General features: G+C 43.1%; 3 protein-coding genes across 6 annotated transcripts; all 3 read left to right on the top strand.

Annotated features, from left to right (window-relative positions):
• Positions 1-21,366: 21,366 nt before the first annotated feature.
• On the top strand, positions 21,367-63,012 carry ARMC3 (armadillo repeat containing 3). Of its 3 annotated transcripts, none has more exons than XM_040975657.1 (18): positions 21,367-21,414; positions 26,391-26,508; positions 27,890-28,015; positions 33,516-33,584; positions 33,835-34,010; positions 37,366-37,560; positions 40,543-40,726; positions 46,278-46,430; positions 46,526-46,631; positions 48,913-49,162; positions 50,917-51,053; positions 51,789-51,957; positions 54,404-54,504; positions 55,877-55,969; positions 56,278-56,400; positions 58,352-58,552; positions 61,090-61,252; positions 62,623-63,012. In XM_040975657.1, exons 1-18 carry the CDS (start codon positions 21,367-21,369, stop codon positions 62,830-62,832), a joined length of 2,622 nt encoding a protein of 873 aa, XP_040831591.1. In that variant the 3' UTR covers positions 62,833-63,012. The 3 variants fall into 3 exon arrangements, with proteins under 3 accessions (XP_040831591.1, XP_040831594.1, XP_040831593.1); XM_040975660.1 differs by having other exon boundaries at positions 55,877-55,975; positions 56,305-56,400; XM_040975659.1 differs by having other exon boundaries at positions 55,877-55,975; positions 56,293-56,400.
• On the top strand, positions 62,954-66,990 carry LOC121153172 (thioredoxin-dependent peroxide reductase, mitochondrial-like). Of its 2 annotated transcripts, XM_040975662.1 has the most exons (3): positions 62,954-62,972; positions 65,848-66,384; positions 66,555-66,990. In XM_040975662.1, the coding sequence occupies exons 1-3, from the start codon at positions 62,954-62,956 to the stop codon at positions 66,707-66,709; spliced, it is 711 nt and encodes a 236-aa protein (XP_040831596.1). In that variant the 3' UTR covers positions 66,710-66,990. The 2 variants fall into 2 exon arrangements, with proteins under 2 accessions (XP_040831596.1, XP_040831595.1); XM_040975661.1 differs by having other exon boundaries at positions 65,848-66,672.
• A 6,975-nt stretch (positions 66,991-73,965) lies between these two features.
• Positions 73,966-123,280, top strand: LOC121153250 (outer dynein arm-docking complex subunit 2-like). Its single transcript, XM_040975723.1, has 18 exons — positions 73,966-74,309; positions 75,294-75,481; positions 78,271-78,384; positions 78,828-78,946; positions 80,155-80,271; positions 87,453-87,658; positions 89,156-89,254; positions 93,672-93,819; positions 97,546-97,692; positions 97,998-98,207; positions 101,050-101,292; positions 101,615-101,725; positions 106,850-107,004; positions 108,832-109,074; positions 110,850-110,964; positions 118,021-118,209; positions 119,727-119,948; positions 123,167-123,280. Exons 1-18 carry the CDS (start codon positions 73,966-73,968, stop codon positions 123,278-123,280), a joined length of 3,084 nt encoding a protein of 1,027 aa, XP_040831657.1.
• The last annotated feature ends 1,294 nt before the right edge of the window (positions 123,281-124,574 follow it).

Genomic DNA, 124,574 nt, shown 5'->3' with positions numbered 1-124,574 from the left:
ACACGATGGGAAAGGCATCTGGCTGTACCGGAATGGCAAGACAGCCCCACTTAGCAGGGAACCAGCTCTCTGGTTCAGTGGTGCCTAAGTGTTCATGCAGCACCTGTGGCTCTGAGCTGAGACCTCGTTCTACCTTCTGTGTGGCTGTGTCCAGCTCAGGACTTCCAACTGTGTGTGGGCTGATGACTCTGACAGCTATGTTGTTTCCCGGAGTTCCAGATTCACATTTCATCTGGGGGAAGTTTACATCCCTGAAGATAAAGACATATCTAAAAGACATCCGGAGCTCAACACAGCCTCAGATCCCCTAATACACCCAGGAGCTCAGGCCCAATTCTCTCTGTTGTTCTAGGCTCATGTTTTCTCTCTTCCTTCCTTCCTTTCTTTCTTCCTTTCTTTCTTTCTTTCTTCCTTCCTTCCTTTCTTTCTTTCTTTCTTTCTTTCTTTCTTTCTTTCTTTCTTTCTTTCTTTCTTTCTTTCTTTCTTTCTTTCTTCCTTTCTTCCTTTCTTTCTTTCTTTCTTCCTTCCTTCCTTCCTTCCTTCCTTCCTTCCTTCCTTCCTTCCTTTCTTTCTTCCTTCCTTCCTTCCTTTCTTTCTTTCTTTTTCTCTCTCTCTTTCTTTCTCTTTCTTTCTTTCTTTCTTTCTTTCTTTCTTTCTTTCTTTCTTTCTTTCTTTCTTTCTTTCTTTCTTTCTTTCTTTCTTTCTTTCTTTCTTTCCCTCTCTCTCTCTCTTTCCCTCCCTCCCTCCCTCCCTCCCTCCTTTCCTTCCTTCCTGGCCAACATTGTCATCATTGCCTCTAAACTCAAGCCTGTCACCAGGGTTATGATCCAGGGAAAGTCACTACCATCTCCTGACCTCCCTGCTGTATCCTGGATCCTGCGGCAGCTTCGTTAACAAATCTCCCGGTTCTACCCTAGTCTCCTGCAATGTGTGTCTGCCTAGCAGCCCACGGAGAATTCTGTAACATCAAACTCAGCCACTCTTGCTGGACAGGTCTCCACTGGTTTTCACACTGAATGCAAACTCCAAGACCATGCCTTTTTGGTTCTGAGGTCCCCCTGCCAGGTCCAGGCTCACTGCTCTCTCAACAGTCTCCCAGGAGCCAAAGGAATCCATGTTGGCTGTTCCTGCCCTCCAGCACATGGCAAGCCTACCCAGCCTCTACACCTGACTGGAAGACTCTCCTTAGTTCTCATGGGCTCCTTCTTGTCGTCAGGTTTCTGCTCAAATCACAGCACTGTGGGATGGGAGGCCTTCCCTGATTCAGGGTAAAGTACTCTTTCATCTTCCTTCCTCGTGGCCCTTGGTGACTGACAATATGCTCTTCTGTGTCTGCTGTCTGTCAAACACGCTCCAATGTGAGGTGTGTAAGAGCTGCCTGCAGTCTCCATCGCATCTCTGTCTTTTTTCTCTTTCATTCCTGGGACAGACTTTTCCCTTTCTCGGGGTCAGCAGGTGCACCATACATTCGCACCTGAGCCCGTGAGGGCTCCCTGCTTCACTCACTCTCCGAGTCAGGTGGCTCTTGCCACCGATTGCTTCAGTGCTGATGGAGAGGACAAAATGCTGCAAGCTGCACTCTACCTTGCGTTTCAACAGTCAGCTACCAATTGCTGGATCTTCCTTTGTTCTTGAAGTGCAAGATTCAAAACTCGTTAAAGCTGGTTAAAGTAGCTTTCCTAGGGGCCAGATTTGATCTAGTGATTAGGAAACTGGTTGAGACATTCATGTCCTAGATTAGGGTCCTGGGGTTGGAATCCTGGCTTTGCTTTTGACTCAGATACATGGAATGTGCATTCTGAGAGAGAGTAAGTGATAGCTCAAGGCAGGGTGGCCAGGGCCCATTGGTCAGCCACAGGCATGTAGCTAGATGGGTCAGGTTGCCCCAGGGATGGGGCTTGGGTCAAAAAAACGACAATAAATAAATAAATAAATAAATAAATAAATAAATAAATAGTAAAAAAAAAAATCTGTGTTTCAAAGGGCACCACCAGAAAAGTGAAAAGATAACCCTACAGAATGGGAGAAAAAATATGCAAAACACATACCTAAAACGTATGTAGGTGCAGGGAATGGTAGAAAATCTAGATTCAAATTGTCAAGGTTATTTAATAGTTTCTTTGGCAGTCTTCTTTTTCTGAGTACAGAGGCATGCGCTATCATATAACCTAGCTATACCACTCCTGGGAATATATCCAGATGAAGTGAAGTCTGTACAAGAGAAAGTACCCTGCAATCTGTATTTATGGTAGCACAACCCACAACAACAAAGACATGGAAACAGCCCAGATGCCTGTCAAAAGATGGATAAAAAAACTGAGAGACATCTACTCCGTGGAATACTACACAGCCTTTAAAAGAAATGAAACTCTACCATTTTCAACAACGTGCTCCCAACTGGAGACCATTATGCTCAGTGAAATAAGCCAATCCCCAAAGAAAAATATCATATGTTCTCTCGGATATAAGGCAGCCTCCATGAAAAAATACAAAGTAAAATAGATACATAGGGAAGCAAGTATATACTTGTATTCTTGTACATGAACTGTATAATGGTGACTAGCATCCCGGGAAGTGAGAGTATGTTGTATATTCATCTCTGCTGCTGAATAAGTAGCTGCTAAATATATCTTAACAATATGATGCTAGATGTCCTGTCTTTGGATATACCTACTCTTCCTTTAAGCATGTTAAACCTCTAACTGTTTCTAAAGGATTATGCTACTGCAATAATATGTGGAAAATGGCCAGGGAAAAAAATGGGGCGAGTGAAAGCAAAAGCGGAAATTCTTATACTTACAAAACTGTATTATGGAAAATAATAGAAATTTTAGAAGGAATTCACTCACAAATCCCACACATTTCTATTCATGTGCTTTCTTTTTAGATCATGTGTCTTGTCTTCCTCAACTTTTTCTGACAACACAGAATTCCTTCTGAGTCACTGGTACACCGGACCATCAGAATAGCTCTTAGTAAATCTGTATTTAAAAAGTCTCCTGGTGTTTTTATCTACTAGTTGTTAAAGCTAGGATCTTTGTGTATTTTAGAGTTCTTAAATATTTGTAAATCTTACATTTGGAACCTATAGGAAATATGTAGTAAATATTTAAATATGTAGTCAAAATATATTCTTATTTCTTGTGCAGATGGAACAAAGTCAATTTATTATTTATCAGTTATGTATTGTTATCATAAGTCATCAGAGTGATGCATTTCAAAATCATTTTGAGATACTGCTTGATGCTTTCTGAGTAGTCCTAACTTTAGAAAGCGGGATATGATGCACCTTACAGGTTATAGAGAAATTGGAACGCCACACAATATAAAGGAGGATGTAAAATGGTGCAATTACGACATCCTCGCAGTCTTTCTTGGTAACATAGAGAATCATCCTCTGACCTGGGGATTCTCTTCTTAAGTATGTACCCAAGTGAACTGCAAACAATGTCCACACCCACCCTTGGACACAAGTGTTATTGGCAATGTTTTCTACAATAGGCAATATACAGCGCAAATGTCCATCAATTGATGAGGGAGTAACAAATTGTTGTACAGCCATATAATGGAATGTTATTCAGTCATAAAAGGAATAAAATAGCGACACAACTGGATGACTCTTAAAATACACTAAGTGAAAGCAGTCAGCCACGAAACAGCATATACTATATGACTGCGTTTATCTGAAAGTCCAGAATAGAGGACTAGTGGTGCTTAGGGCTAAAGATGGTGTGAGTGGATGGATTGGAATCAAGGCACAGAGGGTAATGGCTGAAGAGCGAGGAGCTCTTTTTAAGGTGATGGAATTGTTCTAATGTTGACCATGGTGAAGGATGTTCATTCCTGTGAACTAAGAAACAGCGAATTACAAACTTGAAGAGGTGAGTTACACGATTCATGGATTGTACTTCAATACCCTGCCTCAGTTGGAAGAGAGGGGGAGAATCCATGCCTATGTCTGATTCCTCAAGGCGTGTGATAAGCTACTCAACAAAGACCGGATGCACAGCATGAAGCTCAAGACCTAGTCACAGGGATAATTATTCTTTTAGCGAAATTTTTTTAATTTGTTTTCATCACTTGATAAACATGCACATAGGCCAAGATTTTTGACGTTAAGGCTCAAGCTGGGAGCAGCAGGGGACAATCAGCTGTTAGGAACTGTGGTCCAGTTGGCAATGAGTGACGCATTGTGCCTGCACAGCCTCTCTCTGCATCACCCACTCAGCCATCCTGCTAAAGTCAGCAGCCTTTCTGGCTGACATCAATTTGTTTGACATTTCTACTGACTTCGGAATGTTTTGTCAACAGAATAAGTCACAAAATATACAAAATACCAAACCTCCTATCCACCTTCTTCCAAATCTGGGTTTGATGTGATACCTAGTGAGATCTAGTTATAAAGCAAACCAACCAACCAGGAACCAAAACAAAACTCAAAAAATCCGATGCATCATTACTATGACCTTCACTGTAACAGGGTTGGGGACCTACCGATGTTCTTGGATCCTGCCACATCTTAGAATTGCCTTAAGAGCTTCCAAAGATAGCAATGTGGGCCATCACCACCTGCTTCTCGGAGTGCATGGCTAGCTAGGACTGAGTTATGAGGCTGAGAATCCACCCTGAGTAGGCCATGAGATAAGGCAGTTCACCTGCTACCTGGAAGTTCCACAAGGATTCGACATCTTAAGTACCACCTTCTCACGGCAGGGATCCAGGCTCTAAATAATGCCAGTACTGTTTCCAGATCAGATGGGGACACAACCCACCATCTAATCCACCCTCTTCAGTTCCCAAATTACAAATAACCCCAAAGATATGGAGATCTTGCTAAGGTTGCCTGATTTCACCCTTATCCTCAGAAGGTTCAGAAGTGTCCCCAGGCTGGGATCCTGAACCATGGACCTGTGGCCTGGCAGAAGGCGTCTCCTCCCTTAACTTTCCCCGACCCAGCCTCCATGAGGAAGGTGCTGTCCATTCCAGAACAGTGCTGGCTGTGCAACCCGAGGAGTGTTTATCAAGTACACAGACCTTGGTGTGTGAGGACTAGCATCTAGGTCCTGACATTGTGTTGTCACAAAGTGTCAGCAGCTTTGGAACAAAAGGGGCCATCAGAAGGATGCAATAGAGGCCGAAAATACTTCTTCGTGACCACGATGGCATTTTATATTTCTACGGACTTTCACGTGAACATGGCCGTATTTTAAATGGACATAAAGTGCTGCAGAAAACTGAACCTCCCTCTTTATCCCAGATTCATTTTCTCCCTCTATTCCCCCTCCCAAAGGGGCAAAGCAGAACATGTTTGTTCAGCAGCTAAATGGTGTCATACCAGAAATTCCACACCGGTGGGGATTATGGAACATGAAACGTGTGATTTGTTTCCAAAGCAGCAGACCCATCAAAGCAAGAGACTGTGCAGAAACCCACTGAGTGTTTGTGATAAATAATGAGGGTCAAGCTACCTCAGCAGGCAGGTATTAGAACAAAAATAGGATCATAGAAGAAAGTGCTGGAATGTGCTCAGAGGGCACCCTTTTCTAGATTGTTTTAAGGCCCAGGGCTGAACTAAAGGACTGATGGCCAGCACCTCGCAGGTAGGGGCAAACCCGGGATTAAAACCTGAAGAGGCGAGGGTGATGGTTTTTAATTCCATGTCTAGTGTTTCTTCATGACCACAAATCCATTCCACTTTGATAAAAATATTTATGTATGTATTTCTTTGAAAGATTGGGGATGGGCCTCTGGTAAGGGGAGAGAGAGAGAGAGAGAGAGAGAGAGAGAGAGAGAGAGAGAACAGAGTGGTCTAATTCAGGTCTATTCCCCAGATGTCTGTGGGGTCAGGCTGAATCCAGGAGCCACATAATCAGTAACTTTCCCATTCACTCATATAAAACTACTTATGTATTGGAGAGGCAGAGCAACAGACACAGAAACAGAGAGGATGTTCAGCCTCTGGTTCACGCTCTCGACGCTGGCAGTGACCCCTAGCTGGGAGTCAAGAGCCAGGAACTCAATCCAATTTTCAAAACTCCAGCTTCCTGAGCCACCACTGCCGCATGCTCCCTCCTCATCCTCACGGGATATGCAAGAAGCATGATTCCAGATCAAGGACACAGCAGGGTCTTAAGCTCCGGCACTCCATGGTGTGAGGCGCAGTTAAGCTATCTTAACTGTTAGACCAGTGTCCGCTCTTGCTTCTCTGAATCCTCAGTTCCCAATAATATTGACTTCTCCCACGGAACCCCAGCATGTTAGCATGCGATCAGCCCAATGTGACCCTAGAAAGTTGTCCTATAAGGTGCGGTGACTACAAAGTGAGCAGATGTAGGTCATCAGAGGCAGGGTAGAGAAGACAGACCCCGATCCAGGGAAGGAGAGGACATAATTGTTCAGGGCAAGTATGTAGCCAGTGAGTCCTTCTGAGAATCTTCCTGCTTCCTGTACTCTCTGTTGCAGGTGAAGACAGAACCCTGTCTACTGTTTACGGTTGACTATTGTTCTCAAGGAAAGCTGTCAGGCTTGTGCCTGAGCCAAGCTGTAGCTGGCTCCTTGGTAGAAAGAATGCTCGCATTTTTTCGGACCAGAGACTGTACTAATTTTTCCATAGAGTCATTTTATTTGATGGCTCCAACAACTGAAGCTCCACTTTGTTGAATCTCATATTTTGACAGTGGGAGACGGCCTAATGGTTTTCTTTCTCTTGCTTTTCTACATCAGTCGATCTTGAAGAAGAGAGAGTAAGAGGGAGAAAAGAATGAGAGAACCCGCATTCATATAATTTACTCCAAGCCATTGTTTTGTGATGGGGATAGCTTTCAAGCCATCAACTAAACACCAAACAACTAAATGAAGCCTTGGTCGACCACAATACAGGCTGAATCATCTTCCCGTTCTCCTTAGGGGATAGCACATCACAAAACCCTTGCTTTACGAAGAACTTGGTCTAGACTATGTGTCAAGTGTAATATTACACATAAGGGAGGAAAAAGAGGTGCCTTGGGTAGTTAACGGATAAGTTATATCATGTTGCATTTCCGTTGTTGGTGATATTTTCAACCTTTTAAAATTTGAAAATATGATTTTTAATCCTATCTCCTTTGGTTTATTTGGTATCAGTAATTATTTCCTTAGATAGCAAAATTGTATAAGGTTCATTCATAGCTTGTGAAACGTGCTGCCTCCCAGAGGGAATGCTCTTTGTATTTCACAGATCAGAAAATGGAAGAAGCTTGCACGTGATCACACAGCTGGTAAATAGAAGAGTTGACATAACATGAAGTGGAAATTACCTGTCCTTTTGAAACCTTGTGCAAACTAAAGATTCATAAGCACAAAGAGATGATTGTTCCTCTAAAGTATTAAAGATTATTGGATAAACTTTATCAGCAGCATGTGTGCGTGCATGCGTGTGTGTGTGTGTGTGTGTGTGTCACTCAGGCAATGAGGGAAAAAAGACACAGCCGAACATGATACACTGTTTAGGAAGATGTGTTCAGTGGTGTGCTGGGAAATGCCTGGCTCTAGTTTGGGAAAAAGTCATGATTATTTTCTGATTCTTACGGTGCCAGTGCTCTCACAGCGACTCCTTCGTGTTACTGTTTTAACTGCTGCTCGGAGAATGCCACATATGTTTAGCAGAAGGTTCGAAAAGTGTAGGGCAGACGATGAATCTCAACTGGCTGGTATTATTCCACTGTCGCCTCTTCTGGGTACAGCACAGTTCTTTAAAAACATTTGATCCTGGGCAGATTTTAAATGTACGAGACATCAATTGTAAGGTGGTATTACAAAGAGTTCCTGTGCACCCCTTTGTCCCTTTCCCAGTATTACCTCACAGCAGTATCTTTGTCCCAATTAATGGATCACAGCTTTCCGTGATTTCTAAGTCCCAAACCATTTTATCTCCCCGTTCTTACAGCATCTAATAATCAGCATTGTGTTCAAATTAAGTTTTAAAATCTGTTTTAATTTCCACAGATAATGGAGACACTGGTATTTGACTCTGTATCTGACTTCTTTCATTCAATATGATGTCTTCTGATTTTAATTTTGTTGTAAATGATGAGATTTAATTCTTTTGAATGGGTGAATAATATTACATAGTGTGTAAATATCACATATTCTTTGTCCACTCATCTGATAATGGACAATTGCTTGATTCCATAATTTGTCTATTGCGAATTGTGCTAACGTAAACGTGGTTGAATAGGTAACTTTTTGTTATAATGGATTCATGCCTTTGATAAATATGAAGATTGGCAGATAATGTGGAAGGTCCATTTCTAGTTTTTTAAAAAAGGATTGGGCCCTGGGACGTGGCCTAGCGGCTAAAATCCTCACCTTGAACGCACCCGGGATCCCATATGGGCGCCAGTTCTAATCCCGGCAGCTCCACTTCCCATCCAGCTCCCTGCTTGTGGCCTGGGAAAGCAGTCGAGGACGGCCCAAAGCTTTGGGACCCTGCACCCGCGTGGGAGACCCGGAAGAGGCTCCTGGCTTCGGATCGGCATAGCATCGGCCGGTTGCGCTCACTTGGGGAGTGAATCATCGGATGGAAGATCTTCCTCTCTGTCTCTCCTCTCTGTATATCTGACTTTCTAATAAATAAATCTTTAAAAAAAATAAAAAAAAAAACGATTTATTTGAAAGTCAGTATTACAGTGGGAGAGAGATAGACACACACATAAACACACAATGAGAGAGAGAGAAAGAAAGAGAGAGAGAGAGAGAGAGAGAGAGAGAGAGAGAGAGAGAGAGAGAAAGAATAGCTTCCATCCACTGGCTCACTTCCCAAGTGGCTGCACTGGCCAGGGCAGATCCAGGTCAAAACATCACGAGTACCCAAGAATCATCACCATCCCCCACCCCCATTTCTTTTTAATGTTTGAAGTAAGATCATATTGTCTAGGTGTGGTAAAATCGCAATATATTTAACTGTATATTAAGTGACATATCCTCACAGTTTTCATACTCTCTCTGTGTATTAATTACCATAAATGGGATAAAATGTGATCTTTGTCTTTTGGGGTCTGGTTTATTTCACTTGGAAGATTGTCTTAGTGCAAGCATTTTGCTGCAAATGCCAGTGTTCCATTCTATTTAATGGCTATGTAATATTTGTGTGTGTGTGTGTGTGTGTGTGTGTGTGTGAACCTTCCCAGGGTGGTGGCTCTGATCAATAAAGACCTCTAGTTGTCCATCGGCTTCAGTTAAATCAGCATCTTTTGACAGGTCCCAGATCAACGCAATGAATAGTCACTCTCTAGGGAACTAAATGATTTTTCTGACTCTCATGGTTTGACCTCAAAAACTTGGCTGCAGGTCACACCAGGACGAAGCTTTAGAGCGTGGGTAGGCAGTGCGAGGCAGGGCAATGCTCTCGAACATGATGGAGTACCTGCTCTTTGTTCATTTCTGAACTGGATTGCTTGTTTTGTTGCTGAGTTCCTTGAGCTCCTTACATATTCTGGCTAGTAATCCTTTATCAGACACATACTTTGCTAATATTTTCTCCCATTCTGTCATTGCCTCATCATTTTATATTCCTTTGGTGTGCAGGAGCCTCGTGGCTTGATGAAAGCCCATGTTTGGTTTTCCTTTTATTGGCTGTGCTTCCTTGGGTCTTATCCAAGAAGACTTTGTCTAGGATAATTTCTTGCAGTGTTTTCCACATATTTTTCTCTAGTAATCCTAACTTTAGTTCTATGATCTGTTGCTTTTAGTATAGGGTATAAAATGGGGATTTTGTTTCAAACTTCTGCGTGTGGAAATCCAAATTTCCCCAAATATATTTTTTTTATAGAGACTGTCCTTTTTTTCTGGGAACGATTTTAGTTCATTTGTTGAAGATTGATTGATTGCATACGCATGCATTCATTTCTGGGGTTTCTGTTCCACCGGTTTCGTGTCTGTTTTCATGTCACCATGGGATGTTTTGGTTACAACAGTTCTGTAGTGTGTATTGGAACCTCCAGCTTTGTTTTCACTCATACATTACTTTGACTACTAAGGGTCTTTTGTGTTTTGATATGAATTTTAGGATCGACTGATCCAGATCTACGAATCACATCTTTGGTATTTTGATTGGGATCACACTGAATCTGTGAGTTACTTTGGGTTGTATGGATATTCTGATGTTAATTCTCCAAGCTGCGAACATGGAAAAGATTTTCCCCTTCTATTTCTTTCATTGATGTTTTGTGATTTTCATTGTAGATAGCTTTCACATCCTTGGTTAAATTCATCCCCAGGCAGTTAAATAGTGTTAGCTAATGTGTGTGGGACTGATCTTGCAAGATGTTTCCCAGTCAGAGTGCTATTGATGTGTGTGTGTGTGTGTGTGTGTGTGTGTGTATTAATCTTATATGTTGCAACTTCGGTGAATTCTCTTATGATTTCTAACAGTCTCCTAGTGCAGTGATTTGGTTCTCCTACATAAAGGATCGTGTCATCTGAAACCAGTGATAATTTGTCTTTTTAATTTCCAATTGAGATTCCTTTGGCTTCTTTTTCTTGCCTCATGTCCCTGGCTGAAGTTTCCAGAACTGTTTTGAATCACAGTGGTGAGAAGTGACATCTTGTCTAGTTCTGGATCCTAGTAAAAATCTTTCCAGCCTTCATCCTTCCATCAGTATGCTGGTTGTGTCATTTATCACTTCAACTGTACCAAATTTTAAAGGTTTTGGGACATCAAAAGATGTTGTTTTATCAAATGTTTCTTTGCATCTATTGCAATAATCATAGTTTTATCCCTACTTTTTTGGATGTGATATGTCACAATAGTTTTGTGTGTGCTGGACCATTTTTGTAACTCTGGAATAAATTCTATACTTGGTCAGAATGGATGATTTTTTTCATGTGTTGCTGGATTCTATTTCCTAGTGTTTTGTTGAGGATTTTTGCACTTGCGTGCATCAGGGATATTTGCCTGGAATTCTCTTTTTGTTGTTGTTGTATCATTTTCTAGTTTTGGAATTAATAGAATGAGCTTTGGGAAGGCATCATGGTATGTAAGTTAAGCCTCTATGGTAGTGCTGATATCACATTTGGGTGCCAGTGCGTGTGCCTGCAGCTCTGCTTCCAGTCCGGCTCCCTGCCTGTGGCCTGGGAAAGCAGCAGAGGATAATGCAAGAACTTGTGCCCTCGTACCCACTGCTGGCTCCTACCTTCAGATGAGCTTGACTCTGGCCATTGCGGCTGTTTAAGAAGTGGGCCAACTGATGGAAGATCTCTCTGTCTCTCCTTCTCTCTGTAAATCTGCCTTTCCAATAGAATTAAAAACCATAAAAATTTTAAAAATTAGTTTTTACAGACTCCATTTCAATTGTCTTAATGATTTGCGAAGAATTGGGAGACTTGGACCCAGCACAGTTGCCTAGTGGCTAAAGTCCTAGCCTTGAATGCACCGTGATCCCATATGGGCACCAGTTCTAATCCCGGTAGCCTTGCTTCCCATCCAGCTCCCTGCTTGTGGCCTGCGAAAGCAGTCGAGTACGGCCCAAAACCTTGGGACCCTGCACCTTTGTGGTCCAGGCCCCAAGCAGGGAGCTGTGTGGGAAGTGGAGCAAGTGGGACACAAACTAGCACCCATATGGGATCCTGAGCTTGAGGGGTTAGGATTCGCTACTGAGCCATTGTCCTGAGCTGTCGATGTATTCTCTAAAACAGAGGTGTTCAGAAAATTATTTAGGCTTATAATTTCCTAGATTAACCCAAGGAAAAAGAAGTGATAGGTCTTTAGCTGTTGCTACATTCTGTGTTAAAACAAGAATTTACCTCCCAAAAGTATTATTACTGAAAGTCCAGGCACAAGAATGTTTATATTTACCTCAATTTATAATTACATGATGTCAATATGTCTAGTCATGGAACCAGTGACACAAGGTATCTGTGTCTTATTTGTATTAAAAAAAACCAATACTTTTATCATGTATTTTAGAGATTATGTTTGTGTTGATTTGTTTGAAAGGCTGCGAGACGTGGAAAGGTGGAGACAGAGACCTCCCTCCCATGCCCCAATGCCTGCGGCAGCTGGAGTTGGACCAGACGATACCAGGAAGTCATAAGTCAGTTTCCCATATGGCAGTCAGGAACACAAACAGTGCTGGGGCCATTTACTGCTGCTTGCCAGGGAGCACAGTGCCTGGAGCAGGAACAAAGTGGGACTCAACCCTGGGCATGGCAACCCAAGCACTGTCTTCATTGCTGCATTAAATACCTTCCCTTCAACTGTGAGCTTCTTAGCAAATCAAATAGAACTATTGGTAGTATGTTTACTCCTCTTCAAGCCACGAAAGTAACATTTTATTATGTTCTGGTTTTGGATTAAATAACATGTAAACCTAAGACGATTCTGCAGAATTTAATGCAGTTATTTCTACACTTGTGCTAACATTAGCACTGTAGATAAACTGATGCATAAAACCCCAAACTGAGTCAGAGAATGGTGGCATGGAGCTGGTCTCCCTAACTCTGCCTACAAGGCTCACTCTGCTGTCTGTCTCCCACCCATATTGAGACTCTCCCCCGCACCACCCCCCCAAGACCTGAATCTGTAAAAATACTATGGAAGGCTATGAGCAGTAAAAGTCTCACTGGAGAGATACTTCTAAAAAAAATAAGTGTTCTTAAAATGCTTGCTGAAAAATTAAATATAAGATATGAACAAAGTCCAGGAAATGAGGGCTTCTCTGAGTTGCAGCAGCACATTGTCTAGCCATCCAAAAGGACCAAGGAAGGTTTTCCCTTTGTGTGATATAACACCGACCTCTGCACAGAACAGTGGAAGAGGAAATCTCTGTCTCCACGCTGAATGAGCAAGCCAGAAAAGCTAGGTTCTGGTGATGTTCAGCTGCTTGCTCCCAGGATACAGTGCGGGATACCCTGGATCATTTAGGAGCAGGTGGCCACCCAACAAATTATACACAGTCATTCTAGAAAACATTTAAGCCCACGTCCTTGGGCCCCTGCCACTGTGTGAGAGTAAGATCCAGCTCCTGGCTCCTGGCTCCTGCTGGCACCTGGCTCTTGGCACCTGGCTCCTGGCTCCTGGCTCCTGGTTCCTGGCTCCTGGTTCCTGGCACCTGGCTCCTGCTGGCACCTGGCTCTTGGCACCTGGCTCCTGGCTCCTGGCTCCTGGTTCCTGGCTCCTGGCACCTGGCTCCTGGCTCCTGGCTCCTGGCACCTGGCTTCTGGCTCCTGGTTCCTGGCACCTGGCTCCTGGCTCCTGGCTCCTGGCACCTGGCTCCTGGTTCCTGGCTCTGGATCCTGGTACCTGGCTCCGGCTCCTGGCTCCTGGCTCTGGCTCTTGGTTCCTGGCTCCTGGCTCTGACCTGCCCAGCACTGCCTGGCATTGAGACTATTTTGGGAGTGATCCAGCAGATGGAAGATCTATCTTTTCATCTCTCTCTTACTCTGCATTTTAAATAAATGATTCTTTTAATAAGAGATGGATGATGAATTAAAAAATGGAACGTCACACGAAGAAATGTAGTTTGTTGATATAAATGAATGTTCTATACAGTACTAAAAGACGTTGGATCACTTGAAATGCATATTGCTAAGTCAAAAAAAAAGAGAGAGACTGAAGGGGCTCAATGCTGTTTGATTCCATTTTTATGCCATTCTGGAGAAGATAAAATCACAGAGATTGCTAGTGGTTTATGAGGCTGAGTGATGATGAGGGGATGGGGGAACAGGGTGACGGGCAGAAATCTGGGACCACCCCCTTTGCTTGATGAGGCTACACTAAGAAGCGTTTTGTGGAAAAGCTTAGACTCGTCATACTCGGGTGATCAAGAAGGTTCTCTCCGGAAAGGTCTTGCTCCATCACGAGTGGAGTTCTGTCGGTTCTGAGGAGAGCATCTTTCCGACACTTTTGTTCAGTGTGATTCCTTTGTAACGAGACGAGTCCTACCATCAGGACCAGGGCCAGTTGTTCCAGACGGAAGTGAACCAGTTCAGTCTCTCGTGGTGTTTTCCCCAGCCAACTACATCAAACCGCTGAACTTCCTCCTTTGCTTCCCTATTTGTCTTTGTATCCTGCTCTTTAGTGGGTCTCGCGAGTGGCCAAAGAACACTTCCTCTGTGGGAAGATCTTGATTCATATCACTTTGCGCAGATAGATTGCCCAGCTGCGTCCGTGATCACCGAGCTTTAGCTCTTCAACGCTGCCATCCTGCTCAGCCTGCAGAGGGGCTGCAGGTGCAGCGGCTGCAGAGTGTGGATTTAGCAGGGAGCAGACAGTCCAACAGCAGGAGCCGAGCGCCCTCTCTTGGCGAGGCTCTATCCATAGCAACCGTGCCTTTGTGATGTGGGTAGGTCATAACCACGCCTCTGGAGCCTGGCTTCTTCGGCCTCCATGCGGCTCAATTACCCTGCCTTGGCCGCAGGGAGAGCCATTTGTTCAGTGTCACATTGGCGACTGGAAGCGAGGCACCTGTTCTGTGTTTCCTACCTTTGGGACTCTGGTGGTCACCCGGGCCCCAACCACCTGTCGTCTTCTGCCTTGGGTTTCCGTGGTAAACAAGCCAGTTTCTTATTTCTTCATGAACCCTTTATTTTCGTAAGTGTGGCAATTATTTCTTGGAACCATCCTTTGTCAGCTTCAGTTATAGCAGGCTTTCCTGTTTCTACTTAAATTTTTTTTTTTTTTAATTTTAGTAGTAAGTAGTCAAATTTGTTGTGATGTTTATTACTGGCAAAATAGAAAATGATTACGTCTCAAAGAATCCTTGTGTTTTTCAGAGATATTTAAGCACAGCTTGTGTTCAATAATTAAAGAGCAGTGGAGCACACTTCCTCGTGTAGTTCGTTTGTGAACCTATTGATCTGCACTTCAAAAACGAACTTAGACAAAAAGCTGAGCAAGCAAGCTAAGGTTTTCAGAAGTGTACTGTTACTTGGGCTTTATTTCTGAAAGTATAGGACCTGCTCCAACCAGAAGTGGGAGAAAGGTGGTACAGACAACAGCGCAGCCTCAGCAAGGTGTCGCAGGAGGTGGAGCCTGGTGAGCCAGGAGCTGGGGCTACAGAGACCATGGTGGAAATCTAACATAAGAACCCAGACCTGGAACTCGCTGGAGGGAGTGGCACAAGTGAGTGCAAACAAAGCCGTGTGCCAACTGCAATGAGTAAAATCAAACTGTACATCTGTGGGTAGCACTTAGAAACCTGCCCCAAGGAGAAAAATCTGATAACCAGAAGTACAAGGACCAAGAGCAAAAGAAGAGACAAAGGCACAATGAATATTACTGAAGGCTCCCCTGCAAAGGAGCAAAACCCTTTGCCAACTTCAGAGTTCACTAAGAAAGACATCGAGAAAATGAGGGGCACAGAATTCAAAACACTTGTTATAAAACTTCTTATCAACAATGAGAAGCATATAAAGCAGGCATTCAAGGAATACAAGGAATATGTCACACTGGCAATGAATCAAATGAAAGCTGATGTATCAGAAGTGAATACAGTAGGGAGCGGGAGCAAATTAAAAGTATAGTGGGGAGTCGCCAAAATAAAATGGAGGAGGCAGAAGAAAGAATCTCAGAATTAGAAGATATTTCCTGTCACCAGGGGAAAACAAATAAAAATCTAGAAGCAGAGCTGGTTCAGGCCAAAAAAAGTATTCAAGACTTGAGACACTATTAAGAGGCCAAATTTAAGAGTTATGGGAGTCATAGAAGGTACAGAAAGAGAAACTGTGTTTAAAATGTATTTAATGAAATAGTAAGGGAAATTTTCCCTAATCAAGAGAAAGAATTGGGAAACAAGATCCAGGAGGGACACAGAACTCCCAACAGGCTTGATCAAAAACGATCTTCACCAAGACACATGGTCATCAAGTTCTCTTCAATTTAACATCAGGAAAAGATCCTTAAATGTGCACGTGGAAAAAAATTAATTGACATATAAAGAAATGCCAATTAAACTCACAGGAAACCCTACAAGCAAGAAGAGAATGGAGCGATATATTCCAAATTCTAAAAGCAAAAAAATTGACGGCCCAGGATAACACACCCAGCAAAGCTTTCTTTTGTCTTTGAAAATGAATTCTTCCACAGTCAAGAAAAGTTAAAAAAAAAATTGCCTCTTTCAAACCTGCCCTACCAATGATACTTAAAAATGTTCTCTTGACAGAGAAAATGCATAGTGCCCACGAAAACCAAAGGCAAATGCGAATAACATCCCAGTAAAATGACAACAGAAAACTAAATCAATGAAAACCCCATTGCAACAATGACAGGACCAAATTACCACCCATTCATATTAACCCTGAATGTAAATTTCTTAAACTCATTAATCAAACGTCATAGATTAGAAGACTGAATTAAAAACAAAACCCATCTATTTGTTGCCTGTGGGTGACACATTTTGCCAACAAAGATCAGTGGAAAGCGTATCTGATAGATTAGATTTTTTGTTAGTTTCATCTCTTCAAAACATTTTCTTCTGATTAAATTCTTCAGTGACTCATAGATCATAGAGTAGCATCATTTTCTTCAAGAAGGTTCTTGATTTTCTTTTTCATTTCTTCAGTGACACATTAGTCATTCCATAGTATGTTATTTTACTTCATGGTGTTGTTAATTTCTTTTTTCCTTCCTGCTGTTTATTTTGTTTTGTGGCTTTTCATTAAGGGGATGTATAGTAACTGTAAAATGAAGACTGCCATATCCTGTGGCATGTTATTTAACTTCATGGCATTGTAAATTTCTCTTTTTCTTCCTGTAGTTGATTTTGTATTGTGGCTTTTCATTTAAGGGGATCTATAGTAACTGTAATGGAGACTATCATATCCAGATGTGAGGATACAATGCAGTATGCATCTCTACTTCCAGACAAAGATGTACCTCCAATGAAACCGTTCACTATATCTTGACAATAGGATGCTGGACTCTCTGCCATTGTCTATACCCGCAATGATGGACAAATGACTGTGTATGAAGAACTACACAATAGCAATAATATAGCGGGACTCAGGGAGGAAGGAGGAATTGAGGAGGGGAAAAGGGAAATCCCAGGACCTATGGAACTATATCATAAAATAGCAATAATAAAGAAGAAGCAAAATTTTAAAAATTAGAAAAGAAAAAGAAAAAGAAAGAATAAAATTCTACCATTTATGCCAGAACAGATGCAATTGTAGTTCATAAGTTTGAGCCAAATTAGTCAGACGCAGAAAGACAAATAACATATATTCTCCTTTTTATGTGGCAGCTGAAATTAAAACTTACAAAGTCAAAAATCAGCAACAGGAAATACCTGTGTGTATCAGTGTTGCTGCAATTATTTGTCAAATTTTGATATATTTATTTGTCAAGCCAATGTTTAAGAATGTTAAATGACTGTGTTAGCCTAGGTTTTTAAAAAAGCAAAAGAATGCTATAGTTCATTATAATGATCTATGATTATTTAAAGTTTTATTGCATATGAATGAAGTGGTCATCCTTCCACTTGAGTATTTTTATAGGCCTTGCCTATATCACCACTAAACTTCTTATTTCCCTTTTTAAGGAATCAATAAGCCCTTGGTTGTAATATTAGTTAGAGACACATAACCTCAAAAACTAAAACAGAGAGGAGAAGGAAGGAAGGATGGAAGGAAAGAAGGAAGGGATGAAGGAGGCAGGGAGAGAGGAAGGAAGGAAAGAAGGAAAAAGAAGAAATATTGCATTCTTAGAATTTGATGAAGAACTGCGTTGAGTCTATTGTCTTTGTATTAACATAGCATTAACATAGAATTAAGTATTAAAAAATGGAGAATGAAGGAGGGAAGATTGAACAGAAAGAATATAGATGGGGCAAACAGCCTTGAACGCCAAACGTGTTTAAATGTCATCGTAAGAGGCCGCTGCGAGGCATTTGACCAGAAAGAAGCGATGTTTTTTAAAGGTTCAACTGTCTGCAATAGGCAGGAAGAACTGCAAGGGTAAGGGTACTGAATTCATCAGCTAAAGGACCAAAAATGCTGACCTGGGCTGGACGACAGGACCTGAGAGAGGAGATAACAGGATATGCCAGCCAAGTGATTTATCCGGCCACATTTGGCATCCTCGCAGAAAGAAGGAGGGGACTCCAGCAGGTTGCTCAAGAGTCAGCACTACATTTGTGACGATTGAACAGCCTGGTGTGTGGGGACTGAGCAGAGTCTGAGCAGGAATTGCACAGGAGACCACAGCCCACACTTCTGTCGGGAAAGCGCCGTGAGTCCCCGGTGTTTGAACCCACAGCCAGAGAAAAGCTCATGTACAGTTCTCGCCAGGCTGGCCCTGCACAACCAGCAAGTGCTCCGAACGTCCCCTCGGCCCCAGAGCATGGCCTCGGCGATCTGAGGACGCACTGCACTCTTTCGGTACTGATCGATAATTCCAGCGATCAGTCCGCAAAGCGAGCTGCTTGCTGAAGCGAGCGGTCACCTAGCAACCCTGGACAGCGGCAGTTAAGAGGTGGGTCAGGGCGTCTCCTAGCAACGGAGAACAACACTGGGTTGGGATGCGCAGGCGGTTAGCTGCCAGCGTTGCACTGGGTCTGCAGAGCCGGTTCCGTGGCACCTCTTGGCAGGTAAAGGCAGGTCCCGCCGATTGGAACAACCCAGGCAAAGGCTCCGACAAAAATTACCCAAAGGAGAAGGGTCATCTGGGGGCGCCTGCTGGGGGAACTGAGCGGACAGTTCGGGGCTGATCCTGTCTGAGCCCCGCCTTGTCAAGCAAGAGTCCAGTGGGTTTCCTGGGCCTTCTGTAGTTTCCCATTTGGGATGGCCGAAGTGAGACCCCAAGAGAGGATCTAGGGTCTGAGATTACATTTCTTGATAGCAACTTGGCAAGTGGGTCCCGACTTGCCCGAGTCTTCTTTCTCCCCTTTGAGCCATTTTGAGACACATCTCTGCTAGAAAATACTGAAGTTGTAGTCGAAATACAGGAAGGAGAACTAAAAACGGGGGTGGGGCGGGGTGGACTGTGACTCTAGTAGTCCGGAGGATGCCCATTTAAAGCGTATTCTGTCTTCCAATGGCCTGAATCTTTTCACTATTTTTATATTCGAAATACGTCCTACAGAAACAGTCACCTTTGAGAGTGAACTTGTGTCCGTGGATGTCGGACATGGCAACTTTAATCATCCCAGAAAATCGGAGTATAATGGACTTGAAGCTATTATTCAAATGGCGTAATATGCTACTCCATTGGAGATGATTAAGGCAGGAAATGGACCCTTAGGATTCAATAGTTTGTCGCATCGTTTCAGGATTTGTTAGGGAAATGATTCCAAAGCAAGAAGGTGAGAATAAGGGATAGAAAAGAGGACCGATGGCACAGTGACTCCGAACGCACACACACACACAGAACCGCATAAAAATGGCACTTTCCTAAGCTTACCCAGGAAGGACTTTTATGGCTTGTACTTTTTGGTCTCCAAATCCTTTACAATGCAATGCACTGCTCTTGTAAGAAACACAGCTTCATCTCAAGAGCTCCTTGCATCTGTCTTGTATCAGCGAGTTCCTGTCTCCATCTTGCCTGTTAGACCCAACACAGCGATAAAACACACAGCGCTTCTGGTGTCGCAGGATTCCCTGGCACCAACTCCGCTATTGCAAGTTCTGTTCGCTAAGCAGCTCCAGCCTCTGCACTCCCGATCATGCAGCCACTCGAAGGCACTATTCTGGAATAGGAAGAAATCGTTGGTAAATGACAATTAGATGCAAGTGTAACTGAACTACTTTCTCAAATATTATAGAATTATTTTTTAAGTAAAAGTTGTTAAATCTTGGGATTAGTTATAAAATCTATGATCTTATTTATTCCTGAAGAATCATTATGTGATAGAATCTCATTTGCCCAAAATAGTTTCTATGCGTCTGTCTAAAATATTTTAGGCGTGATGCTTAGGACCTGTGCATTTTTCATTTGCTTGTTGTGAAAGATGGTTGAGCTGTGGGAAGGATGGAAAAGCCGATGTTAAATAAACACTGTGCTGCTATTCAATGGTTGCGTCATGGGTAAAGCCCGTGGCTCCTTCCTTCTGCTTGGCCTAACCCTGGCTATTGCGGCCACTGGGAAGTAAGGCAGCAGGGAGAAGATCTCTCTTTTTTCTCCTCCGTCCTTCTCCCTCTCTTTCTGTAACTAACTTTCAAATAAATCCATCGTATAAATATATCAAATTTACCATTACATTTGAAAACAATTTTCTCAGCTTGCATTGCAAGAATTCCCAAATGTACACACCGATTGTTGGCATTTTAAAATACAAATTTCAATCCTTTTATGATGAAAGTGATATTTAATAGGGAACTTTCATACATCTTAGCATGTTGCGTCTATTGCAAGGTAGTATACCACTGAAGAAGCTTTCCCCGACTCTCAGAGCTCTTCAAATGCGTGTGGTCTGGAGTCACCTGAAGACAAAAAGGTCCTTCAGATTTCCCCACCAGAGTCTGTGAATCTGCAGATCTCTAAGTGTTAAATTCTTTCCTGTTTTATTTATTTTTATTATTTTTAAAGTTATTTTTATGATGCAGTTTTGAAGGCATAAGGGTTCCCCTCTCTCTTTTCATCCTTCCCCATTTTCGACTCCGACAAATATTCCTCGTAAATTCTGATTAGCATATCCAATGATAGCAGTTGCTTTTGACTCTTTCAAAGCATTTTGAGTTAACCTTGACATTGTATTCTCTGTAAAGATTGTCTACTCAGGTTTTGTGAAAAACGTATTTATGTGAAGCAAAAAGTATCCTGAGATTGCACCAGTGCCAAACATAATTCCAGAAACTGTGATCAGACCATGTCTAGCCCAGTCATTAATTTCTAGTTAAGATGTCACATGCCACTTTGGAAGGCTTCAGGCTCTAGATCCCAGCTTCTTGCTGAGACAGACCCCAGAAAGGAACGGTGATAGCTCAAGCAATTGGTTCCTGCCATTCACCTGGAAGACACGGAATTCCTGGATCCCAGATTTAGCCCACTGACCATTGCACGCATTTGGGAAGAGAGTGAATCACTGTCCCTGCCTTCTATAGGGTATTCTTGCAGATCTCAGAATTATTCTATATCTCATCCCAATCCCAACATAAGTAGAATAAAAGTATGATAGCAAATTTCTGTCATGTGAGTAAAATTTGGTAATCAAGATTGGAGACCAAGGTGAATGCTGAAAATCAGATCACCAGGTTTTTAAAACTATAGATCTGAACGTAGGGATGTAGGTACCATATCCTTACATGGGTAAAAATTTCTGCAGTTGCTGCATTGTCTTCTATCATGTATAAATGAAAATCAGGAAATACACTTCCTCCAAAGAATGATAGTGTCTGGGAGATTTGTACACATATTGCCCAAATCATCCTTTGTGTCTTTATCTTTTTTCCAGGATGGGTAAAAAAATTAAAAAGGAAGTAGAGCCTTCTCCGAAGGATGTGGTAAGTTGATGATTGTAATGCTAGCACTTTAATATTGGTTTTTAAAATAAATTGCTCAAATGGTATAGCAGGATGTATAGAAATCCACATGGTGCCCTAAGTCCATAGACTGATTACGGGTAAGTCACGGAAATCTGGCATTACGTAAACCAAACATTTACCAGGTTGTCATTTCTAATTATCAGAACCGGAGAGCAATTCTTAAGTGTTTCCATTTAATGCTACATTCATGCCCAAGTTAGTAAATAGTTGTTTTGGGGGTAGACATCTGGCTTAGTGATTAAGACACCAGTTGGGACGCCTGCATGCCATGTGAGTGTGCCAGGGTTAGAGTCCAGTCTCAGCTCCTCCTCCAAGCCTCCTGCTAATTCATACGCCGAGAAACAGCAGTGATTATGTAAGTAATCAGGTCCCTGCCATTCTTGTGTGCCTGGATTGCCTTATGGTCTCCTGGCTTCAGCCTGTGCGTCTAGTGTCTTATTCAAGAAGCGTATGCTTAGGCCAAAATCTTTCAGCACTTCCAAGATGCTTTCCTCAAGTAAACATTGCAGCATCCTAACGCTTTCCATTATTGAATTGAAGTTGAAGTTATTTGGTGCTTGGTATATGATGGATCGGAGCTACTTAGAATCACTCCAATTCCTGCATCTCAGACCCCAGAAGTCATCGTAGTCACAAATAGTGACTGAGAGTGACCTGGTTTTGCCAGTCTGGCTACTTTTCTTCAGATGTACCACTAAAATGCTGCAGAATCCCACTTAATTTTTCAGTACATTGTAGGTTTGCATTACTGCACATTTTGCTGCCAAATTTCATTGCTGTTAATATGAACACAAAGTAATTATTTTTCTTTTTTGCTTGTTAGTCTGGCTAACAGTTTGTTTTGTTGCCGCCTTCTTCTTGGAATAGGTTTATTGTCAGAGTTCATGATTTTGATGGAATGAAGGGTGTCAGTTGACGTGTTGCTTTGGTTTTCTGTAGATGAAACCAAAGTGATCTGAGTGATTTCTTTACGCTTTAATCATTGTTGGCTGTATTTATAAGTGACAGTGGTCTAGCGGTTTGTGTCTTGGAGGTGACTGCGGGCTTCATAATGTGTGTATTGTGAGACCCTAAGAAGTCGGTGTTAGTCACACTTAGTGTGTGGTAGTCAGGTGTGTGTGTGGTGCAGTTTGCCTAGTTCACTGCAAGCATGATTCACCTGGGACTTAGGGTAGTAACGACAGGTCTAGGTGTATGTCATGTGCTTGGGCAGTTCTCAGGTCCTGATGATAGAGGGTAATTGTGCTGGGGCATATGACATGAACAGCACTAATCCTGGAACTAGGGGATATAAATAAAATCCTGTTCCAATCCCGCAAGATGATGACAAGGCATGTAAGAGATTTCTCACTGGCAGGTATGTGTCTGGGAAGGTAGAGGGTAGGCGGCCTCATCCCTAGGTCCCATCAGATAGATTCCAGGAGCTTTGAGGAACCTAGCAGTGATCGCTGTATTTCTAAATGTACAGTGAGATCATCACCCATATTGCCCAGAGCGGAAGCCAGGTCTGGGAGAAGCAGAGTGATGCAAATGGGTGGAGTGGAGGATCAGCAAGAGTCTTGGTATCGTAAAACACAGAAAAAGCTAATGTCAGTTGTCTAATAATGCACAAAGATTTTGCTAGAATGTGTGACTGGGGCTGTTGGCACCCTAAGCTGGGAAGTACTGAAGCAACTCCCTTACTTTGGGTCCATGTTTTATGGGCTTCTGCTAGTACTGCCTGGAAGAAGCTGAGGGGAGTCCGCTCAAGATCCTGTAGGGAGTGAACGCAGCTCCACTGTGAGTGTCCAGAACTCTCAGAGCTGCACCGTGAATGGGGCATGCTCTCCATTCTGTAAGTGGCTCCGATTCTGGTTCCGGTCACTTCTGCTATCACTGGATCAGACGGCAGTTGTGTGTCTACAGAGCCAATTGGATCTGATGCTTTGCAGAAATAAAGGCAATGTGTCTTTCCTTTTTGGAGCCATGTAAATGCACTCAGACTCCAGTCAAAACTCCAAGTGAGAGTAAAATCAGTGAGGGGCCGAGGAGTTCTCCCTCAGTTAAAGGTGCCAGAAGTGGGTGATGCAGTGCATCACTCTCATGTGGACTTGGGGAGATGGTACTTTTCAACCGTGCAGCTGGCCACACAGTGTGTCTGTCCCAGAGTGTCTGTTCTGTTCTCTAGTCTCTCTCTGTCTCCCTCTCTCCCCCTGCCTCATCTGACTAAGATCAATGCATTTCCTCACCATTCAACCATCTTGCATTGTTTTTAATTTTGCAAAACTTGTATCTGAGTATTTCATTGATTTTTTAATGTCATTGTATAGTACCATTTTTCTTCATTTATTTCATAAGTTATGTAATTTGCTAACTAATTTAGAAACATGTTCTTCCTAAAATGAACCTTTTTTTATTATTACGTTTGAATTTTTTGCTTATTAATGTTTAGTCCAATTAGTGCAGTGTGTTTTATCTGACAAAGGGACTGCAAGTTTGTTATGATTAATGTTTGCATGATTTCCACCTTTTCTGTTTTATGTGGGTATTTCTATTAAGTGAGTTTTTTCAAGGATAATTTATATGTGAGCTTTTTATTCAGTCTGGTAATATCTATTCAGGAATGTTAGATCATTTGCACCCAATTTGGTTGTTTTCATGATTGGCTTTTAACTCAACTTTCACAGCATTTTAAAAAAAGTTAAAGAGATTTTAAGTAACTTATAGTAATTGTGTGTGTATATGGGTTACAATGTGTATTTAAATATGTGTCTAGAGTGTGTGATAATGCAGAGTTACTTTATTCATGTACAAACATTACTTCATACATGTACTTTCTCTGTATTGGAGCTTTAAGATCCTAGCACCTATTTCGAAATATTCGGTCACTGTTGACAAACCACAGTATCCTACTGCGCTCCCCAACTTTATGCCTGCACTCATTAGCCACCATCTTTCCAACTCCCCTCTCCCACAGCAAGGTGGCTGGTCTAAGGCCGTGGCAACAGGCTCAGCCTACAGGCTCTCACAGGCTCTGCTCCGTAAGTCGTTGGTATCAGGTTCATCTCTTCACGTAAGAGAGATCAGACTTTGTGCGCATGATTTATTTCATGTGACAAAGTGTCATCCAGTTCCACGACAGAAATTCTTTCTGTGGCTCTTTCGTTGTGGATATATATCATATTGATTTGCCGATTCATCTGCAGCTGTGGATCTTGCTGCCACAACATTTTAGCGCAGGTGTCTCTTCAACATACTTGTTTTGTCTCACTTGTATTCGTACTCAGTACTGGGATTGACGAATCATATGCTAATCATCAAAAACCATACCCTGTACCATGGCTGTGCTCATGCGCATTCTCACCAATAGTGTGACAATTGCGCCGTCTCTGTATCCTTACCAGCCTGCTTCAAGTTCTGTGTTTTTTTCTAGTAACCATTTTAGCAATTTCATTGTGGTTTTGTTAGTATCTTCCTGATTGTTAATGATTTTGAGCATTTTTTTCCTGCTCCTTTGGCCATTTGAATGGCCTCTTTTTTGAGAAATATCTATTAAGGTCATTTGACATTGGTTGATGTGTCTGTTTGCTGTTGAGTTTTTTATATATTTTGAAAGTTGATCACTTTGCTAGTATTGTCTGGCATTGTGTAGGGTGTCTGTTTTGTTATGTTTATTATTTCCTTTTCTGCTCAGAAGCTTTTCAGTTTGATGTAGTCAAGCTGGGGCTGTTTTTCTGCCAGTGCTGTGCTGTTTTGCTTACTATAGGTTTGTAGTACTTTTTGAAGTCTAGCATGATTCTGCTCAGGATAGCATGGCTGTTTAAAGTATTTTGTGGTTGCATACAAACTTTGACATTGCTTTCTGTAGTTCATTAAAAATCTCATTGCTATTTTGATATAAGTCACAATGAACACGTAGACAGACAGCTTTGGATATTATCAATGGTTTAACAATATTCTCACACTCCACAAATATGAACTGTCTTCCTATTTTGTATCTTCTTGAACTTCTTTGATCAAAGTTTTGTAATTTTTCATATTACAGATCTTCACTTCCTTGGTTAAATTTATTCCTAGATATTTTAAATATCCAGGAATAAAAAAACCTCCTATAAATGAAGATTTCTTTCTTCATTTATTTCCCAGAAATCTCATTTTTGGGTGTATTTGAAACCTTTATTTAATCTCATCTAATTCTCAAAGCAGGGAACATATGGTATTTTTAAGTAGCAATTTATATGTAATTTATATAATTACATATTAATTGCATGGAAATTTAATTTTTCACTTTAACTACACATCAATTCTCCAGCTTTAATTGCAAGATGCTGAATTTCTTAGATTTCTATGCTTTTTGTTACATTGTAATTCATTTTCCCATGTTGCAAGTTTCATATTATTTTGCATGCTTTTTCTATTGCATTTTTTTTTTACCACAACATACAATTCCTACAGTCTAGAAAGTCTACTGTTGATTATTTGGATTGTCAGAGCACCAATATATATGCATACTGGTATACATCCAGGAATCAGGGTTCTTGTCAGCTAAGATTTTCAGAAGCATATATCATTAATAAGCAGCTACTCTACATCTGCTCTGTGCTGAGTGCTTTAAAGGCATGATCTGTGTAGTATTGTTCCCACCACACAGTAAAGGAAACTGACATTCGAGGCACTTTGGGATATGCTATTTGATTCCACCTGGTTAACTTGAAAAACTAGGTATTTTTGCATTCCAAAACATTTTGCTCTTCCGATTATACCACAGAAACCATGGAACTGTCAATTGTTTTTCTTACCAGATATTGTTATGATAAGACATAACAGTACAAGTATGGCATAGGCATATGAGATTTTTCAATATTGCATTCTGTTTAAGCTTTAAGACAGCATGGTTCTCATCTAAACTTTAAAGCTGCCTTGCACACCTGCTGAGTTTTCTTTCTGCATTGCAGTTTGATCCATTGATGATTGAGAGCAAAAATGCAGCAACTGTGGTGCTGATGCTCAATTCTCCCGAAGAGGAAATTTTGGCAAAAGCATGTGAAGCTATTTACAAATTTGCTTTAAAAGGTATGGATTTTTTTTCAGCTTATCTTTCTTTTTCATTAATTTTTTTTTGTCAGAATCGTCATATATAATGGATTGTTTCCTCTCAGATTTAGTATTTCATACAATCAGATTATTCAATGCAATCCTGAAAGTAATATATCCCCCTAAGTGCCTAACTTAACCTTAAGGAATGCCTTAGTAAGCAATTCCAATAGCCAAGGTGAAGATTGTATTTCAGTTTTACCGTTGTGGTAACTATAAGAACTTCCAGGATCAAAGCTGGAACAACTTCAGCAAGCAAATAAATGATGTTGGATCATAGCCCGAAGAAATGGACTTCCATGAGTCTACACTGATGTGGATGCACTCAAGACAGAGAAAAATCATAGCACCTACCAGTTCCAAGGACAAACATGGACAACGTCCCAATAAACAAAAGCGGTAAAAAAAAAAAAAACCTAACAAGTGAACTCATAAAGCAGATATTAAACATAAATATCACCAAAGATTTAGATATGTTGAATAAGCATGTGGAAACGTACCCCACATCACATGCTATTAAGGAAACAAAAATTACAACAAGAAGGAAGTGATGCTACGTTTTCCATTAGAATGGCTAAAGTTTGAAGCACTGGCATCATCAGATTCTGACAAGCATGGGGCCCAACAGGAATGTGCATCAATTGTTGATGACAATAGAAACAAAATGATAGCTATGTGGAAAAACATACACACAAACAGTTATGCATTTTAAGTAACAGCCTTAATAAATCTTAATACGATTTCCTTTAGAAGCTGAATGTATAAACTATTAAAATCCATTACAATGGATTAATTATCATCAATATGAATATACTCTATGGGTCCAGTGAGATGGCTCAATGGCTAAATCCTCGCCTTGCAAGCACCAGGATCCCATGTTGGCACCAGTTTGTGTCTGGGATGCTCCACCTCCCTTTCAGCTCCCTGCCTGTGGCCTGGGAAAGCAGTCTAGGATGGCCCAAAGCCTTGGGACCCTGCACCTGCGAGGGAGACCCGGAAGAAGCTCCTGGCTCCTGGCTCCTGGCTTCAGATTGGCTCAGCTCTGGCCATTGGGGTCACTGGGGAGTGAACCAGCAGATGGAAGATCTTTCTCTTTGTATCTCCTTTTATTTGTGTATCTGCCTTTCCAATTAAAAAATAAAGTAAAATGAATGTTAAAAAAAAAAAACCACCAGAAACAAAAGTGATGGGGCAGAGAAAGCCCATGTCAGGAAGAGAGGAAGCCAGCTTGTTAGAGAATCAGAGGGGGCACAAAGAAGACCACGAAAGGAACATGGCAGGTAAGAAATTAGAATGACACAAAGAGTGCTGATGAAGTTGGGTGGTATCCATGTATGATTTAATTTTACTGTGATGTCAGGTGAAGAAAATAAAGCAACTCTCCTTGAACTTGGAGCTGTGGAGCCTTTAACTAAACTGCTGATCCACGAGGACAAAATCGTAAAACGGAATGCTACTATGATATTTGGCATCTTGACTTCTAACAGTAAGTACCGATCTTGTGGAATAACTGTCCATTTAAACTTAAAAGATGCGTTTCTGCATTGTCTAGACTAACCTCAATATGACAAAAATATGAAATCAGTCAAATACAAAATCATGCACTTTCATATTTTACAGGATATTTTAACTTAAAAATTATATGAAAGTTTTAGAGGAGGTTTTGCACCAACCTTACCAATTGGGAGAACCACTGTTTTAAAAAATAATTTTTTTACCTAAACTTGAGTTTCCCTTCATATATATTTCATAGTGAAACTGTGTTTTTTCCAAAAATAAATTTAAATGTGCATTTATTCCTTAAATCAGAGCTATTAGTTACTTGGAATATTTTAATCTGATATGTAATGATATTAATTAAAGCATACTCATATCTGTTGAGGTATCAGTTTTTCCAAAATCGTACCATTATAGTCTTTAACTTAACAGGATATACTTTCTGCACGTAGTTCATATTCCCTACATCATTAGGACAGTTTAGGAGTCACCCAAAAAAAGATCTTGAACTTATAATAAATCTTAAATGATACTGAATTCTATGAAACTCAGATTTCCAGCCATACATATGTGTCTCTATTACCAACCATGGCTAAAAATCATACTTTCCCCCTTTATCATAGTCTAGTAGAAAAAAAGTATTTTGCTTCCCCTTCTTTGTGCTATCCCCAACCCTACCACTACAAAAGCTCTGGTCTCTGTATGACGAGAGACATTCTTTCTTATTCTGTGGTGTTCAGAAGGAGACACCAGAGGATGGAAAGAAGAAAAAAAAGGGAATTTGGTGTCACATCTGTGCAATATATTCTCCGATACAGACTCCTGCAGTGTCCGATACAGACTTGCAGTGTCCGATGCAGACTCTTGCAGTGTCCGATGCAGACTCTTGCAGTGTCCGATGCAGACTCTTGCAGTGTCCGATACAGACTCCTGCAGTGTCCGATACAGACTCTTGCAGTGTCCGATGCAGACTCTTGCAGTGTCTGGCGTAGCTAGAGTTCTTTGAGATGCTTAGGAGACAGCAGCGATTTTCAGGAGTGTTCGTGGTGGCTTTGCTGTAGTACAAGGGCTCGTGGAACATTCTGGCAGCAGGATAATGCAGACATGTCCTACCAGCTAGATTGTGTTAATGATACTCGTTCATAGCACTTACAGTATGCCAGACGTTATTCTAAATAGGTACCAAATAATGTAAGCCTTATGAGTTAAGTGCTAGTCTGTATACATGTGAGACAACAGAGACAGAATAAATAAATAAATAAATAAGGCAGTAGACATTTGTATTATGAATCACTTGTAAGTTCATCTCAGGAATCACCTATGTAATAACTGCAGTACTATCATACTGACTTTACAATCAAAAACAAAAACATGCTAACGTGCTACGTTGGCTGTCATTGTGTACTGTGGCAAAGCCTGCAATGAGCTCACACGCATTAAGTCGGGGCAATCAGGGACCATTTTATGCATTGTGACAGAGGCTGAGGGGACCAAAGGGACAGCAATGAGCTGCACATGTGCTGAACCAGGAGTGAAATCACATCTGGCTCAGGGCATTGCATTGGTCTTACAGGGAAATCAGTACCAATTTGGTATCCTACGGGTTCCAAGCAAAATAGTTCTGGGTGACTCCCAGACCTAGAAGCCAGCAGACTCAAAACCCCACCAGTGCCATGTCAGACACCAGCTTATGCACTGTGACAAAGGTTACAGGACCAGAGGGGCATGCAACTAAGCCAGAAGACTTCAGGCACTATTTTGCACACTGCAGCAAAGGCTGAGGGACCAGAGTGAAAACAGCTGTGCAAGTACTAAGCCAGAAGCACAATCAGTTCCAGCTGAGCACACTACACTGATCTCACATGGAAATCTGTACCAACTTGGCATCCTACGGTTTCTAAGAAAAAGTAGGTACTGGTGACCTTCAGCAGGTTCCATCAAGACCAGCATCCAGTGATTTAGGGCAGCTGGTGTATCCTTAATCTTGGACATTGCTGGAGCCGGGAGTTGGGTTTAGCCTGTGTTACCAGGATGTAGCCACAGTGCAGAGTGACAAGGGCTGGAGAGTGATGAGCCAGGAGCTGGGCTACGGAGACCATGGTGGAAGCTTAACACAGGGAGAGGCACAAGTGATTGCAAGTGAAGAACTGGGTACCAAACGCAATCAGTAAAATTGACCTGCAGACCAGTGAGCAGCACAGCTTAGAAACCAGCCCTAAGGAGAAGAATCTGCTAACCAAAATAGCAATGACCCAGAGAAAAAGAATAGACAGATATACAAGCAGTATTACTGAAGACTCACCTCAGAGGAGCAGAAGCTTTTGTCAGCCTCAGAGGTAACTGAGGAAGACATCAAGAAAATGCGTAATAAAGAATTGTATAGGCTTGGTCCCATATGGATGCCACTTTGTGTCCTGGCTGCGCCACTTGCCATCCTGATCTCTGCTGGAGGCCTGGGAAAGCAGTAAAGCATGGCGCAAAGCATTGGGACCCTGCACCCGTGTAGGAGATGGGAAGAAGCCCCTGGCTCCTGGCTCCTGCCTGCTGGTTTCAAATTAGCTCAGCTGTGGCTGTTGAGGCCACTTGAGGAGTGAACCAATGGTTGGAAGATCTTTGTCTCTCCTCTCTGTATATCTGTCTGTCCAATAAAAATAAATAAATCTTTAAAAAAAGACTCAAATCAGCAATCATATGGGATACCAACCTGTAGGCTATGGCTTAATCTACACGCCAAAACTCCAGCCTATCAAATAATAGCTAGAAGTTTATTTTGATTCAGAAATTCGATAAAAGTAAAAAACCATTGTTGGAAATATCTGGTTTGCTTTGTATTTGAAGTATCTGATGATATTGATAAAGCAAAAATAAATCCCCAATTGCTTTAGAAATGCTTATAGAACCATGTTATTCGCTGTTTATTCTTCATGCAAGAAAACATTGAACAAAAAAAATGAGTAACTAATTATTATTGGATCTCTACGTGAAGGTCACATTTTCAGCCTAATATGCAATGAATGATCATAACAGATACACAGTTAAACTATAATCATTGGACAATCTTAAGATATCTGATGGGTTTTTAGAAACCTTTATCTTGGGTTTTTCATGTACTCATTGATGTCAGTGTTCATGGTGGATGAATCTGATGTTGCAACAGAGTGGCAGGCACAAAGGATTCCTATGGGAACACTAGTTCCCTTTTGCAATTGCAAAAAGACACTCTTCTGTGGTTGTTTTGCTAGACTTAACTGAGCTGTGTCTGTGCGGGTCTTTCAAGATAGACATCTAAATTACTCATCAGGTTTTTTTTCACAAAGCAAGTCTGTGCATTACTCATTAGAGATCAAGGAAAACATATGCTATTTATCTTTGGGGGACTCTGTCATTTCACTAAGTGAGATGGTTTGTAGTTGACTCCATTGTGTTACAAAAGACAGGATTTCATTTTTCTGAATCCATGGTGATTCCGCACCATACCTGCTCCATCCAATCATCCGCTGGTAGACACTGGGTTGATTTCTGTCTTAGTTGTTGTGGGTTAAACTACCGTAAATAGGAGAAGTTATTTTAAAAATCAAATTATTATGAAGAAACTCTAGGAAGTGAAGATTTTAACAGTTCTGAAACCACTTAAAATTTTGGATGTCACCCCAGCGGCATTGCACCTAGGCAGGGTGTAACACTGTTGAGAGAAAAGCAGCTGACAGCCGGTGGGCATTCTGGACCTGATTAATGCCAAATTTGTGTTAACTACCAGTGCACCAGCATAGTAGCCTATTTTTAAGATATATGAGGGACAAATGCCGGGCTGGCAATAGACAGTGGACCCCCACATGAGTGGGGGCTGGATAGGCAGACAGGGTCCCAGATGGCACTGCACACCACCAGAGGATCTGGCAGAGGATTATGGGTTGTTCAGAGAAGTAGGTCTGGAGATGTGTGGGAGAAGGGACAGCTGAGGGAGAACATGACAGGTGAGGAGTGACTTTGGGGGACTTCCACCAACCTGGCTATTACACTTGCCAGATAAATGGGGGGGGGGGTGTGAGACTGAGTGGTACCTGAGTGGGACCAAACCAATACACCCACCCATGTGGGAGACCTAAGCTGGACTCATTGGTATCAGCTGTTGCTTACCAGTGCACACAAAAGCCATAGCTGGGAGACTGCCTGGCAGGGCTCTACTCACCAGTGAGTGTCGGGGCAGGCAGTGGACTGTGTTGGACTGGGTCATGACACTTTCCAGTTCACGAAAGCAGCAGGTCTGGGAGGAGCAGATTCTGTAGGCGATCATGGTCCCACTCCTGTAGGACTGCCATACCAGCTGTTTTGTTCAAGGGTTGGGTGGTGACAGGCTAAACTAAGTATGACTATGGAACTCACCAACACTTGTAGGAACTGGGGTTGGGAACAGGCCAGTCTGGTCTAGACTTCAGCATCTGCCTGCACACCCAAGAATTGCATGTGAGGCAGGCCAGGTCACAACATCCACCAGCACATATAAAGGCTGACACTAGGGAACAGGCTGCCAGGTAAGGGCTTAGCACTCATTGTCACATGTGAGATCTGGTCTGGGAGTGGGCCTGATTGGGGAACTTCCTGGTGGGCTGCTGGTGAGCACTTATGTCAGGGTTGGATGTTGATCAGACAGGGCAGGGCTGCTTCACTTGTCGGCAGGTATGTGGGTTGGCTCTGTAGGGGCTGATCAGGCAGGACCAGGCCAAACCATAGCACACTGGCATGTATGATAGCCAGGATGGGGTGTGGCCATGCTGAGGCAGGCAAGGCTGTCATTCCAACTGGTTTGCATGAAAGGCAGGGATGGGGCAGCCTGGGCAGGGCTAGGTTGCAGCATTGACCAGTGAAAGTTTGGTCTGGGTGTTGGCCATGCTATGCCAGGCAGGGCTATAGCATCTGATAGCAAAGGTCAAGCTGGCTGATGGGTTATGCCAGGCTGGGTTGAAGCAAACACTGCAAGGCACGAGATCTATGGCCGAGAACAAATCTGGCAGAATAATAAATTGGCCAGTTTTGTCACCAATTGTGTCCCAGTGAACTGGAATCATCATTGAGCTATTAAACAAAGTGATCAATCAATATGTATTCATTGAAATATGCGGAGATAATTTTATTTGCGTTGTGTAAGTTCTATTAAAATCAAAATTTAAAAATACCCTCCAAAAAAGCAGAAAATGAATTATTATAAAATAAACAACTGTTAGGACACAGTAGCTTGACTTGAATTTGATCTAGGCACAACTTATTCTTTCATGTCTATACCTTTTAGTATTTTGAAAGGTGTTATAGTCTAATTGTCAAGGAACTACCTGGGCGTGGAGCCTGGGCCATCACTTCACACGCTTGGAGCCTCAGTTTCCCTAACTGCCAAAGTAGATCACGGTATTACCTATCCCAGTAGTGCTGTCTAATGCATGTTGCATTTATTCATAACAATAATAAACATGAATGTTCTGTTTTTCCCTGTGTAGATGATGTTAAGAAATTGTTAAGGGAGTTAGATGTCATGGATTCTGTTATTTCCCAGCTCGCTCCAGAAGGTAATTTCATATCCTTTATGTGTTTTTAAAGTAGAGCTTGTTTATTTTTTTTTTTTACATTTGATAGCTTATTGAAAAGAGTTCATGAAATGATCATTGCAGAGTCTGTCAATTTTGAACTTATTTCTGCTTTGAACTTAGAAACCTGCAGGTGAAATTTGCAGTGCTTTAGTTTTCAAAGCGTATTTCAACAGCAGTGGTTGAGTAAGTGTTTCACGTGCTTGTCTTTCTCGTTTGTGTGTGTGTACAGAAGACGTGGTTAACCATGAATTTGCCAGTCTTTGTCTGGCAAACATGTCAGTGGAGTACACAGGGAAAGTGCAAATTTGTGAGCATGGTGGGTTAGAGCCGCTCATCAGACTGCTGAACAGCCCGGACCCCGACGTTCAGAAGAACTCCATCGAGAGCCTTTACAACTTGGTGCAGGTAAGAAGCATTCGTGCAAAGTGTTTGGACAAAAGATGACATCAGACGTTTCTCCCAATTCTAAGAAGAAAACACTTAAAAACCTGTCCGTCTTACAAAACCCCTTTTTTGTTGCTCTCTCTTTTTTCTAAAATGTTGTTCACTTAAGCTTTCAAGTATAAACTGAGTTTTTTTGCAACATAAGTACGAACCTAAAATAAACATTTCATAATCCGATTCAGTATATATTAACACAGTAATTTTCTTTCACCTATATATCTAGCTTCGTCAATTATTATAAAACAATTTATGTCATTTCATATCATAGAGATATTTCAGCATACATCGCTAAAAATGAGATTTTTTTAAATGTGTAAGACATAATCATATCTAACAACTTAACAATACCTTAATGGAAGCAGTTATCCACAGACTTTGTAAATATTCTTTATTATCTTATCATTTTACTTACGTTAATTGATGTATTACAGAAGGTATACCCCGGAATTAGCAAGCAGGATAAACTTCTAAGACAAGTCAGGAGACATGACAGAGGGCACGGAGCTCTCACGTCACTGCAGGTGGTCACCTTTCATCATATCAGTGCACACACCGTAGCCCACTTTTCTTCCTATAATAAATCCAACTCATCCTTCCTATAATGAAGGGAAACATTTACTAATGTGGAACCATTTAAAGATTTATTTTTATTATTATTTTTTTAATTGGAAAGGCGGATATACAGAGAGGAGAGACAGAGAGGAAGATCTTCCGTCCCATGATTCACTCCCCAAGTGAGCGCAACGGCCGATGCTATGCCGATCCGAAGCCAGGAGCCTCTTCCAGGTCTCCCACATGGGTGCAGGGTCCCAAGGCTTTGGGCCGTCCTCTGCTGCTTTCCCGGGCCACAGGCAGGGAGCTGAATGGGAAGTGGGGCTGCCGGGATAGAACTGGCGCCCGTATGGGATCCCGGGCGTGCAAGGCGAGGACCTTAACCACTGCGCCACCGCGCCGGGCCCGGTTAAACCATTTAGATCAGGTTCCATACACTGCAGCTCATTGGACGTGCCTGTTTAATTTTTTATCAAGCCTCGTTGTTCAGTGTAGAGTCATACCAACAGGATCACCAGGTCCGCAGTTTCTTGCTTCTGTTTGTGCAGCTAATTTGTACGAGGCTACTGGGAGCCATTGTCTCTTCACTTTGCTGTGTGACACCGGGAATTCATTTCTCTGAGCTTAGTGTTTAATTTCTATTTAATACTTTTAAACCATGCAAGTTTAGTGTAAATATGTTCCAAACATCACATTTCCAAAGCGATTGTCTCCCATGAAAAAGATCTGAGAAATGTATTTCTATTTTAAAAGGATAAAATAGCATGCAAATTAAGGTGGAGTCGGACTGGATGAAATGTGTTTTTTTTCTGAAAGGGAAGGCTAGCATTCATGCCGAAGCTGAGAAGCCTATAGTTCTGTTATTGTGGCAACCTCAGCACATTGGTCATGATAACACAGACCCAATTCAACATGCCGTACCCTCACCCTACCACCCAACAGCCTCGTGACATTTTGAAACACTGCTCTGCTTCTCCCTGCTCCTCTTCCCTAACCATTACTATGCACATTCGATAAGCATTGTATCAGCTGAAAATATAAGAAAATGTATTTATTTATTGAAGGGTTGATTGTCAGAGAAAGAAGGAAAAATAGAGGGAAGGAGATCTTGTCTCTGATGGTTCACTCACCGCAGGGCCACAATAGCCAGGGCTGGTTGAAACCTGAGCTTTCAAATGGGATGCCGGCATTGCAAGCAGTGGCTCAGCTCACTGTGCCACAATATCCCAGTGCTGATCCCACAAAAACACCATTTGAAAAGACTCTTGATAGCATCAAAAATACATTTTTACCATGCAGAAACGAAAAGCATCACTTCCACAGCTCTTAGTAACAGAAGCACTAGCTAATAACAATTACCTTTGACAACAAAAGTAACACAAACTGGATGGCTTCAAACCGCAGTCACAGTTCTGGAAGTTCAAGGTTGTAAACAATGGTGTGGACAGGAATGTGGTCCCTCTGACACGGAGTGGAATCCTTCCTACCTCTTGATGGTTTCTGGTGGTTGTCACCACATCGTCAGGAGTGCTGTGTATGCCAGCACTGTGCCCGCCCCCTCCGGGCCTCTCTCTGGAAGCCCAAGCCCATCCAGGATGTCCTCATCCTGACTTGATTGTGTCTTTAGTGGAACTGAGGTCAGAGCCTCCATGCATGTTACGAGGGGACCCAGTTCAACCTGTTACTAGCTAACTAATGTTTTTGTTCATTTAAAGGAAACTTAAGATCACATGTGAGCTGAAGGATGGCTAGAAGAAAGCTAAATCATAAACAATCTTTTCCACCTTTTGTTTTGAATTTACTAGATTACTATTTAAAATGTCATGATTTAGTAATCAAAAGTTTTTGGACTTCATGGCTTTTTCCATTGCTCTCTCTCTACAATCGACCCCTACACTCCAAATAGTAACACAGAATTATTAACACATAGAACAAGTTTTCTAGATTATAATGATCCTTTGATATTGTAAAAGTCTTGATAATCACACATCTAGGGGCTGGGACAGTGGGGTAGCAAACCGATCCTTCCCCAGCGGTGCTAGTATCCTATAGGGAAAACTGGTTCTTTTTGCACTAACCTAATTGTGAACAAAAAAAAGTCCTCTTTGTGAAGCAGAAAGAAACATAGATGCTTACTATAAATAATGACCTGCGAGTTAATTTACTTTATTATGGAAGACTGAGGGTGGTGTACGGATTCTGACATCTACATAATGAAAGAGGAAATGGCATGGAGTCGCTGCCTGTTGTGCCGTGAAGGAAAACAACAAAGTAAAACAAAGTTATTCATATTAAGATACATCACGTTATCCTATTTATCTTCCAGATATTTTTATATCATCTAATAAAATAATATTTTTAAATAAAATAACCATGTAGCTGAACTAAACTGCCTATCAATTCGCATGCATATGACCTGTTAGCCACGTGGCATGCACACAGGTACCTCACAAACAATCCTTTTGAATGAAGATAATTAAGAATTGAGACCCTCATTTCACGCTACGAAGACAGACACCACAAAAGTCACAGATCATGTGTGTTTCCTGTTGTTGACAGGGTCTGCATGGTTAAAATATAAATATTGGTTTTGTCAGTTGAGGATTTCCTCCTTTTTGTTTTCAATATTTTGGAAGTAGCTTGAAACAGAAGTTGAGAAAATTAAAACTACTCATATGCTTTGCTGGAGAACAGTATTTCTTCATTCTTCAGAAAGTCTTTTATCTTGGAGCGTTGCTGATTGGTCCTTTGTATCTCGTGGCAGGATTTTCAATGTCGGATTACACTTCAAGACCTGAATGCCATCCCTCCAATGTTAGCTCTCTTGAAGTCCGACTACCCGGTGATTCAGCTGTTGGCTCTGAAGACCTTGGGTGTCATCACAAATGACAAAGAGTCCCGAGTAATGCTGAGAGACAATCAAGGACTGGAGCAACTGATTAAGATCCTAGAAAGTAAGGTATTCACATCGTCCATTCAGTTCTCTTTGAGCAAATACATCTTTCCTGAATATTGTTATAAGAATTGTAAATTTTCAAGGAACTGTTACTATGTTTTAGCATAAGACCAACTACATTAGCATCGAACATAAGACTAAGCAATTTATATTAAGTTAGCCTGACTGAGTCAGAGCTATACCCGAGGCTGTTAAAAAATATCCTGACTTAAAACATTTACGATACTTTGATTCTTGTGTAGATCTTCCTCCAAGTATCCTGAAACGCTGGAATTTAATCTTCTAAGTTTTGTTATTCCAACTAGGGAATAAAGTTTAATTCACATTCTAAGCACATTTTGAGCAATATTGGATCTGAATTTCCATAGTTGTTTCCAAGCCTTTTAGGTATGAATGACACTCCTTTAGAATTTGCAATGTCTCTTCTTAGTTCTCTTACAGAAACAGTCATGCTGTTTAATGGATGCCATTTAGTCGACTTGAAGTGTTTTGGTTAGGATCCTGGATTCTGTCATTGTGGAAATCTACAGTGTGAGGGCACACTGAAACAGCAGAATGATGGACTTAGACGGTCCAGAACTCGACTAGTGCAATACTACAGAGGAGATCGGTAGGCAGAGGGATACTAGAGCAGGGGAAAATCCCAGAGGCTTTACAACTGTATCAGAAAACAGAAAGAAAGAATGGAAGAAAGAAAGAAAGAAAGAAAGAAAGGAAGGAGGAGAGAAGAAGAAGGAAGGAAAGGAAGGAAAGGAAGGAAGGAAGAAAGAAAGGAAGGAAAGAAAGGAAGGAAGGAAGGAAGGAAGGAAGGAAGAAAGAAAGAAAGAAAGAGAGGAAGGAAGGAAGGAAGGAAGAAAGGAAGAAAGAAAGAAAGAAAGGAAGGAGAAAGAAAGGAAGGAAGGAAGGAAGGAAGAAAGGAAGAAAGAAAGAAAGAGAGAAAGAAAGAAAGAAGAGAGAGGAAGAAGGAAGAGGAAGAAGAAAGAAAGAAAGAAAGAAGAAGAAGAAGAGAAAGAAAGAAGAAGAAAGAAAGAAAGAGAAAGAAAGAAAGAAAAGAAAGGAAAGAAGAAGAAAGGAAGAAAGAAGAAAGGAAGAAAGAGAAGGAAAGAAGGAAGAAGAAGAGAAGAAGAAGAAGAAGAAGAAAGAAAGAGAAAGAAAAAAGTGTCCAATTTCTTAATTCTATAGTGAAATGGTAGCACATGGATTTCAAATTCTTTGCCCCTATTATGATAAGTTAAATTAGTTAAGTTGATAAGTTAAATTAGATATTAGTAAAATATATATGAAAGAGTATATTATTTTAAAGAATTGGCTTGCACAATTATAATGGTTTGGCAGGTGCAGAATCTTCAGAGTAGATTGGGGGCCAAAAAAGCAGCCAACTGCAGAATCAGGGAAATGCCAAGGCGAAGGATCGGGAGAATTGTCTCTATTTATATGGAATTCAGTGTGTTTCTATGAAATCTTTCGGTCTAGTAAAACGGAATGTGTCCAAGTTATGGGCAGTAATCTGATTTATCCAGTCTGCAAATCTAAATATTAATCTCACTGGAAGTCTGTCTTCATGGAAACATCTGGAATAATGCTTGGTCAGATAGCAGAGATACTGCGACCTAGCTAAGTTGTCACGGCATTTATCACAAGCCTACCCCTTAAATCATTCTTAATATTCAGGCAAAACTTCTGCTCTACCATTATATAACATCTCTGTGCAATGAAAAATCCATCGGTTTCACAAAAAGCAATGTGAAGTCCTTGGATGATGTTTATTCTCCTTGATGTTCAGGAAATAAAAATCATCAACATAAAATTAATACATCTCGTATTACATGAGTTATCATTCATATCATGGGAAAAGCATAGGAAAACGTACGCAAACATGTGTACAGACAAACAAATTCATTGCAAAATAAAGAAGCGTCGGTGAGAGGTAGACCTCAGCTCTGTCAATAATCCATGGTCGTGGTTGGCGATCACCGTTACCTTCTTCCACTCCTTGTGCCCTCAGGAAGCACCACCATCACTTATGGCTGCCGTGTGAGCATAACTTTGTTTCTTGACGATCCGGGCCACTTGTGGTCTTGGATCGAGAGTCAGGCCGGTCTCCACCAACTTTGGTCATAGGGTACGGTCGCTTTAGGAGGTTCCCTATGGGAACTCTTGTTTTACACACAGTCTTCCTTCAATTGTGATGAAGCAATTCAACACCTCTTTGCGCAATATCCCTTACTTACTGGTTAAGAGACACGAGAAGAACAAAGCACTCAGGCAGCAGTTTGAAGTTCAAGGGACTCACTGTAGCTATTGCTGGTGTGGAAGTGTCCCTCCCCTGGGAGGTAAGATCCTCTGGACCAGCCGAGCATAGAAAGCAAACATTTTGCTAGTAAGTCAGTAGGATTAATGAAACGCCTTGGGGAAATGCAAGGGGAAATGCTGAGACCCGGGAGTGGCATGAACTTGGGCCCACTGCTATAGTTTGGGGCTGTGAAGTGAGTCCCTCATCAGAAGCAGCTCTTTGTGGACTGCTGTGACTAAGGGCCATCCATTCTCTTTCCCTCACACTGAGTATCCCTCCTTTGAATTTCTAGCGGTTGTAGGCAAACCTGATGTTTTTCATTCTTTTGGGGGGTTTGAGAAATACATTAGGTACCCAATACTTCACAATACTTGCCCTTTTGCACGGCTTAAAAAGAACCTCCAGGTTCTGTCTGCTTTAAGAAAAAAAATTTTTTTTTTCTTTTCCTCTAGATGTGAGAATTGTTTTATGTGAAAGGCTGTTTGGGCAGTTTCATTTAACAACCATTATCGGAAGCTTCCTCAACGGCATTTAACTTTGATCTATCACGAATTTGAGAGTGAGGAGAACGAGAAAAGAGGAGAGGTGATGAACGGAGCTTCTGCCTCTTCAGGCCTCTGTCTGAACAAAGTCCGGGGCTGTCAGTTCCCTTCCATCCATCCCTCTGAAGTCTTGCTTGCCTTCCCTGTTAGGACTTGAACGACCTTCACACAGAAGCACTCTCGGTGATGGCCAACTGCCTGGAAGACGTGGACACCAGGGTGCTGATTCAGCAGACGGGCGGTCTGCAAAAGTTCCTCTCGTTTGCAGAAAGTTCGACGGTTCCTGATATTCAGAAGAACGCAGCAAAAGCCATCGCTAAAGCCGCTTACGACTGTAGGTCTTTTACCCAAATTAAGTACGCTTGATGCTGTCTCACGCTAGGGTGTTTTTGTCTGCATTTGACTAGCCATCTGAACATAGTGGGATACTCAATACTTACGGCCAAACCTACCTCGCTGCCCTAAGTTAAAATAGTGATTACCGTGTCAGGGTTTTCATAGTCTCAATGTAAAAATAAATACCATTTTCATGACACTTAACCCATGCATTTATAGTTACACAGCACATTTATACTTACATAAACGAAATACTCTCTTGGAAAGACTGTTTAAAGAAACCCTTCTTCAAAATGATATTTGAAAAAGCAGTTTTCAAGTTCCAGTGGGAGGCGAGCGTGCCTTCTTACGTAGATGTGGAAAGATATCCATACAGCACAGCTTGCATGTCTGTGACACGCTATGTTGGTAGAGAGCTTGAATATGGGAGAAATTAATTGCAAGCTCTGGGGATGAGGAATCATTTTTACTTTAAGCCCCTGTGCAATCTTTTATTTAGCAACGAGTGTGATTGTATTTTCCTCTTTCTGCATCACGACTCTTTCCATTTTGACAACATTTTAAGTGATTTATTGTTACAGCTGCATCTATCACTGTAGATTATGGAGTTTCCTTTCATAAGCACAGAATGTATTGAAGGCAAAGCTTTCTTGCAGTAAACAGAATTTCACTTGTCGATAAAAATACCAGTTGTTTTCTGTTTGATCTCTATCGGCCAGATCCAGTCAGCTAAATTAGACATGCTCTAGTTTATATACTATAAACACAAGCTTTAAAAATTGAAAAAGCGTTCACAAAACTAAATTCTAACATTTCTATATGAAATCTAATTAAACAATAAGACAACTCCATGCACGTGTAGCTTTTGAAACAAACACACTCCTAAACCTGTTATCAGAAATGCTATGGTTGTTGGACATTGTGCTGCAACTGGTTAAGCCACTGCTTGGGATGCTTAGCACCTGACCTGGCAGGACCTGGGAGGGAATCCCAGCTCAACCAGGCAGAAACTATTGGCTCAAACAAACAAACAAACAGTTCTTCGCACCCACAGTGGAGACGGGTGGAGTTCCTGGTCCCTGGCCTCAGCCTGGCCCAGCCCTGGCTATTACAGGTATTTTAAGAGATACAGAGTATACAAAAACAGTCTCTCTCTCTCTCTCCCCCTCTCTCTCCCTCTCCTATTCTAAAAGATTTATGTTTTATTTGAAAGACAAAGAGATCTCTCTTCTGATTCATTGCTCAAGTGGCTGCAACAGCCAGAACTGGTTTGGTCTGAAGCTGGGAACTAGGAGCTTCTTCCAGGTCTCCCACATGGGTGCAGGAGCCCAAGGCTTAGGGCCGTCCTCCACTGATTTCTCAGACCATTAGCAGGGAGCTGGATTGGAACCCATCTGGGTTGCTGGCTCCACATACAGAGGATTAGCACACAACTCCATAGCGTCAGAATCTTGATTTCCCCCTCCCCCATATCCTGCAGTATAATGAATAAATTATAAATGACTGAATTATAAATGACTAAATAATATTTGTTCATGAAAATGAATCATGTAGGGCCCCACAATAGCCTCGTAGCTAAAGTCCTCACCTTGCATGTGCTGATATGGGTGCCGGTTCTAATTCCACCAGCCCCACTTCCCATCCAGCTCCCTGCTTGTGGCCTGGGAAAGCAGTAGAGGACGGCCCAAAGTTTGGGACCCTGCACCCATTTGAGAGACCCTGAACCATCTCCTGGCTTCAAATAGGCTCAACTCTGGCCATTGTGGCCACTTAGGGAGTGAACCAGTCAATGGAAGATGTTTCTCTCTGTCTCTCCTTTTCTCTGTATATCTGACTTTCCAACAAATTGTTTTTTAAAAAATTAACAGCTACATATACTAATGTATATGTATACATTAGTATACATATACTATTTTTATATTACATCATATATATTTTTAAAAATAAGATCACTATATCATAGATTACTATGTGTCAAAACATACTTGGAACACAGAGCCTGCATTCTTTAAATTGTGTCAAGTCCGAGATGGCTTTCTCATTATCAGGGTTCACTTGACTTGGTCCCGGCGGGAGGAGGCTGTTAATGACCGTGTTCACGTGAGGTTTCTGAACTGGCATTGTCATCCCAGCAGGAGTGAACATGGCACAATGCCACCTCCTGAAAAGGAGCTCACACCGCTTTCAGGAACCAAACCTGCGCTTCCCATCTCAGTGATACCTAACCTGGTATTTCTGAGGGTTTATAAAATTACACTTAGATAATTATATAATTACAGCAACCCCACAAATGCTGCTTTTAGAAAAGGTTACTCTATGAAGAGTATAGCCACGTTTCCAGCTTTACTATCAGCACAATGAAAATCTAAATACTTCAAAACTGAGTGTTAAGTACTTAGTTAATAGGTTAATCCACCTTTTAAACCTGTTAAAGCCACGCTGTGGTCAACCTTTCTGAGATTGAAGGAACACAGTTGGATTTAGCATTCTCAGCAAGGTAAAAAAATCAATTATTCATCATATTTATTTAAATTATTAAAATATGTTCAATAGCTAGATATAACTTTTTGAGTGCAAAATTATATAATACAAAGTGATTAAATTTACATTAATTATTTTGGCTGATTTTCCTGATAGAATCCTTGCTCACGAAATCTGATTTGGCTAAATCTAAACATTTACATAAATCTAAACATTTTCGACCGAAGGCTCTGGAAAATTGTCAGGTATTATTCAGTGGAAATTAGTAAGGATTAAATATATTTTACAACATTTTAGGAACCACATACTTGAGACTGAGGTATTGGTTGCAGTTTTTTGTTTTAGGAACACAGTTAATGAGTGCCTAGGTTCTAATGTTAAGTAAAAAGCAAAAGGGATTAAAATCATAGAATTACAGGACATGCTCCACAGGTTGGTTTAAGACAAATGCACAGGGTGTTGGCAACTTTGCCCTGTGCCAGGTAGTTCATGATCTAAAAATATGAACATACGATGCCATTAGAATGTATCTAAACAATATTCTGTGAAACATCACTTAAAATATGTAGAACTAACAGATTAGCCCCACTTACAAATATTGCAGTCTAAATTCTGATCAACAGTTTTGGCAAGGATTTTTATTTTTTTAATATAATGTTCTTTTGTATAATATCTTTAGAACATACATCACATGTTCTTTGACTTTAATCATGAAATTGACCTTTATCATTGTCAATCTTAGAAGCATTCTCAAGGCTAATAAAAAATATCAAATCCATGAAAAGAATTTTGAAAGAATGGTAAGCAATTTAGCATAGACTTATTGTAAACTGTTACCACACTAGGCTCAGTGTGGTACTAAAACTGAGTTTCATTTAACGTATGTTTTGCAGTATACACTTAAATAGATAATAACTTCTTTAACTGTAACAAAAGAAAAACTATTTAAAATTGAAAAAACAATTAAAATTGGATTTCACTGCTCTGGTTTAGTTGAAGGCGATATTTACTATAGTGTCTAGTAAAGAATTTAAGCTAAAGCAAGAGAAATAATGTTAGGAAACAAAACATTAAAAAAAAATTGGGGGGGGGGGCCCAGCGCAGTAGCGTATTGGTTAAAGTCCTCGCCTTGAACCTGCCAGGATCCCATATGAGCAGCAGTTCTAATCCTGGCGGCTCCTCTTCTCATCTAGCTTTCTGCCTGTGGCCTGGGAGAGCGGTAGAGGACGGCCCAAAGCCTTGGGACCCTGCACCCATGTGGGAGATCCGAAGAAGCTCCTGGCTCCTGGCTTCAGGTTCACTCAGCTCTGGCCGTTGTGGCTGCTTGAGGAGTGAATCAACAGAAGATCTTCCTCTCTGTCTCTCCTCCTCTCTGTCTATCTCACTTTGTCATAAAAATAAATAAATCTTTAAAAAAATATATATTATTTTATAATTGGATGAAAATCACTATACAGGGACATACTCAAAGTCATAACTGCTTTTTTTTTTTTAAAGATTTATTTGATTTTTATTGGAAAGGCGGATATACAGAGAGGAGAGACAGAGAGGAAGATCTTCCGTCCGATGATTCACTCCCCAAGTGAGCGCAATGGTCGATGCTATGCCGATCCGAAGCCAGGAACCTCTTCTCCCGCGCGGGTGCAGGGTCCCAAAGCTTTGGGCCGTCCTCCACTGCTTTCCCGGGCCACAGGCAGGGGGCTGGATGGGAAGCGGGGCTGCCAGGATTAGAACCGGCGCCCATATGGGATCCCGGGCGTGCAAGGCGAGGACCTTAACCACTGCGCCTCCGCGCCGGGCCCCATAACTGCTTTTTAAAAAAGAAAACTATTCTAATATATCTTGTATTTTCTTTTCGAAGGAAATTATGACTCAAATTTTTGCTGCATTAGTATGTATTGAACTTTGATATAATTGTGATTCTTATGTATTAAAGATATTATGATACTTGAGCACAAGTGTCTGAGATGTGGGATCATACTATAGTATCTGCTTTTACTTTTTTTTCTGCTCTTCCACCGGAATAATTTTATTTTTATTTTTAAGATCATTTGAAGGTTATTTATTTGAAAGGCAGAGTGAGAGAAAGCAAGGGAGATGTAGAGAACCTGAGATCTAGGGCCCGGCGGCATAGCCTAGTGGCTAAAGTCCTCACCTTGCACGCGCCGGGATCCCATATGGGCACCGGTTCTAATCCCGGCAGCTCCACTTCCCATCCAGCTCCCTGCTTGTGGCCTGGGAAAGCAGTCGAGGACAGCCCAAAGCTTTGGGACCCTGCACCCACGTGGGAGACCTGGAAGAAGTTCCTGGATCCTGGCTTTGGCTCGGCATAGCATTGGCCGTTGCGCTCGCTTGGGGAGTGAATCATGGGACGGAAGATCTTCCTCTCTGTCTCTCCTGCTCTCTGTGTATCTGACTTTCCAATAAATAAATAAATCTTTAAAAAAAAGAAGAAGAAGAAGAAGAAGAAACTGAGAATTGCCCTCTGCTGATTCACTGGTATGGCCAGGTCGCAGCCAGGTCGCAGCCAGGCTGCAGCCAGGCTGCAGGTGGGAACCAGAAAGCCATCCTAGGCTCCAGCACACTGCTGCCCGAAGCAGCATTTAACCCACTGCACCACAATGCCAGTCCCTTCTGAGGTCTTAAGCATCTATCTCACCAAGTGATGTATTTTTCAATCTTAGGTTTTGTGCTTAAAGCAACCATCAAATAAAGAGTCTTGCCCGTAGTCGGACAACAGCCCGCGCGGATGCTGAGAAGGGCATGCCAGCACGTGACCGATGTTAAATGAGTGTCTGATAAAGCTGAGAAGTTGCCAAACTTATTTTAGGATTTTCTTTGCAACAGTACTAAGACCATATAAAAGAACGGGGAGAAATACAGCAACCATGGTTCATGGCGTGTAACTGATGTGTTCTGAAAGTTTTAATAGGTATAGGATTTGTTTAACGTGGACCCTGACACTAAAGAAACAGTTAGTTTGAAATCCTATCATACTTTGGTAGGTCAGCAGTATTCTTGCAGTTCCGCATCAAAATCCTAAATGTTCTCCCTTTGTTTCGTGAAAGCTGAAAATAGGAAATTTTTCCAAGAGCAAGAGGTTGAGAAGTGTCTTGTAACCCTTTTGAGTTCTGAAAGTGATGGAACTAAAATCGCTGCTTCCCAAGCGATTTCGGCGATGTGTGAGAGTGCGGGCAGCAAGCGTCTTTTCAATAATCAGGGTGAGCACATTGGGAACAAAGGCTTCAGGTGCCCGTGCTGTGGTGCAGGCGGACGTACGCGTTTGAAGTCACGTCTCCACCCTTGTTCCCTGCAGGGATTCCCCAGCTGCTGCAGCTGCTCAAGAGTGACAACGAAGAGGTGCGGGAAGCTGCGGCTCTCGCCCTGGCGAACCTGACCACTGGCAACCCCGCCAGTGCCAGGTAGGCACAGGGGCACTCGGCACCACTCATCGTGCAACCCAGAGAAATTCAGACCACGCCCGGGGAAACCACTGTCCGAAAAACTGTCGAGATTTGCAAACTTTTTGCACAAAGATAAGCATCTTCCATTCCATTATCCATAAAATATTTGAGATGCCCTTCTGTTTCAGCACGTCGAAATATTCTTAACTTCATGTTTTATATTGTCAGGATCATTTGCATATTATTTCTTTTTAATTTTTTTTTTTTTCTGATTCTCCACGCTACACTTCTGGAGACTGGAGGATTCCCCCCTTACAGCCCCTTTAACCTTGGCCATCTTCCGCTGCCATCACTTGCCCCACCATTCTGACAGTGGTATAGTCATGTAGTAACAGTTACAAGTTTCACACTCTACCATTTGAGCGTATGATGCCGTCAGGTATAGCAACAGACAGAACACCTAGCTCGTATGGTCAAGGTATATGACAGTGTTATCCGGGAGCATCGATGCCTACCGCAGTGTAATTTCACTTCTTGGTGTGTGAGTCTGCTACACAGTCCATTTATGAGAAGGTATGTACATAACGCACACCCATGTGTGTAAATGTTTTGTATTCTGCTTTAATAGTGCCTTGGACTAGGGAGAACATGCAATCTATTTTTTATCCTTTTAGGATTGGCTTATTTCACTGACCATAAGTGTTTCTAGTTGAGACAATTGTACAACAGATGTAGAATTTCATTCTTTTTCGTGGGTGTGTAATATTCCACCGTGTCGATGTAGCATGGCTTCCTTACGCAACTGGATCGTTCCCGTGTTTTTACTGTCGTTGCTCTGTTATATGTAAATGTGTGTGTATGTATATGTGCTTTGTAAAGAGAGCTGATATACACCTATACAGCTGATACATATCTACATACACAAATATACATGCTATATATGGGCTAGGGATCACAGTCTAATTCTCATTGCATTATCTCGTGAGCTTTTAAAATAATTAAATAGCAAGAACTAGAGACGTATCCTATTCTTAAAATTTATTCTTTATACTCACGAAGAATATCCATATACTGACGAATAACTATAGTATTTTTATACTGTAAATAGGAAATTTAAAAATTGAATATATTTGTAGTACCCATCTGTGTGTATTTGGGGGGGTGAATATCATGACTTTAATCTTTGATGTTTAATATTTAAAAGCAACAATCAAACGCAGGATAATTTGCTGGTTCCCAGCCTATGACCACCATTAACAATCTGACTTTTAAGAAAGGGAAGATGGGGGCTGCCTCTGTCGCATAACAGGTTAATCTTCAGTCTGCGGTGTTGGCAATCCGTACGGGTACTGGGTCATGTGCCACTGCTCCGCTTCCAGCCCAGCTCCCTGCTGACTACACGAGATGGCTCATCCTTAGACCCCTGTACCCACATCAGAGACCCAGACGAAACTTGCGGCTCCTGGTTTCAGACGGCCGCAGCTGCAGCCCTTCTGGCCATTTGGGGAGTGAGCCGGCAGATGGAAGATCTCCGTGTCTCCCTTCCTCTCTTTCAATCTGCCTTTCCAATAAGATAAATAAATCTTAAAAAATTGTAGCTCAAATCCTGAATTCCCACAGATGCTCATTGCTCCTGTTTACGTTTTTGTGTTCCTAACGATCAGGAACATATGAACAGTTCTTGGAGTAAAATGTTACGGTCTTATTCCTGAGTAAAAATTGACAACGTAGTAGGGTTTCTGATAGTCTGTGGTGGGTGAGTTTCTAGTTTGAAAAGTTGTGGAAGCCCGTCTTCAGTTACCCCAGACTTGATCTGAGTTCATTACCCTCAATTCCAGGTTCATCCCAAGGGAAATTATTTCTAAATTTGCATTTGGAATGCATTTCTTTATTTATTAAAGATTTATTTTTATTGGAAAGGTGGATATACAGAGAGGAGGAGAGACAGAGAGGAAGATCTTCCTTCCGATGGTTCATTGCCTAAGCGGCTGCAATGGCTGTAGCTGAGCCGATCTGAAGCCAGGAGCCAGGAGCTCTTTCAGGTCTCCCACATGGGTGCAGGTTTCCAAAGCTTTGGGCCGTCCTCGACCACCTTCCCAGGCCACAGGCAGGGAGCTGGATGGGAAGTGGGGCCACTGGGAATAGAACTGTCACCCATATGGGATCCCTGCACGTTCAAGGCGAGGACTTAAACCAATACGCTGTTGCACCGGGCGGTCCTCGTTTATTTTTAAAAGACTGGTTGAATGCTCCAAAGACTGCCTCCTGAATCTCTTTGGATTTTCTTCAATGCACCCAGCGCTGCTGCTGAAGCTGACGGCATTGATTCGCTAATAAACATCTTGTCCAGTAAACGAGACGGAGCCATCGCCAACGCCGCCACAGTGTTAACCAACATGGCTATGCAGGAGCCCCTGCGTGGGACGGTTCAGAGCCACGGCCTCATGCAGGCCATCATCAGCCCGCTGCGCTCCAGCAACACGGTGGTGCAGAGCAGAGCTGCTCTCGCTGTAGCTGCCACGGCCTGCGATGTGGAGGCCCGCGCAGAGGTAAGTCACGCTTGCTCCTCGTTTTCCTGGTCAGTGCATACCAATGGATTCACTTGTCAAGTATTTGAACTCACCCCTCATTGGAACCCTGCGAAAAGACTATTAGGGAAACGCATCAGCAATTTTCTAGCAAAGATGCTAAGATACCTTATCATCCGGGAATTCTGCTTCTGAATCTACCTGAAAGAGACTCTTGCCTCTCAATACGAGAAGGTGTTGTTTATAACCTCAGCAACTGTAGACACATCAGTTGTCCAACTGTTAGGTGGTCGGCTAAATGATTTGCCATATAGGAGTATTCATAAAGCGCAATCTCCAATCAGCAAAATGAATGAGCCGCAGCCATAGAAGATTCGCACATCACACTGAAAGTTATACAAAACTAGAGGCCAGATGTTTGGGTTGAGTGGGAACCCCAGGTGCCCCCCGCCCCAAGATCCCGTGATTCCTGCTAGACTCATGCCCTGGGAGGCAGCTAGCGACAGCTCCAGGACTTGGGTCCCCACCACCTCCCTAGGAGTTCTGGTTCTCAGGCATTTGGGAAGAGAATTAACATACGGCAGGTATCTGCTCCTCTCTCTCTCAAAAAATAAAAAATCCATCTGAGGTGTACATGTTAAAAACTACGGAAGCTAATTGTTTTGTTTATATTGCTTATGAAAACTACTAAGAAAATCAAAAGGGGGGGGGCTGTGGTTGACGGAGCACACCAAGTTCAAAGTCAGTGAAATGTGCATTTACGCCAGCACAGTCTACATTCATGCATGAAGTGGGCCGGGAAAAAGACAGGCTTCCTACTTCCTAACATCAAGATGTGTTTCTTCTATTGCAGTACCTCTCACTCATTTTCCCGTTCTCTTTCTCCTTTTGCCTTTTAATTACTGTTCCAATGAGCCAAAGGAAAGCTCTGCAGAGATCCAGGGGCCATGGGACTGGGTCAGGAGGCCACCCGGGGCTGAGGATGGGGCAGGGGGGTCCTTGTTGGACCTTCTTTGGGATAATTTGTTTGCTGTGACTGCCCTGTTCTTTGCCTTTGATGGCCCAGGGATGCAGTGAGCAGAACATCTCAACATCTCAGCAGGTGACCTCATCAGGTTCTTTGCAGGGAACTGGGGTGGTTGGGGGGGGGAGAGGAAGGGGGGAGCGCTAAGCCACGGAGTTGTAATTAGCTTTTAAAAGTATTATTTACTTATATATTTGAAAATCGGATTTGATAGTGAAGGACTGGGGCAAGAGAGAGAGAGAAAGAAAGCATCTTTTCTTTATCGCTTCAGTTCATAAATGACACCAACAGCTGGGCCTGGACCAAGCCCAAGCGAGTGTGGGCCACCCTCTGCTGCTTTCCGACACGTTCAGTCGGAAGTGGTGCAGCCAGGACTGGGTCCAGCACACACGTGGAAGGCCATTGCAACTTAAACTGCTGAGCCACAGCGCTGAGTCCTGCGTTTTGGCTTTTAACATCTGTATTGTCTTTGGGTTCACCTGGAGGGTTACAGCTTTGCAGGTTAAGCTCTTCCAGCCGATTCACCATTTATAGCTGGTCCACCTGTTCAAGACAAAGTGAGTGTCTTCTGTGGATGGATGTTGTTGGCTAGAGTTTGGGGGTGGGGGGAGTCTATTATCGCTGCCGAATTGAATGAATATCACTATGGACAGATTCTGAAACAATCTTACACAGCTTAAAACTTTTCAACAACGGGCTGCTTAAAAGCTGAGATGTTTCATTCATCAAATTTTGGTTTTCTGTATTATAGTTAAGAAATGCTGGTGGTTTGGAACCCCTGGTGGAGCTCTTGCGTTCGGACAACGTGGAAGTCAGAAGGCATGCCAGCTGGGCTGTGGCGGCCTGTGCCAACGATGAACTGACAGCTACGGAGTTATGCAGGCTTGGGTGAGTGGAAGTGCATGGGAGTGCCCAGCCCTGCCCATCTCCGGCGCCTGGGCAGCTCTGAGCAACCACCTGCAGGTGAAAGACAGTCCTTCCGTCCTGACCTGAACTCTCACTCAGCGCCCTTACCACTCACAGCCTTTTCTCATCACCTTGATAAACACTTCTCTTAGACTGCTTTCTGCTACTGATGAAAACAACCCTCTCTGTCTCTGAAATTTAAGGTTAAAATCATGTTGGTGAAAGCCAGGACTTTCCTAATTATCACTCCCATCCACTTCGGTCTTGTCACCGGAAGTACCTGTTTGCCCGCCCTCCCACAACCCATGCTACTTAAGATCAGCAAGTGACCTCCGACACATCAGTAAATGGGGTTTTAAACTTCCACATGAAGGTTTACTGTACAGATTTTAAATTATTGTTTGTGTATTTTGCCGGGTTTGATTAAAAAAAAAAAAGGCTGGGGTCCAATATTAATTTTGCTTGAAATTAAGAAATGGATGTTTTTCTGAAAGCATTTGTTTGGACTCTCCAATGAAAGTCCCGTCACAGTGCATATTTTGTGAAAAAGAGCTGCTTTGCTTCTTAATTCTGTCAGTGCTACTCTAGCTAGAAGGATGGAGGAACTATGAAGGTCTCCATCAATTCCTCATGCAGGATCTTAAGTAAATATTTATATTAACTCGGCGTTGGATTGCTTGCAGAAATTCAGTACTATTCTTTTGCTTTGGTTGACAGAGCTTTGGAGATTCTTGAAGAAATTAATCTATCAATAAGTCGAAAAAATAAATTCAGTGAGGTAGCTTATAACAAGCTGCTCAGCAATAACCTGTCCCTGAAATACAGCCAGACCGGCTATTTGTCATCAAGTGACATAATTTGTGATGGATTCTACGACTACGGCAGGGTAAGTGACACCACTCATATTATTTGTGACAATAATAGTTTTTTAAATCATGGTGCCATTGTGTTACTATTATAACCGCTTAATTTATTGACACGGAAGTTTAGCTTCTGTTTAATCGTAAAATTTTGCATTTTTGTGCTCCTTTAACTACAATCTGACTACTTGTATTTATGTCAGCTTACTAATATCAGTCTCAATGTTCATCAATCTCCAAGTAATGTTTTTCATTGGGGGATTCTATTCTTTTTTTAAAGATTTATTTGATCTTTATCAGAAAGTTAAATATACAGAGAGGGGAGACAAAAAGGAAGATCTTCTGTGTCCATTGATTCACTCTCCAAGCGGCCGCAATGGCTGGAGCTGTGCCAATCTGAAGCCAGGAGCCTCTTTTGGGTCTTCCACATGGGTGTAGGGTCCCAAGGCTTTGGGCTGTCCTCGACTGCTGTCCCAGGCCACAAGCAGGGAGCTGGATGAGAAGCATTTTATCAATCTCCCTTTCTTTACAATCTGTATTAGTTTACTAACATATCTATATTAGTGTTCCTTTTGGGGAGTCACGATGCCTCCCGTGTCCATGTTTGTTCGTATTTCTATGTTGATTTTTGTGTATCACAGGGGCCGTCTCTAGCTTCTGTCACTGGTGGAGGATTTTGTTTGTTTGTTTGTTTGTTCTACTGAAGGCTTTATTCCTGGAGATGTGCCTTTTGGGGCTAGGTGGAGCACCTAAGGCTTACCCTTGAGCTCCAGGGCTATGTGCTGGGTGGGACAAGGGAACATCAGCCACCATTGGTGAGTGGGTAAGAGTCCAGAGTGAAATCCCAGATGGCTGCATTGGATATCCTTTAGCTGCCGTCGGTGCTGGGGAGGCTTTGTTAGAGACACCTGTCTGTTCAAGGTTCCAACTTTTCTCCGAGCCAATGCCCTAGCTTAACTCACAGTGCCAGCACACATCACTCAGGCTGGCACGTGCACTGTCTGGAACACTGCCTCCTTCCGTAGTGTGGTCCTCATTGTGCAGGAGCTATGAATCTTCACAGTCAGACCGTGTGAGCTCATGGGAATCACATCACAACTTGTGATTTTTAATTTATTCGTGGATTAGAGGCAATGGAAGAGGAAATGGTTCCCTGTGCTATTGGGGTGTTCCTGCCCACTTGCCCTGGCCCACTTTCTACCACAGCGTTGTTGACCACTGTGTGGACCTGGGCTGCAAAGTTCTAACTTCCCCTGCTGTGTCCAGTTGGACTGACAGGATTCAGTCTGCTAAGCTAGGATGAGGAATGCATCTGGGACCCCTGGCAAGAACTCACTGGAAGCAATTTCCCTGTAAAGGTGATATCTAATGCCTACAATCCTTGCTCTGAGACTTAGGGAAGGGAGCCACGTGATGCCAAATGCAAAGTCCAGGAGCCCCAGATTTTTGAGCAAGCACTCTTCACTGAGCTGCTGGTCTGTTACAACAAGATTCTTCTCCAAGGAGGATCACGTGGATGCGGATTCTGTTCAGATGGACTCTGCCTGCGTTCTGTTCACTCTCTCCCCAGCAGCAGCAGCAAATGCCCTGATCTGGCCCCTGGTCTTTCTCCTCCCTCTGATCGGCTATGCCTGCTGTAGCTATCACACCGTATCTCTCCTTCTCTCCTTCTGCTGGTCTGCTGCAGGCCTTTAGACCTACAGAGCTAGCAGCTTTGCAGTAGCTTGGTGGAAGAGAAGGCACACTGTATGGTCATCTTGGATCTTCTCTTTGAGAGAGGTAAAAAGCCAAGAATTAAAATATTGAGGACTTTTTGTAATGGCTGGCTGATAAGTCAGCATTTTCTGCTTCATCTGAACGGAAAGATTAAAATCAACGGGGAAGAAAGTTTCTGAATCCCATAAATTTGGCATCAGACAAAACAGGTGTTACCTTCAGACTTCGCCTCCATCCCTATGCGAGGATATGCTTAAATAGCACAAGTTTGGACTTAGGAGTGTTTTTCAAGGACTGTACTATGTGATGTGAATTAACTTGATCAAGAAGAGCTCTCGGAAGGTAATCTATTATAATAACCCTCTGCCATTTAGTAACATTCCCAGTATAAAGTTTTGCCCAGACTGGTTTTGGATTTCCTAAGGACACTCTTAGTAATCTGTTGAAGTATTGCAATACTTTGATAGACAGTGAACTCTCCCTTAAATATGGATGCATTCAGGATCGAAGATGTAACATAGAATGACACAGCTGTGTGTAAAGCAACAAGGAGCATGGGGAACCGAAATCTGCATCTTAGCCAAAGGCAAGAACATGCACAAGATTTCAATTTCTGTTTCTCATTTTGGAGGTTTTTATCATATGCGCGCATATGTGAAAGCAGACAGCTCAAAGAGTTGAGATTATATTCTATAATTACTCCCTTTTAAATAACCCACGCAAATTTTACTTTTTTGGTCCTAAAATTTCTTGTAGATCAATTCTGGCACAAGACTTTCACCTCTGAAGGAGCTCTGCCTGCAAGAACTAAACCATCGACGTGCTGTTCTCTTAATTAACAGTAAATCTTCCGACGTGTGAGTTTCGGAGGGGGAGGGAAGTATGATTTGAAAGACAACGCTTTTGTTTTAGCCATCAGCATATATACGTATGTAAATATTCCCAATGTGTTAGCTTCCATCTCTGCTCTAAGAGCACCAAAAATAAACATTGCTCCATCAACTAAGAGCCCGATATGAGAAGTCACAATTCCACATTACTAGGAAATTTCCAACAGATTTCTGAGGTCGGAGCCTCTTCTTTGGAGCAAGAACAGGCAAACGAAAACCTAACCGAATTGCCTCCAAGTCCCCAGAAGCATGACAACCATCCAGTATTTTTCTTTGTTATAGGAATTAAATAATAGAGCTAAAAATTAAAGCGCCTGCATTTCTCTTAAAGCTGATCGTGTATATTATTAGTTTGTGAGCGGGCTTCAAAAGCTCATGGAAAATGGGCATTGTGGTTTTTTGAAGACTGATTCTTTTGTTTGAAAGGAAGGATAACACAGAGAAAGAATCTTCTATCTGTGCCCGGCGCCGTGGCTTAGTGGCTAAAGTCCTCGTTTTGAACGCACCCCAGGATCCCAAATGGACGCCGGTTCTAATCCAGGCAGCTCCACTTCCCATCCAGCTCCCTGCTTGTGGCCTGGGAAAGCAGTCGAGGACGGCCCAGAGCCTTGGGACCCTGCACCCATGTGGGAGACCTGGAAGAAGCTCCTGGCTCCTGGCCTCAGATTGGCGCGGCACTAGCCCTTGTGGTCACTTGGGGAGTAAATCATCAGACATAAGATCTTCCTCTCTGACTTTTGCAATAAAAATAAATCTTAAAGAAAAAAAAACAAAAAGAATCTTCCATCTGCTGATTTACTCTCCGAATGCCTGCAGTAGTTGAGTCTTCACCAAGTCAAAGCCAGGAGTCAGGAACTACGTTGAGTCTCCTATATGGGGGTGGGGTGGGGGTACAGAATCCTTTTTGCTAGCCTCTGCTGCCTCCCAGGAATACTGGCAGGAAGCTGGGTGAGAGGTCGAGGTGGGACTGGATCAGGCACCCCAATGTGGGATTCAGGTGTCTGTGTGACAACTTGGGCTGTGCATCGCTATGCCAACATCACACACTGACACACTTGTAATTGTAATTTTTTTATAAAACCTTTTCAAGCGCCCTCAGAAGTCTATATGGTATTTACAGCCCATGTTTAAAAAGTACTTCCTGTTCGGGTTTATGAAAAGGATTATGGATTTTTTTGTCTTATCTCAACCTTTGAGTTTATAAAACAGTGTGTCACTGTTTAGTGTCAGCTGCAAGTTTGGTTTTCAGAAAAATCTTTTTTTTGTGTGTGGGATAAAGTGAATCCTGACAATTATGTTCTTTTCACATATACATAATCTCAAATGTGGACAATTACAGTTCTCCACCTCCATCTATGGAAGATAAATCAGACATCGCATATGGCCGGAGTATTTCTTCTTCGTCTTCCTTAAGAAGGGCAAGCAGAGAAAAAACCAAGTAAGGAACAGATGTTTTATCTATCCTCAAGTAACTCAGAGGGAACCGGGCAGTCTGGTTCCACATTCCGTCCGCTGTGTGCCTAAAACGATCTTGAATGTCTCAGCTCCTGTGTGCAGGCTTAGTTGCCTTAACTGTAAGATGGAATAGAGCTAGGGCCCTTGTGTCATAATGGTGAAAAAACAAACAAACAAACAAACAAAAACCCACGAGGCAAATGGAAGAGCTTAGTGAAATGTCTTGCAAAATTAATGTTTCATTATTATCCACATGATTAAAATTGCTTGCATTGTTTTTCAAATGACAAAAAAAATCAGTTCTCGTTTTAGTACTGGATTTGGATCTCCCGTGGAAGAAAAATCAGAGCCTACTTCCGGACGCAATACTGTTCTTAGCAAAAGCGCCACGAAAGAAAAAGGAACACGGTAGGGAAAGGAGCCTCCTTCTCCCAATTAGAAGCGCATCCCTTTTCATTGCTCCGCACGTTTGCTGAAGTGGGACTTTCTTTATAAAACAGAGCTAAAGATGGCTTCAGGGTTGCCTCTTATAAGCACTTTGATCACTCGCAGGAACTGTGCGATCTTACTGCCATGTTCATTCACAAAGCAGCAGAAGTCGCAAGCTCCGGTCAGTCCTTTGAATACCCAGCCCTGGATTTTTAGCAGCTTGAAAGCATTTCCCGCCCCCTGGAGATCCTTCGGCGGGATATTAAACTCTCCAAACTTTGTGTCTTCTCTCTTCCTGTATTTTGCTCTCACGCCGCCTCCTCTTACTTAATGAGCCTCCAATGGAGGAGCAACAGAACTAGGACAGAGATCTGAGTTGATTGGAACAATCATTGTAGATTCAGGTGCTTTTGATTCAATATATTTTAAAACGTCTTGTTGCTGCTGTTAGTATTTTCCATGATTCCGTTTTGTAGGTGTAGGTATGTCACCCTTGCCCTGTACTTTGATTCATTGGTGTAATGTTTTATTCTTTCGTCTCTGTTTGGTCAATCTCCTCCCCTGCTTTGATTGTAATCCTGGCATTGTGCTGTTGTTTTTCTAGCTCCTCCAGACGGACACTTAGCTTGATTACCTGGTGCCTTTCCAGTTTCTTGACATAGGCACTGATTGCAGGGACCTCTCCCAGGACTGACTTTCGGGTCTGTGTTTACACCGTGTGCTTCGCCCCCTCTCCTCACTTCCTTCCCCGCCTTGCGTTCTGTTTCCCTAGATCCCTGTTGATGTTTGCCACTTCTGTCTTTGTGCTTGCTCTCCCGTTGTTTTCTGTTGTCTTCTCTTCCCGTCCCTTTGCTTCCTGATTCTTCCGTGCCTTCCTTTCCCTCACTTTTCCCTCTTCGCTGCTGCGCTGTCCTTCTCTGTCCTTCCTTCCCTGTCTGCTGCGCCATGCCTTGTTCTTCTCTTTCTCTGCTTTTCTCTTCCCATTCCATTCCCTGCCCAACCTGCCCTGTTCTTTGAGCCCTCTCAGCTTCTTTTCGCAGAAGTGAAAGTCTTTTAAAATAAGAACATGTTTTACTGGAATAACCTGTTTCCATTCTCAGTGGTGATGTAGTACTTGATCGGGATATACAGGCGTTTCTATCAGAGAGGATAAAGGTTCAGACCTTTATCCTCTTAGGCAAAGAGCATCTGCAACAGGATCCCCATTTGAAAACTGCGTAGTGAGCATCTTATGCACCTGTTTCCTCACTGAGGAGAGGAAAATAAGAATAGCAGGCACCTCCCGGCATTGTTGTAGAATTAAATACAACTTGAAAAAATGCTTAAAGCAACAAATGGTACCTATGATTGTTAGTATTATTGTACGAAACGATTTCATGAACGCCAGATCCTCGCCAGCCACCCCATGGTCTATGGAATCTCGCGGGAGCTGGTGTGCTGTGCAGCCCCGTCCTCCAAGGCACGGGGCCTGAGATGAAGATAAAATCTCTAGGTTTTGTCTCTTGTCTTTTCTCTTATTTCCTTTAGTATCTTATTTGCATATGCTCTTACCATCCTTGCTTTGTATTACTGTCTCATCTATTATGATAGCTTTTCTGTTGCTTTGATTTGGCTAAATGCATCCCGAATTTCAAACCAATATTTCAAAAATATGAGTTACATACCTACTGAGTCCCAGATACCTTGCTGGAGCAATCATATGAAAGCCCAATGCATGATTTAATAATACTTATTAACTACATAAAATTCTTCTAAAAACTCAGTTTCTTCTGCATAATATAGCTTCTATAAATGAAGATTTGAAACCACATGTGACATGGATGCTTTATTTCTGTTGATGTTTTTCAGATTAAGTCAAAGCCCCGAGTTTGCCCGCTTCCTTAGCAGAAGCTGTGACGTGGGTTGCTCTTCCTGTTGTTTGCTCTTGTAGGAAAGGCAGAGGAAGGAAGGAAGAGGAAAAAGCCAAGGAAGAAGAGGAGGTTCTTGCAGCCCCGAAACTGACCGGGGAAGGAAACCTCGATAAGGAATGGTGCCCTCCCTCGGACCCCGACTTCTGTGTCTACGTCTATGAGGTTACCAAGTCAATACTGCCCATCACCAGTATCAAGGAGCAGATTGAGAGTCTTGCCAAGTAAGTTCTTTTTCTGTATATAAACATAATTATAGGACATGTATAATTATGTATAACATGTATAATTACACATATACATATGTATCATTTTAATTTTAATGCACATATACATTGTAATTATATACACACAATTATGTGTGTATGTATAATCATAATTATATGATGATTGTCTTTTTTAGCCAATCTTCAAATAAACTGCAATGAAAGTGAAATGTACAGTCCTTTCACTTTGACAGCGACAACGAATTATAACACAGTGAATTGGAAAGTTTCCTAATTTCTATTCGTGGTCACATTTCCCGAAAGAATCAGAGCTAAGAGTTAGAAACTGCTTAAAGAAAATTCTTATTCTTTTTTTCCCAGCTGAACCATTAGCAGCAGCTTTCCATGTGATTTTGGATGAACTATACATGAATCAAAAAATTTAAAATTAAATCATTTTTGAAGTATGGAGGGCTCAGGACTTAAACTTATTTTGAATATTTTGTGAACTCAGAAAAACATTTTCGATATATCTAATTGTCTTCTTTCTTTGTTGTGCTTATGTTGTTCCAACATAAGATCTGGAAATCCTAAGAGGTGATTGCCTGGGCAGGCTCAGGATCCTACATAAACCCATGAGGTTGCACCCTTCAAAAAGTCTGTTTTTGCTTATTTATTTTTGTCTTTGGGAGGAAGAAAGAGAAAGAGAATGCTTTCTTCCACAAATCCGTTCCCTACATACGTACAGTAGCTAGGCTTGACTCAGACAGAAAGCAGGAACTAGGCATCTGTTTCAGGTTTTCCGTGCGGGTACCAGAAAGCCAACATCTACTGCCTCCCAGCGGGCATATTAATAGGAATCTGACTTCAGATGTTGAAGCTGATTTGATTTGAGGTACACTCTCAGGGGATACATGCACTCCATATGCCTCCCACTGCGCCAAATGCCTACCATTACTGTCCAATCTGGGCCCAGCACAGTAGCCTCATGGCTACAGTCCTCTCCTTATTTGTGCTTGGATCCCATTTGGGCACCGGTTCAAATCCCGGATGCTCCACTTCCCATAAAGCTCCCTGATGTGGCCTAGGAAAGCATTAGAGCACGACCCAAAATCTTGGGACCTTGTATTCAACATGGGAGACCCAGAAGAGGCTTCGGGTTCCTGGCTTTGGATCAGGGTTAGGGTTGGTCGTTGTGGCCACTTGGGAAATGAACCCCAGTAGATGATGAGCTTTCTGTCTGTCTCTGTAAATCTGCCTTTCCAATAAAAATAAATAAATCTTTTTTTTTTAAGAATGTTTAATCTGGTTGCACCAAGGGAAGGTTAAGAAATTGCCAAGGTATCTACAAGAAAAAGGCAATTACTGGTTGTGAAGGTCAAGGCTCTGAGACCCATAGCATTCAACAAGAGTTGCTGACTTTTCAGACAGTTGCCGTGTGAGTGCCGACATGTGTCTACTTGAAAGACATGGCTTCACCTACGAGGAAGTTATCTCTTTAAGAGTTGAGATTCTTCCTTTACTGCAAGAGTGTAGCGAGGGTGGCTTAGTTGACAGAATTTTGCAGGTATATTTCCTGACTTCTTCGTTTAGAGCGTGACGTCCTGCCTCGCCCACCAGTCTGTCCCGTCACCACTTCCCTGCATCCCCTCCCTTTTTGTTTGTTTCTCCTCCCATTCTGTCTCTTCTATTTTCAGTGCTATGTGATGTCAAATGTCTTTCTAAATTATATTTTAAAATACATTAGAAGGAAAATAAGATTATATAAAAAAATTGAACTTGTATTAAATCGGATAGCTTTCTGTGTTTGTCTTAACTCTGAGCTTACATTCTTTGTAGGAGGGACCATGTTCAGTGCAAAGCCTCAGAGTTCAGATTCAAATATTTTAAAGATAATTTTCAAAGTAGCATGGGGCAGGGGTTGTAGCTTAACAGGTTAAGCCACCACTTTGTGTGTATGCCCGCATTCCATGTGGAACTTCAAGTCCTGGCTACTCCACTTCTGGGTCAGCACCAGGGAGGCATCTGTTAGCTCAGGTACTTGGGCCTCTGCAACTCCTGTGGGAGATCCACATGGAACTACTGACTCCTGGCTTCGGTCTGACGCAGCCTCAAACTGTTAGCCTCTTGGGGAGTGAAATAGCAGTTAACAGATGATTCTCTTTTTCTCTTCCTCTCGTTCACTCTTTCTGTCACTCTGCCTTTCAAGTAAATAAATAATCATTTTCAAAAAGAGCAAAAGTAAGATATGGTCTTTCAACTGCATTGATACTTAGTGTTATGCTGACTTGTGTCCTGTTAGAGATGTTGAGAAAATTAGCACTCATTTTTTTTCTGCATTTCCAACAAAGTTACTAGAATTTTGATTTATGTTTACATACAATCAACTTATTAACTTCCTTATTGTAGGTATATGTTTTAATTAAAACAAGCGATAAAAATCAGAATGAATATATCTTTTACCCCTTCTATTAGATATATGTGTGTAATACACTAAATTAATGTAAAATGCAATATTAAATGTGATTGATTTGATCTCATTGTAATTGACACAGGTATGTAGCAGAAAAAATGGGTGGTAAGATTGCAAAAGAGAAAATAATTTCTTTTGGCTGGGAACTCCACATCAGTGAGCTAAAATTCCAACTTAAATCCAATGTTGTTCCAATTGGACTGATCAAAAAAGGAATCTTCTACCACCGGGCTTTGCTTTTCAAGGTACTTAAGACATTTTGCCACATTTGCCATTAGGTAAAAATGTTTGCTTGAATCATATTGAATTGAGCTAGTTGCTAACATTTAGCTGGATAGTATTAGTCTTATCATTCAAATTTACTTATATTTGATTTACAAGGATATTTCAAAAAGTTTACGGGAAGTGAAATGAAAAGATCAATGTAGGATCGGAGGTTTGACCTAGCAGTTGGAATGCCGGGTCTGAGTTGGATGCCCACCTCCGGCTTGTGACGCCAGCCTCCTGCCAGTGCAGAGCGGGGGAGGTGTGGTGACAGCCATCTTGCAGGCACGAGAGGGAATGGGCATAAACAGATACAGGAATTCCAAATGAGAAGGCCACTAAAGCAAGAAGAATGGTTGGCTCTCTTAAGGCTATGTTGTGAAGATATGAAGAAGATTCTTATGGAGAGGAAAATGCTATCTATATTATAACGCAAAGTGCCTAAGGCCGGATGGAAGGTCAAGTAGGTATTATTGTTATCTCATAGATGAAACAGCCCCCAAGGATTGGTGTGGGAGAGGCGGGCTCCAAATTCCTCTTCCAGGTTCTTGTCTCAGAAAGCAATCTAAGTATAGACACAGGTAGAGTGTACAAAGTCATAACATTTGTTTAAAGCACACACACACGCACACACGGGCATTGCTGTAGAATGGAGCGGCCAAGAAGAGGAAGGATGGGTGTGGGACGTGTAGACAGTGCCTTGGCACCTGGCCTGGCCTGGTCTGCAGGGAGAGACCAAACCCCTCACGGTTGCTGGCCACTTAGGAGGCTGGAAGGGACCAGCCGACGCCTCCTTCGGGTCCCAGGCCAAGAGAGATCACATACTGGGAAAGGGATTGATTCATACATCGGTAGACAGAGAAGACAAGTATGGCCTCCAGTTCCTGGCCTTCTCCCATGTCGGGACTGTCCAATCACACATCGGCTTTTCCTGCTCTGGAGCACGAATCCACCGCACACGGAGTAACTTGGCTGGAGATAGGTTCCCGCTGGTTTACGGCCTCCATTCAGTCCCCCACTGCCTCATGACAGCGCAGCATACAGACGTGGGCTGGTAGAGTGCCCAGCTGTTGTTCACTCCCCTGGTCAGTCTCGCGCTGATGCAATACAGTGTAAATACATGAAATACAGTGTAAATATATGGGAAAAAAAAAATAAAGCTGACTTCCCACCCCTTCCCCGGCCCCCAAGATCTGCACGGGGGCTTTGGAGTCCTACAGAATCTTGAAGAACAAACTACGCATTTCTTCACAAGACTTCGATGCTTCCCCTTCAGCCCAGGGGATTTAGATGTGAGAATTCTCTCTCCCGCTGCCATGTCACTCTGGATCGTGTTTTCGTCTTCCCACAGGCTCTCGCGGACCGAATCGGCGTTGGCTGTACTCTGGTCCGAGGAGATTACGGCCGGGCTTGGAATGAGGTGAAGCTCCTGACTGCGTCTCCTAAAGCAGCCATTGGGGGCTTCTCTCCGCCGGAAGTGTACATCGTCGACCTCATGTTCCATCCGGGCGGACTGATGAAGCTGGGAACCAAAGAGGCCGACCTCTACAGGTTTCTTTGAAGTATTAATGGGACACGAGAAAGGCTGAAACAGGAAACGGACGACTTCCTGAGAAGCCCACCAACTGGCTTAACTTGCTGCAGAGCTGTGCCGTGCTTCTGAGTTCTGGCTTCTCAGCAAGATGTCGGCCATATTGGGTCGTCTGACTCGCATGGTTGTTCACATAAAACTTATTGTCAAAATTCACCGCGTCCGTGCTTGCTTCACCAGCGTCTCTGCCAGAATGGTCAATGAGTGTTCCTGGACAACACGTGTTACGGTCGCTCACATGACCGTAATGGAAATATCATGCCAGGAGCTCTCAGTTAAGAGAGACAGAGAGAGACAGAAAGAGAGAGAGAGGGAGAGAATCCTCATGCATTTTTAATCAGAAAAGTCACCTGCCTCATTTTCGTTCAAATGTTGGTAGTTTCAGTACTTTAAATCTATTCATATTTTTTAAATATACCCCGAGAAAGTGGTGTATGTTTAGCTGAAAGTAAAAATCCCTAAACGATATTTCCACAAAGTGGCTTGGACTTGCCCGTGCTTCGAAAAATAAACATTTGAATGTTGAAGCCACAAAATAGTAATCTAATTTATATAACCAAAAATGACATTTTAAAAAACTGTGGAGTAGAAAAATAGAGAAAAGGCCCCTGGGAATTGTAATTGCAGTTCTGAGCACAAAGGAGAGAGTGGAGCACATTTCAAACGAGAAGGCAGGTACAAGGAACGTGATGAACTCCATGAAGTGTGCGTTTCCTGGTCTGAAGTTTACCTGCACGATTCGTTGCCTAGAAAGTGTTTTTAAAAGTTTTAAATTTAGTAATCAAAGTGAAAGTTCCTTTGTATGAACCTGTTTTAAACAGCATTATTTTTACTGGAAAGGTCAATTTACAGAGAGAAGGAGAGACAGGGAGAAAGATCTTCCATCTGCTGGTTCACTCTGCAAGTGACCATGATGGCTGAGCCAATCTGAAGCCAGGAGCCAGGAGCTTCTTCCGGATCTCCCATGAGGGTGCAGACTCCCAATGCTTTATGCCATTCTCTACTGTTTTCCCAGGTCACAAGCAGGGGAACTGGATGGGAATTGGAGCAGCCAGGATACAAAGCGCATGCGTATGGGATCCCTGTGCATGCAAGGCAAAAATTTGGCCACTAGGTTATCACGCCGGGCCCCAATCCATAATATTTTTAAGATTATAGTTTTTTCTGTCTGAATTAAGTTCTTTATTTCAAATAGTGTGATAATTATATTTACGATGCAAAATCATTAGAGTACAGATTATAGGATACAAGCTTGTCTCAGCATTTTCCAATCTGTTTTAATACAGAGAGTATTTAAAACTATGTAAGCTGTAACAAGATAAAAAGTAAAAATCAGGCATAAGTGTAAGAACAACAAATCAGTAAGACCAAGTATAGGCTTAAGAGTCAAAAGTACATCCTTGGAAATATCACGGCATTCATTAGAAATCAATGCAGACGTGTGTATAAACTGCAGTATCCATTGCAGAGGAACTTGATTAAAGCACAGAGCAACAGAGAACATTTTGCTTTGGGGAAACTGCAGAGCAGGTCGTAGTACTAACAGAATCCATCAAACCGTGGAAGTTCCAAGAAGAGTCTCCCTAAGGAAAGCAGCGTCAGGTAGACGCTTTTGTCTGCAGAGCTCAGACAAAGGATCTGGCAGACACAGCAGGAGAAAGTACTAGGGCTCCTCTTCAGAGAATACATGCCCTGACAACTGTTGTGGCAAGGAGGTTTCAAAACAATACATATAGTATAATTTGTACTTGTTTTATCAGAATTAAACTTCAGATTTCACTTATGGGGCCCGGTACAATAGCTCAATGACTAAATCCTCACCTTGCAAGTATCAGGATCCCACACAGGCACGGGTTTGTGTCCCAATTTCTCCGCTTTCCATCCAGCTCCCTGCCTGTGGCCTGCCAAAGCAGTCAAGGACGGCCCAAAGCCTTGGAACCCAGCACCCGCATGGGAGACCTGGAAGAAGCTCTTGGCTCCTGGCTTCAGATTGGCTCAGCTTGGGTCACTACAACCACATGGGGAGCTGATGGAGGATCTTTTTGTCTCTCCTTTCTCTCTGTGGATCTGCCTTTCCAATAAAAATGAATACAAATCTAAAAATAATTCACTTATAGAGATAAAAAATATTTCATTAAAATTGATATATTAATAATAACTTTAAATAGCTGTTAACAAAATGGAGAAATGGATAGTTGAGTCAAATCCTTTTCACAAATGTTCAGTCTGTTTGTAGCACCATAAGTGATTTAATTTTACTTGCACTCAGCATACACAGATTTCAAAGCTGTCATTTCTTTGCCAAAGTAACAGCACTTCCATTTTTCTAAGGGTTCAGGTTAAGGAAACCAGCAAAATACAGAGCTTTTATTTACATTGATTTAGACTTTCTATAAATCGTAACTTCTGTGCAAAATATCGCCATCCCATTTCTCTGGCAAGGACAGGAAATGGGATGTGAGAGCTAGAAGGCCGCAGGAGATGACGCATTTTCTTTGAGAATCACCCGTGGAAAGGCTGCAATGCAAGCACTGCTTTAACTGAATACCAGGAGCAGGATGAGCTGACCAAAGACTACATGGAATATGTCATTTTCGTTACATAATCTTAGACAAAACAATAGTGTATTCAGAAATATTATTTTTTTATTTAAAAATAATTGGGGGACAGGTGTTTGGCATAAGAGTTCAGGTGGCAGGTGGGGTGCCTGCATTGAGTATCAGAGTTTTCCATTTCAGGCCCTGGCTGTGCTCAGTATTCTGAATTCTTGCTCCTGGGCATCTTGAAATGTTGGCTCAAGAGGCTCAGTTCCTGCCTCCGGTATAGGAAGCCTAGACTGAAAATAAAATACTGGCTACTACAATTAGTCAAAGCTTTTGTTCAGCTTGTAATTTGTAAATCAAAAATACTATTCCCCGAGGTTGCCCGCGTGCACTGAAGATGGCGGCTGCTGCAGGAAGGTTGCTTCTAAGGGTTGCTTCTAAGGGTTGCTTCAGGCCTCGCTCGCCCCGCAGGTTGGTGCCCTTGCTCGGGGCCTTTCTGCCTTCTCAGCCCCCAGACCTGTTACATCTGCAAGATCCTGTTGGGCCAGCCTCTCCTGGTGTGGCTCCGCTCAGGCAAAACTCGCCTTCAGCACCAGCTCCTCGTGCCATGTTCCTGCAGTCACCCAGCACGCGCCCTATTTCAAGGGTACGGCCGTTGTCGATGGCGAGTTCAAAGACCTAAGCCTCGATGACTTCAAGGGGAAATACTTGGTGCTTTTCTTCTACGTGCTGGATTTCACCTTTGTGTGTCCTACAGAAATCGTGGCTTTTAGTGACAAAGCCAAGGAGTGTCACAATGTGAACTGTGAAGTTGTCGCTGTCTCCGTGGATTCCCACTTCAGCCATCTTGCCTGGATCAACACGCCACGCAAGAATGGTGGTTTGGGCCACATGAACATCGCACTCCTGTCAGACTTAACCAAACAGATCTCCCGAGACTACGGTGTGCTGTTGGAGGGCTCCGGGGTGGCACTGAGAGGCCTCTTCATTATTGACCCCAATGGGGTCATCAAGCACCTGAGCATCAATGACCTGCTAGTGGGCCACAGCGTAGAAGAGACCCTTCGCCTAGTGAAGGCGTTCCAGGATGTAGAGACCCACGGCGAGGTGTGCCCGGCCAACTGGACACCAAATTCTCCCACAATCAAGCCAAAATCCAACTGCTTCCAAGGAGTGCTTTGAGAAAGTCCATCAGTAGCTCATCCCATGTGTACCTGCACCTTGTCACACCGGAAGATAACACAACCCACCCACGCCTGGTACCCACTTTTATCACTGTGAAGGTGGGGGGCTGTAGAAGGTGAGAAGGCAGCTCTGCTTAGCTTGATAAACAGTCCATCTAAACGTTCTGCTTCTGTAACACTGGCTCAGTAGTTAGTGCTTAGCTGCACACGCAGGAGCCTGTACTGGAACACTGGGAGGGCTGGTCTGTTCGTACAGAAGCCCTCATTCGTCCACCCACTCCTTAGCTCACAGCTCCCGCGGGGGCAGATGCTCTGTGCTAGCCTAACCCAGCGCCTCGTCCACACCAGATGACAAACTTCTGATCAAGGGTCCTGGCAGTTTTTCCCTGAATTTCTTTGTAGTAAGCTGATTGTGGTTTTTTTTTTTTTTTTGAAGATCTCAAAGATTCTAGTTTTAACTTGTTTGAATCAGCAGTCATGTTTAACTCCTGCAATGATGTAGAAATGAAAAGAAAAATTTAGAATGGAGAAATTTAACTTGCTTCTTTGCCTTCTGTACTTTACTTGTCTTACTTGCTGAGAATAGCTGAATAGGATGTCTTTGGTAAATGATTAGGTTCAACTGGGATTCAGGATACACAATTCAACAGTGGCCCTGAGATAAGTATCTCAGCAGGAATCAAGGTAAAATAGTGAGGAGCCGAAAAGTGCCTGACTTCTTGGAGGAGGCTCCAAAGGTCTGAGAAAAGTAAACTTGGTCTGAGAAAAGCAAACTCAAGGAAAATTGTGACAAGAAGCTGAAAGAAACAGCAGTCTTATGATGGGATGGTTAGAAAAAAACAGCCCCTAACTTTATTGTTTTATGATTCTATTTGTATCCATTAGTAAGCTATTTTTCAAAATGCTGTATCTGTGATTTTGACCTACAAAAGCCATATGATGTAGCGACTTAGTATGGATGTGCCACCCTCCTGCATGAGGAAATGCCCTCTGTCCCAGTGCACTGGCATCTGAATAAATCCTCCTGCTTTTGCATCAAGCCTCGTCTTTGTTGATCATTGGGGAGACTTGCCATTCTGAGGGTAAGGCTGTTCTCATTCTACCTAGCCTTACATTTTGGTGTGTTGGCCGGAAAACGTGGTCACCCCCCCGATCTTTGAACACAGGTTTGGAGATAAGTAGGCGCCTTGTTTCCCTGTTTTGAGTGTCTTGTCTTTTGTGTCCCAGCTGGGGTGGGTTTGCTCAGGAGGTTCGAGCCCCACTCGCTGCAGCTCCCTTTCTGGGGTGAGGTTGCTCGTGCAACTTGGGCTCTCACCCGGGGCAGGTTTGCTCATGAGGTTCGAGCCCTGCCTGGAGCTACGGCATTTCACGACTGTCCTCTGATTCGTGAGAATCGTGGGCAGTGGTTGGCAGAGGTGCCCGGAAGACCACAGGTCGTGGCCCTGGAGGACGCTCCAGGGAGGAGGGAGAGCCGAGGACGCTCGGCAGGCTCCCGCTGCTGCGGGAGTTCCCCACCTGTTTTTGAAAGTGACCAGGCAGGCTTGATTAGCACTGATCATGCTCCAGGGGAATTGAGACCATCTGATAATTTTCTTTTGCTGTGGAAGAAACGTGAGGGACGTGTTTGTTTGTGTGTTTTCTTATTCGTTTTTCTGTGTGCTATTGTGACGATTACAGTGGGACAGACTGTGACGATGCCCCTTAGTTTGACTCTTGACCATTGGACTGAAGTGAAGGAAAGGGCTCACAATCTTTCCTTACAGGTTAAGTGAGGAGCTTGGCAAACTTTCAAAGTGGCAAACTTTCAAAGAATGGCCCACTTTCAAAGTGGGTTGGCCACGAGAAGGATCCTGTGATCTTGGTCTTATTAAAGCAGTAAAAAGAGTTGTTTTTCAGGCGGCCCCAAGAGGACATCCAGATCAGCAACCTTACATCTTAGTCTGGGAGGATCTCTCTCAAAATCCCCCTCCCTGGGTCCGCCCCTGGATTCCCCCCAATCCAGAACGAGTGCTAACTACACAAACTTCAGCAGAAAGACCCAAGAAGATTTACCCGGACCTTCGGACGGATTTTCTCCTTTCTGATCCTCCCCCAGCATACCCTCTCCCCTCATTCTCTACCCAAATGCCCTCTACAGCTCCAGGCCCCTCCGCGCCTCTGCTGGAGGCTTCCTCACTTCCTGCGGCCTTACAGAAACAAATATCGATTGTGTCATTCAAAGCCGTGGCAGCAGAGTGCGGTGACTGACCCTGCACGGCCCCAGCCCTGAGCCTGCAGCTTGCCCCGAGCATCCCCTAGCCGTGACTGACCCTGCACGGCCCCAGCCCTGAGCCTGCAGCTTGCCCTGAGCATGCCCTAGCCGTGACTGACCCTGCACGGCCCCAGCCCCGAGCCTGCAGCTCGCTCCGGAGCATGCCCTAGCCGTGACTGACCCTGCACGGCCCCCAGCCCTGAGCCTGCAGCTCGCTCCGGAGCACCCTCTAGCTCTCTGGTGTTTTCTGTGCTTCTCCAGACTCTGATGAAGTGTAATTACAATGGATATTTATTGAATCCAGGGATGCCATTCTGAAATCATGGTAATCTTTCTTGAAGTATTGAATATAAGATATAGAATAAACATATTTTCAAAAATACTATTATTGTGATGATAGAAGCAGGCTTCATTTTAAAGGATAAAACTGTCAGGGGCAAATATATTAATATAGTGAATTCTACCAAAACTCCTATGGAGCTTCTCACAGGACAAGAGACTCGGATTCTACCAGCGAAACACACGCGTGCACACACACACACACACACACACACACACACACACACACACACACACCTTACAGAAATAAGCGTTTCTGGAAAACAAAACGAAGTTCCATTGTTGTGACTTTACGTGTAAATTCAACAAGCCTAATGTTATGGGAGGCCTGGCTTCCATGCTCCTACCTCCAGCTTCTTGTCACTGCACCCTCTGTGCGACAGCAGTAGTGGCTCTGATCATTGGGCTTCTGACACTCGTATGTGAGACCCACAGCAGCTCCCGGCTGCTGTCTTTAACTTTGGTTCACCCTCAGCTCTTGTAGGCACTTAGGAAGTGAACCAGAAGATGTCCTTGAAATCATAGATAGTCTGGAATACAGAGAAGTTGAGGCCACATTCAAAGATGCGTTGAGATGTGTTTCCCAACAGTGTCACCAATTCCCGTAGTGTACATTTTCAAGAATCTATCTTCAAATAGAAGTGACTGACGTATACACAGAAACTCTTTCATATATGTCTACATATAAATGTATATATGCTTACGGCATATTTGTAATCATATAAGAAAAATAGCAATGAATGAACTCATTGGTTCATGAGGCCAATTCTTTTTCTGGTAGGACCAGACGCATATTCAAGAAAAAGAGATAGCTTCAGTAACATCCCTGTTAGCAAACTGTCATCCAAAACTTGAAGTTGAACTCTACATCAAGCCTTACCTTCCTCCCTACGCTCCTCCAGATAGCTTTGACTGATCAATTTCACTAGCAGTGTCTTTGACATTCATTCTGATATCTCTTTTTTCATTTTTATAGGCCTCAGTCACTATTTTTCACTTTTGAAAAATCCGGAAGAATGCACTCATACCTGTATTATCAAGTCTTTTATCAGCAGTCTAACTAATCGATAGCTTTAACCTACATAAATAGTCTTGCAGATACATGATTTCAAGTTGCAAAACCAAGTTTCCCACTGTCTTCAAGGAACTGAAAGCTGAGGCTAGGTTAGGACAGCAAAGTGGCCTCCTGATAGGAGATGGCAGAGCAGATGCTTAAACACAGTCTCTCCAGGAAAGTAGCTAAATACATCCCTCAGCCTGTCACTGGCTGAAGTCCTGAGCCCCGAGTCGGAGATGGGGTGGGGGAGGTCACCCAGAGATCCTCACTGGCTGAAGTCCTGAGCCCCGAGTCGGAGATCTGGAATAGGTCACCCGGAGACCCCTCAAGGACATGTTTTATCATTTTCATGTACATTTGGAGGGATACAAGATTCCACAAGCAGGGCTTAGAATGAACTCCTCTGTAGAGTAGCTTAAAACACATATTGGACAAGAAATTTCTACTTCTGTCATGGTTAGCGCTAGGAGCCTGCAAATTAAATCAACGAAAGACAGGTTAGCAAGAGAAGAGTTTCACATGTCAGAGAGTTCACGGAACAAGGTAATGCCAAGAGGTGCTTAAGGCATGTAGGGAAAGCAGTGACTTCTTAGAGAGACATACTGGCCTTTAAGAGAGAACCAAATGGGGACTGTGGAAGCTTTATGACAGTGTCTGACATGTTGGGCTGGTGTCTCTGGCGATGTGGTAGTCATCCCTGCTTGCTCAGGAAGAGGAACTTAGGACCAACAGGTGCACTCGTGTTTCCTTGGGAGGCTCTGCATTTAGGCAGGTAAGAAATGACAGGAATTTAAATATCTTCTCAAAATAACTCCCATCTCACACATGGAATATTCTGGATGCCTCAGCTCCCAACTGTTCCTTTAAATCAGAACTAGTCTTAAATCTCTGATTGGGTTAATAATAGTTTACTAATCTGCCTTAACTTTGAATATGGGGTTACTCTTTATCATTTTTTTTAAGAAATTTTTTTTTTTGGATTTATCTATCTGAAAGGTGGAGTGACTGAGGGAGATAGGAAGAGAGAAAGGCAATAAACTTCCATTGTCTGGTTCACTTCCCAAATGGTAAAAGCTGCTGAATCTGTTCCAGGTGCAAGCCACAAGCCTGGAACTCCATCTGGGTCTCCCAAACGGGTAGCTAAGGTCTCAACACTCGAGCCATATCTACTGCTCTTCTAGGCTCACTAACAGGCAACTGGATGGAAAGTGGAGCAGCTGGGATATGAACCAGGATGGCTACATGGGGAGCTAGCATTGTAAGCAACAGTTTAACTCATGACTCCAAACCACCAGCCCCAGTTTTGTTTTTTTTTTTTTTAAATAAGAACCAAACTTTTTTTTTGAGTGACATATTTCTATAAAAAGAAACAACACAGTTTTAAATACATAAAAATCGTCTAGAAAATTTGAGAGCCTTGCACTGAACAACTTGGCTGCACAAGGTGCCATCTGCTTTGCAGTTTAGTTACTGCTATTTCATTATTTGCTGAAGGAGGATCTATAGCTGCATCAGATACCCAGTCTCATTGCCTTGATCTGCTCATTCCATTCTATGGAATCACGACAACCCAATGGCTTCAGACACTCTGGAATGTTCTGGTGTTAGGTTCCCTTTGGACCATAACACATTGGTATGCTGCTTTTAGTTTTGGAACTTGGTTCTGTGGTTTTCACAGAGGACAGGGCCTCTATCCTCCCCGTTTAAGCTAAGGAATCAGTCAGTGTCAGAACGAGTGATGTCTATTGTTAGTACACATAAACTGGCAATAACTACTGGAAAGGTATTACATTATAGCTACTTTAGAAAACTTCTTTTTCTTAAAAATCTGCTTACTTTAAAGATTTATTTGAAGTTTAGAGTTAGGAAGAGGAAGAGACAAAAAGAAAGAGTGAGAGAAGAGAGATCTCCGTTTAGCTGGTTCACTCCCCAAGTAGCTGCAATAGCCAGATCTGGGCTGGTCCAAACGTTGGAGCCAGAAACTTTTTCCAGGTATCCCAGGTGGTTGTAAGGGTCCAAGGCCTTGAGCCATCCTCGGCTATTCTCCCAGGTCATGAGAGTGGTGAATCTCAATGAAGTAGCTGGGACTCCCACATGGGAGGCCACTGCCACAGGCAGAGGGTTAGCGCGCAATACTAAGCCTCTGACTATTGGGAAAGAGTCATAGAACAAAGAACAGATGGGACATAGACTAAAGCCAAATTGGATTTAACATACAAAGAAGTAAGTCCGAAGAGGCGACCAGGCACCAGTGTGCAGACAGAAAAAACATGTGGCAGAGGTTCAGTTCTCAACAGGCTGAGCTTTTTTTTTTTTTTTTTAAATAAGCTGGGGGCCCTGGAATGTTCTGAGAGGTGGGGATGTCGGGACAGGCTATACCAACTGTTGGTGGGCACTTTCAAACTTGATAGGCTTGACGCCCTGCGAAGCTAGAAGGAAACCCAAGGTTAGATGGGATCTAATCAAATGGCTGTCAGATGCGAAAGCTCTATTGAAATGTGTTGCATAGGTCATGGGGGACACACCTTTGGGGACTCTAATGGGGAAACCAAATTTGTATCCTTGCCCCATCTCTGACCCGTTAAAAACCTTTACACACAGGTTGGAAGCGTTCTCTGCAGGTGTCAGGGTAGGAGACAAGACACACAGGGTCTTGAGAGAACTTACCAGCTACCCCCAAACAGGAATGCGTTGACACCTTAACTATATTCAGGGGAACCAATGTGAGCATATAGCAGCAGTAAGAGCTGCTTTGCATTCCCCTACGGCACATCACAAGACTCCCCATAGCCGAGCTGTTAACAGACCCGGTGTGAGAAGTGACTCCAACAGCAGCCTGAAGATTGGTAAGACCAGCGCCCTTTTGGACTCAGCGCCATTTTCCTCTCAACCGTGCTCTCCACCAATCTTCTGTAACCTCATGGCACCGTATTTGACGGCCCCCTCCACCAATCCGCTGTGGCCCCTCCGCCCTAGTGCCCGCCTACCGCTGCATCTACCAATCTCCCATGACCCACCCATGTCCCTTTCCACCAATCGCCTGTGGCCCCTCCACCCTAGTGCCCGCCTACCGCTGCATCTACCAATGTCCCATGACCCACCCATGTCCCTATCCACCAATCCGCTGTGGCTCCATGTTACCCGCCCCCTTCCTCCTGTGTGCACACTCTCTTCAGAATGGCAAGAGACCTCTCTCCCTCGCTCTGCCTTCTGTGCCTTGCTGTGACCTGCTTTCCCATTCCCCAAGGCCGCCTCTCCCGCGGGAATAAAGTCCTTTCTGTGTGACCAGCGGTGTCTGGCATCTTGATTAATGGCGAAAAGTCCTAACACCAGGCAGGGTTAGTTACTATGGGTTATTGACAAATCATTAGCCAGAAGATGATGTCACGGGAAGGCCCTATTTACTCATGACCGGCAAAAGAGACCCCGAAAGACTGAGATCCCTAAAGAGCCTGCAGAAGGATCCAGAATGTAGAAAAGGGGGCGTGGACGGTTCTGCCTGGGGCACGTTTTCATACCTGGCAAAGTCAAAACTGCCTCAGGCTGGTTTCTAGCAGCTTTTCTCGGTGGTGGTGAAACCAAACCCCTCTTGTGCAAAGCATGGACCCTCCCACGCCTTTCCCCCTGTCTCCAGGGGTCCTGGTCTGTTTTTATTCACGCAAGGTCTCTTTGCCTGCTCTTTTCCAAAAGTAGTCCACTAAATTGAGAAAAAAGAAAACTGAGCCTATAATGACGAGTCTCTTGTTGCTTGCAGAAAAGAACCCCGATGGTCAGCATCTTCTTCCTGGGCAATCCTGGAGGAAACGTAACTACATTCAAGTACCCTTCGCCCTCCCCTCCCAGAAGGGCTGGAGCCGACCAGATCATCATAAACTCCCTGAAGATCACGTCATCACTGACCAGCCAAGAACCTTGAACGTGCAGACCCCGCGGCCCCCAATTTCTGTCTGTAAGAACTTGGGGGGCCCAGGAAGTAAGCATTTAAAAGCTGTGCAGCTCCTGGGTCTGCACGTTGCAATAAGACCTGCGTTCTACCGCCATTGCACGTCAGTGACGGACTTGCTGCACAGTGGGTGAGCAGACGCGGTTTGGAGGTTCTGCTAGGTTTGGGGGCGTGGGCTGCTGGCGTGAGGCGGAGTGAATCCTGACCTCCTCAGGGGTGTCTGGGATGCCTTCAGGGGTGTCTGGGATGCCTTCAGGCCTGGTCCCAGCCCGGCACCATGGAACAGGCTCTCCACCAGCGCCTCCACTGTTTGGGGCTGTTGCTCAGCAACAGTGGTGGTTCCGCACCCTGAGCACAGCGCTGCTGCAGTCGCCCCTGCAACATGCTTGACACACGAGTAGCTCAGCTTTGATTCCCTAGCCCCCTATCCCCCCCAGCCCCGCCCCCCAGGTTAGGGGTAAAACAGCCCCAAGATGACCCCGGTTCTTAGATGAAGGAATGACTTCCACACAGGCAAAGCTGTGAGCAAAGCTTCGCTCTTCTCTGAACGCAACTGGAAACCTAGCGGAGTAGGAACAGCACATGTTTCTTGCTTAAGGTGGCTTTTGGGGTTCTTGCACCCTCTAAAGCGGAGTCTTCCCCTTTGTTCCAACAGGGACCGTGCCAGGTGGGGCAGAGCAGAAGTGACTCCAAGCACTGCTGAAGTCCAGCGGCCACTCCCATCCAGCAGTGCTTGCCATGCCCAGTGGCACTAACGTTGTCTCTGCGCAGAGGGTCAACACCGTGGAGCTCCCCGCAGACACCTGCGCGCTCAGCGGAGCCTCCTCCTCCGTGCCCTGTGGCTAAGAGGTATAAAAGCTCCCTGCTCTATGCCCTGGGCAGCCATTTCCCTCACGCAGTCCCCTGGCCACGTGAAAGTGACTCTCCCCCCACTAACAAAACTCTTTGCCAAAACCGAAAGTCCCTATTCCTCATCCGCAATAGCCTCCGAACCCAACAGACCTGACCCCAACTACGCATTAGTTCATCTTAACAGTACGTTCGTGGTTATAAAGGGGGGGGGTCCCTAGCAGGCTGCAGCACAGGTGGAACCAGAGGGGGGGGGTCTCTGCAGAGTTAAGGGCTGGCAGCCCCGGCAATGTCCACCGGCATCTGGGGTGGAATGTGGGGGCGGCGCCACCGAGGCCGGATCTCCCCAGGAGGAGGAGGAGGAGGAGGACGGGTGCGCCCGGGAGAGAGGAGGATGTTTACCGGTGTCCTGGCAACAGCAGCTGTGCGCACAGGAGCGGCGGGGCGACGTTGGTGCGTGCAGGTGAGTGCAGGTGCGGGGTTATGCTGCCTTGAGGCAAGAGTTTTGCCGTGGACAGCCTCGGTTCTTCTCGCCGCCTTGCATTGCCGGAGGATGGCATCTACCTGCTGCCCTTCTCCGTTGCACCCCCACTTATCTGCCACTACCCCTGCCGGGTCTCGGCTGCCCCTCCCACCCTGTTTCCTGCCGCTGGCAGGGTGGTCTTCGCTGCCTCTTCCCCACCCCTCCACTGCCCACCTTCACTGCCCGCGTCCCTGGGTGCTCAGGGGACCAGAGCGCCGGGGGTTTGGATTGTTTATAGAATTGCATTTACAAATCGGTCGCATTGAGTCTGGTTTTGTTGTTGTTTGTTTTGTTTTGTTTTAAGAAAACACTACTTAGAATTTTTTAAAAATTCAGCTTGCATCTGCTTGGGCGTATTAAGTTTTGTTTTACTGACAGTAGGGGGAAAGCGAAGCTGACCCTCAAAAAGGGAAATAAATTCTTTTCGGATCTGTAGAGAAAATGCCGAGTCCTTGTTTATGTAAACAAATATATGCAAAAGACATTTTTTTCCCCTTATGCTTTAATTTTAATTTTAATTGGAAGCTCTGACCCATGCAAATTTTTTTTTGTGTTAATGGCAGTGCTTGTTCTTGGGCCAAAAAAATAACGAATTGGCAACAAGGAGAGAAGTGGAAATGTATCTTGATAAAAGATTTAGTTTTCTTATTTTTACTAACTCAGGTAAAACAAAAGCTAACAAATGGGCAGAGCAAATGTACATACGAATTGTAGGTACCTTATTTTTCTGCCCATTTGTAGATCAATTCTTAATCCTATTTAATCCAACAAATGATTTTTATGACATTTTATAATGCTGATTTAATACCAAGATGGAATCAAGAAAACAATTAATAATCCTACCTAGAGTCTTTTTAAATGTTGTTTTTTTAAAAAAAAAAAAAAACATTTATTGGGCCTGGTGCAATAGCCTAGCAGCTGTGGTCCTCGTCTTGCATGCGCCAGGATCCCATGTGGGTGCTCGTTCTGATCCCAGCAGTCCCACTTCCCATCCAGCTCCCTGCTTGTGGCCTGGGAAAGCAGTCAAAGATAGCACAAAGCCTTGGGACTCTGCACCCGTGTGGGAGACCTGGAAGAAGTTCCTGGTTCCTGGCTTCAGATCGGCACAGCACCGCCGTTGCACTCACTTGGAAGTGAATCACCAGACAGAAGATCTTTCTCTATGTCTCTCCTCCTCTCTGTATATCTGACTTTCCAATAAAAATAAAATAAATCTTGAAAAAAAAAACTAACTAAATAAATAAATAGCCTTTGTAGAGGGGCTCCAGCCTTCTGTGATGGCCGCATTCATTGAGGTCTGGGGGAAATATTTATCCTCCATGATGAAAAAGATGTAGTACTCTCGTTGTCACCTAAACATAAAAAAATGCAATTAATTATCTGCCAAAATAGCATTGCAAATACGTCTTACAATTGAAAACGCTCCAGCAGAATTATGTGGCCAGCAGGTGTAAAGCAGAAAGCATCCGAGTTGTATCCAATTTGTATCATGTGGGAAAGTGATCCACTTAATACATTTTCAAAGTGCCTTCTTAAGATAACAGCCTATTTTTTCTTTTAGGGCTTGCCTGTTTTTCCTCATTAGGCTGTCTGTACACCAAAGCTACTTTCCTGAGAAGGGATGAATTCTTGAGAATAAATTGAATTGAAGAATGCAGTTAATAGATAGATGCATGATTCTTTAGTAACACCAATATGTCTGATTTAGCTGACTATTTTCCCCTGATTGCATTTTGCTCTTCCTGTGGGAGCTGACGTACGACCCTTAGTTTCAGGGCCAGCACGCATGATACATAGGTGAATGTGTTTTCTTAAGTCTTACTGAGGTCACAGAAGTTCTGAAGTTGAGGTGCTCCATAAATGCTTCATTCCCCCGTCTCTTCTCTCCGAGGCAGCGCTCGGCTCAGCCATAAGCCTTTTGTGTTATCTGTGATGGCAGAGCCAATTTCCTGTTGGAGAACGAATTCCAGCACTTGGCTTGTCTTCGGTTCAGCTGCATCAGACTCTGAATCAGGCCTGTACTCCTCGCCCATCCCTGTCCCTATGCATATATGCTTTCATTTTTCTGGAATTTCTCCATTCTAAACCTGACTTGCCCCTTAATTTTTTTTTTATGTGTATGGTTCTTTGACATTAACCAAATTCTGTTTTCAGCAACTTAAGCTTCAAATTTCACATGTTGCTAACCTTGATCATGATTTGGTATTTAAGTTTTTGACTATAATTTTGGTATATGTGCTAGGACAGGTTGGATTGGTTTTAATTCTCTCAACGAAGGGCACTGAACATATAAGCTGTTTGGACAGGCGGGAGAGATCTGCTGTGTTAAAATAGGGCACTTATGAACACCAGGCATTGGCATGCATGTGTGCACACACACACGCACACACACACACGCACACACACACACACACACACACACACACACACACACACTCACACACCACAGTTCCAGTTCTTCTAAGGAGATAAATATTTGTCTCTCTTCAAAAAAGTTGAAAAGTTTTCATCTTCGTCATGTTAGGGAACTGACAGAATTCAATAATGTTACAGCAAAAGGTGCATATCAGATGATCCCAAGTACAGTAAAATTTCAGAAGCACAAGTTTTAATTGGGCCAATCAGAGACAGCTTGATGAAATAAAAATGTTTTGAGTGTCATTTGCAGGTGTGTTAGTCTGTGTTTGTGGTAATAATTTTTTTAATCTTTTCCTGTTAGATAACAGAGACGCTGTGTTAAAGCTCTTGGGCTCAGTTAATAACATAATAACGGAAGAATCAGCTACAATAACTATTGGTAAAATCACCAACATTCATGATCCAGAGGATAAGAGTGAGAGGAGGATTGCCCTACTGCTCCAGCAACTGGATCTGCACCTACCCAGTCATTCCCCTGAAATAGATTTCTCTGTAAGTCTTTCTAAAAAAAGGAAAATTCTAGGGGCTGGTGCTGTTGCATAGCAAGTCAAGTCACCGCCCGTGATGCCAGAGTGCATTATGGGCGCTGGTTTGAGTCCTGGATGCTCCACTTCCCATCCATCCCCCTGTCAATGCACCCGGAAAAGCAGCAGCGGAAGACCCAAGTTCCTGAATTCTTGCATCCATGGGGGAGACCTGGAAGAAGCCCCTCGTACCACTTTTGGAGTCAGCCATTTCTGGCCTTTGCGCCATTTGGGGGAGTTAACCAGTAGATGGAGGATCTCTCTCTCTCTCTCTCTCTTCCTCCTCCTCTCTCTCTCAAGTCTTCCTTTCAAATATATAACTTTTTCAAACAAGCAACAACATCAAGAGAAAACAATAACTTTTGTGGGGAAATGTGTTCTATCCTGGAGAAACCTCATGATGTGGAGACTTTATGCATTACTTATAGTTTGGAAGGAGTGTTTTTAAATGGTGTAAGGAATTGTTGAATAACATGATGGAGCCAGTTGACAGGTGAGTCGCTAGACATACATGAACGCTGGCGTGGCGCAGGTGTTGAATCCCTGGGATAATGAGATGCTGTTTGATGGGTTATAAAAATATGTAGATGCTTGCACACACCCTAGAGTTTTATACAGTCAGGGTTCAAGTGGTTAGTGGAACAATGGAGTTCCAATGTTACGTTTCTAGGTGGGTACTGGATGGAGCAGTTACAGTGATGTTGTTGAGGCCCACGGCGCATATCTGAGCCACTGTTCTCAAGTTTCCACCCCTGCACACTATGGCTGCTTGGCGTGTGTGGTGGGGGATGGAGGAGGCTGCTCAATGGCCCACGCCGTTGGGTTTCTGCCACCCGCACTGGAAACCTGTAGCAAGTTCCCAACTTCAGCTTGGCCCATCTGGAGAATGAAGACGTGGAAGGAAGCTCTTTCAATCTGACTCTCTCTATCTCTCTCTCTCTGCCTCTATATTTCTCTCTGCCTTTCACATAAATAAAATATATTTTTTAAACTCATTTTTTGGTGCAAAACAATTTGAAATCCACGCATGAGGCGCGCTCAAGAAGTTCATGAAAACTGTGTAGGATGAAGAACTGGTGCATGGATTTCAGACTTTGCACCAAAAGAAACTTATCTTTTATTTCATTGTACATGACCTTCTTGTAATACATTTGCGTGTTTATCTATATCACTCTATGGTATAGATTCATACAGAAATAGGCCATAAGTTAAGGATAATTAGCCTGCAGAACAAGAAGTAGAAAGAAGCAAGGAGTCAGAGTGGGGAGGGACGGGCACTCGGAGGGGATCCAGCGGTTGCGAGCATGCTACACAGCAGGCAGCAGCGGGGAGGAGCAAGAACGCTGCAGGGACAAAGGCCTTCTGTGACTTCATCAGCTCAGCCTTTTGAAGTCACAGTGCATTTCATAGAGAGGGGAGCAGGAGGAGGGAAGAAGCTCCCACTGTTTGCTGAATAGCTGGAGGAGCGTCTCAGCAAGTGCTTTCTGAAAGAGAGGACAGAGTGAGTGAATGGACAGCAGGAAGCTGGAGGGGAAGGGCTTGGCCTGCGCATCCATGGACATGGGCCACCGCAGGAATCCCCAAGAAAATCAAAAGAAAAAAGAAGATCTGTGTGCTAATTCTCACCGTGTTGTTAATCATGGAATCTGTTTCCCCCAAAGGGAAAAACGGATGATGAAGATGAAATTAAGTATGAAAGAAAAGGAGAGATTTGCGAAGACATTGTCACATGTTTAAGAGAAAAATCAGCAAAATTTTCAGAAAATATGTCTAAACGTGTAAGTTCTAACAGCCTCTTTTGCATTTTTCATACTATCGTGTTAATTGCAGCTTTCTCAATAGGAAATTGCATTCGACAACTGGAGAGCCACGTGTATTTTTGAAGCCTGATTTAATTTTTCACAATGCACTAGAGAAAAGTATTGTAACTGTTGAACTTTGAAATATTTCTGGTTTTATTTAGATTGTGGATATAATTCTTGAAATGTTTTTAAGAGGACCTTTTCATCTTTCCTTTGGTATTAAAATCTACAATAAATAAAAGATTTAGCCCTGATCAGAAACCATCGAGATTTAACGATTTGTATCATTATAGCCTTCCAATAATTATTACCTTATTTATTTATTTATTTGTTTGTTTGATTACATAGCTTACATAGTTGAAAGGAATGCATGCCCATGTGGCTTTCCAATTAGGGTAGGGAGGGTCGAGTTATGGGGGAAGGTGGGAAGGACAAATGTCTCCATTTTTTTGTCCTTGTCCGTAGGGAGGGAGGAGGAGGGGCCACTCCTTGCTGTCAAACTACATCAGCAACCAGGAATAGGGGACAGTTTTTGACGATGACTTAGAAACTACAATGTGGGGAGAGTGTCCCGTGGGTCTGGCCTGGGACTCTGGTGTGGGGAGAGTATCCAGTGGGTGCTACGTGAGTGGTTTGATAGTTCTGAGACATTGTTGGCTTTGTTGTACCAGGGTTGAAAAAAATCCAACTCCAGGCCTGGCGCAGTAGCCTAGTGATTAAAGTTCTCACCTTGTATGTGCTGGGATCCCATATGGGTGCCAGTTCTAATCCCAGCAGCCCCACTTCCCATCCAGCTCCCTGCTTGTGGCCTGGGAAAGCAGTGGAGGACGGCCCAAAGCCTTGGGACCCTGCACCTGTGTCGGAGACCCAAAAGAAGCTCCAGGCTCCTGGCTTCGGTTTGGGTTCAACACCAGCCATTGCGGCACCTTGGGGAAGGAATAAGCAGATGGAAGACCCTCCTCTCTGTGTCGTAACTCTCTGTATATCTGGCTTTCCAATAAAAATAAATAAATCTATAAAAAAGAAAAAAAATCCAAGTCCACTTTAGTGCATCCACATGTTGCAAAGCTTGACCAGGGGAGTGGTTCAACCTGCTCTGCTCTTCATCCTCTGATAAGGCACCTCCATCCTCTGCTGACCTGGATGAGCTGGCCGTTTGTCCCTGTGTGTATCTTGGGCATGCTGACCACTGCACAGACATCAGCAACTGAGAAGGTCCAGTCCCAACCCAGGCACTCCAAAGTCAGACCACAGATCTTGTGATTTTTCTCTGTGGCCACAGTTGGAGTGCAGTCATCTAGCTGGGGAGAACCCCAAGAATCTTTTTTTTTTTAAGATTTATTTTTATTACTTTTGTATTGGAAAGGCAGATATACAGAGAGGAGAGACAGAGAGGAAGATCTTCCGTCCCATGATTCACTCCCCAAGTGAGCACAACGGCCGATGCTATGCCGATCCGAAGCCAGGAGCCTCTTCCGGGTCTCCCACGTGGGTGCAGGTTCCCAAAGCTTTGGGCCATCCTCGACTGCTTTCCCAGGCCACAGGCAGGGAGCTGGATGGGAAGTGGGGCTGCCGGGATTAGAAGCGGCGCCCATATGGGATCCCGGGTGTGCAAGGCGAGGACCTTAACCACTTGCGCCACCGCGCCGGGCCCAAGAACCCCAAGAATCTTCACGTGGGGTTACCTCCAACTTGACTCTTGTATGCACCAGCCAGCGCAGGATCAAGTTTGATCCATCACCTGCACCAGCCAGTTCACACCACGGTGGATGCATCTGCCTGATCAGTTCTGCCCCAGCCCCGTCTGTCATGTGAACTGATGGGTACTGCATCCACCTAGACACCTAGAACAGCCAAGGTACACCCCTGGAGGATTTGCACTATCTGGCTTCAGGGTTTACTGTAACGCTATGTAATATATGTATATATATTTTCTTTACTGTTTTTCTTTTTTTGTTGTTGTTGTTTTGCTTTACTTTGATTTTTGTTATTTATTCTTTTTGCTCAGGCTTGCATTTATTCCTTTTCCCCTAGCTTAAAAAATTGATGCATTTAATGTAATCTAGTGATACTTTCGTGTGAATGAATTGTAAGGATTTCAGCTGTTAATACCATTTTGTTTAGAGTCCTATAGACTAAGGAAGCATCCAGTAGAATATTCAGATTTTTCGAAAGAAATGTACTGTAATCTATATTCCGTATAAGGAATTATGTTGATCTATTACAACAGACCATCTCTACATTCATTCTGTTTATACAATTGAATGTTCTATTTGAAGTAAAATACTTATAAAGTAGTATATGGTTGGGTCCTTAAAATCAATCCTATGGGGCCCAGCATGACAGCCTAGTGGCTGAATCCTTGCCTTGCAACCACCGGGATCCTGCGTGGCCACAGGCTTGTGTCCTGGCTGCTCCACTTCCCACCCGACTCCCTGCTTTTTTGCCTGGAAGGGCAGTGGAGGATGACCCAAAGCTTTGGAACCCTGCATCCATGTGGGAGACTCGCAGGAAGCTCCTGGCTCCTGGCTTGGCATGTGCTCAGCTCCAGCCATTGCAGTCACCTGGTGAGTGAGCCTGCAGTTGGAACAACTTTCTCTCTGTGGATGTGACTTTCCAGTGGAGATAAATCTTGGAAGGAAGGGAGGAAGGATAAAGAAAGGAAGGAAGGAAGGAAGGAAGGAAGGAAGGAAGGAAGGAAGGAAGGAAGGAAGGAAGGGAGGTAAGAAGGAATCTACCTGTGATATTACCTTGGAGTATCTATTGGTATATTTAGATTGTTTTATTTAACTATTGTAGATGAGAACTGAAACCTGCACATTTTAATTTGATTTCAATTTGTTCTCTGTGTTTCCATTTTTCGTCTTTCACGTTTCAGTGAATTCCTTGAACAATTTTTGGTGTTTCATTTTTATTAATCTGTTGCGTTTTAAATAACTATCAATTTTATACTGACTGATATAGGTATTATAGTTTATTAAGAAAAGTACAATGTATTGGTTTCACCCTTTCCCAGCTGGGCAAAGTATAGAAATTTTCTCTGCAGATTTGTTTCACTTGTAATTGTCTGTTTTCTCCACCAACATTGATTGCTTCCGCTATCAAATATCAAGAACATTCCAGAAAAGGAAGAAGTTCTTTGTATTTGCCTATACTTTTACTGTTCCCATTTTTCTTATCTTTGCTTTTCATGTAACTTTTATGCTTTTTCACATTCTTTCTATTTGAAAACCTCTGTTTTCTCAAAGCAAACCCACTTCATTTTTAATTACCTGAGCGTGTTTTCATTTCCCCTTTGCTACTGAAGAACGTTTTTGTAGAATATAATATTCTGATTGATAATTGCTCATTTTCAAAACTTCAGCTCTGTTCTTCCGGGTCCTCTGGCTTCCGTGTTGTCTTCTAAGAAACCTGCAGATATTTTGTTTTTCCCTTACAAATGTTTCCCTTCTGTAACGTTTCTCATGGAGCCTGTGTTATGTTACAGTGGTTTTAAGCTGTAGGCTTCAACGTTGGCATTTCATCCTGGAGCACCAGTTTGATTCCTGGCTGCTCCACTTCACATCCAACCCCTTACTAACACAACTGGGGAAGCAGCAGCGTTTAGTCCAAGTGCTTGGGCCCTGCATCCAGAAGGGAGGTCCGCTTGGAACTCCTGGTTTCTGACTTTTGCTTGCTCTAATCACAACCGCTAGAGAAGATCTTTTTCTCTCTACTTCTCACTCTGTGTCACTCTGCCTTTCAAATAGATTTTAGAAACATTACAAAGGAGAGAGAGGATTTTTGTTAGTCCTACACTGGCACACTCTCATGATGACTGCACCAAAATCTTGTTAGATTATTCCAACATCTCTTTTGTTTTCATATACACATCTGTTCCTTACACAATTTATTTTCCTCTGGGTTTTTGAGAAGCTCTGGAGTTTATCAAAACAATCATTGCTTTTACTGGGCCTTCTCTGACACCTTACTGGGGCAAGGATGTCAAGGTGAGTGTCAAAGTTCAGGCTCCCTGCTTACTTCACGTTGGCAACTCTGATGGTCTAAGGGGGTTCAAGGTTGTAGGGTAGAGGTATATGTTCAGGCTACCTGGTACTTCATGTTGGCAACCCTGGCAGTATACAGTTCATTACCAGGAGGTAGAGGTGTATGTTCAGGCTACCTATGCATTTCACACTGGCAACCCTTGTGGTCTATGGGGATTCATGGCCGTGGAGCAGAGGTGTATGGTCAGGCTCCTCATTAGACATCCGTTGAGCTGACCCTAACAGGGAGGGGAAGGCTTTGTTGTGCATTTCCCAGGAAGCCTGTGCTTAAACTGCTGGAGGGGAGCGTATCAAAAGATTGTCATTTTATTGCTTGTTTGGAAATTATGTCTTTTTCTTTCTTACAGTGTGCAAATCTGATGATTACATTGATTTTCAAATATTGGATTCTAGGGTAAATCTCACTTAATCGTATGTCATATCCTGTTTATATGTTGCTGGGTAAAATCTGATGAAATTTTTCTAAGCATTTTTTTTAAAAGTCTGTCCTAATGAAGAATATGAGCTACAAATTATGTCTTAACGTTTGCCTCATCTGATTGTCTGGGTAGTGTGGCCTCATGAAAAGAGTTGGAAAATGTTCACTATTTTCTTTTGGCCAGAAATCTTTGTGTGGAATAACTGTCATTTCTGTCTTAACTATTTGTGCTAACTCACCTGCACCAAGTATTTACTGCAAGGTTTATAAAACAATTCCATTTCTTTCACAGATATGAATCTATTCAGATTTCATTTCCTGAACATTGGTCTTTCAATTAATTTTTACATTTTTGTGTAGCTTATCTAATTTACTTATATCACAAGTGCAATATTTCATTATTGTTCTTCAATAGCTAGAGCATCTGTTGTGATGGTTCCTCTTTCATTCTTAACATTTGTGTGTTTTTTAATTTTTATTTTTGATGATGTTCGCGTAGTTGATCAGGGTGGGAGGGTTAGGGGAATTGGATGAGACCATTGTTGCCAAATTTTCTTTTTCTTCTTCCTATATTTGGGGGAAAAGGGGGACATACGGGGAGAAGTCACACCCAGCCACCCCAGTACCCGGGGGTGGGGAATGGCCATATTAACCCAGGATCCATGACGTGGAGCATGTTGCAAGGGTTGTGCTTAAGTGGTTTTAATAGTTCTGAGATGCTGTCGATCTCGCTGATCCAAGGATTAGGAAATCCTAGCAATGTCTGTTGGCTGACATACCCCACCTTCGAGTCTCCCATTTGCCCAGATACTTGCTGTCATTGCTGGGTTAGGGTAGTTGTTCAATTTATTCTGCTCTCCTTTCTCTGCTGTAGTACTAGACGTCCCCTGCAGGCTCCAATGGGCTGCCATATCCTCCATGTGCATCGGGCCTGCCCTCCACTGCTCTGCCTTTTCCACTGACAGGGCGCGGTAGTGACACATTCATTCTATGGTCAGATCACCCATCCTGGATGTGGATCCTCCTGTCCCTGCATGCCCCCAACTGTGCCATCCCCCAGACTCCCTGCAACTCCACACACTAAGCTCCATCACGAGTTCTGCTGGGCAGCCAATGGACTTCTCCTGGTACCCCGGGCTGCCCATCCAGGCCCTGCCAGACTCCCTGCTCCTGTGGCTCACGGACCAGATACTCATTGCACCAGCAGGCATAATGACCCAAGCCAGGTGACCTGGGCGTCCCTGGGCCTCCCACCCCCAGGGATCACAAACCTGGTGACCTCCCCTACCACCCAACATATCTTTAGGAAAAAGAAATAGAATAGGCTAGGCCACTATGCTGGCACACTGGCATGGTTAGCACAGATTTGGCATTAACCAGGTCCAGGATGCCCGCCAGCTACTAGCTGCTTTTGTCCCAACACTGTAACACTTCCCTAGGTACAAGGCAAGTTGGGCCACTGCCAACAGCTGGGGGTCATTCCTAATATTTATTATTCATGTCTTCTCTTTTTACTTTACCACTGTGGAATTTTTTTTTAAAGATTTATTTATTTTTATTGGAAAGTCATATGCAGAGAGGAAGAGAGACAGAGAGGAAGATCTTCCATCCGATGATTCACTCCCCAAGTGCCTGCAATGGCCAGTGCTGTGCTGACTCGAAGCTAGGAGCCAGGAGCCTCCTCCAGGTCTCCCATGCAGGTGCAGGGTCCCAAGGCTCTGAGCCATCCTCGACTGCTTCCCCAGGCCACGCCGCAGGGAGCTGGATGGAAAGTGAAGCTGCCAGGATTAGAAGCGGTGCCCATATGGGATCCCAGCACTTTCAAGGTGAGGACTTTAACTACTAGGCCACGCCGCTGGGCCCCACTGTGGAATGTTTTAATTTTATTGATATTTTCCAAAGATCTAGATAATTATTGTACTGATTTGTTCGATTATTTGTTTGCTCTCTAGTTTTTTCTGCCCTTATTGATTTTTCTCATTTTGCTTTCTTTGCGTTTCATTCTTCCCGTACCCACTTTTCTTAAATTTCTTACATTAGAAGCTTAGAGGAATGATTTTTTTTTATCTCTTATTTTTAAAAAATGACTTCTTTAATTTTTTTCATGATATAGATCTACAGGCTCAGGGATTTCCTATTCCAGCCTTCCTGTTGCCCCTCCCTCCCACGGTCTCCCCTGTATTGTTATAGTAGTACAATCCTTCAGTAACTGTCATAAGTCCATCATTCTGCAATTAAAGCATATCATGACATTGTAGATATAAACAGTGATGGAAAGATTCTTAATGTTCCCTCCTCTGTATGGATGTGACCTTCATCTCTGGCTACTTTCCAGATGTTTCCTTTGTCCTTGTTTTAAGCAACTTGCACAGGTGGTATCTCATTAACATAGGCCTGGAGTGTAGTTTTCTCTAGTGGTGGTAAGGAATGAATACATTCACCCCCACTGTTACGTCTGTGTGTGTTGCAGCAGAGCCAACTGCCAAGAAATACTGGGAACCATCTCATTATCACCTGCTCCACGCAAGCAGAGGCCATGGCTTGGACGTGGCCTTAGGCATCGTTGCTAGAAACTATAGAAATTAGATGTAGAAGAGACTTTTCTTTCCCTGAAAAGTGTTCATCTTTAGGTAGTCATAGATAATTCAAAAGTATATCGACGTAAAGATTTGTTTTCCTTAATTTTTATGAAGGCAACTCAATTCAAAGAGCCAAAATCAATGGAAAAAAAGGAACTGGAGGAGGCACTAAAGAAAGAGGAGACAGCTACATTCCGTAAAGCTGTAACTGGTTCGCGGAAGACTGCATTGGAGAAGAATCAGAATAATTTCATGAAAAATCAGATGAGCAGGAGACTGAAGCCAACGTTGAACTGGAGGTCTTCTATAGACACCAAAGCGTACGTAGACACCTGCGAGACTCCAAAAAGCTTGTGGGAGAATGTGATTAAAAGAAAAGTTTGGCTTGGGTATGAGTAGCATGGGAAATCCACATATAACTTTTGTCGTAACATTCTTTTCCATCAGTGCTTTTAGGATCTCTCTGAAGCACAGATTTCAAAGTTTTGGCATCAATTTTTTTTTTTTCGCATAAAACTTTTGAAGGACGTTCGTTGTATAAAAAGACTTAAAATTTTCAAAAATGTTAGTGGTACTGTGTAAATTGCACACGTGTTTGATCTACCTTATATGAAACTCATCCTATTTGGGATTTTCTACAAATAGGTGGGACAACAAAGACAGAGTCCTAAATATGAAGGCAGTCAAAAGCCCCTGAAGCACTTAGTTACATTTGGCCAGTAGCTCACATATTTTAACTTTGATTTAATATTTGCTTTGCCACATAGTTGGGTTAAGAACTATCTTCGGGGACCTTCACCTGCTGGAATTCTGACAACTGCAGGATGATGGTGTTTTATTTTGGTTTTTAAGATTGATTGACTCATTTAAAAGGTAAAGTGTCAAAGAGAGAGAGGAGTGGGTTCATGGTTCACTCTCCAAATGGCCGTAATGGCCAGAACTGAGCCAGGCCAAAAGCTTCATCCAGATCTCCCATGGGTGCGGCAAAGACCCAGGGAGGGACCTACCACATCTGCTGCTGCTAAATTAACTGAGAGCAGGCCAAGCAAGGAAGGAGCTGGAGTCGACTTAACCCACTGTGCCACAACCATTCCCCCCCGCCCCGCCCGACAGTAAATCATGGAGTCGTCCAAAGTGCTGTGGCAAAGGAAAACACTCTCGCTCCTCAGATTCTCGTTTGTTTTGACCAGGGTGGCTGGGTTGGGCGATTCTGGTTTTCACCTTCTTTGCTCTGCCAGCGCAGTGTTTTGGACACCGACTTTCCTGTACAGTTAACTACCGATGGGAAACACTTAGTAATGAACAACCTGGCAAGGAAAATGATGTTTGCAGCGCTGTTCATTGGAAAGTGCGTTTCAAAATATTTCTTTGTGCAAATACTTCCTTAGATGATGAATTTCCTTGAGAAATACCAAATGAGAGCCAAGTATGTGCTAAAGGCTATCTCAGGAAAGGCAGATGTCTTAACCGTTATATGTGAAAGATAACATTGGGCAGCCATCATTTGAGCAGCTAAGTCCCTAGCATAGAAGGCATATGAAGGACTCACACAGCACAGTCAGCCTGAGGGGGCCTGCGTCTAGTGCAAAGAAGCCCCAGACAAGGTATTTCTTTAATAAACAAAATACAATGCTGCACTTGAAGAGCAAAAGGAACGTCTCCAAGTGACAGGTGAGGCTGGACCTTGTCATTCCGTGCATGAAGAAAATGTATTTCGTGGATGTGAGAATTATAGCAAATCTATCTACATTTCCATCTTTTGCTTCCCATTCGTTACCGTAAGGCCACAAAGCTGATAGAAAATGTTTTATTTGTAGCCACAAAAGTCCTGCAAAAGACAGCCAAGATGAAAAGCATGGCAGAAGATTTGAAAAAACAATGTCATCTGCTCCATATGGAAGAGTTCAGTTACTGAGGTATGACCCGTTACAGCCACCCTCACTCTACGGCTAAGTAGAGCGCCAACAACGGCATTCTTACCGTAATAGTAAGAACCTAAGATATGTATTTTGAAGATGTGATTATATTGGTTTCCTTCAAGGGTTTTTTTAAGTTACTTTGAGGTTTGGGGCTTCTTTTTGCTTGGGTTCTTGGGTTTTTCAGAGGTATGCTATTTAGTTTTCAGTGTTGGCCAATTTTTTTCCTGTTATGTTTCTATTCTTGATTCTTAATTTATATTTAATTTATATTATGAACATACACTCTGAAGTTCTTTTCAACTTGTTGATATTCTGTATGACCGAGAATTTTTCCGTGTTCTTCAGATTCTTGTGACAAATGTGCTTTGTGCTGTTGCTGCCTGGAGGGCTGCGTCCATGTAGATTGGATTATGTTGGTAGACGGTTGCTGTTGATCTCTTCTATAGCCTTTCTTATTTTATAATTATTCTAGCCGCTGTTGAAGGCATTAGCTGCAAATACAAGCCTTGCGTCTCTTCCAGCCACCATGCTCCTGGGTGGAAATTTCTAAGGTTGAAATGCCTGCAAGAAAGCTACTCCAATCGCAGCTGCCCCCTGAGTCTCCTACACTCGCCCATTTGCTGCTGAAAGATGGGGCCTCTGCCACACGTTGATTGCATGTACGCGCTGGCAGATAGCCGTCCACAGCCTCTGCACCTGCTGCTTCTGCACGTTGGCGGCTGGCTGCCTTTGTGGGTTTAACCATCTTCCCTGAATGTCGGCTGTCACTTGGCTTCCTTTCCTCTCTGTCCCGTGTCTCTGACCCTGTACTTGATGTCCTGTTTCTGTGTCTCTTTTCCAAGTTTTCTGTTGAAACAACTTTCTTTAGTCTTTCTGCTGTCGTCGATAGATTCTTTTAAGAATAGATCAATTTTTCCTGATAACAAAAAGATAATTTTGCTGGTCTAGGTTTGTGAATTATTTTTCCCCAGAACTTGAAAAGTAGTGAGTATTTCATGTTCCGTGATCACAAATTGCTGTTATTTGAATTGTTTTTCCCTCTAGATAATAATTTCTCTGGCTAGTTTTCAAGGTAATTCTTTGTAGGATTCAAAAGTTGATTACAATTTGTGTTGACCTGGGCTTGTCAATTTGGGTTATTAATTCGGCTTCTTCAATGTATAGCTGTATATGATCTTTACAAAATTTGGGGAAGTTTTAACTAATATTTTTTCAGATAGTTTTTCAATTCCATCTTCTTTCTCTATTCCTGGGATGGTAGAAACAGATGTTACACCTGTCCTTGAGACTCCATTCACTTTTCTTTTTCAGTTTATTTCCTCTAAGTTGTCCAGGTTGGCCTGTCCTCAAGTTCCTTGCTTTTTCTGATCTGTTGATTCTGTTCGGTGGGTTATTTATTTCACTATTGTAATTTTCAGTTCTAAAATTTCCAGTTGACTTTTTCATAGCTTTTGTTTCTTTGCTGAGACATTCTATTTTTTTTTTTAGCTTATTTCAAGCATGTTTGTGTTACATGTTAAATTGTTTTTATAATGGAAACTTCATGTCTTCATCAGATAATTCAAGCATCTTGATCATCTTGATTTTTAAGAAAGATTAATTGTACTCACTTGAGTTACTAAGAGAGGATGAAACGAACAAAGAGCTTGAACTTCCAACTGTTTCACTCCCCACATGGGCACAACAGCTTGTTTGGCTCAACTGAAGCCAGAAGCCATATTTTCCACTTGGGTCACACTTGAACCATCTTCCACTGCCTTTGCTAGGCACATTGATGGAAAGGCAGGGGCTTAAGCCACTGCACCACAGTGCTGGCCCCCTATCAGCTTGTTCTTGACATCCAAATTTTTCTTTTCTCATTCAAGATGAAATCTTCCTGGTTCTTTGCATGGCAAATAATTTTCAATAGAAACGCGTGCATTTTGGTGATTAGCTTCATGAAACTCTTGATCTTGCTTAAATCTGTGTTTAAGAAGGTCTTCTCTGGCAGGCCTTCTTGGGCTGAAGAGGAATTGCAAGATGAGTTTTAAAGTATAGGCCACCTTGGACCCTTGCCTTGGGGTGGGGAGGTATGGGAAAATCAGGGCTCCACTACTTGCGGTTGTGTAGTGGGAGTTGAAGCTGTTACTGTCAGTGGCTGCCACTGACACTGTAGCTGGGGGGAAGGATGGAGGAGGCCTACTTTCTATGGGGAACTTGTGAAAATCCTGACTCTTAATAGGTTTCAAACTAGCAAAGAAGTTGCCGTGCTCCTCTACCGTCTAGTAAGAGCAAGGCTTCGGATGTGACCTTTGATGTAAAAGTGGGGTCAGACCCAGCATGTTCTGTGGTGTGGATCACAGTAGGATATGCACTGCCTTTAAGTTTTATGTCTTATAAGGCTCTTCCTTTCCTGGCTAGCTGTTGCACCCTCTCCATCAACCCACTCTTTTTTTGACATTTCCCAGAATTCATCACCAGAAATGCCATCTCTCAAGCACCTTAAACTATCCTGAATACATTGGTTTGTTCATTCGTTCACTCTTTGTGCTTTTTTTTTTAATTTGAAAAACAGAATTAGAGAAGGAGAGACAGAGGGAGAACTCTTCCATGCACTGGGTCATCTCTCAAATGGCCACAACAGCCAGAGTCATACCAAGTAAAAACTAGGAGCCAAGAGCTTTGTCTCCTACGTGGGTGCAGTGAACCGAGCAGTTGAGTCGTCCTCTACTTCTTTCCCAGGCACAGCAGCAGAGAGCTGGGTCAGAAACAGAACCATCAGGACTTGAACTGGTGCCTGTCTGGGATGCCAACAGTGCAGGTTGCGGCTTAACCCACAAAGCCACAGCATTGATCTCATTATTTTTAATTCGGTCATTCGTTCACCAGGTATTTATGGAGTACCTTCTAGGTGCTGAATTCTAAACAAGAAACATGGATCTTAGAAGACAATCTACAATGAAACACAGGAACAGAAGCAGAGAACATTCTAAGATGTATTAGGAGATTTAGACCTGTAGAGTACCTGTCATATACAAGATCTCCATAAATCATAGTTTCTGTTGGAATTCCTTAACATTAGAATTAGCTAGAAGATTTGGAAGTACACTTTTGTTGTCTGAAATCAGGACTATGTGACAAGCAGTTTCAACATACCTGCTGGGTTCACGATCCCCTCCCGTGTGTGTAAGCAGTCGCTGAGATCACACTGGTGATCTAGTGGCTGACACCTGCTTCCGGGTGGGAGGTGGAGATGGGCAGGTGCAATGAGTGCATTAGGAATCTCTGCAGGCACATTGAGTCGACTCTTGAACAATGGCTATGCCCTTTTCCACTGATTTGCCTAAGGTTCTGCTGATAATGTTGTTTTTGGGTCAAATCACAGAATGTGAAGTGCTGTGGCACCCAATATTTAGGAGTTGGTCCGGGACGCCTCAGTCCTGTATCTGGTTATGTTCTGCCCATTGCTGCTCTTAACATCATGTGTCCTTCTAAGTGTTTCTATGCATGCCTCATGGAGAGGGTTGTTCTCCATGTTGATTCTCCTTATCAACAGGAGACCCTTGCACTAGGTGTCAACAGTGTGCAGTTATTTAATCCTGACATTGTAAGAAATAATCAAGACCTGTTTGTGTGACAGTAAGTAAGGCTGCCACCTCCAACGCCAGCATCGCCTATGAGTGCCTGCTCGGTTACCAGCTGCTCCACTTCTGAAGCAGCTCCCTGTTGATGCACTTGGGAGAGCACTGGAAGATGGCCCAACTGCATGGGCCTCTGACACTCCACATGGGAGATCCAGATGAACACCCAGGCAACTGGATTTGTCCTGGCCCAGTCCCAGTTTTTTACAACCATTTTGGGAATGAGCCAATTGATGCAAGATTTCATTCTCTAATGTCTCTCTCTCTCTCTCTCTCTCTCTCTCTCTCTCTCTCTCTCTCTCTCTGTAAGTTTGCCTTTTTAAATAAATGCATATTAAAGGAAAAAAAATAGGTGGTCAGAATCCAGGCTGGCTTGTATGGTAGCCAGTAGTCACATGAGATTGTTGAACATTTGAAATGTGGCTGGTGTGACTTCAAAAATGAATTTTTCATTTTCTTCAATTTTAAGTGTATAAACTCTAGCTAACATACAAATACCTGAAATTAGTTGTTAATATACAATACGGCCTTAGGATGTTTATTTCTTTTTTTTTTTTTTTGCTTATGTCTCACTGCTTCTGTCGTTATTAGTCATGTACACATAACAACGCCACTAAACCTTTCCTGCTGAAGAGCCGTGGGTTACTTTCTTTCCCATGTAGATCAGAATAAACTTCTCAGAAAGTGTCAGTATCTGACCTGTTGCGTATATACATGATGCCAAAATATTATTTGCATAGCTTTGTCTATGGTGTAGCCTCTCGGTAGAAACTAATTCTTGTTGTTGTCCTTAGTAAAAATGTCGATAAATTTGAAGAAGTATCAAGTGAGAGCCCCTCGGAGGGTGAGGAAGAGGAGGAACCAAGTGACCACCGTCAGGAGGCAAACGTGGATTTGCCATCAGAGTACTGGCAAATTCAGAAGCTGGTGAGGTATTTAAAGGTAAGCACAACTAGTTTTAATTTCTATTTTTCATGATATAGTCCTATAGGCTCAGGGGTTACCCCTGTCTTTTATTCCACCAGACCCCTCTCCACTCCTGCAAGAAAAACTTTTTGTACTATGTAATATCCATTTTAAATCCTCTCCCAAAGTTATACATTCTGCTTCCAGGCTCACTGCGTATATATTTGTTTCCCAATAGGGTTGGTAAGCATCCCTCCAGCTATTTACGTGGCTATTTGGAGGAGGTGTTTCAAGAAGGGTCTTCATAAAGAAGCCAGGCTGCTTGGTAACAGCCCTGTCTCCTGTCTGGAAAATGGGACTGAGCATGGCAGATAGGAAATACTTTGTTTTGATACCATCTTATGAGTAACAGTGTTGGCCTCTACTAGCCCAGTACTGGGCCCCCAATAGAGTTCCAAAGCTCATTACTATCTGCCCAAATCAGAGAGAGGTTATCAACATTGTCCCCCGAGTGCTCTGATTGGCACCAGATTGGGTCATCTCTGGGTCCCACAGTCATCTGACCCCGTGAAGGACCAGAGGCACAGGTCAAGCCCTCCCGTAAGATCCCCAGTGACCCACACAAGTGTGAGTCCATCTCCCCGAAGAGGCACATCCACCCTAAGGCTTCATCAGCTGCTTAGATCTCACGGCACTAGGCAAGAAAAGTTGGAATACTGCCTCTGTTTTCCAGTGAAGGTTGGGCTAGGGGTGGAGGAGATTATAGATGGTGCAAACAGCGTGGGCTTGGGCTGGTGGGGCAGAGACATGGGATCCTGGCTGAGTTAGAGTGAGGTGGGCCTGGCACCTGTATTCAATTCCGACCCACTTCCCCAGGCCTACTTGGAACTCAAGGAAGAGACACTCTTCCCTTCCTGCTTTCGTATTATGTTAAAAGCAGGAACTGTAGTCTCCCACTTGCCTATTGAAAGGTTGCTTGGTGTGTGAATAGCTTTTCGGTTCTCTGTGGATGGGAAGTCAACTAGCTTGGCTCCCTCTGTCATTTTTAAAAAGACGTATTTTTTATTGGAAAGACAGATTTACAGAGAGGGAGATACAGAGAAAAAGCTCTTCTGGACATTGGTTTACTCCCCAAGTAGCTACAACGGCGAGAACTGAGCCAATCCGAAACTAGGAGCCAGGAACTTCTTTCAGGTCTCCCACGTGGGTGCAGGGTCCCAAGGCTTTGGGCTGTCCTCGACTGCTTCCCCAGGCCACAAGCAGGGAGCTGGATGGGAAATGGAGGAGCTGGGACCCATATGTGATCTCGGTGCATGCAAGCTGAGGATTTAGCCACCGAGCCTTTGTGCCAGTCCCTCCTCTGTCATGATGCCAGTCGCAATCAGTTACTGTTTTTTTTTTTTTTTAAGATTTTTTTATTTAAAGATTTACAGAGAGGAGACACAGAGAGGAAGATCTTCCATCTGCGGATTCACTCCCTAAGGGGTCGCAACGGCCAAAACTGAGCTGATCTGAAGCCAGAAGCCAGGAGCAACCAGGGCACAGAACCAGTGCCCATATGGGCTCCCAGGGAATAAGGCAAGGATTTCAGCTGCTAGGTTACCACACTGGGCCCATCTTAGGACAATTGTTTTGCTCTTTCTTCTGCATGTCTTCAGGGATATATATTTGCTAGAGTCGTTTTGTAACTAAAGGAACTAAGATTTTAGTAACTGACTATTTTTATAGCCATTTCATGAATTTTTTTTTTAAAGGGGTAGAATTCTTGCATGATTCCTTAATTCTTTCCTGATAAAAATTCCCCCCAATTGTCTACAACAATAACAAGATGTCAGATTTCTTTCTGCAGATAAACACACATGCACATGCATATGAAGCAGAATTAGAAGAAAGCTTCTTGAAATCTGTGCAATTTTCACAGATCTTTTAGAGTATTTCTGTCTCTGGAAGTATGTACATTTTGATCTGTGGAGTTACTGTTCTCCAGTTTAAAATGTTCATTCATGTCACGGGGTTACAAAAGCTGAATGCATTCTGACCTTGAACTGCAAGGCTCACGAAGGCCGCGGTGTTGGGCACTGTTGGATGGTATGCTTCTGCCCTGGCCTGCTGTGCCATCTTCTGCCCTTCCTGTGGCCTGTTATCAGCCAGGTAGCAAACCCAGCTTTTTTTTTTTCTTCGCAATATCATGGACAGAAAATGCTTCTCACTATAGAATTTAACAACCTCAGAACGCCATCTTTTTCCGCTCTCCTATTTAAGAATTCTCACTTTTCTGCTTATGGAAAGTACTTTACAACTCCCCTTTGCCAAACGTCAATCACTACTACTCTTTACTAGGTTAAAAGGCTCTTGGAAGGACGAGAGAGGCTTTGGGTTCAGGCAAAGGGTTTTATTAACCATGGGAGAGAGTCTAAAGGACCGAACCCTGGCTAGAGATGGCCCAGGACCACTTCCAAGTGACTAGCTGATCCAGCGCGAAATGACCACCTAAGGGATACAGCACTGGGCTTTTCTAAGTCTTAGGTATCAGGGAATGGGAACACACAGCAGGACCTCAGTAGGGCACTCCATACATTCCTGACAAGATAAGACCAGATGACCCATAATGGACTCACTGTCACTCTGCCTCAGACCAGTAACCAGCTCTTCCCAACCTGAAACTCGTGAGCTCTGGGACCTTTAAGTACCACAAGTCCACCATCCTCCAGGGTCCTCCATGTGTCAGTGCTCTGGAAGCCCTCCCATGTCCTTTTGGAGTTTAATGGGGTTCCATCACACAAGCATGATTAATTAAATCATTGTTATCTGTGTTCAACTCAATTTTCATCCCTTTTCTGAAAGTTGAGAAGGGTAGATGGGATTAGATTCAATCTAGAAATGGCCAGCTTATCAACTACCTCATTAGCATATGAGAATCACCTGGAGGGTTCTCAGGCTCGCTATCTCAAAAGCTGAATACTAAGCAACCTGTTGGCCCAAGACCACATATACCTATTTCATAGTATCATAGTGTGTAAGATTAATACTTCAGATATCGTTTATCTTACCCCCACACATTGTTTAAGAACCACTTATTATTTCACATAGAATTTCCTGTTGGAAGGCCGAGGCTGTGGTTTAGCAGATAAAGCTGCCGCCCTGGCTCCGACATCCCGTGTAAATCCCTGCTGCTCCATTTCCAATCCAGCTCCTTGCTAACCCACCTTGGAAAGCAGCAGAGGGTGGCCCAACTGCTTGGGCCTTTGTACGTGCTTGGGAGACTCAGAAGAAGCTCCTGGCTCCTGGCTTCAGCCCCACCAAGTTCCGGCTCTGGTGGCCATTTGGGGAGTGAACCAGTGGATGGAAGTGACCTGTGTATAGGTGAGTGTGCCTCCCGCTTTCTATAACTATGCCTTTGAAAATTTTATTGAACAAATGTCTTTTTAAAGAAAGAAACTTGCCATGTTCACTCTCCATCTCAAGGCTTGCCCCTTCGTGTATTATTGCTGCTTACTCTTGTAGCTGTTAAAAGGAGACAGAACATCTTTTCCTGTTGAGTTTTTCACTGGAATGGTGTTTAATGGTTTTCTGTCCGGCATTTCTGTTTTACCTCTGTACCATTCATTGAATAAGTAACAATCCAATCGGAAAACTTAAAAATTCAATATGACATGAATTGGGAGATACATTTCCTAGTTCATAAATTCATAACCATTCGGTACAAACCTACGGCAAAGCAAGGGTTTGACCTAACGTTTCTGTGGCATTGCATCTTCATAGGGAGGAAGTCAAACAGCTACAGTGATTGCATTGTGCTTGATGCGGGATTTCAACCTAGTCCATGAGACCTGCCAACTGGCAATCAGAGACGTGGGAGGCCTTGAGGTTTTAATCAATTTACTGGATACCGATGAAATCAAGTGTAAGGTGAGTGGATTTGTCGCAGCAGGCACAGTCTCCTCCCTGCTGAGGCTCTGGGGTAGCTGAGTCCCTGGCTGCCTGGGTCTGGCCTTTCTCTGCTATTGATGCTGCTAGTCGGCCTCCTCCTTTTATTAGCTGCACTTGTTCTATGCCCTCCTCTCTGCTTTCGTTTTCTCTTGCTATTTTGTATTGGTTCCTAGTGATTTTTGTTTAAAAGAAAAGGGAGGAGAATTGTAGGTGCTCTCAGAGTTTTAAAAGCATGACACTTCCTATGTATTAAGGACTCATTCATAACTGCTTTCCTCGTGTAGATCGGTTCGTTAAAAATCATGAAAGAGATCAGCCAGAACCCTCAAATCAGACGTAACATAGTTGACCTCGGCGGACTGCCCATCATAGTCAACATACTTGACTCTCCACACAAGATTCTGAAGTGCTTGGCAGCAGAGACGATTGCGAATATTGCCAAGTTCAGACGAGCCCGACGGGTGGTGAGGCAGCACGGTGGCATTCCCAGGCTGGTGAGCAGCACAGACATGGAGGGTTCCCTCCTTCCTTCCCAGCCACTGGGGGCCGGGCAGTGTGTTCTGGGAGGCTTCATGTATATCGTTTCTCTCCAAGGATTATTTCTGGGTACCCACATCAATGAGTGACCCCCCCAAACAACTTTCAACCAAAACTCTCAAAAAGCAACAAACATTTGTAAGTGGTTACTTGTCAATAACAACATTGGTGTGCATGGCCAGTGGTGAGAAGAGGGGGTTGTGGGCTAGGGGCATCTAGAGTCTTAACACAGCCATCTCTTGCCTTATCCATGTCGGCTGAGCCCTGAGCCACACACAGCCATCTCCTGCCTTGCTCCACGTCAGCTGAGCCCTGAGCCACACACAGCTGTCTCCTGCCTTGCTCCATGTTGGCTGAGCCCTGAGCCACACACAGCTGTCTCCTGCCTTGCTCCACGTTGGCTGAGCCCTGAGCCGCACACAGCTGTCTCCTGCCTTACTGCACGTCAGCTGAGCCTTGAGCCATTATCTTGTAGCCTGTAGCCTGTGCTGTGCTGAGTATCGCTGTGAGAACTCTCCTCCAAGGAGAAACAGGAAACTGAGAACTGCAAACAGGCTGGTAGTCATTAAATTTGTTCAGTAAGATAGTTCACAACATATCTTTCAAATACATAATGTTTTTATGGATTGCCTTTTTTGTTTATTAAACCTTTTCATCATCAGTTTTCATGTGGATCCGATACTAATACAAAACAAGCAGATTCAGATCCCCTGTTTGGCCACCACGTTGGTCCCTGCTTACCTACTGCATATCCAAGACGCAGAAACACTAATACATTGAAGATTCCCGTGTGACATAATCATTTTGTTTATTTTCTAAAACCAGCAAAACAGATGAACAATTTCATAATTATGAACCCAAACTTTAATTTTAATTTGAAAAATGCATTATATTTATTTGAAAGCCAAAACTACAGAGAGAGGACTTGAAAGAAAATCTTTCATCAATATTTCACTCCTCATAAGGCCACAGCAGCCGGGGAAGCCATGCACCAGGAGCCAAGAGCTTCTTCCAGTTTCCCCACGTGCTTCAGGGGCCCAAACACTTGGGGTATCTTTGGCTGCCCTCTCAGGGCACTAGCAGGGAGCTGAAGAGGAAGTGGAGCAGCTGGGTCCAGAGCTGGTGCCCATTTGGATGCTGCTGGCGTAGACAGCAGGTTAGCTTGCTCTGTGCCACAGGATGGACCCCAATCTGAATTTTTAAAGACCAATTTTTAAAGACTGGTATAGCTTTTAAAAAAAATAGAAATAAATATACAGAATTATTTATAGGGATTTTCTCTGAAGTGATTCTTGATTTTTCTTCTTATTTTTCTACATTTTCTGATTTTTGTCTACTGTTTACTATCTTACCTTCATAATCAGAAAAAAAATTTATTTCATAACTATTACTAAAAGAAACAATTAGCGTTCTTCTCCTGCTTTTGCCACATCAGGCAGGATCTTAAAAACACAGATGAGATCTAGAAATGTGTTTTTATTCGGCGTAGTAGGGGGCAATAGACTTGTTCCTCCTACAGCGTGCTATCTGACTGGCTTGTCTCATTCCTGACCTTTAAGTTCCTGAACAGGGAGGCATGTATTTTTGTTTTTTTCTCTTTGCTGTCTTCCACAGCACTTAGCCCAGTGCCTTGCAGTTATAAAGGATTAATAAACATGTATTGGGTTAGTATGTGTTTTACTGTGAATGTATGAACTGAGAAATGCATTCAGAAATTCAACAAGAAATCCTGTTTCCACTTATCAGTGGGGACAAACATTGTGTCACAGTAGGTTAAAACAACACTGCAGAACCGGAAACTGGAGTGCCAGTTCTAGTCCCAGAGTCTCCACTTTCCACCCAGCTCCTCCCCTTTCCACCCAGCCCCTCCCCTTTCCACCCAGCTCCTCCCCTTTCCACCCAGCCCCTCCCCTTTCCACCCAGCTCCTCCACTTTCCATCTAGCTCCTCCCCTTTCCACCCAGCTCCTCCACTGTCCATCCAGCTCCTCCCCTTTCCATCCAGCTCCTCCCCTTTCCATCCAGCTCCCAGCTACTGCCTCGTGAGATACAGCAGATGAGAACAGTGAAGAAGTCTCTTAGGATGTATACATTCCATACCAGAGTATCTGGAATCAAGCCAGGTTGTAGTATCCTCTCCACACTGTGGGAAGCAGCAGTGATGGCTTGAGAGGTTGGGGCAAGCCACCACCTGAGCACTAGGATGGATGTCCTGGGTCCCAGCTTCGTTCTGCTCCAGCCCGTTTTCACAAACCAATAACTGAAAGCCGAGAGAGAGAGAGAGAGAGAGAGAGAGAGAGAGAGAGAGAGATGCAAACATGTATCTCTATATATATATGCAAACACACGCACACACCTGTTTCTACATTTATCTCTGCCTTTCAAACAAATGAGAGTGGGGCGGGCATTCAGCTGTCATTAGAAAATTCCAGTAGATTTGGGGAGCCTTAGTTTTCTGAGATACGGGGGCTAAGGATGTGGTTTACAAGTATTATTACTGCAACTATTGCAGCCATACTAAGAAATGGTGAGTACTATCTTAGTGAGATTAAATTTCTTAAGAGAAGGAAACGTAAGGAAAAAAACCAAAAACCTCCCAAATTGAGAGGATCGTGTTTTCAAGTGTTTTATTTGCTTTTTCGCTTTCATTGGCTTCTGTGTAGTGTAAAACTTGGTTATTTTTTTTTTGGAGAAGTATTCTTAGTTTTGACAGAGGCGAGCTTGATAACCATCGGGTAGCTACTACAGGATGTACAGATTTTGAAGATGTCCAGGCTTGTTGCCTTTATGTATTTTTGTAGGTTGCTCTCCTTGACTGCACGCAAAGTACCACAGAACCTGCATACTTAAGTCTCTATGACACCGGAGATGTGGAAGTGGCTCGCTGTGGGGCCCTGGCGCTGTGGAGTTGTAGCAAGAGTTATGCCAATAAAGAAGCCATTCGCAAAGCCGGGGGCATTCCTCTATTGGCTCAGTTACTGAAGACGTCCCATGAAGACATGCTCATTCCCGTGGTGGGGACGTTACAGGAATGTGCATCGGAGGTACCTACACCGATTGTCAATCGTTTCCTTCCTGTTCTTCATTTTCTTTAGCCAAACATAATTATTACCATTAATGCTGTTTGTCATCAAGAAGTCGTCATTCTCTTAGAGAAGATCAAACTGACAACATATAAAACCAGTGCCTGAGAATATAATTCTTTTCATGTTGACTAATTCTCATTGTCAGATTCTCTGATTGTCATATACTATGTTTGGTATTGATGTACTAAGATATTGCATCCATTCCATTGATTAATAAATGCAAAAGGTTATTTTTATCTGTGCATAATGCACGTATAAATAGTCAAGTTTACTTGTCTAGGAAAACTACCGAGCTGCAATCAAAGCAGAAAGGATCATTGAAAATCTGGTGAAGAACCTAAACAGTGAGAATGAGCAACTGCAGGAACACTGTGCCATGGCCATTTACCAGGTCAGTGAGCGCCTCCAGCAGACGCTGTTGTTCCTGTCACCTAATGTGTTTTCTGTACTTAAAAAAAAATGATAAATCCATTGTGGCTGATGTTTACATAGTTGAGAGGGATCCATGCCCATCTGGATCACCGATTAGAGTGGGAAGGGTGGAGGAATGGGACAAAGTGTATGAGACCATTGTTTCCAACCGCCTTTTCTCTTTCTGGATCTGGAGAAAGCACGGGGAAAAGAGGAGAGGGCTGCTCCTAGCAGCAGAACCACATTAGTACCGGGGAATGGGGAAGGACACCCAATGTCATCCCAGGGTCCCCCAGATAGAGCATGCTCCGAAGGCTCTGCCTGAGTGGTTTAGATCATTCTGAAATGTTATTGATCTCAGCGCTCCAAGGATGAAGAAATCTTTCCAAGGTCCATTAGCTGACATCATCCACCTTAGAGTCTCCATCTGCCTAGATACTCACTGTCAAAGCTTGACCAGGAGAGTCATCCAATGTATTCCCCTTTCCAGGTATCAGACATCCTCTGCAGGCCTCAATGAACTGGTGTCATGTTTCCCGTGAGTGTCTGCACAAACGTCAGCAACAGTGGACACCCAGTTTTGACACATGCACTCCACAGTCAGACCACAGATGCTGGGATTTTCATTGTGGATAGAGTTCTGACCGAGTGATCCAGTTGAAGGAATCCCTAAAGAAACCTTGCCAGAGGTGATCCCAAGCTGACTCAGTATGCCAGTCAGTGTGGGGTCTGGCTCAGTTCATTACTTACATCAACCTACACACACACTTGTGGTTGCAGTCACCTGGTTAGTTCCATCCCCGGCTCCACCTCATATGAAAATCAATGGATGCACCTGCCCACCACACACTGTGCCCTTACGTACACTGGCAGGAACTGAAACCTAGTCAGGATGCCCCCCAGTAACCCCTACCAGGCCTGCCCCAACCCCTGGTTCCTGCTCATGTCAACATGTACAGCAGACTGGTCCACTGTCCCATGCACATCAGTGGGTATTGGAGCATGTCTCATCCCGACCAACCCCACTATGCAGCTCACACTCAGCCCTGGTTCTCATGCTCACCAGTGAGAGCTGCAGCCCATCAGAGAGAGCTGTCTACAATTTCCCTGCTAGGCCCACTTCCTGCCCTAGATCTCACACAGGTGGTTCTGTGGTCTAGCCTGATAGGACTTCCTCCCAGTCTCATACCTGCTAGCCAATGTTATAGCAAAGCCCAACCAACTTTCACTTACTCTGGCTCATGCATACACCAGTGGGTACAGTCATAAAACCCATCGGCCTACCCCTAACCCAGCTCACAAACAGGCCAATGTGTTTTGTAGTCCTGGGTTCTCCCCCAGTTCCAGCTTTTAGGCTTACCAGCAGGAGCAGTAACCCAGCAGGGAAACTCCCACAGCTCCGCTAGTGGGCACTCACAGGCTCCCAGGTCTTACATGTGCTGGTGGGTATTGTGGTCCAGACTAGCATGGCTCACCTCACCTTGGCATTCACCAGCAGGTGCTACAACCTGGCTCAGTCTGGGCTGCCCCCAGTTCCAGCTCATGCAGGAAGGTGCTGACACGTAGCCTAGCCCAGCCAGCCCCCAGTCCCAGGCTCTAATGTGAACTGGCTGGCATTGCAGGCAAACCCAACCTGTCCCACACCCTATCCTGGTTCTTACATTTGCCAGAGGGTGCTATGCACTGGCCCAGCCTGGCTGTTCTCAGACCTGATCCACACGTATATTGGCAGGTGCTGTAACCTGGCCTGGAAGGTACTATAACCAGCTTTGATTCTTGTACTCACTGCATGAACTATTGCCCAGTGGCAGATCTTGTGCACACCGGTGGGTCTGTGGCCCAGCCTGACTTGTTGATCTACTATTCTGGCAGGTACAATGGGCTTGCCTGACTAGCCCACACCCATTCTGACTCTTACTATTGGGTCATGCCTAACTTAGCCCATCACCATCTCCAACCGTTGAGCAAACTAGCTGGTATGGCAGTCCCACAGGGGTGAGTCCATGATCCCCCACAGGATCTGCTCAGAACCAGTTCTCTTGTGAGCTGCTTAATGTCATGACCCAGCCTAACATGATCCATCCTTTGCCCCAACACTCACCACTGGGTACTGTGGTTGAGCCCTGCCAAGCAAGCCCCCCAGCTATGACTTTCATGTGTGCCAGTAGGCAGTGGTTGGTACCATCAAGCCCAGCTCAGGTCTCCCACGTGGGCATGTGTGTTTGGTTTCACCTTGAAAGGTCTTCTAGTTTCCCTCCTCTAGACCACTTGGTTCAGCCCTCTCATTCACCTGCGAGTGTAGTAGCCTGGTCGGTGGAAGTCCGAGAAGTCACTCCTCACCTGCCATATTCCCCCTTAGAGTCCCCCCTCCCACACATCTTCAGACCTGCTTCCCTGAGCAATCCACAGCCCCCCCATGCCCACGAGCATGCAGTTTCCCAAGCCTGGTTCTTCTGGCGGTGTGTGGTGCCAACCTGAGGCCCTACCTGCCTGCCCAGGGCCCACACACACTCGCACAAAGATCTCCAGACCCTGTCTGTTGGCATGCCAGTCTCTGCCCACCATATATCTTTAAAAAAAAAAATAGAATAGGCAATTATCCTGGCATAGTACTATAATTAGCACGAATTTGGCATTAACCAGACGCAGGATAAAGCAGCTATTAGCTGTTTTTCTCCCAGCAGTGTAACCCTTGCCTAGGTAATAATGTGATGTTTTAAATATGTGATCTCCTTCTGTGGGTCTCAGACCATGGGATGTGCTTGTTTTATAGGTACTAGGAGGTTTTCATGCACACCCAAGCCTGAGAACACCTAACGTGTAGGAAAAACTGGCTTCAACATAGTTGGCAGTCTCTCTGTATGCTAAAACCATTTTCCTAGTGTGAAGTGGCAGAAAAAGCATTCTCTCCTCTCCTTACATTGCTTTTTATTTGTCCTGTTCAAATACAGTGACTTTGGGACTTGTGTCTCCTAGTTAGATAAGATGGATTGATGACAATGTATATTGTTATTTTAGCTTTCTTTTTTTTTTTTTACCAATTTATTATTTTAGCGTATCAGTTTTTGTGACTCCTAAATTTCATATGCACATGAAACCAGCTTAGAATTATGAGTGCTTGGCTGGTTACTGGCCTTCATAGGTTCTACTAAACATATTAGATTCCCCAGAAATGCACGTTGTCTATGCAGAGTAGCAAAATATGCTGACAAGACAGAGCCCATGAAAGGATTTATTTCAGTCAGGGATTTTATGAGTCTGCTTGAGCTAACATGTCCAAGTAACATTGAGTGGGTGGCCTACACAACAGATTGTTATTTTCTCATATTTATCCAGGTTAGACCTACTTCCGTACCCTCTCTCCCTGAGTTAGGGGTGGCTCCCTTCCTCCTGTGCTTTCACGTGATTGCTGTCCTAATCTCTTTTATGAGAAGAGCAGTCCTATTGGTGCAGGGCCCGCCCCAAGATCTGATTTAGCCTGGTGTACCTGTTTAATGTGCTTCTCTCAAATACACTGACATGCTGAGGTGCTGGGGAATAAAGATTAGTACATGGATTTGAGAGGATGCAGTTCAGCCCTTAACATTCATGCTTTGCCATGCATTTATGCCTTATGTGAGTAAAGATTAATAGTTGCTTAGAAATGTTGTGTGGCTGTTCTAACTCATATCAGTTGTTGACTTGGTTTCATGGCTTCTCAATTATGGAAATGTATAGTGATGGAGTACGGGGTTCATCTATAAGATGTTAGGAGAATAATGGAACATGCATTCCTGCTTTTATACAAATGATAGATCCCCAGTGAAACTGTTGGACATGGGTAGAAATGGATGTAGATGCCCTGGCATGTCTGAACAAAATTGTTGGGGTACACTGAAATAAGAGGAATGATAGAAATTATGGTTCTTATGAAAGGACTACCACTATTGTAACGAAATGGGAAGAAATAAGTCTGTGCGAGTGGGAATTTGGAGGGGAATAGCAGTATACTGAATTGTACACTTATTAGGAATTCAAATAGTATTATATCGGAAAAAAAAAAAAAAAGAGAAGAGTTATAGGTGAGAAGGAACAGAAGATTTTTATTTTGTATTCCAAAATGGCTTCAATAGCTGAAATTGTGCAATTGAAGGTAAGGTAAGCTGTATCATTTCTGCTTATCTGGGTACAGGATCCCAAAGCTTTGGGCCGTTCTCTGTTGCCTTCCCAGACCACTGACAGGAAGTTGGATCAGAAGTGAAGTTGCCAGAACTTGAACTGGCAGTCATATGGGATGCTGGTGACACAGGCAAGGGCTTTGCTATGCCATGATGCTGGTCCCCAAACATGTATCTTCCTCTGTTAAAAAAAAAATGCATGTAGTTATAATTAAAGTTATTTTACTCTGAAAAAAAAAAGAAATTAATCTTTTTTTTTATTCACTTCTGATCAATATCAAAAGATAAACATAGCAGATGCTTTTGTGGTTTTAATCGTGAGAGTTGCTCTGACTCTTCGGGTTGGTACGTGACATCTCTGAGTCACATGGCAGCAGAAAATAGTCTGCCTAGGAAAATAACAAATCTACGCTGAGAAATAATGGCTGTGAACATCCCTGCAACAAATATTACAGAGGGTGATACAAACAAAGATGTTTCAATAAAATACACGTGCCATTGTCAAGCCAGTGCTTTGGGTCTAGCAATCCCTTGGTGAACTCTAGAATCCGTCTCTAGAGTTCAGGCGTCTTTGATAAACTGACCAATTCGCAACCACTCACCTGTTTTGTCTACTACACATGCCCGCAAGATCCCACACTGCATCACCACAGATTCGTTCTCCATCCTTGCACAGAGTTTTCTGGGTTTCTTTCTGACCTCTACTGCTGTTTCTGAAGCAGTCCAGGCCACTCGAACTTGGCTTTGGAGAATTGCCAAGAATATAGAAATGTCAGTCACTCCTAAGGTTTTTTTTGAGGCAACAGAAGTATTGTTAGCTAGCCGCCGGTCTAGAGAAGAATTTTATTGCACTTGCAAGTGACCTCAAAAATGGCAGCCCCTTGAGCCATCACTGAGAGCTTGGTACTCCTTGGTCCTTGACAGCTGTGTTTTGATCTTCTGTGTAGTGTGCTGAAGACGAGGAAACTCGTGACCTGGTTAGGCTGCACGGAGGCCTGAGACCCCTGGCTAGCCTGCTGAGTAACACCGACAACAAAGAACGCCTAGCTGCTGTCACGGGGGCAATATGGAAGTGCTCCATCAGCAAGGAGAATGTGACCAAGTAAGGGAGTGTCCTGCACTGAAAATACGACCTCCAAGACACAGTCTTGTCATTGAATCCTATTTTAGGAGAGAACTCATTCCAATGTTGCAGTATACCATTTTGATTGAGGTTGGCGGAATGAAGGCATTCCTGAAAGCGAAAGCCCCCTCTCCCTTCCCACCAATCCTAAAGGCAGTGATTTTATGTGCCTTGGTAGGTTCAAGGGCCAACAGGCTCTTTAATATATAGCAGCCAATTAAATCAGGCATGTCATTGGAAAGGCATCTTCTGAGATGGAGATGGTTTCACTCTTTCCCCTTTTCTAAAAACAAATGAGCTAGCTCAATCAACATTTAAGAGTACTTTAAAGATAGTCATTTTCAAGCCATTTTCACCGAATTACATTTTAAAGTATTTACAAAATTTTATGTTTCATCTTATCAATAAATAAAAAAGCTGGCCATTTCTCTATCATTATAGACTTCACCCTGATGATTTCCTTTAATAAGAAATTCATTCATCCTAACACAAGTGAAACCTAAACTCCTAAGATCAAAAAAAGGAAATAAAAGAATTTTTTGAGCCATTGCAGAACCTAGCCAGAAAGGAGGAACTAATCTTAGGACAAGTTCTCTGTTCTCTTCCATTCCTCCTTATCACAACCATTGGTAATAAAATTTAGGACATCTCTCTTTTTCGTAATTATTTTACTTAGTTTATTTTACTTAAGCACATTTTTAAAATAATGGCTAAAATAAAAGTAACCTCAGCTAATTAAACTTTTGTTTCAAAAGTAAAAGCCTCCTATACTACAGTACTTGAAAATACTACTGAAACTTATTGGAAAGGTTAAAAAATACCTTCCATGCAGAAACTAGTAATTCCCAAATATTTATTTATTTTTTCTTGAAAGGATAGCCATGGTTGCACTGTCATACCTTCTTCCATTTCTTCAACTTGTTTTTAATAAACATTTGATTATTTATTTGAAAAGTAGAATTACCAAGAGGGAGTGACAAGGTAAGAGATTATCTTCCATCCAGTGGCTCGCTAATGATTGTAGTGACTGCAGCTGGGCCAAAAGCCAGGCGACGAGAACTCTGTCCGGGTACCCCATGGAGGTGGCAGGAGCCCAAGCACTTAGGCCATCTCCACCGCTTCCCCAAGTGCATTAGCAGGAAGGTGGATTGAAAGTAGAGCAGCTGGGGCATGAGTCAGCATCCATATGGGATGTCAGCATTGAAGGCATCCCAAAGGCTGCCCCACATCACTGCCTTCCTTTTAGAATAACTATTACGTTATTTGAAAGACAAATGGAGGAAAGCAAATGGAGGGTGGCAAAAGATCTCCCATCCGCTGGTTCACTTCCCAAATGTCCGCAACAGCTGAGCCTGGGAATTCAAAATGAGTCCTTCATGTGGGTGGCAGGAAAGCGAGTCCTTTCTTGTCTGTAAGATAAGTCTATAAGCTAAGGCAAAGAACTTACTAGATTGGAACCATGAAAGCTCAGCTTTGGAAGAGGCCCTAATTTTCTTGAGGTTGTGCAGCCTGAAAATTCAAGACTCAGGTCTGGAGCAAGTAACTAGGGGTAGATACCATCCTTGCTATTCACCAAGCTTCAGATTCCCCACTTGATAATGAATAGATAATGTTTATTTCATTGGGTGATTGAACTTGGCTTTGACAGTAAAATTTGTAGCTATTATTATTGCAATTAACATTTTTTAATAAATACTAACAATATACTAAAAGTAATTACTCTCTCTCCCTACCTCTCTCTCTCCCTACCCTCATCCCCCCTCCTCCCTCTCTCTGTGCGCACACACACATATGTAATGAACTTAGGTTTCGGGAATACAAAACCATTGAAGCTTTGGTGGGACTGTTAACCAATCAGCCTGAAGAAGTGCTGATCAATGTGGTTGGGGCCTTAGGAGAATGCTGCCAAGATTATGAAAGCCGGGTCATCGTCCAGAGATGTGGTGGCATTCAACACTTGGTGAACCTTCTTGTTGGAGTAAACCAAGCACTTCTTGTGAATGTCACGAAGACGGTGGGTGCCTGTGCACGCGAGCCTGAGAGCATGGTGTAAGTGACTCTGTACATACTACGATTTCTTTTTTTTATTTTAAAGATTTATTTTTATATTGGAAAGGCAGATATACAGAGAGGAGAGACAGAGAGGAAAATCTTCCGTCCCATGATTCACTCCCCAAGTGAGCGCAACGGGCCGATACTATGCCGATCCGAAGCCAGGAGCCTCTTCCGGGTCTCCCACGCGGGTGCAGGGTCCCAAGGCTTTGGGCCGTCCTCGACTGCTTTCCCGGGCCACAGGCAGGGAGCTGGAAGGGAAGTGGGGCTGCCGGGATTAGAACCGGCGCCCATATGGGATCCCAGGCGTGCAAGGTGAGGACCTTAACCACTTGCGCCACCGCGCCGGGCCCTGCATACTACGATTTCATACGAGGGTGACAGGGAAACCCTTCAGTGGTCATGGGAGAGGCTCATCATTTAGAATTAGGTGCACAAATCACGAAAAATAAAACGCCAGACTGCCAGATCATGACTTAGTTAACCAAATGTTACTTAGGATGAAATGGGGGCTAATCTGGGCTTACTGGGAGAATTTATGATAGAATCATCAGTTTCTCGTGGGGAAACATTAATATCCTCAAAAAAGAGCCACCTGTCTCTCAACTGGAGAAAGTAGGTCATAGTAGTTCAAGGGTGTCCTCAGTGTTACCTTCCTCCTTATTTCAAACCAATTCGTTAAATCTATTTTGAGTACTCACTCAACAGGATCTGTGAACTGATAAAGGGAAAACTCACTAAAGTTTTTTTTTTAATATTATTTTTATTGGAAAGTCAGATATACAGAGAGGAGGAGAGACAGAAAGGAAGGTCTTTCATCCGATGATTTACTCCCCAAGGGACTGCAACAGCCAGTGCTGTGCCAATCTGAAGCCAGGAGCCGGGAACCTCCTCCGGGTCTCCCACGCAGGTGCAGGGTCCCAAGGGTTTGGGCCATTCTCGACTGCTTTCCCAGGCTACAAGCAGGGAGCTGGATGGGAAGTGGAGCTGCCGGGATTAGAACCAGTGCCCATATGGAATCCCGGGGCATGTTCCGGGCAAGGACTTTAGCTGCTATGCTACAGCTGCTGGGTGGCTGGTATTGTGAACTAGCAGATAAAGCCTTCGCCTGCAATGCCAGTATCACATATGGGCACCGGCTAAGGTTCCAGTAGTTCCACTTCCCATCCAGCTCCCTGCTGTGGCCTTGGAGAGCAGTAAAGAATGGCCCAAACCCTTGGGACCCTGCATCTGCACAGGAGACCCAGAAGGAGCTCCTGGCTCTTGGCTTCAGATCAGCCCAGCTCTGATTGTCCATTGCAGCCACTTGTGGAGGGAATCAGCAGATGGAGGATCTTTCTCTCTCGTCTTTTTCTCTCTGTAGATCTTTAAACAGAAGTCACTCTTCCTTTAAAAACAATGTTAGATTAAGGACAGACATAGGCGAAAGTCATGTGCTAAAATAAACAGCCCAAATAAAAGACCAGAATAAAAGTGATGGCACAAGTTTGAAGCAGATATGTATTCTGTAGTTACGAACTCTATGCAGAGTTCATATGTGGCTTTTAAGTTTATGTGGACCCATAATTATAAGGCAGCTAGCTTCCTGGATCATGAATTTAAAACCGTAATTAGAGTGCCGACAATTCAATATCATATATGATCCTGCTGCTGGTGGTATTTTGCAAAAAAAGAAAAAAATTAATTAAAGTGTGTAGCTAGATTAGCTATTGAAGTTTTCACGTTTAACTTACTAATTACAGTTTATATCACTGCTTTTGATTTTCCCATAGAATAATTGATCGCTTAGATGGAGTTCGTTTGCTATGGTCTCTCCTGAAAAATCCTCACCCAGACGTGCAGGCCAGTGCAGCATGGGCCCTCTGTCCATGCATCAAAAATGCTAAGGTAGGTAAAAACTGAAAATCCAGCATTCTGGAGTCTCCAGCACCATGTTGAATAATGTCACCACAGGCCACGAATGACTTTTTGCTTATTCTTAGTCAGATTTACCTGCTAGAAAACAATGCTGATCAATGCTATGCCACAATAATTTTTGAGCAATGCCTGTCCTACTGCCCTTGTTAAATTTTAAATTTCTTTTGAATCTTGTTTACATAGCTGAGAGGAATGCATGTCCATGTGGGCCTCAGACTAGGATTGGGGAGCTCAGGTATAGAGGAAGGTGGGCAGGACCAATGTTCAGGTTTTTTTTTGTTTTGTTTTCTCCCTATGTCTATAGGGGAGAAAAGGGAGGAGGCCACGCCTTACTGCTAAACTACATCAGTACCCGGGGATAAGGGATGGTCATTTGATGATGTCATTTGATAGAGACCTCAATGGAGGGAAGAGTATTCCAAGGGTGTTACCTGACTGATTTTGATAGTTCTGAGAAGTTGTTGGTTTCATCGCTCTAAGGTTAAAAAAAATCTAGGGTCTATTAGTTGACAAAGCCTATCTTAGTGCATCCACAGACCCAGGAACACGCTGCAAGGCTTGGCCGGGAGAGTGGTCCAACCTGTTCTGCTTTCCATCCTCCAGTGGGGCAGTCAACCTCCTCTGCTGGTCTAGATGAACTGGCTGTAGTGTCCTTCCCGTGCAGCTGGGCATGCTGTCCACTGCACAAGCATCAGCAACTGAGGAGGCCCAATGGCTAAGCATGCACTCCAAGATTGGGTCACACATCCTGTGACTTTCCTTGTTTCCAGGATCTGAGTCCAGATGCATAGTTGCTGAATCCTTCAATGAACCTCACCTGGAGTGACCTCAGACTGGACTTGTGTGCCCGAACCTGCGTAGGGTCAGGTGTGATCTGTCACCTGCACCAGCCAATGCACATGCCAGTGAATGCCATTCTGTGCCAGCCACATCTCAAGTAAACCGATGGGTGCTCCCGCTGTGCCCAGCCAGCCCACACCAGACCCAGCATTCATGCATACCAGTGGGTGCTATGGCCTAGTCAGGGCTTCCCCCAGTAATCCCCACCAGGCATGACTCCGTGTTTTGCATGTGCCAGCCTCTGCTTCTGCCTAGCCCAGCCCAGCTCGCATTCTGTCTGGCTCTTATGGACACACATGGGTGCTGCAGTTTAGCTCAGCCCAACATGTCCCTCTGACCTGACCTGACCTGGCCTGCCCCCAATCCTGGTTCTCATCCTCACCAGTGGTAGGTACAGCCTAGCAAGTGGGTACCCACAGTTCCTGTGGGAACTTGGAACTGAATGGATAGCAGGCCAAGTACTTGCTGCTTCCCAGGGTGCAAATTGATATCAAAATGAAATCAAAAGCAGAGCCAGGATAAAAAAAAAAAAAACCACGCTAACTGTTATGGCAAAATCCACTGTATTTGAGCGTTTTAATAGAATATATTTCAAGATTCTTGTCACTAAAGCTATTTATCTCTATTAAATGCTTCTTTTTTCTGAAAACCAATAACTTTACAATAGTTCCCAGCAGAACAAAAGATATTCATAAAGGAAATCACATGACTTACAGGATTTGAATATCTTTAGTTAAGGACTTGAAGTTTTAGTCTAATATGGCATGTTGATATGTAGCTTTCAAATTTGATTATATTATTAATTTTTTTATAAATAGGGACATCAAATAAAAACAGTGTTACCAAAGCAACAGTCCATCCCTAAAGTAATTTATTTTTGTGATGCCGATTATGTCTCCTTTTCCTGCCTTTATTTATATCACTTTTCCCTTTTGCTCTTTGCTAGTGTAGCGAAAGAATTGTCTGCTTTTATCAGAAAAGCATGCTCTTCAATTCATGTATCTGTTTGCTTCAATTTCTTTTCCGCTCTAATTCTTGCTTATTTTTAAAAGACGTCCTTCATTTTTATTGGAAAGGCAGATTTACAGATAGAAGAAAGGGAAAGTTTTTCCATCCCTGAGACGGATGTGTGACTGAGTGTCTGTGAGTGGGCCAGAGGAGACCACCCTGGGTCCTGCCGATACCAGGCCTGGTCTACTCGCTGAACTCTGTAAAGTGAACTGAGTCTCTTTCTTCACTTCTGAATGCAGCTGCCTCTGCTGTGGGAATGGGGTACTGGGCGGGTTGGTGGGGGCGGCGGCTGGAGAGGGAGGGTGTGGTCTCTGGATCAGTCTGAGCGGGTGGAGGGTCCGCCTTCATCTCCCCAGTCCTGATGGTTACATGGAGATCATGGCTTGGTAAGAGTTGATTTACTTTCATTATTTCCACAAATCAGTTGGAAAAGGAGAATTGCCATTTCAGACAGATGATAACAGACCATCTTTAAGCCATGAAGCTAAAATGAGTTGAGAAGCCACACAGATTACAGCAGGAGAATTTATATGAAGGGGGGTAGCCTAGTGACTAAAACCTCACTTGCATCCCCTGGGATCCTATATGGACACCAGTTCATATCCTGGCTGCTCCACTTCCCTTCCAGCTCCCTCCTTGTGTCCAGGGAAAGCAGTAGAGAATGACCCAGGGCCTCGGGACCCTTCTCCCTAGTGGGAGACCCCAAGGGGGTTCCTGGCTCCTGGCTGTGGATTGACTCAGCTCCAGCTGTTAAGGTCACTTGGGCAGTGAACCAGCAGATGGAAATTTTCTGTTTTCTCCTGCTCTCTGTAAATCTGACTTTCCAATTTAAAAAAAAAAAGTTTAAAAAATGAAAAATTACTAATCAAAAAGAGAACGAGTCACCAGCGTTAAGATTTATTTTTTGTATTAATTGGAATGGCAGATCTGTAGACAGAGATACCAAAAAAGTCTTCTTTACACTGGTTCACCCCTCAACTTGCCCCATCGGCTGGAGCTGAGCCGATCTGAAGCCAGGAGCCAGGAGCTTCTTCTGGGTCTCCCGTGCAAGCGCAGGGTCCCAGGGCTTCGGGCCGTCCTCCACTGCTTTCCTGGGCCACTAGTAGGGGGATGGTCAGGAAGTGGAGCAGCCAGGACAGGAACCTGTACCCAACAGGGTGCCTTGGCACTTGCAGGTGGAGGATTAGCCAACTAAGCCATAGTTGGCCCCAGTGATTATTTGTTTTTTCTTGCTAATTTGGAGCTTGGTTTGTTTTTGCTTTTTAATGTGTTAGGATGTATTATTAAAAATCTATGTTGCATCTTTCTATATTTTTAATAATTATAAGAATTTATTATCCTAATCTTTTCTCTTAATATTGCTTTTTGCCTTATCCCACTGATTCAAATGTATTATTTTAATTTTCATCTGTTTTAACTATTTTTCCTTTTTTTTAAATTATACAATGATCCATTGGTCATTCGGCAGCAGCTTCGATGCTTTTGTAAATTTTCTGTTGCTCCTCTTGTGTGTGTGTGTGTGTGTGTGTGTGTGTGTGCACGCGTTTCACTTTTATTCCTTTGTGGTCATACACGGTGTAATTTCATCATTTTTAAAAGTGTATGAGGACTTGATAGGTGGTGTGAAATGTTCCTAGAAAATGTTCCAGCTATTACATATTAGAGCTGCGCTGTCACTGTAGGTCTAATAGTTTCGTTGTATGTGTCTCAGTGCTGGGTGCATACATATAGTGAGGATTGGTATGTTTCTGCTGAATCGATTGTCTAACATATGCAGTGTTCTACTCGTTGATAGTTTTTATTTTACACCTGTTTTATCTGATTTATGTTCGCCTCTGTTTACAGGGTGGATGCTTGTCCAACCCTTCACGTTAAGTCTACGCATCTTTACCTGTCAAGCAAGAGTTTTATAGGAAGCACCGCGTTGTGTCTTTTTGTAGTCGTATCTTTCATGTTTATTGAGAGTGTAATCCTTTTACGTTAAGCATTAATAGTAATAGGTGAGGTGTAACTCATTTTGCTGATTTGTACTGACTGTGTCTGCTGTATTACTGTATTTTACATTTTCGTGATTCCTGCTTCTGCTGGAGGGCTCCCTAAGTTACACAGCGGTGGTGGTGAATTGTCTCAACTGTGCTTGTGGTGAAAGCCTTTATCTCTCCTTCACTAAAGGATGAATTAACCGACTTTATATTCTCACTTTCGTCTGGTCTGTGTAGGTTTCTGATGGGAAGTCAGCTGTTAGTTTAATGGCTTTTTCCTATCGATAACTCCGTATTTTTCTCACTGCCTTTAGGATTCCCTCCAAGTCCTTAGCTTTTAACTTTTTGACTGTAACATGGCTTGAAGGTCTTTATCATGTTCCTTTTAATAATTTGTCTCTTTCTTGAATTTTTCATTCATTATCATGTATGGTTTTCTCGCTAGCTTTACCTGTCTTGCTGCATTCCCTTGTATCACATTGAGTCTCCTCAGGATCATTATTCTGACTTTTTTTTTGCAGATATTTCTAAGGTTTTCTTCAAATTAGTATCTTTTGGGCGGTGGGAGGAAATTCCTTGTTTCTTCGTTTCCTGTGTCCCTGTGCTGATGTCTTTAAGTGTAACCGTTTTCTTCTTGTTTATGGAGTAGTTCTTACTGGAGAAACATTTTTCTTAGCTGGAATGCAAAGCATCATTTGTAATGTTGTTTTGGCTTCGGGTGCAGGTGAGCCTAAAAGTGTAAGCCTTGAGTGACTTCTTCAGCTGTAGTCAATGGCATCAGTGTATATTAGCATTATGTTTGTTCACTCTGTAGCAATTCATAAGGATGAGAAAGTGTGACCTGTATGTGGGTGTCAGTTAGTAAGGAGTGTATCATTCTTGCAAGAATCAGTGCACTGCAGTTTATAATGGCTGTGTTCATGTTCCTGGCACTGTAGGACCCAGAGGAGGCTGTGGTGTGCCTTCCAGGTGAGCTTGAGTGATGTCGTTGCCTGTCATGGCTCAGGGACTGTGTGATCTGGATGGTATCTTGCCCAAGTGTGGCTGCATGGGTGTGGCTGGCACTGAGTCCTAGTCCCAGCACTGGGGATGTGAAAGTTAACGTTTTTAGTCTGGTAAGGAGAATACAGGATTTACTGGGGAGTGTGGGCCTGGAATGGTGGAACACAGGCATGTTCTTGGTTAGATCTCCCAGATTAGGTCGCAGTGACTGAGGAACCCAGCACTAGCTTGCAGTCTTGGAGTCCTTCTCAGGGTCTATTGGAAACAAACACCTTTTCAAAATAACCTGAAAATTACCATGCAAAAAACAGCTTAAAAATGTTATCCTTTCCAAAACACTATCTTTACAGCCACCACACTGTGCAATGGGATACCAAAACTTTAATTTTAATAACCTCATGAGGTATATCTTATGATTAACTCTACTTTTCACATGAAGAAATTGAAGCCTGGACGAGTTAAGTAACTTGTACTCAAAGCCGTATTTTCAGTGTTGAAACCATGATGAGCTCACAGGTCCTCTCCTTTGCTAAGGAACTTAAACTCTTCACCTGGTAATTTTGGAACGTTAGAATCAAATGTCCTTATGATATTGACTGTAACCCCCAAACGTTTTTATTTAATTAGTATCAAGTGCAACTTGGGTGTCTTAGCCCATTTGCTAAGCAGCTGCATTGTTGCTGTGACAGAATACCACAGGCTAAAGAATTTATAAAAACAGAAATGTATTTCTTGTAATTCTGGAAACTGGAGAGTCCAGAATCAAAGTTGAGCACTTCCGTGTGGTGAAGACCGCTCTGCGTGCCCCCAGTGGCCCCTTGCTGCTATGCATTCCTAATGACAAAAGCACAGCGCCCTGTGGAGCCTTCTTAAGCTCTCTCCTGATTCATGCCTCCAGAAGACGCAATCTCTTAGTACTTTGGTGATTAAATTGCAGCACACATTTTGAAGAGGACAGAACCAGAATTCTGCATTAAACTCTGGGTATGTTTTAAGAGAAACTCTTGTAAGTTTTACAGACCTATGAGAGCCATTTAATACACAAGCTGATTAAAGATATACAGCAGAAAAAAATGAGCCAGACCAGAGAGCTGACCTACGCTTCGTGTTCATTATAAGTAGAATTAGGATGCTCACAACACGCCATGTACCAGAACTAAGTAACCTTGGGGGGAGCAGCATCTCCACCAACTGCAGACTCAGGTCTTATAACATCATACTTCATGCATTTGAGTCTAGTTTTCTGTCGCCTTAAGCTCCCAAAGGATGTGCTGAGCCTGACCCCTGCAAGCTGTTTTTCAGAAGCGTCTGCCTGCATCTGAACAGAACACTGCGAGTCACTGAGCACAAACAGGAAAAAATCAAACGTTATTTACATGCATACATTCACATAAGTGTGCATGTGACAGCATGTAAAAATACGTACCTTTTTATAACACACACAGATTTGCTGTAATAGCTATTTTATGCTAATAGGTCTCATATACCTTTACGCATTTGTATAGGCTCACCCTAGACTTAGTGGGTTACCTTCTCGGTGACTTAGTCCCAGGGTTCTGATTATTCACGCATGTTAGGAGCCACTGGCTCGGGGAATATGTATGGGATTAGAGGGTTGGGAAGGCTCACGAAGCTGTAGCCCAAGCAGTGACCCAAGTGTGTACCTTCAGGAAAGGTCCATGAGCCACATCCTGATGTGAAGATGAGATCACTCAACAAATGGCTTAGAAAGATCACTGAATTAAGATGCGGCCTGTGTTTTCACGAAGGATAGAATCTTGCTTGTAAGATTCAGTGTCTTTCAACGGCCACTAGTATTTGTGATGACTTGATAGAGCAAAGTGCCACAAATAATAAGAATATCCTGCATTTTTATTGACTTCTGCAACCTCCGTGGCAAGCAAAATGACACATAATATTTGCTGAAGCTGAATTTTATGTATATGCACTGTATGTATAAATGTTTCCATTCATACATATACATATATGTATATGTACATATATACACATATTTATATTACATATAAATTAAGCTGAATTTTCTTTCATGCCAAAGGTATATCTCACAGTTTTATTGTTTAATTGTTACTCTTTACCTAATGTTGACTTTCAACTTAATTGTTACTTTTAGAAGTAACTTTGATTACTTTTCTTCTAACTTGTTTTTGATACTGCCTTTATTTTCACCTAGGATGCTGGCGAAATGGTCCGTTCCTTTGTGGGTGGTTTGGAACTTGTCGTTAATTTGCTGAAGTCAGATAACAAAGAAGTTTTGGCAGCTATATGCGCTGTCATTACCAATATCGCAAAAGATCAAGAAAATTTAGCTGTTATTACAGATCATGGAGTTGTTCCTTTATTGTCCAAACTGACTAACACGGTAAGTAACGTCTTTTTACATTAAGTTCCTACTGTATTAAGATAGCATGGTACAATGGCAAAAACAGTGAGCTTGAAATGAGAGACACGGATTCAATTTTCGTTAACATCCATCCATCATTGAGGTATGGGATTTTTTCATTAACAGGCAAGATTCATATACAAGAGTTTTTTTTTAATGTGTCATAGCAAAGAAAATACTACATTGTGAAGTGTGGTTATGTATTAACTATCTTCACTACCACCACTGTCACCATCATCAGCTTCATGCCAATGAGTCCTCCAGCTTGACAAGTTTGGGTTGGTGCATCCCTGAGCTAGAAGACTTTGGCAGTCGCTGTATTATCTATAGAGATGGGCTATTTAGAATAGCCTCGAGGGACGACGACTCCACTGTGACGAGAAGTCATTTGATAGTCAGGTGGACTAACAGGTGACAGCAGAGAAACCCCGCAGAAAATCAAACACCAGAAGAATGTTCTGTCTAGAAGATTTTGAATTCAGGAAACTGAGTGTGGCCTTATCAAAGGAACAATACCGTTACAGAAATACATACCCTGTTCAGTCATAGAATATTTATCAGAGGTAGTCGCATGCAAAAAACAAAGGATCTAATCTTGTCTTTTGCAACTAAATAGATACAATGGGAAATATGCTTAGTGAACTAAGTCATTACCTTAAAGAAAAATATCGTGTGTATTCCCTGATCTGTGGTAAGTAACACAGAGAGAAGAAGAAATCTATACTCCGTATGAGCGAGGATGATTTCTTTGGGACTTGATTGTTGTTCACAGCCTTTATCTATACTCCCGAGGAACAGTAAGATGTTTTTCATTTGCTGTTTTTTTTTTTCCCAATGTGCTAAATGTTGATATCTTTACCTAATGGAATGTTAAGCCTATAATTGTACAGTACAAGGAAAGTATGCCATTGTAAAAATAAGCGAGGAAGAAGGCGGTTGGGGAATGCAGGCATCATGAAGGACAAGGTTGAAAGTATTACTCCAATTCTAGATTTGTATCATGAAATATGTGAGATTCATTCACGATATATAAATAAAAAATAAGCACAAAAAAGAATAGGAAAAATAAAGTAGAAAACCCGAAGGAGTCATTGTATTTGGTGCACTGTCTTCCTTTTGGAAGGGTGAAAATATAGAGCTAATCCACTTCTCCAGTAACCTGAAATGTTTTAAGGATTATCTCAATATTTGTATTACTTAGTGGTTAATTGCTCCATAATTTTGTGTTGTCCTTGGATACATGATTGATGTCAACACCTGGTCACCCTTTAGTGTATTAACTACATTCAGTTCATTAAAAAGAAAAAAGCAAACCCAAGGTTGAACCTTAGTCTATTGTACCGTCAAAATTCTAGTTGCATCGAAACATATATGTGGTTATTGAGCTGTCCCTTCTCGCTAGACCCATGAGCATCTTGGTAAGAAACAACGTGCAGAGAGCTGATCTCACAGGACCATCTTAACACACGTCCCACGGTTCATTTTTCTCTGTGCAGAACAACGAGAAATTGAAGCGACATCTAGCGGAAGCTATCTCACACTGCTGCATGTGGGGCAGAAATAAAGTGACCTTCGGTGAACACAGAGCGGTGGCTCCCCTCGTGCGTTATCTGAAATCCAATGACATCGGAGTGCACCGAGCAACAGCTCAGGCTTTGTACCAACTCTCAGAAGACATCAACAACTGCATCACAATGCATGAGAACGGCGCAGTCAAGGTACAGCCGAGTCACTCTGTGGTTCAGTCCAAGTGTGGTACACGTAGACTGGAAAGAAATGGCTAACACTGATGTGCTGATACGGGGGGCGTTTGAACTCACGAAACTGCCTCCCTCCTGGATGGGTCAGGACTGCATTTGAGACATGCATCATCATAGTTTCTGCTTCAGGAAGTTTGAATAGAGAGAGAATTTTTAAAATCAAAGTATATACACTTAGTAAAATAAATCAGCGGCTCATCACTTGAATTGGATTAAGGAGAATGTAATCAAATGAGCATTACGGTAATGGTCATCAATGTATCTAACACAGCACTTAACTAAAGCATTAACAAGCTAAAGGCATTTTCGTGGGTTTCTAAATGTTTATTTATTTTTATTTGAAAGACAGAGTTACAGAGGGAGAGAAAGAGAGATTTTTCCAGCTATGAAATTATACCCTAAATGGCTGCAACATCCGAGTATAGGCCGGTCCAAAGCCAGGAGCCAGGGGCCTATAACGGGTCTCCACAATGAATGCAGGGCTCCAGGGTCGCTGACTATACTCCTTGGCCCTTCCATGCCATAAACAGAGAGACAGATGGGAAGTGGAGCAGCTGGGAGTGGAACCAGCACCCAATGGCATGCTGTCACCAGAGGGCGGAGGGTTAACGTACTGAGCCATGGCACCAGCTAAATGAACAGGCTGAAACTAGACCAAGCCTTGACAGCCTTTTTTTTTATTTTTTTTTGATATCTTTTCAGTTGATACGTGGTGATCATGCGTATTCCTGGGTGCACGCTGTAGTGTAATGTTTAAACGCATGCGTTCAATATGTAGTAATCTTATGGTATTAGCATATCTGTCACTTCAGAAATGTATCATTTCTTTGTGTTGTGATCATTCAAAACCCTCTATTTTGAAACATCCAGTTCTTATCAACTGTAGTTATCCTGCTGGGCCATCCTCTTGTTCCAGGCTCCCTCGCAGCTTTCCTGAACTCTAGCAACCACTGTTCCTTTTCATACTCTATGAGTGCAATTTCTAAGCTTCCAAACATTAGCGAGAACGCATGGTGTTTGTGTTGCTGTGTCTGATCTGTTTGCTTTAACCTAATGGCCTCCAATTATATCCATGTTGTTGAAAATGACACACACACACACACACACACAAAAATGATCAGTTTGTGCCCACAAGACTTCCCAGGGCCTGCTGACTAGGGACCCAGATGTGCCTCACCTGGTGCCGGGCTGGGTAGATGTGCAGCTGGCTCTATCATTTACCCTTACTTACAGTCTTGGACTGTTTTGGGACTCAGTGCCAGTCTGACACAACCCAGCCAGAGTCCTTGTTGCCAGGGCCATGCCTGCAGACAGAGTGTCTCGACCTGCTGCAGTGCCTTGTAAAGTTTCATAGTTCTGGTGGTTGATCCGTTTAGATACCATCCAGCATCGCCAGGGGCCAGCAGGTGAGGCAGCAGGCAGAGAGCCCACCCCAGCAGAGGGAAGACCATAGCCTTGAACACCTGCCTTCATGGAGAGGACCAATGTGAGTGGTCCTGTGACCACCCACACTGCTCAGTCAGATGTAGTCAGCAAGCCTCATGAATGTGCTCAGAAAGTCCACTCATCCGATAAGTAACTGACATTTGGACAATGTCCTGAATGTACAAGATGGAGACCCAGACAAACAGTAGCAAATATAGCAAGGAGCATTTCATTATAACCATTAACATTCACCGTGTTATAGAAATGTTATAGCATTCATGAAACCAGAACGAGATTTTAGTTTAAAAAATAATATTTAGAAAACACTCACTCAGTAGAAGAATTGAAAAATAAGGTGTATGAAATTTTCCAAATACAAGGAAAAAAATAGATGAAACCAACCACAAAAAATGTAATCTCTAAGTGAGATTAGCATGCTGGGGATTATGAATAATAACAGGATTTCCTTTTTTATTTCAGTTTAATTTTTTCCTTTCCCCTACTTGCTGTGTCTTGAAATGTTTAAATACCAAAAGTTAAGCTTGTTACTGTGAAGTGAATGAATATGCTAGTGTAAAAATTTAGGAGAAAATAGTAAGTGGAGGAGACAGGAATGGAAGGGGGAAAGAGGGATAGTGGAATTCTTAGGCTCCTTAATCTGTGCTGTGAAAATTGTGAAATCTCATCTTTTTATCAATTAAAAATCAGAACAGGAAAGATAAATGAAAAAACAGTGTCGAAGATATAACATCAGAATGTCACTCCCAAAGGGAGAATATAAGAAGATAGAAAGGAAATTTGAAAATTCAAAAAAAAAAAATCTTTCAGAACTAAAGTGCATGACAGGCCAGATTAAAAAGTTCCATAAAAAAAAAAAAAGTTTCCATCAAGTATCCCACATACAATGGAGAAAAGCAGATCCATGAACTTATAAAACATCATGGCATGTTAAGTACAAAGAAATCCATAATGCTCAAAAGATAGATACATACAGATGTATCTATATGGAAAGAGAAATGATAGCTCCACCACACAGCTGGAATAAAAACTACTTTGTACGTCTTTCTCAAAACTACTTTGTATTTCTTTCTGGTGGCAAGGAGTACATTGTAGTAAGAAGACAATAGAACAATGCCTTCCAAACTCTGGAGCGAAACTGTGTTCAGACTAGAACTCTATGAGCAAGCAAACTTAGCAATCATAGGCAACAGATAAATGAGAAGTTGCTTCCCTTGCACATATTTCAAGTAGATAATGGTGGGTGTGCTTATCCTAACAGCTTTTAAACCTTCCAGTTAGGTTGGTAAGTCCAACTCATATTGATGAAGTTCCTGCTATAGTCTAGGTGTCACATAGGTGATATCTGCCTTGTTTCTGAAGACAAGGGAAGGAAGTCTGTCCACTCTCAGTGCGTGGGCCGTGTTCCCAGTGTTTTCCTTCCGCACGGCGACATCAGAGATACGGAATCCACACCAGGAGAAAAACAACAGTATTATCTTCTCTTACATTTCAGAAGATTGAGAGTACCCTTTTCTTTTTTAGAATTTTTCCTCTTACTGGTGAATTTCACAATGTAGAAAATTTCTATTTCAACCTTGCATGGGTGGTTGCAATAGCAATCATCTGAGAGATAGAGAGGCAGTTGAATGCAAAGACTGTTGCATGTATTTACCTTTTAAAATTATTTTTTAACCACCTAATTTTGTGTCTTTAAAATCTTGTTTCCCTTGTCCTCCTGTCCTTGATGACAGCTTCTCCTGGATATGGTTGGCTCCTCAGACCAAGACCTCCAGGAAGCCGCAGCTGGTTGCATAGCCAACATCCGTAGGTTGGCTCTTGCCACAGAGAAGGCAAGATACACTTGAAATCCGAACAGATGGTGCAAGCTACTGAATGTCACATGGTATGGGACGTGTCACTCCCAAATCCAGGAAACCTAAGTTGAGAAACTTTAATTAGCAAATTGCTTAAACTCAAAAGAGCAAAGGATGTTTTTCTTCTAAAATTTGAAAGTATATATTTTTGTCCTATTTGAGTTTTAGAATGCACAGGAAAACCAAATTTATTCAATGGGAGAGTACACTTTCAGACATGAACGTAAGCAATCTCTCTTCATGAGGAGGTTGCTGTCCTAAGGAACGGTGGCTGCGTACCACTTCAGGGCCTTCCTTTTATAGGATAGGGGATGGTGACCTAACTGAACATTAAAATGGGGTGGAATTGGGTGAGGACTTGAGTATTCATTATGGTTAAGAGTTGGGAACACATTGATTGAAAAGGATGGTTCAACCATTGCATGAAAACATGTTGTAGAATAACAGTTGATAATGTAGATGGGGGGGTGAGCTTTGTGGTGCAGCAAGTTAAGACACTGCTTGGATGCCTGCATTCCATGCTGGAGTACCGGTTCAAGTCCCAGCTACTGCTTGCTTCTCATCCAGCTTTCTGCTAGTGTACCTGCAAGGCAGCACATGGTGTTCAAAGGGCCTGGGTTCCTGTCCCCAACATGGAAGACACAGGTGGAGCTCCTAGCTCCTGACTTTGACCTCGCTTAGTCCAAGCTTGGGGCGGCAGGTGCGCTTGAAGACCAAACTATGAGTGAAATCTTTCTCCTTCTGTCTGTCTATATTGCCCTGTCTGTCACTCTGCCTTTCAAATGGTTCATTAATATGCCATTAATAGTTAAAGGCACAAAAATCTTTTTAGGATATATTAACTTGCAAAACGTGTTCTACAGCAGTATGTTCACAATGTCAACACATTTAAAATACTGTGTGTGTGTTAACTGCAATGACAAAAAGGTTGTAACATATATATCAAGATTATATATAGGTGAACAGGTGATTTTTCCTGAATAGAGAGAGAAGAATGATTTGTGTTAGCTCTTGCTCATCTGTGGTTTTTAATCTAATTTGCACATGAATTGCTTTTAAAAATGACTGCTAACAATGGTTGTACGTATTTATAGCATTCAGTGCAACACACACATACAATGCAACAATCCAATCATGGTGATAAACAGTTCCCCTTGACACTATTTTGATTGAAACCTTGGAACTGCTGCCTTCTATTTGCTTATATTATGTTTTATAGATTATTGCGAATTAAAGTCACGTTACACTCTATCATGTTTACTGAATTACTTTTTTAACAATGAAA

Source organism: Ochotona curzoniae, unplaced genomic scaffold, assembly GCF_017591425.1.
Source record: "Ochotona curzoniae isolate NIBS_2020 unplaced genomic scaffold, NIBS_Ocur_1.0 contig_2688, whole genome shotgun sequence".
Classification (NCBI taxonomy): Eukaryota; Metazoa; Chordata; class Mammalia; order Lagomorpha; family Ochotonidae; genus Ochotona; species Ochotona curzoniae.
The sequence above is the reverse complement of the archived record's forward strand: the minus strand, read 5'-3'. Positions and strand labels throughout refer to the sequence as shown.

Bases quoted from the DNA above. Each gene is read 5' to 3' on its own strand.
- ARMC3 (XM_040975657.1), top strand. From the start codon at position 21,367: ATGGGTAAAAAAATTAAAAAGGAAGTAGAGCCTTCTCCGAAGGATGTG. The intron at 28,016-33,515 runs GTAAGTACCGAT...TTCCCTGTGTAG, and splicing joins TGGCATCTTGACTTCTAACA to ATGATGTTAAGAAATTGTTA. The intron at 56,401-58,351 runs GTAGGGAAAGGA...TTGCTCTTGTAG, and splicing joins ACGAAAGAAAAAGGAACACG to GAAAGGCAGAGGAAGGAAGG.
- LOC121153250 (XM_040975723.1), top strand. From the start codon at position 73,966: ATGACGAGTCTCTTGTTGCTTGCAGAAAAGAACCCCGATGGTCAGCAT. The intron at 89,255-93,671 runs GTATGACCCGTT...TGTTGTCCTTAG, and splicing joins GGAAGAGTTCAGTTACTGAG to TAAAAATGTCGATAAATTTG. The intron at 119,949-123,166 runs GTACAGCCGAGT...CCTTGATGACAG, and splicing joins ATGAGAACGGCGCAGTCAAG to CTTCTCCTGGATATGGTTGG.